Below are 109,894 nucleotides of genomic sequence, written 5' to 3'. Positions count from 1 at the left end.
TCATAACTTTTTTTGTTCACAAAACACTTGTTTCTGCCTAGCAGCATCTTTAGTCATTTTTACACATTCTATAGATGTCTGGCATTAAGAACAACAGAACAAGTCTGATGAATTTCTTCAAACAATTTCTATTTACTCCATATAACAAATGAGCAATTTTAGATAATTTCTTCTGAAATACAGTCACTTTTAAATTATATTATTATAATACGATTGTGTGGACTACATCAAATGTTGCCTACGTTCCCTTCAAGGTACTACCATTGGGTGGTGTATGTCTTGCTAACATGGAGGTGCAATGTACAATAGGATTCAGGTCACACTTTGCACAATTACACACATGCTTAATAATCTACCTCCGTATTTATGTAGAGTCACAGGTAAATAATCAAATATATCATGCAGAAATACCAATGGCAAGATATCTAAACATAGTTTTGGAAAATCAGGTGCTCTAAGCTTACACTGGATATAAGACCTGCAACATTTATTGATTATATTCATTATAGTTACTGTTAATACAACACCTGTTTGACTGAAAGTAGCTTTGAGACCAGCAATTAAAAATCCAAAGTCTGTCAAAACCACAAAACTCTGCATATAAGGCTATTGTGAAACATTAGTGAAACACTCCTCCTTTTTATCATAAATGATTCAGGACATTCAGGCTGCATCACAATGCCGGCTTTTGTGCTTCTGACATTGAATTTACAGTTCAATTGTAAATAATCTGTAACAACTCTGCTGTGTTAAAGTGCCTCTCCCTTGTTCCAGCTGAACGCAAGCACATCCACGAGGTTAATGTAGTAGATCTCATATCTAAACAAGGACTTTAGAATTTATGATAAAAACCTCTAAACTCCAAATATCAGCGAAGAAGGAATGTTTCATGCCTGGAAGAAGACACAAAATGAAGGCAAAATTGCTGTGAGGAGGTAAAACAATGTTTTAATAATTGAGTGATTAATGTCATAGCCATCCAGCCAGGCTGAACAGGTGAGAGCAATGCATGCAAAGACATGTTAGCACTCTGTGGAATTAAATATCAACAGGTAATTATCAGCTTATATCTTTTCTAATTGGAGCGCTCAAAGGGCTTTTATTAATTGATGTAACATTTGTTTTCATTACAGTTAAGGCAGGACCCTTGGGAGGTAACAAACAGTAGGGTTCAAGTAAAAGCCTTTAGTCTCTTCCAGAGCATGATATTTTGCACTATAGTTACACCCTGAGGATGCTTGTAGATATGTAAGTATCTAATTCATTAACTCCATTATTAGTGTAATTTCTTCAACATATTTTCTGTATTCTCTGTCTGATGCTGGTTTTCATTATTAAAGGAGTAGTATACAGTAGAGAGGGGGATTTTTGTTTGGCTGCTTTTCTTTTCTTGGTGCTGATCTTTCTCTTCCAATTTAGTTAAGACCCTAGAACTGTAAGAACCACATCAGTACTTTCAATTACAAACAGCATTTCTTATGCACCATATTTTCTAATATATAGAAAATGTTTATGCAGATTGAAAACTTCAACGTGAACTTTGAATAATTCATTTACTTACCTTGTTTTCCCTAAATGTAGATATAAATAAACTGATGGTATCTCAGGTTGTATCCTTCATGATAATATATGTTCACCTTAATTAACCTTTTGTGATGTGCCAGGTTTTGTATTTTTCAGCCAGTAAAATATCTATTGCAAATGTATTTTTTACCTGGCATTTTAGATAAAAGTAGCATAACTAATCTTACACATATGAAACAAGGAATTCTTTACCTATTGATATGAAGGTTAATTTAAAAATCTGGAAAGGATTTGCATAGACAAAAAGAAATTTAGAAATTAAAGTACTTACGGAAATTCTGTGGAGTTTATAACAACATACCTAAAAGAAGATAATGAAAAAATCTGTAAGTTGTTACAATTTGCATTGATTGAAGGGCTATTTTTGCTGTCTCACAGCACTGTATTATTCTTTTTGACATCTGAAGTGATTAAATTTGAGTGAAGTTTTAAAAAATTTTTTTAAAACAGTGTCTGAGCAACAAAAGGGCAGAAGCTAACGTTTGATCATGTTGTTCCATTAGCCCTGATCTTCTAAATATGTGTGACTTGACCTTTCTTTTATGATGGACAGAATGCTAAGTTTTTTTATCAAGGTCTACTATTGTACAAGGAGAAGTAGCAGAAGGTACAGTTAAGTACATGAAGTTAATGGAGAGAGTTTCTTGGAAATCTCCTCCCTACTCTGCAGTAATAAAACAGAACAAAACATAGTGTGTATTTGTCAAGGACAAACAATATCAAACTGATTTAAGTTCCTTCGTTAGTGTGACTGGCTTTGTGTATAAGTGAACAGCAGTGAATGTAATTTAATGTTTAGTAAGGTATTTGTGCTGTTCTGCTATGCAGCTGCTGTAAACAATTCCAGGAAACGTGATCTAGATTAAATCACAATTGTAGAGTTGTAGAATTGACTGAAACACTTCACTAAGCAGTAGTCATCAGGTTATCAAAGTGAAAGGGCATAGGCTGGGACCTGACAGGAGTTTATTCTGGTGTTGCTTTTGCTCATTGTGTTCATGAATTAGTTGGATCTCAGAAGAGAGCATTATATTATAAAATATGTGGCTAACACCAAGTTTCAAGGTCACCTTGGTGAGTTGGATAGTTCATGATCAGCAGGCTGAATTTCAATAGAGAAGCACCTTTCCACTCATACTACTACTCCTGAATTTTCTTTTGATGATTATACTGATTATTAGATTTTCTTCTAGTGATCCTGAAATTAGATATTCGAAGAACTGACATAATTGCTCTAAAATGTTAACCTCAGAACAATTTCAATAGTTATTATCTTCCTTAAGTATGTTAGTTTGAAATTTAGTTCTCACCAAGCTACCCATCAAGGGAGAACAAATTCTGCCACATAAGTAAGAACCCAAAATACATGCAAAACCACCTCTGTTAAGCACTTCCCTTTCCCAAGCCCTTCACTTCCTTCATAGTTCTTCATCTCTGAGAATGTGCTCTTCCTCCGCGCTTGTTGGAAAAGAGAGAAAGGTAAGGCTAATGGGGTAGAGTGGGGAATTGTCCCAAATTTTGCTACTTTGTGCTGTAGCTGGGAGAGAGCACACTACTAATTTTTGGAAGGGTTTTTCATATGCTTTTGCAAGCTTTTTGTAAACTATATATTTCAAAAGATTTAGGAAGAATCTCTGTGAAATTGCACTTCCCATTACAGGACATTCCTGTAGCAGTTGTGCCATCTGTACCATAGGAAATCAGGAAAACAGTTAAAATATGCTTGATTGCCTCTACTGGGAGTCAGCTGGAAACTAGGAGAACCATGATGGTGGCTTCTGCCAATCTCTGCTTCCCTACTCCATAAAACGCTGTGGAAGTCCAATGGCTTAAGCAGTGCTCAGCAAAGGCAGATTATGTTTTACTTCTGTGATGGATTGTAAACCAAGAAACAATTTAAACTTTTTAAAACTCCTTTTACTTGGATTTCATGCAAAATCATCTTAAAACAAACAAGTTTCCTTTGTGCCTTTCCAGCTTCATTTCCTTTTACCATTCCTATTGCGGATAAACACCTTGATATCACTTTATTTTCTTCTTCTGGGCAGTATCTTAACACAGATGTTCATCACAGGGCAGTAGGCTTCTCCTGGTTATTGGGACAAAGGAGTTTCAGGCTAGAATACTGTCTAAAACAAAACCAGACTGCTCTGGTTTTTGTTATTTTTGCCCAGTATCTAGCTGTGTTAGGGCACTTTGGATAGTTTTTAATTCATAATGTTGTAACACATACTCTGAACAAGACTCTGCCACAGTAAGATTTCTTTCATGGAGGGTCAGCTGGAAAGTAACAGGGAAACCTAGAAGGTGATACATTGGCGGTAGTTTGTTATCTGTTTTGATGTCTTGGTCTATGCTGATGTTTGCTTTGTCCTGTAATTGGTGTATCAGAAAAGCAAAACCATGTACTGTGCTGTGAATCCAGCAGGAACAGTACAGAAAAGGCCCTCTGCCTCCCCCAGCCTCCCCCTGGCCTGAGGAGTGTAAGAAGCTAAACTGGGTGTGCACCTTCTTGTGGGAGTCTAGAAGAAAGAAACTTAGGAGTCTGTTACACAGGATTGGTTCCAGTCTTTGGGGCTGAACATGGCTCATGTAGACTACAAGAATGAATGTTCCTTTTGGGAAGACTCATTTTCATGTAGAAGATAAAGAACACAGGATAACTTTTTTAAAAAAATAAAATTCACATTATATTTTTTTGACAGTAGAGTGGATGAGTTGCAAGTTCAATATGCAACACCCTGAAAAGAAAAACAGAAGATAGGTAACTCAGCATGATGTTCAGCTTTTGATATTTTAATAAAAATAGAAATCTTGCATTTGTACTTGAGCGAGGGAAGCAGAGTTGATTTTTAGTTGCTTGTAGGCATTGAAAACCAGTCTGAGCTGTTAGTCCACATTTATTATATTCTTAAATCAAAAGAGCAGCAAATTCCAGATAAATCTAGTGGAGTACTGCTTTCCTTCTTATGACATGGAATATCGGCAGTTGCACCCTTAGCATCCAGAGTACAATGAAGGCCAAGGTCTTTACTGGATTCACCAGGGCCACTATTTCACCTCTAGTATATTTTCTTCCTCTAAATGGAACCTCCAGTTTCTTTCTGTCTTTTTTCCTTCCTCAGACATACCAGTAAGCCTCTGGTGGGAACTCCAGCTCACACGATAATTCTTAAACTTCTCTGCTGCTAATCATGCAGTGGGAGATAATGTGAATGAATACTAAACAGCATCTTATACTGATCTTCAGCAGACACCAACAGTAATCTGCTGGACAAAAGGAGACTGGCATATTTTTTCAACACTAGAATTGAAGCCGTTATTTCTGACTTTGAGCCCGCTACTGAATGTAGTATTGAAGATACCCTCTCTGTTTCCAAACGTAGTTTTGAGTTACAAAATGGTAACACAGAGGACAGTCTTTCAGTGGAAGAAAATAATGTATCTGCGAATGAAAAGATAAATGTTGGTTTACCTAAATATTTCAAAAGCATGGATTTGAAGTTAAAGCCATAAGCAATAGTAAACAACTTAGGAACTAATATCCAGACATGAAAACAAAATATCCTCTCTCCTCCCTTCCCCACCATTCATTAGTCTTTACAAAAGGTAGTCTTTTCAAAAGAGGATAACCACAAGTTAGGTTTTGATCTGTCCCCGGAAGGCTCTGATGTGAAACTGTTCTCTCATCCACTGGGAATGGAAGGAATGCAGCGTCTGCCTACATTCCAGGAGAGGACCAAGACCTCACAGCTTCTCCCCTGATGGTTTTCAGCAATTGACCTATTTCTTCAAAGTCCATGCATCCGTCAGCCAGGGCTATCTCATTCTCCCTGTCTTCAGACAGCTTTTAATCAAGAAAAAATTCCAGCTGCGGTACATGTGAGCCGATCCATTCAAAACCTGTTTGCCAGTGCTGTGGGTCAGTCAGGTGCGCAGTGGAACACCCGCTGCCGGCAGTTCAGCCACGAGGGAAGTTGGAGCATCACGCGATGCTCCCGAGAGCTCTGAGACGCCCACAACGTTAAACTCAAACCCTATGCCCGTGAGGAGAGCTTCCTCTTGCTCTGGTGCTGAACCAAGCTCTCATTTGGCTGTTCTAGCGACTTCAAAGTTACAGTCGTGGAATACAGCTACCACCTATTCTTTCTGTACCATTGGATATGAACAATATAGGACTAAAACCTCTTCAGAAAGAGCTCAACAATGAGCCTTGTCAGAAAGGTGTAATCTCCATTGTGCTATGGCAAAGCTGAAATACACTTGAATTCCTACTTGTGAGTGAGTCTCATTCAGCACTGCTGGTTTAGTGTAGTTTATAAATTAAGTCAGTAAGTGTTTTCTTACTGTTTAGAAGTGATAGGTAATACCTCAACAGAATTGAATACAACTGTGTTACAAAAAAAAAAAAAAAAAAATCAAATTTCATTCATTTTATGTGCCAGGATCTTGAGACATTCTGTAAGACCTCTTTATAAAACAAGCCAGCAGGTAACTGTCTTCCAAAGGGCTTATCCTTGCTACAATTACAGCTTTTTTGAACAATTTGTAAAACAGTAATAAAATGTAGCATACAGACTGCATGTTAATTACAGTTGTATGACTTAGCATAAGTACACTGAGACAGTGTAGAAGTGGTGATATGTCTTAGATACAACCTCTGGACCACATTCCAACTGCCTGAAACTGGTGTGGCCTGAAAGCATTTCAGACTCCAGTGGAATTACTCATATTTACCTTGGTATAAATAGAATAATTTGTAGAATAGCTTACTAATAGCTTCACTGTTGCCCAAGACGAAATAACGGGTGGCCTTGTAAATCAAATACATATGTGATTTAAGTAAATACATTTACCCCTCCCACAGAATCTAGGACTAGAACATGTTCCTGTGGACTCTTGGGTTTTGGAGGACTATGACAACTATTCCAAGAAAACCTCCTTAAAGTTTTACAAGTAAAAGACATCATACTTGATTTCATCTTTTTGTCTATAAGAGGGTTGTTTCCATTAGATATGTGTTTACACTGCATTCATTTCTCTGTCTGTGTACAGAAGCTTCCCACGCATGAATTTTGCTAGTTTTTGTCACTTTAAAATTCAGCTGTTGCTTCAGGTATGAAGATCGTCTGTGAGATGTCTTAAATTGCTCTTGATTGCATATATGCAACTACTGTGTAATTTACCACATGGTAAGAGAATTTCTGGATTATTTTTAAAGAAGAAAAACCTAAAGAAAAAAAGCATGTTGATCTAGGTATTCTTTGGGATTCTTATGTAAACATAGGTGAATTTTTTATTAAGCCTTTATGAACATAAATACATTAATTACTTGCAAATAAGAATGGACTTGATATATTAGCTTTAATGAGCTAGCAGAGCAATTTGGGTCGGGTTGTGAAATCACCCATTTCCTATCCTGTCAGTGCCTGGGTGTTCTGTAAAAGAGACAGGGAACTCTACACCTAAATTTGCTCTGCCAGATTTCTTTAATTTAAGCCTCCTAGGGGAGGAAAATGGCTAAGCATTGTGCATGTTTTAGATTTAACTTAAAAACTCCCAGAAAGACTGACTAAACTGCCATTTTCCTGTGTGTAGGAGACCATTCAAAGGAAGAGTGGTTGCAGGCAGTCCTCTTGTTCAGCCATGGTGAGAGATATTCATTCAAGAGGCTGAAGGGAAGGTGCCTTTACCAGATTCACCCAGCTGGCTTAATCTGTCTGGATATTGAATCCTGAATAAATTTTGTAAAATTGTGTACGGAACTCTGTTATCTTTCTGGATGTCTAGTAGATACACAAGTAAGCATGGTATGAAGGTCAGCTTGGCTTCAGGTGAGCAGAAGTTTGTTCTTGCCCATGGAAAGACTGCAGCCCAAATGTAGGGCTGTTCTATACTGAGTATGTCATCTGGGTGATGTTTTTAGGATGAGCTTTATGTTAACACAGCAGATGGTAGATTTGTAGAATGTCTGAGCTTTAGGTGTATTTAGATAAGTGTCCTGGTTTCAGCTGGGATAGAGTTAATTTTCTTTCTAGTAGCTGGTTCAGTGTTATGTCTTGGATTCAGTATGATCAGTGTGTTATCAACATTCTTCCGTTTTCTGTTGTTGTTAAGTAATGTTTAGACCAAGTACAAGGATTTTTCAGCTTCTCATGCCCAGCAAGCAAGAAGGCTGGAGGGGCAAAACAATTCGGGAGGGGACACAGCCAGGGCAACTGGCCAAAGGGGTATTCCATACCATGTGGTGTCATGCCCAGTATATAAACTGGGGGGATTTGGCCTGGGCGGGATCACTGCTCAGGAACTAACTGGGCATCGGTCGGCAAGTGGTGAGCAATTGCATTGTGCATCAACTGTTTTGTATATTCCAATTCTTTTATTATTATTGTCATTTTATTATTGTTGCTATTATAATTTTCTTTCTGTCCTATTAAACTGTTCTTATCTCAACCCACAAGTTTTACTCTTTTTCTCCAATTCTCTCCCCCATCCCACTGGGTGGGGGGGAAGTGAGTGAGCAGCTGCGTGGTGCTTTGCTGGCTGGGGTTAAACCATGACAATAAGGTAAAGCTCCTTTTATAGATAGCATGTGAAGTTCAGCTTCCTCATTTGAGAATAGGGTTTAGGAGCAGAATACAGGTAAATTCACAGACTGGCAAGTATGACAGCTCAAAGCTAGTCAAGAGTATTTGCAGGAGAAACTTGTTTTTGTCAAAAATCATGAATATTAGTTCTGCTGCTCCTGCTTGTAATGTGTTCAGTGCTATTCTTACTCTTTGCTAGAGTTCAGCTCAAATTCAATAAATTACAGGACGAATATTCTCCCATTTATTCTAATTGAGGGTTTTTATACATTGGGTGAGAATTATGGCAACAGTGAGGTATGGGACTTATGAAAGGATAAGACTTAAACATTTGTATTACTTTAGAACCAAAACCTCATTCATTGCAAGGAACTTAGCGTAAAAATCAATGCTGCTAGTAAATGAGCCTTTACAAATGACAGAAAATAACCCCAAATCGTAGCAGTCCTCTCCAAGCTACAGGTCATCTGGTCTTGCCACACGCTTAAAGGAGGGCGAACTGTGGAGGTAAATCAGGTTGCTTGGCATCGCATCTTGTTCAGTGCTGCCTGCCTCCAAGGATGGAAATTTCACAGCCTGAGTAACCTGTTCCATACATGCTGCTGGCCTTCCATTACCTCCCCATAATTTCCAGCAGCCTACAAGACAGGCTACTTTCCTGAGTATTTTCCTTCCGTTGTTATCTGCAGAAGTTGCACCAATCCATTTTTAGACCCTTACATTCCAGTCAGGATGCAAGGAATGAAGTGGCTGTATTTCCAGCTTGTGCTAACTAAAAAAATCACATTAAGCCAGGGAGTTTTGCAAGTGGCAGGGTTAAGAGCAGCTATGGAACTGTTAGAAAAGTGGATATGCAGAATGTCAAAACCAGACTATTACCATTTATTCTGCTTAGACAGCAGATGTCTTAAGGTGGTTACTAGTCTTTCCGTGAATGCAGAACTTCACCTGCATCCTCTAAGAAATTGTACTTCTGCCCGATAGTGTACCAGATTCTGTGATAAATCTATCTACCCAAAGGGACAGGTCTATTGTAGCTGCAGATCTAAATAGGCTTGCAAAGACTTGTAGAACATGTCAAAGAGACAGTTTAACTAACAGTCTATGAAAAATCCATTTCCTGTAACAATACAGGACTAGGGTTTTTGACATGTTACTGGAAATCAGTGCGCTCTTTTCTGAAAAGGATTGGTTTGCCCCTTGTGAATGCAGAGAAGGCTTGGTGGAGGGTACGACAGGCTCCGGGTGCTGGCAGTCTGCCCTTGCTCTTAAGAGGAGCCCTTGGAGAGCGAGCAGCCCCCAGAAACACCAGGCACCTTGCCTGTGCAGCTGGTGGCAGGGCAGAAGAGTCAGAAGTTTTCTTCATTCCAGCGTGATGGAAGGCAGATGCCTTCTTGTGCCCAATAACCAACTCCATGTTTCTTCTTAAAGCCATATGGGCTTTCTTTGCTTATTATTCTTGGTAGCAGCTATCAGTCCCATTATTTTAATAGGGTGAACTTTAATTGTCCTCAGTTACCCCCTCCTAGTTTCTTTTTACAAGAACACAAAGCCATGTTTGTTGCACTCTCACTTGAGAAGTAATGCTTTTGAGACTGAACCACAAACAGTTGTAAGCAGACAGTGACTATCAGGATCTACCTTCTGGGTTGTGACGTATTTATTTCTACCTGCCTGTAAGTAGCTTTACATTGTTTCTCATTAACTTAAACTGAACATTGACTCTTTGTAACTATTCTTCATGTGTTTTCACTATTTTATGAATAATTAGCTCATACCTACTTTATAGAAAGATCTGGGCCACAATCATCAAAATCTGTGTTGATGAGGAAATAATTGAGACAATGAAGAATTCAGAAGGTGTATCATGGAAGGAAGGGCCAAGTTTTTCATTTAGAGAAGGTAATTATTTGTCACAAGTTTAAATTAAGTTTTAGTTATTTAAGTATTTAGATGAACAAAAGTAAGACATGAAAGCCTGGGAGACATGTTCGGTAGTTTTGCTTCTGTACCCACATAACGAGTATAACAAATATACTTAGATTTGATATATTTGATACATAGTTTACAAGTTAAGAAATGAAAATACATACTCCCTCCCACTTCACCATGCTGCTTCTCCCATGTGACTAGCATCAATTTTTTTCTTATAAAGATTAACCTATAAATATATCTGGCTTCCCTTCAACTGTAATACAATGTAATTCTTTCAACCCCTAACTCATACAGGCTAGTACCTCTCTATAAAGGATAAAAAAAAGCACGGGGAAAATCAAAGTGAAATCCACATGAACTCTTTGGTGCTGACGGAGCTTCCAAAGCCAGGAGAGAGCCAACTTAAGAAAAGACAACAGCTCCATTTTACACATATTCAGGAAGACTTTTTCACAGATTCTTTAAGACCTCTGATACCTAAGGAGACAATCCCATTCAAAGAACTATACTTTGGTTTTAGTGTATTAAAATTTTTTCCTATATTGAGCAGCTTTGCAGTATGACATTTGTCAACACAACAGAAGACAGGATGCAATAAGTTTTAAGCGTACTTTATTAATTTCAAGCAATTGCCACTTCCCAACATCCTCCGCCCAAGTTACAATTTTACACATACTGTAGAAGATCGCTCTATCTCCAGCGGTATCACAGACTGGTCTGCCTTCTGTATACGGGTCAATATACACATAAAGTTTCTTCAGAGGTTTAATGCCACTTACCCTATGTATGGAGATAAAGTATTATTAAAAAGGTTTTAAAGGAATCATTATATTCTATCAAAAACTCTCAAACAGTTTTTAATTTTTATTGTAGTATACACCAAGGTAATAAAATCACATTCTAACTGCACAGGGCTGGTATCTTAGTTTGCCACACATTCAGAAAAACAAGTACGTTAAATGTGAAGCTCCTTGTCACCATGAAGGAGAAGGAAACACGGTAGATTTAGCCAAACTTTCTATATGTGGGACCTCAGGTGAAGATACAAATTACATCTTCATGTACAGGAGGAGAAGATAAATTATCCTCCCTCTTAGATCAGCTGAGAAATAGTTCCAACACGAAAACTCTGCTGCACAGCTGTTCTGTTTGCACCAAGCTGCAACCATTGGAATTCAGCTGACTGCAGTGGCACTAGCAGCTGGTCTCCTCAGAGACCACAGGCTACTGGGACAGGTATTGCCTAAAACTGGAGAGGTTTCTTAACAGCACCAAAAAGTCATCAACTGCAGAGGCTTTTGAAGCCAGAACTAAAGATTTTCTATTGTTGCCAACAAGAAGTACCAGCTGAAGCTGATACTGGATGGAGGACTGAAATCCACTTGTTTTGAGTAACCCTTGTCAGCTAGTCTCTGTATCAACAATAAAGTTTGACAGAATTAAAACAAATAATGAACCTGCTGAAGTTAAAGAAAAAAGTGCATCATCTGCTTAAATATTTACTAGTTAAAACACATATATTTTAACCAAATATAATGGCAGATTTTTTCCTAAATTTTGTAGGTTTTGTACTGATCATTCTATCATTTTAAGAAAACTGGATTTAAACAGTAATTTGCTTACATTTAATTGCAATTAAAAAATCTCTTCAACCAGAAACGAAACAAACACATCTATATAACAAATTCTAATACAGTAAGTATGTTTCAGGAATTATCAGTACTGCAGCAGTGTTAATCAATTCTAAATTGGAATGCTGGAAACCAAAAGATTAAGACAGAACTACACAAAGAGTACTTTTCATATCTTTTATAGGACAGAAACCTTTGTTCATGTCTTCTGGTAGCCGTCATCTTCTTTTGAGCTGCACCTACAACACAAAGAACAAGTAAACGAGCAACTTTATGCTTCTCCAGAATAGTTTAAAACAGTTCTGTAGGCATTAAGGGGCATCTTTTCTACTGCTTTGTTTCTGTATCACCAACTCATTTCATTGTTTTATATTCCTATTTTAAGAATAAAGTACAAAGCAACAGAAAGAATAAGCTATTACTACATCTGTGTAAAACTGCCCTCAGAAGTGCTGCCTGAAAAATTGCAAGAAGTGCAAGTTACTTTCTGTATTTAACTAGCAAGCAACTAGTATTTCATTAAACGTGAAAGCTAATTTTTTTATTTCCTGTATGAACAAGATACCTTAATATGTGGAAATAAGGAGAGATTATTTTTCATTAGGAATATTACAATATAAATTGAGAAGAGACAGGCTGAAGGTTCCAAATAGGCATACAAAACCACCCATCTCCTGCTTGTTTTCGTAGTTAGTTCATTACATCTCCTTGGTGGGGTATTCCCCACCAGCAGAATGACTGCTTTGTGTCATTTTTCCATTCTTGAGTGCACTAAGAGTGCATGATTGTTGCCATTATGTACCTAGATGGATACAAAAACCCTTCTTAGTTCAAAGAAGTAGTATAAAGTACGTGAAACCAGTGGGGTTTTCACAACTTGTCAGAATATATTAATAAAAATGAAAAGACGAACTTCTTAACATTGTCAAAGAGAATATTAAAGCAGCAGTATGAACCTGAAAAGTTTGATTCTGTTGTCCTCACCCTGTATAACCAATTCAAATGTTTCAAGCTCTTTTAACTTGTTGCTAAATGTTTATCTACACATGCTGTCAGAAATAACCTTGTTAGGAAGGTGAAGTTGGTGTCTCAGCAAATCAGACCCATGGAGTAGGCGTTGAGTGGCCTGTGACTCGCTTTCCTTTTTCTCTTTCAGCACCATCAAAAGGAAAAGTGAGAAAAACAGCACAAACATTAGTTAAAGCCTGAATTTAATCCCATGTCCTACAGGAATAATTTCATTACAATGAAAGCAGACAGACAGTATCTGTAGGGTTTTTTGCTTTGTTTTTGTTTTAGCAGTGATAATTATATATCTAATTAACATAGCCTATAGCTCTCCCAAAGATCATAACGTTTAATAATCCCTTTAATTAAATGATTAATAGGAAATGCAGGGGTGGTTCTTACGAATTACCTGATTTACCATCACTGAAGACAGATTCTTTTAAAAATGGCTACAAATGCCTTGTTCACAAAAGACTTTATTATCTAATGATGCATACTGAAAACATACAGAAACCTGCATGGTCCACTTTACATGCAGCAGAACAATCTTCACTTTACAATAAGTAAGTGTCAACTGTTTTATGCAAGAGACAACACTTTAAAGTCACATTTCTTAAAGAAAAGCTTCATTTACAAAAGAAATAAAAGGTAAAGAAGCAATTACCGCTTTTAAAAAGCAGCTGCTTTGTTCAAGAGTGGAAGGTTTATGCCTGTATTGAAAGACAACATGATCACAAATAATGAAAACAATGAACAAATGAAACACTTTTAGCATAAAGCAGTACACTTTCAAAATGACATACAAATAGTTAAAAATTTCATTATGTTGTCTATCTATCCTTTAGATATAAGGTCTTTCGAATGAGATCCCAACATACGTAATTACTAAATGAAAACTCTTCTGTAAGTATTGGTTCTATGTCATAGTGAACTGTATTTAACAAAATGTATACAAAGTCTATAGCAAGTTGATTAAAAAAATTAAAGTAATAAGAAACAGTACACTGAAGGCGCTCTATCCATCAAGTGCGCACTCTCAAAGTTTTAAATGTGATGAACAGAACAGAAGTTGTAACTATGCCACGGTTGCAATGCCAGAAAATAAAACAAGATCATTTATCAAACATGCAGGGAATTCTGCCACAATGCTATTGTCTCTCATTTGTCAGTTGTTCCAGAAAAATAACAGCTTAAACACCGGTGATGTTGATGGGTTAGCTTACCTTCAGTGTACTGAAAGTTGTACACAACCTGCTTTAAAAGAGGAGACCATCCCTGCGGGCAGGCTCAAGAAGGAACAGACCCCCTTCGGCACTGACTACACCAAGGGCATGCTGCTGTGGCCTGCACACACACACCTAGGAAAATGTGAATATAAACAGCATTTATGCTGGCCATTTTTTAAAGACAAAAATGAAGCCAAGTCTGCTAAAAACAAATCAACCACCCAGTATTACTGCTCTTTTTTTTTTTCCTTTTTTTTTTTTTTTATAACAGATGCTTTTTTCTTTTTATAATATATACGAACTGCAACCATATACATTAGCATTGTACTTCTGTGCAGTCTTGGCAATTAAAACAGTTCTACAGTGAAAATTTTCACATAAGACACAAAACAGAATTACTCTAACATTTCTAAAAGAAATATCAGCCTTGATGTTAATTCAAATGTATCATTTCTTCCTCAACTTTGCAGGGGAAATATTTATGTTTATATACATTAATAACTGCTGTGAAATTTCTTCAGTCTTTGTATCTTAATTACTCAAACCCTTTGAACTTCTTCATCTGGTTTAAATTTTTTCCTGGATGAAGGCGTGCTGCAGAGCCTGGTTGATGCTAATCCGTTTAGCTGGGTCTAACATTAGAATCTGGTCCAACAAGTCCTTTAGCTGGTGTACTTTTTTACGCTGGTCTTCAGGGAGTCGTTGGCACCCAATCAAGTCTGCTAACAGGTCCTTGGTTGGATTAATGGTGCTCATAACAGTAACCTTCTCCTACAAATACAAAAATGGCAACCTTGTAGAACAGAAGGCACAAAACCCCTATCCATTTTAGAGAGCTTCAGCAGCAACTTTTCTGCAGGGTTCTCTTGTATCTGATCAGCAATGCCCTTTGTCATCACGTGGCCTCACAAATCCTCATGCAGACAAAGGAAAAGAGTGGAAACAACCCTGTCAGGGGTAGGCCCAGGCTGCATCTTTCACCAACAGCAGGTGCATACATGAACTTAACATCCCAATTAACTGAGAACATCAAAATTCCACGTGGAAAGTTCCTATATCTGACCACCAGTTCTGTGATTCTTGATAAATATACTATGTTAAAATGGTGCAGAAAGTAATAGTGACCTCCTACAATATAAGCAGATCATACTGAAGTTGGACATCCTTCTCTAAAATGAAGTAATTTAAGGATAGATTATGTGGAGATAACCTGTATACCTACCAAGATTAAACTTAAGATTTCTCTTAAACACATTCCTATATCATAAGAAAAATATCTGTTGCCAGTTTGTAACTATGTAACCTGTCCATACTGCTGCAAAAGGACATACTAATAGCTTATAAAAACTTATTTTTAATTAAGATATAAAGATATGTTTGAAAGACGTAGTAGGAAAGCTTGGAAAAAAGTAATAGGCTAGTCGACACATTAAAGACTTACCCTTTCGGTCACTTTATCTACTTCTATATACATAAAGTTGAGATTTTGATCAAAGTGCTGATCTTTGAACACACCTTTTCGAATCATCTGGAAAATGAGGGAGAGGCAAGAGTTTCAGGCAAGTCTCTGTGTCTTACAAATTCCACAATTAGCATCAATGTCTACTAACTTACTGCAACATGAATAATTTAATACTAATGAAAAAATATCAAAAGGACAGAAAGAAATGTCTAGACTGAGTAAAAAATACAGTTCAAGCCAGTTGAAAAAGGACACAGTATCTTCCATTGACTTACGTATTTTTTTTCAGGTCAGTGCTTAGAAGGTTTCTGCTTTCACTTTATACTTAGTCTATGAAAAAGAAGCTGTATACTTTCACTTCATAAGATTTTAAATCAATATAAATTATACAGTCAGAGCGATGTCTGATATTTACTTGCTGTTAAGAGAAGATGTATATTATAAGAAACAGAATTCAGGGAGAAAAAAGAAAGTATGTTCTACTGTTCATTATAGTAGTTTCAGATATTTATTATAAATCATATACTTATTTTTCTTACCTTGTTTGGCATCTTTCCTTTGAGATCCATAGCTAGTTTCAACATATGGTTATTGGTTTTGCCAGGAAAGAGTATTTTTCCTGTATAAAGTTCATATAATGTGCAGCCTACAGACCACATATCTATACCATAGTCATAGATTTTTCCTATAACTGAAACAGAGCAATTCCAGTTAATTCCATAAAGGCAGCCTTAAACGATATAGTATCACAAAACCAGACAGATGAAAAAATGCTGATTTGTAAACTATGTTGGTGCTCCTCCTCTTAGGAATAAGAATTCACCATAAAAGAAGGATGCAAACCTTTTAACTTTTACAGTATTCCTATTTTAGGAAGGGAGGTTTTTACCTAACAGCCAAACTAATCAGCATGAATTAAGTTAGTAAAAACAAAGAAGTCAGAACAATACCTCTAAATTAAAACATAACTATAACCAATCAGAATGACTTCTCCCTGTCCTCACTGCGCTGACCACCAACATACATGAAGAGTCACCCAAGCATGCTTTCAAAGTCTGAATTTTTGACTGCCATATTTCCAGAGTGATGTTTTGCTAAGACCAAGCACAGAGTAAATTCAAGTCAAATTCTCATTTGCTAGTACTGGTATCCTGCTAGTACTACATGGTACTATAGTACCGTATCCTACTACTGCTTATGTGACATGTAGCCAATCCAAACGTACTTACTGATTTCTGGAGCTCGATAAAATCTACTAACTAGATACGGTGTGATGTCATTATCTGCAACATGCGAAGCTGATCCAAAATCACAAAGCTTTAATATTGTTTTAGACTCATTCACCTGAAAGTTAAGCATAAATATCTATTAGCACTATTTGTAGCCAGAATTGCCAATAGCACTGTGAAAGTGACGATACATTTAAGTCAGAGATAAGAAAAACATTCAGCCTTTAAATTGGAAGTTCTTCCCATATTTCAAATCCTTCCTCTCTGTATTCTAAGGAAATTCTAAAACTTTCTTAAATTTAAAGTGACACTTAATGCCTTTAGATCCTACAAAATACAAAAAAAAGGTCAGTTTCCCATACTCTTCCCTTACCAAAATATCCTTGGTGGACCCGGATTTCATTCCAGATACTGTAACTGTACCAGTTTAGACTTCCAACTCTAGTATCCAGACTACCACTCATAAAACACCATATTATTCACGTATCTCATGCTTACATAGTAAATTTTACTGTTGTGATGGCAAGAAGATAACATTTTAAATAAAATAAAAAACTGAGTTTGTCACAGGGATGACCACCAAGAAAACAGAAGGAAACTCATTTGATTCCTCTGATGTAGCTCTCATGCTCTGCTAACCAGGATGTTTAATGGAAACAGAAAAGACACATTAAGGGCTTTTCCCCATTATCTCATTCACGTAAACAAAATCTTCACCCAGACTCAAACAACCTACTTCCATTTGGCAGAAAACATGAACATTTTTCAACTACTGATGGAAAAAGTCCCAAGATTTCTCCTAAGAAAGGATACTGTCTTTCTTTGGAAGATCTGCTTTCTATAAAGATACAAGTAGATGCAGGTTTGTTTGAAAAAGACTGTACTAAAGAAAAGATTTTATTTAGATGCTGTATTATATTTATTTCTTACTTACTATTTACACCACGGTAGCATTTTATATCAAAACGTGAACCCTTTTCAGTTAAAGTAAATTTTGACTTCACCTAAATTAACAAAATGGTATTTATTTCAAATACTTAATTTTACACTATAGACTGTGCAAAACAAGTTTTGATTATTTCTTACTTACCAAAATATTATCTGGTTTAATATCTGCATGTAGGATATTGCATCTTTTAAGAAGCTTTAAAGCCAGGAACAACTGCTGGCTGTAGGAACGTACAGCTTTAATATGGAGTCCAACATCTTTCCCATACTTCTTCAACACCTCTCGTAAATTCATACTATTAAAAGAAAGAAAGTGAAAGAGAGAAATAGAAAAGAGCTTAACAAAGAAAAATATTGTGGCCTCCTAAACTGTAAGACAAACTTGAACAATCCATTTAGCTTTAGACATTTTTGGAGAAATGCAGCATTCAACTTAATATACATACTGCTCTGTTATCTACAGCAATGAAACGAAAATGCTCATCTATCCTATAGTGTATAATTACTTACCGGACTGGACTTAGTTCAGAACACATTTTTAATCAAGATTAATTTGAGAGGATTTATTTGCACACAAACAGCATTCCTTAACAACTGTAAAGCCTTTGTACTCATTTTCTTCAGAAATCGATAAAAAAGGAAGTACACAAAAGATACAAGTTGAGGCAGCAATTTTTCGGCAACTTAAAACAGATAAAAAGACCACAATTCCAGGACAAAAACATCATTGGATATAAATAATGTACAAGTGTGTTATAAAGAGATAGTGCAGCAAAAGAAAATAATTTGTTGTATGGCTTATTAGTGAAAATAGAATAGTAATTTCATAATATTTGCACTGCTTCAGCATATAACTTATCTTCAAATACAGCAAAAATTAAAATAGGACATACACAGAAAACTTAGGCTACAACTGATGTCTCTAAGCAGGAATGGGAACTAAGGCAATTAATATATCCAGATCTATCATAATACAGTGTCTACAATTATCCTGTCAAAAGAGCTTAATTATTTAAAGAAAAAGCGAGCATGAAAAGAAAACACTGCAACAATTTTCTTCCTTAGACTGTTGTTATATATGTACTCTTCACAGAATATAGAGCATTTGCTGAACCTCCCTGGGAATGCATACTTAATCCAAGAATTCTAAAATAAAGAATTATGAAAACTAATAAAAATATTGTCACACACACACACACACACACACAAAATCCATTAAGAGCAGCACTGGTGAGATGAACCATTTTTAATAATAAATTATTTTCTTTCAAATATTGTCCAGGCAGAAAGTTCACAATGATGCTTTAAATAAATTAGAAATAGTTCAGTAGCCTGTGGATTTGTGCCTCCAGATAATTTTTTTTTTTTTTAAAGTTCCTTGCATTCTTGAATCTTGGCAATAGAACAAGGTATCAAAACAATAGCCAAAAACAGAATGGTGAAGATCACTCAATAGTACTTTACTTTTTACAGAAAACCCCAAACATTTGTCATCTTACCTGAGTGGCTCAAATACCAGACAGAGATGTTGTTTGTGGTAGAAATGCCTGAACAACCGTAGACAATGAAACTTGTCATCAGGATCTGCATCATTGAGCTTCTTCAAAAATTCCAGTTCTTTTAGGCCAGTTTTTTGCCTGAAAACAAAAAAATATGACTATAGAACAAAATCAGTGGAATTCTAATACTTTTTTTAAATCTAGACATTCACTTGAGCAGTTATAACTATCTGGAAATGAGAAGTGTCTTGCCATTACTTAAGGTACCACGGCTTAAAAAAAAAAAAAAAATCACAACAGTGGTTTGCTGTCAGTGTCTACACATGGGATAAGTTTATTTAATTCTTTGATCTTCAATGTGCCTTTGTAACCTACTTATCCTTTCCTCCTCCCTCCCGGCTGCATGTAAAGTTAAAACTAGATTTCCTCCTGTAATATAATATTTTAGTTTCAAACAGCACTTACTTGAGAAATTTACTTTTTTTTTTTTTAAAAAGTACTTAACCACGTACATTATTAAAAAGAGTTTTAAGCTAAACTGACTATAGGGTCAAGTACGTACCCAAACGGATTATCTATACAACATACCAAACTGAAATAGCTTATCACCCCCTCTTTTTTTTTTTTTAAACTTTTCTAGATACCTATTCATATAACTCAAAATAACCCAGTTACACACACAGCAAGACAACTTTTAAAGCTTCCAAGGTAAAATGCACAGAAAAGATTTTCATTTAAGTTGTCTTTAATGGAAGAGGACATAATACATGACTGTAGAAATACTGCAGCAGATACTGAAAATGAGTATTATAGACAAGTCCTCACATAATGTAGTTTAATAGGTCATACTTGTTAATGGTCACTCATTCTGAAAGACCTCAAAATTTTTTTTATTTCAACAGGGAGAGTCCCATCCCCTTTTATATATCTTATAGACATGCAAACATATAGAGAATATACAAAAATAATTCATGTATGGAGGTCTTTTTGTAAGTCACAGATGATCAGTTAGGATCCAACCCATAGCCTGCCCAATTGATTTGGTCCATCAAAACAAGATTTTTACATCTCAAAAATCTGATGGCTGGGCAGGACTCATAATTAACTGTAACCTTGTTTCTTGCTACCACTGTTCCCTGCAGTTTTGAAAATGAGAAAGTGCCTGATGAAAATGTAAGTACCCTTCTCCTGTGATAGCTGAAAAGAAGCGTGGATACATAGTCCTCAAGCGCTTCCCATTATCTGGCTCTTATTAGCAGAAAAGGCAGGAATCACAGCTGTAATCTGTTACTTCACTTGAAACAAAGGGAGATTCAAATCACATCATGAAAAACTTCCAACTGTTACATATGCTTTATTATTATTAAACAAAACCATTACTTACATAAGTTCATTGTTCCTGATGATTTTAACCGCTACTTCTTGGTTTGCTCTTGCCATGTCCCTGGCTCGTACTACGTTACTGAAGACTCCCTGACCAGTGTAACCATAGACATTGTAACGCTTATCTAGAACTTCACCTATATTAACACCTGAAGGATAAAATCAAGCAATTTAAAGTTATGAGTGACATATATAATGAAACTTTTTATGAAAAATAAACCATTCTGTATAATTCAGAAAAACAAGATAAATGGTCTAATCAATTTCATAGTGTACAATGTTTTATACCACCTAGCTTTGTGGAAATTATGGGGAACAAACTGTGACTCTGCAAGTCTGGAGTCTTTTTGTAACTGAGGTTAAAACCTGCGTGCTCATTTCATCCATTACATTATGCTCAAGTGAGCGCACTGTGGTACATTTACATTAGAGTAACATTTCAGTACTTTTACATGAGGATCTTTTCCATTCAGCACCCTCATTCTAGCTGTTCTTGCAAATCAACAAATACAACTTACGGTAATAGCCTTCTGCATCAGTCCAGTTATCCCTGAGATTGGGGTTTTCTTTGAAGTCTTTTCCAAAACCAGCAGCCCTTAGACGAGCACTCTGAAATAAAAAGCAACAGCTTTGCTTGTGTGGTCTATGTTCTTCCTTGATGTTTACTTACCAAAACCCCTTTTTTCCTACTGAAACACTGTTTCTCTCCGTAATACAAACACATTTATTTTGTAGACAAGAGAAATTATTGACTCAAAATGCTATTTACCCACCAGTATCTAAAGACTGATGGGAGGAAAGAGGATGAGATCAAGCAATAGAACTATTATTAAACATAAATGGGCAAAGTTTCAATTAATACCCACAAGGAACTTATACAAGTTAATGTTAGAATGCACAGAATGCAGAGGCAAAAGTCTGAATAAGACTTTTTACTTACAATACGTTGTATTAAAAAAGTTTAGCAATTTGTGAGGAAAATATAACTGTTTAAGCCTTGAATTTCTGCTCATTCAATGCCACTTCACAGATTTCATACTACTATACTTACAATCACAAAATTACAATTGCTGTTGACATCTCTTAACAGATTTCAAATCTATGAGTAGTAAAGAATATCTTCAATTGAACAACAGTTACTGGAAGGGGGAACGGCTCACTTACAAGCCATGTAAATCCCCACCTGCAACTTTCAAATTTTTATAAACGGACTCCCCCACACTATCCTTCAAGTACTTATCTTTTTCCAGGTCAAAAGGGTATTGATTTCTTTTTTAAAATTTTATTATTATTACCAGTGTTACTAAAGTGACACCACAGCAGCCTTTTGTCACCAATGCTTCTGTCATAACTAATAGATTGTATCTCCCATAAACCAAAATTAACTAGAGAATTTCTAAGTTAAGAAGAAAGTTGTTGTCTTGACTTATTTCTCAGTGTTGTGCATCAGCAACGAGGTAGATTTACAGAGAATGGCAAGTACAGTCTCAAAACTAGTCACTGGACTGCAATATTTGCAGGCCACTTCAGCACATTTAGAGAAAAGCTGCTGGAATAGTGCAAAAGTAAAAAAAAGGAAATGTATCTCTTTGTCCAAAAACCCCCCCCCAAACCACCCACCAAACAAAACACCACATTACTCCAACACAGCATCATTAGCAAATTAAAATATCTTACACAGACACTTTTTAATTAACCATACACAAATTGCTGAAAAAAGCACATATTTAGATCAGTGCAGCATGGTAACATTAACATAAAGCTTAACTTATAAACAGGTTTGTTACCGCGTGCCATTATAGGTCCTATTCAAACAGGAGGTGAATTCCCCAATTGCTTTACTCTGGTAAAACTACCACTAGTTTCAGCAGGCTTTCTTTCACTGAAATACTAATTAAGAACTACTTTGTCTGCCTTGGCTGATCAAAAGATTCAGAACATACTATCCACTCAGTTACACATGCTTTTACAAATCAAAGTTCCCACAAACCTCAAGTGACAGTAACTCTAACAAAAATCAAGCAAAAAAATCATACATTTCATCTCCAAGAATTACCTACATCAAAGTATGCAGCAAACATATCATCTGATTCTGTGAACATATCAGGAGCTAGCAGTTTCTTCTGAGCTGAACCTTAAAATGAAATTTAGATTACTCAACATGAAAAAGACAACAAACTAATAACTCTGTTACCAATATAATTCATGACTTGGTATCTTTACAATATAATCTAAGATCAGTATGTTGGCAAACAGGTAGCTCTACTGTTTCTAGCAAATACATTTTACATTCTAGAAATACAAAACTCATATTGGTTAAGCTCTTCAAAGCACTCAAAAATTTATACCTCCTTGAAAAATTAAGTATAATAGCTTTCAAATAATTCACACAGCAGAAAGAAAAAAGTACACACTTCTGTGACCCCTACAGACAATGACTCACTCTTTATATATGTATAAAAAGAAATACAAAATGACTGTGTGTATAGATAAAAAAATAGACATATTTTCAATACACAAGTTCAGGCTTTTCTGCGAATCACAAGGTATTTTACTAAAAACCAAAGCTGTAAAGCCCAGTTGCTGTTTTTTTCGAAAATGTTTTCTTCAACCCTGTCAAAAAGGACCTTGTGCGTAACTTTTAGTCAAAGATAATGTTAACTATTATGTTTAAAAGAAACATTTTAACGTGGGCAAGATTATCCCCTTCTCACCTTTTAATCATCTTTAAAGTCCCAAAGACATTTTACTTGGTTGATAAGATAAAAGCAAAGAAATATAAATTAAGTACACGTTAGTGAAAGCAAGTAAACTTCAAACTACTTCATAACACACATTATGGTAGCATCCCTTCATGACCACAGTAAATCACAAACACTCTCTTTAGGGTATGAAGCAATGGAAAAAAATAAACGGTTAACCTCAGATGCTTCAGGTCTCTTGATGCATATAGCTAACCACTTCCATACAAAATAACTAGACTGAAATCTTCTGACAGCATCAAAAACTCCCATCCTTCATGCTGACATGGCTATTTCAAGGCATAGACCTGTCACCTGACACTATGGGGAGACAGGTTACACTGTTGTTTCAAGATATAGACCCTTCCAGCAACTTCCTCAAATTTTCTTTTTAGTTCCAGTTACTCACTCCTGCACTGGGCTACCACGAGTTATTAAACTAGTTCCTTGCAAATTACTATCCTGGCCCTATATGAGGTCAGGATATAAATAAAAAATGGCTCTTACAAAGAAAGATGATTCATTGCTTCCATCTGTTGTTATAGCCACCTCCAACCCAGAATCCTACCAATATATGAAAATTCCCAGATTTGAGTGTAACTGATCTGTTTTTAAAAACAAACGTTTTTCATACCTTAAAAATGTCTATGTAGTTAATGGGTATATTTTCATATACTTTAGTGGACAAAATTAGAAAGCAGTACGTGCCTCAACAAAAATGGAAAAAGATATTGTCTGTTAAACATAAGAAGACTAGGTCTAAACTTGTGCTATGCAAATAAAGGAAAAGTGCATAAGAGAGTTCTTTCCACCTACATTGCAGGAGAACAATCTGAAAACATACTGCTCAAGGGAACACCAGAACAAACTACAGAGCAGTACACTAGTCCCAAAGAGATGCAGTTTTATTACTTCAAAGAGAAGCATCCACTAGAAGATAGCATATTTAGCCCCCAAGGATACATCTAGCACATGACATGAAATACAAGCTAACTGTCCAACTCTTTCCTGAGGGGTTGGGCAGGTTTCACAGCCCTTGTTAAAAGTGTGCTGTTGCAATTAAACTGTAAAGAGAAACTGAAGTAGTTAAAACTACCTCAAGTATGACCACTCAGCAACTAGGCACTCCTTTGACTACTTGCAAAATGTACAGTAATCCACTTTCAAAAGACAAAAAAAAAAAAAAAAAAAAAGCAGATTTTCAATATTACAGGGTGCACTGGGACATGGTCTATGTTCCTTTTGCCACAGCAGGCACAAGGCAGGTTTTATATCAATATGTGTTTCATTTTGATATTGCTGTACAACAGATTATGTGCAGGGAGGAAGAGGAGGAAATAGCCATTTCTTCAGCAAGAAGTTATGCCACCAAAATAGACTTACTAGCAATGACTCTCAAAAGCCTTAATCATTCTAAATGACTACAGACCCACCTATGTTCTTCTGACCCAGTGGCTTTGACAAAGAAATGGACAAAAAGGCGCATGGTTTCCCACCCACCCCAAAATAAAGACTAGGACTATATTAAGCTTCTAAGAAAACAACATGCATAAGTGAAAAGAAAAATTTGGAAGTTAAAAAGGGTGATTCTTAACTATAGACATTGTTATTTGCTCTTCCAAATGTATAGCATGAACTGTGTTAAGAGTTACTGGAAATATAGAGAGCATGTTCCATTCATATCATCCTGCATAACGAGCAAGCTTTATTTTAATGTTATGTTTTAAGTAGCATAATATTCATGGAAACATTCTCAAATTCTGTCCAAAAAGTCAATCTACTTCCAAGTCTGGAAGTATACAAGGAAACTAAGGAAAACGCCTGAGCTTTCATAAATTGCATTATAAAGCGAGATTTCAGATTCTTACCGTTGTTCTGTTCAACTGTCATGAGGTTGTGCTTGGCTTTTACTGATGCCTCAAATGTGTCCACATTTTCCCGTTCGTACTCCTTAACATCAGCAGCTACTCTTTCTAGGATGTCATCTGGCGAATTTGAGCGACTACGCGTACTACTTTGAGGACTGCTTGGTTCAGATGGTACAGATATATTACTGTCTTCTGTCTGGCCTTTGTATTTCTAAAAAGAAATTTAATTATTAATCTCACCATCACTGCTTATCACAATTTAAACATTTTTATACTCACCCTTTCAAACCTTAACCTTTGCTTTCGTAATCACCTACATCTCTAAAGGCAACAGATTATTTGCAGAATGGGATATAGCTTTTGAAAACTCATTTTGCCACAATGCACCACAGCCCAAACCATAAAAATAAGACTGAAAAACTCATGTGTGTCCTTTAGGCTTTTCCATTTCTGTAAAAAACAATTTTTATTGACGATTAACTATGTTGTTGTGCGTGACAAAATGTCAGTAGCAACAGACTTATTACTAAACCATTCTGGCACACAAGTCTTGAAACCAAGTCTTTAAGGAAAAATTAATGATTTTATATCTTAACATCTTAGAATCTTTCCCATTTTTATTAGTGTTATGGTACAGAAAAGTAGTTTTTAGATTCAAGTTTTTTATTTGAATTGGAAAACCTCTTTATTTATTCATTCTTGTTGAAAAATTTCAGATGCATTAAAAAAGTTCAAGACAACACCTTTATAAATTATTTTTTTTAACTTAAGTTGTGTGAAGTTATAAAAATGTCACTTCCTCTCCCAAAAGTTAAAAACCAAAATGAATAAATGCTGATACCACTCAGTTATCAAGGTCAAACTATTCAATAATACAAGCAGAGGTTTCCCATTTAGGGAACGAAGCTCTGGAATTTGCTTCCTGTATGGACCAGCAACAGGTGTAACTGGCCATTAAAAATAATTGACTTTAAATCATTTTGCTCAGTCATAGTTCTGAAGGATTTTACAATGGGCTTTGCACAAAAGTCAAATGATGAACGGCATGTTTAGTGCTGTTTAAAATAAGCAGCACATTATAACTGGTGTTTTTACAACTAAATATTAAGCAAATATGCTGCAGTATTTTGCTTATTATGTTCTAACTGTGTGCCAAATCCCAACTTTAAAAAAGATAACTGACTTGTGCTGTAGAATTACATACCCTTTGGCTACAGCTTCCTTTCAGGGGTCTCAATCACATATTACCTCTCACTACTGTTACCTTCTCACCAGGAGTAAGAAGTTCATGGGAACTCACATATGTAACTGAATACATTATCTATGTTCATGAAGGGGGAACCCATCTCAGGGGCTTTATGAAGTTTTGGAAATGGACAAGGAGAACTATCAGTTAGGTTAGTTGATATGTAACTTAATGCTATATTGACATTATGATATAAATGATACAGCTACAAAGAAAACCTACAGATTAAGATAACTGAAGAACATTTTTAACATGTCATAGGACTGTCAGAACGTTTAACTGTAGCACAAAAATGACTCGCAGAAGAGTTGCTTCAGTCTTAAAAGCAATGCTCTTGCGATAGACGTGTAAAGATTAACTGAGACCAACATTTACAATAAATTAACTGGAAAAAAATATAGTAATGGTAATTACCATCATAATGCAATAATAGGCTAAGAGCCCTCCTTTATCACAACATTTTACACTAAAACCAGAAAGTTAGTTTCTGTAACTCACATGATAATATAACCATGTACCTGAACAATTGCTTGCCGCTGTAATCTTCTTTGCCTTATCTCTGCTTCTTCATCCTCTTCTTCCAAATCAAAGTCTTCAAGACTATAAAAATACAATTTTTTTTATATAACATCATAAACATGAGATTATCTACTGAATTTTACCAAATGCAGTTCTTTGGCGCAGAAAGAACACAAGATATTAAATAGCTGTTCAACTGACTCGGAAAGCAAAGGTGTATTAAATCCCAGTGTATATATTTACATCTCCTTACAGAGAAAATTTATCTTTTGGTATCTCATTGAGACTTTGCATATCTCATTTTTAACTGCAAACAATTAAGAGTAACTTTTTTTAAAGAGAAAAACAAAAAAACCCACCCTTGTTCATTTTCCTTCCAGCATCATTCTTCTTTAATAATTTGATTAAGAATGCATACTTTTGTGCAATTGGATTAAGTAGATATTTAGCAAATATAAAAACAATTTGCAGATAGCAATTAATCCTTTCAGCTATTACAGATTTTCCTCAAGCTTATTGCTTGAGGAAACAGTCCAAATATTTTCACAACATACCGATCAAGTTGAATTTAGTAAACTAACAACATATCATTCCCTCAGGTTTGCCCCCTAGCCAACAGGTCTTGATATTTCTTGCATACTCCAAAGTTTTTCAGATCATTCCAACAGTAATTTGACAAGATCACAAGTACTAAAACATGATTAAGGTTTTAGGTGACAACCCAAAAACTACACCATGAAGGTAAATGTCCATTCACTGTCAGTATCAGTGGATCTGTCTTTTTAGATAATCAGCACAAGTTAGAAATTAATTCTTACTTTTCATCTGATGAAGACTCCTGTTCAGCTTTCATACCCTCAGAGAGACTACCTTTAAATTTGTCTTCTTTAACTTTGCTTCTGCTCCTACGTCTATGGCCACCACGTGACCTGGACCTCCTTCGAAGGCGAGATCTACTTCTTCGGCCTCTATCCCTGGTAACAGTAAGAGGGGTTTGGGAGGGGTGGGTTTGGTTTGGATTTTTGAAAAAAAGGAGGAAAACATATTCATAAAACATAAAGGTAGATAATGACTACAAGTAATAAAACAAATTAATTCATGGAGGACAAAATGAATTCAACTATGCTAGCACATATCAAAGTGGACAAAAAAAATGCATCATCTTTTTACAGATAAGATAGCAATCTTTATTCTTTTAGTAATATTTTACAAAATATAATAAAAAACGCAGTGTGTCTTTACCTCCTCCGAGGAGACCTACTCCGCCTTCTTGGAGATCGGCTACGTCGAAGGGGTGAACGAGACCTCCTTCTAATGGGGGACCGAGACCTTCTTCTGGATGGGGACCATCTACTGGGTGGGCTAACATCTTTTGATCTTTCACGTCTAGACAAAATATCATCTCTGGTCCGCGTTCTTAAAATAGAGGAAGAGAATGGTTGTAAAATCAGGAGCAAACAAAAACCAAAAATCACACTTCCATCTAAAAGCTCACTTTAAAATCTTACTGCAGGTGAGGGACCACCAGATGGGCTTCTGAAGGAGGGATGGATAAGTATGTTTGGAGAGCTGGCTGCCCTTCCTGTGTGTGCCTCCCCACCCCGGGAAATATGACCCCATACACAGGTCTAGTTCAGGACAACTCTGGAAACAGAGCTTGTTAATTACTACCACAAAGCTAGGAGAGGTTTTAAAAAAAAGCTTGTGTTTAGGTCTTACATAAATAGTGGCCTGTTTTATGTTTATCAGAAACAGTATTTAAACCATAAATAAAACCCCAAAACTAATTCTTGAGAATTTTCTCAGCAACTTTACAACACAGTACTGAAATTTAGGACCATGCTACTCCACAGCAATGATTTTAATGTCTATTTCAATTTGGGCACTAGAACTGGATGGCTTCAACATTTCACACATTCTAATACAGCAGCTGAAGACTAAAATTCTTAATTAACATATAAACTACCCCTTCGCAAATTAAAAAATAAATCAAGTTTGACACTATATGCTATTCAAAATTTGCTCATTCTTGTCTATACAGATTCACAATTATTCAAGAAAAAAAATCCTCGATGGGACAACTACATTAAAAAGCTTAATTGTATTCCATGACAGCAAGACTTCAATCAAAAATTGGAAAGGATACAAGTTAAAAATATTTAACAACTATTCTAATAAGGCTGCAACAGAAATTCTTGAAAAATATTTCCACACCATTGTTCAAAGAAAATGTTGCTACTCTGAAATTGTCTGGCAGTCTGAGTAATTACAGGTAGTTAAAACTCTAACATAGTTGGAGTTCATTCAGGATGTCCCACAAAGAAAGATTATTCCTGCTGATTTACAAACACTTCCAGCAGAAAATATTTCTTAGTAGTCCCCCACTCACATGCTGCTCACCACAGTGTTACAGAAGTATGAATTTGATAGCAAAATTCTAGACACACGCATCACCTGAAACAGTGTCTAGACAACTAATTCAAACTGGCTGTGATGCAAGCTGTCATGAGAAATGAAAACTGAAAGATGCAAAATGCTACAGCAGAAAAATCAAATACCATCATAGGATCATAGAATAGTTTGGGTTGGAAGGGACCTTACAAGGTCATCTAGTCCCAACCCCTCTGCCATAGGCAGTGACACCTTCCACTAGACCAGGTTGCTCAAAGCCCCATCCAACCTGGCCTTGAACACTTCCAGGGATGGGGCATCCACAAACTCTCTGGGCAAGCTGTTCCAGTGCCTCACCACCTTCGCAGTGAAGAACTTCTTCCTTACAAGTAATCTAAATCTACCCCCTTTCAGTCTAAAACCATTACCCCTTGTGCTACCACTACATGTCCTTGTAAAAAGTCCCTCTCTGGCTTTCCTGTAAGCCCCCTTCCAGGTACTGGAAGACCGCTATAAGATATTCCCAGAGCCTTCTCTTCTCCGAGCTGAAGAACCCCAACTCTCTCAGCCTGTCTTCAAAGGAGAGGTGATTGTCTTCGTGGCCCTCCTCTGAACTCGCTCCAACAGGTCCATGTCCTTCTTATGTTGGGGGCCCCAGAGCTGAACACAGTATTCCAGGTGGGGTTGTGCCAACACATTCCTGATTCACCAGAAAGCAGTCAGATAAACTGCTAGCATTTACAGTACTTGCTTAATCTGGGTAACACCACTGGGGCCATCCTCCAAAGTAGCTGCAGTATTGCTACGCAGTAGCACAGACAAATAAGCTGATAATGTGCCTGTAGAAGATACCCCATACTCGAAACCAGAGTAACCTTCAGTGATACAGGCAGAAAGACTTTCACATCTATCAGGTGCTTATTTACTGAGCTTGATCTTTGTGGCTCCAATACATGGTTTTAAATTCATACTTCTTTGTTCTTAATTCTTGGAGTGAGTGAAGCTAAACCCCATGATAAAAAGTTTTAAATTATTCATTATCCAAAAGTAATGCTGAACTCTTCTGCCTGTTTAACTTCTTACCTTTAATGAATTAACTTCCAAAAATGCATACACTTATATTGTTCTCTGCTTGGGAACTTACCATCCAGGCCATATCAGCTTCAGAGAAGGAGATGCTAGTAATTACTGTCTCATGGTTTATATTAAATTTCAAGGTAACTGCTTTCATAGGCTAAACTGTCTTTCAAAAAAAATTCCAAGACTAAAAATACATTAAAAATATTTCGGTCTTTCTCCTTTAACTGTATGCAAAACATAGTAATGATATACAGCAGACGAATAATGAAGCAACACTACCATACCTTTAGCAAATGAATACAAAATATTTTTAAGAAAAAAATGACTGCGAGAAGGACATCTTGATATAAAAGATTTGCTTACATTCATATATGCTGAACCTAACATTAGGGGTTTTTTTGAGGGGGGAAAGGGGTTAATGACCCACTTTTAGCGAACACTGATATATAAGAGCAGAGGGGACTCTCACTCCACAGAAATTCCTGAAAGCAACAGGACTATTAACTAAGAAACAAGATAGAAGCCAAATTCTGAATCCAACCGAGCAACAAAAAAGAGAACCTGAGCTACAAAACTTGCTCCCTGTAGTGGTGTGAGCAGCAAATAACTCAGCACTTTAACAACCAAAACTGAATTTGCATGTCTGACAGCTGGGGGAAGTATTTTTAAAAAACTGAATACATACAAAGTAAGCTCATAATATAATGTACGATCTGATTATCTTTTTTAATAGCTATTGTCAGAATAAAACTGAGAGATAAACACCAAACTAGAAGATAGTTCATCCTGTAATGCATTTTTGCAATGGTTCATGACATCTTTAAGTTACCTGGGAGAAGACAGACGCCTCCTTTCTGATTCTCTTCTTTTCCTTTCTGCAGATCTACTCCTCACTCTTCTAACCGGAGACCGGGTTCGAGAGGGGGATTTACTCTGTTTAGATCTACGATCATTGAAGAGAGGGGATCTGCTTCTTCTTGACTTTTCACGTTGTTTAGGAGATAAGCTTCTTCCTTTTGGGCTACGGCCAGGTCGTCTAGGGGATCTGTTTTCTTTCCCTGAAGAAGCATCTTTAGAAGGAGATTTAATTGGCTTTTTTTCTTTGTCAGTCTCTGATCTCCTAGGTTTTCTATCTTTGGACCGTGATCTTCTATCTTTGGATTTGCTTCTTAGTTCTGTTGGAGATTTAGATTTTCTGCCACGATCTCTGCTTTTGTTTTCATTTACAACTGGAGACTTTCTGCGATCTCTTGATTTACTTTTATCATCAGCCTTATTTCTATCCTCTGGGGGAGATTTAGACTTTCTGTTTTTCTCCTGAGATCGCCTTTTAAGCATTGGAGACCTAGATTTCCTTGTCTGATCTTGAGACTTACTTCTCTTATAAGGGCTTTTGGATTTCCTCCTCTCTTTTGACTTGCTTCTAGTTGTCTTCTCTTTGATTCCATCAACTCCTACCTTGCCTTTCTTTTTGTCAGATCTGTGCCTAGTCCTTTCTTTTGATTCACTCTTACTTCCTTTCTTGGAACTAGTTTTATTGTCCACAGGTTCTAATTTCCCCTTAGTGTTTGACTTAGCTGTAGGTCTCGTTCCATTTCGCACTTTTTCATTAATCTCCCCCTCTTCTTCAGATCCTGACTCATAACCTTGTAATATTAATCCCATACCAGACTGGACTTTTCCTTCCATTAATTCATTTTCAAGTTCAGCTTTCAATAATGCTCTTTGTTTCTCCAAGTCTTCCAGAGGAGCTAAAAAATCAATTTTAGTTCTTTTAGCTGGTCCATCTTCTTTGTCAGAGGTATCAGCTACCTCTTTCCGTTTATGTTTCTTATGTTTGTGTCTGTGTTTATGTTTTTTGTCCTTATCTTCTTCTGAAGAATGTTTATGTTTCTTGTGTTTACTTCGGTGTTTGTGTTTCTTTTTTTTGTGTCGGCTGTGCTTGTTCTGAGGTTGGTCTGCTTCTGATACTTCCCCATTTTCTTCATTTACACTTTTCTCGGATGCATCAGCATCTTCAACCCTGCAAAAATTAAAACTAGAGATCAGTACTATTAACTCACTGCAGTCCGTAATCTTGTGTTGACAGGTTTTTTTATGATAGAAACTAACTGGCATTTAATTACCTACCTTTGGGAGAATTAAAAATTTACAACTAATGTAACTAAGTTATAACTGCAGATACACTTCATGAACAGACAGCTATGAGTTGAAAAAGAAATACTATGGAAGGAAGATACAGCAACTGCACTAACAAAACAAAACGTGTGGGTGAAATCAATGTTTATGCTTTTACGTTCAATATTGACAATATCTGTTGACAGTATTCAATAGTGCTGCATATTTATGCATCCTGTCAGTCCACCACCTCTCTTATTTGCTACTCCAATCCTATGCCTAATCCAAGCTATGACTTTTAAAAGTATTTTCAAATGGCAGAACACAGTTGTGCTCCAAAGATCAAAACTTATTTCAAGGGATGATGCTGACCACCTAATGAGACCATCTTGCCACATCTCACGCAGTCAACCAATTCTCTGAACTCCAATTTCTTTCTGTAAGTGTACACACCTGTCAGAAAAATCAAGAACTGTTCTTACCATGCATTTATAGTATTTCTGCAATACAGGGAACACTACGGAGGAACAGGGCAAACTCAGAAAGTCTAATTTCAGGAAAGCTTTCTGATAGTATACAGCAGACTATCACCTTCCCAAGAAAAAAGCAGTAATCTTTAGGCCTGTAAAATGGCATTGGCTGAAAAAGCAGAACATAAGTCTACAGCAAGTTATTAAAATAATAATAATGTACAGTGTTTCTTCTAAAAAACCATAATCATTTCAGTTAGCTAGTCACTGCAATAAGCAATTTAAACAGCGTACTTAATAACTTAAAAAATTATAAAATTCAGTCCCAATGTTATGCATTCACTTATATTACCTTACTTAGATGCTGAAACTGGCTTACCAATTGGTTTTTTAGTGTTTAGCAAATACCTCCTAATCTCCTTCAGAACATCAATTAAGTTACTGTCTGTGGTAAGACGGATATTTGCCTTTTGAAATCTGTTGCCAAATATTATAGGTGCCAGAGTTCACCTTTCTACAAACTCACCCCGTCTAAACTACAGTTTCAGAATTTACTAGCTAACGCTTTAATAACTTAAACATAGCTCTTTCTGTACCCCAAGCCTCATTCATTGAAAAGAAACTCCCTAAACATGATGGTCAGGAGTGGTGGGGGGATGTACACAGAAATGTAGAAATATCTTCCGAACTCTACTAGTTTCATACGAAGGTTGTTTCTGAAAAATATAATCAATGATCCAACAGAATAAATATATCAGAGGTATTCTAAGCCAGGCCTAAAGGGTGGCACTTCACTATAAATCAATTAGCATCTTCCTAATTAAGGACAGGATCTTCAAACAGTGCACAGTTACTAATTCTCTCCTGCCTGAGTTAATCCAAATTCTAGTACTAGTAAATAATCCAGACTTTTCTGCAACATACAGTAAAATTATTTGCTAAAACCATTAACACTTTAGTGCTCTGAAATGAGAAACTTCCTAAGGGAACAGACTATTTGGGTTAAAAATATGCAATATTCACAGACTTAAGTCAGAATGCTTTATGCTTTTTCTTTTACATCTGTCCTGGTTTCAGCTGGTATGGTGTTATGTCTTGGATTCAGTGTGAGAAGAATGTTGGTAATGCAGTGATGTTTTCAGTTGTTGCTAAGTAGTGTTTAGACCAAGTCAATGATTTTTCAGCTTCTCATGCCCAGCCAGCAAGAAGGCTGGAGGAGCAAAACAATTCAGGAGGGGACACAGCCAGGACAGCTGACCCAAACTGGCCAAAGGGGTATTCCATACCATGTGATGTCATGCCCAGTATATAAACTGGGGGGATCGCTGCTCAGGAACTAACTGGGCATCGGTCGGCGAGTGGTGAGCAATTGCATTGTGCATCAACTGTTTTGTATATTCCAATTCTTTTATTATTATTGTCATTTTATTATTGTTGTTATCATTATTATTTTCTTCCTTTCTGTCCTATTAAACTGTTCTTATCTCAACCCACAAGTTTTACCTTTTTTTCCCCCCAATCCTCTCCCCCATCCCACTGGGTGGGGGGGAAGTGAGTGAGCAGCTGCGTTGTGCTTAGCTGCTGGCTGGGGTTAAACCATGACAACATCCTTACCGCTACTTCTGCTTACTCAAAGCATATAGAAAGAAAGGTGTTTTTCTTAATTGCTTCTTCCTCACACTCCACACCATTAAGACAACAGAATATCAGAAAGAAAGAGGCCAAAATGCCTTAAAATTAGTTTGCTCTATGTTCCATTTGGCACAAAAGACATGAAAAGAAGGAAAAAGTATTAAGTGTAAAACTTTTTCAACTTGGGTTTGCAATGCAGAGCAAGTACGTCAGTGACATAAGCTGGCTAAAGGGCAGAGAAATGTCACAAGGAGAATTTTAAGGGAACTATGCATCTTTCAAGATTTCTTTTAGTCGGATAGAGGATGCTGTATAAGTCCCTGATTAACGCATTAATGGTACTTCAATACATTATAAAAATGTTACAGGACAACAAAAATCACACCCATTCAAGTTGCTTCAGATAAGTCTTCCTTCTCTTAATAGCAATAAGTGACACTGAAATCTATAAGGAAGTTATTTTGTTATTGTTAAGTACTTTAACGTTATGTAATAACCTCACCTTCCATTCTGTACAAGCAAACTGGTAGCGGAGGCGCCAGATGAGATACCTCACCACAGCAGTATCTCAGGCCACGACAGACTGCTAATACAACTGCCAGCTTTCTTTGCTTTTGTACCTCAACTACAAAATTACTATTAACTTCATTAATATGCATTAAGTATTTCAGAGTTTCTTCATGTACAGGAATCTGCTTATTTCAAGTAATTCCGTGGATAAACTTTTACTTCATTTAAATGCTTCAGAGGTGTAATGACATGGATGAGAAACCTTTTAAGAAGATTTCAGAAGGTGACGAGGCAGATGGGTATCTACATGTTTAGGTGATAATGGCTTTAATTGGAGAGGAACTGTGACGTGATCTTGTTATAGCCCCACTTTTTCTTACTTTTGAATTCCAGAAGAATGATAGGAAGTTCATTAAGATTTGCAAAGAGATTTCACCCATCTTTTCCTACATTCAGGCTTCCTATCATCAGTTTTTACCTTATTATGCTTAGTTATGTTTCTCTATGCGATATTAAACTCTCTTCTTCATCCGCTCCTGTGTTTTACGTGGTTCACATGTACATCCACTGCTTCTCCTCACCTGTTTTCTACTCCCACGATTAACAAGCAAAAAACCCAAGCCTCAAACCGCAACTTTTTAAGGCAGAAAAAATACAGAAAGCGGTTTATATGGCCAAAACATTTATATAGCAAAGAGGAGCAATAAAGTAAGCCTTAGGACGTCAACTCTGGGCAAAAGTTCCAGAGAAGAAAGCGTTCACGAGCTCGTGAGCACCGGCAAACCCAAATCTCACGACGCTAAGCGGGGTGCCAGGAAAGCGCACCCCGGAGCCCCGGTCCGGCGGGGAGGCGGCGGCGGCTCGATCTTAGCTTCCCAACGGGAGCCGGGAGTTGCCAGTCATTTCGAGGGCTGGAAGGAGGGGCTGGCGGCAACAAATCGCTTTTTGCTTCCACCAGCACAGGCACTTTTTATAACGCGAGAGCGCCCGGGACTCGGGGGGGAGGTGGGCTCGCCGCAGGGCGGGCAGCGGCTCGGCGGCAGGGCAGCCCCGAGGCACCCGGTGGTCCGGCTCACCCCCTCCATCCGCCCCTGCCCCGCTCGTCCGGGGAGGCCTCGCTCGGACGGAGAGCCGCGGGGGTCCCGGGCAGCGCCGGACCGCCGTCGCCTCAGGGATGCCCGAGCGCCCAGAGCTCGGCACTCGCCCGGCCCGGGAGGGCAGCGCCCGCGCAAACACGCGGAGGACGAGGATCCCCCCCCCCCCCGCCCCGTCCCCCGCCGGGGCAAACCCGTTTCCCCGGGGAGGGGCAGGAGAAGCGGGAGCGGGGACGGCACCGCCGGAGCCCCACACCCCCCGCGCCGAGGCGGGAAGGCGCACGCGGAACTGAGGACACGCGCCCGCCGGTCCCGGCTCCGCTTCCCCTCCCCCCCCCCCCAGCGGGCCGGCTGGCGCGCGCCCGGCTCGCGGCCTCTCCGCGCGCCCCCCCCCCCCCTCACCCCCCCGCTTCCCTTCCCCTGTCCCCAGCCGGCGGGAGGCGGCTCCCGCGCCCCGGCCCCGCTGGGCCGCCTCACCGCGGGGCGGCCGGCGAGCGGCTCCTATAGCAACCCCTCTTCGCCGGAGCGGCCGCCTTCCCCCATCTCCCTCCTCCTCCTCCTCCCTCACCACCTCCACCCGGGCCGCTTCTCGCGGTCCTCCCCACCTCCCTCCCCCCCGCCACCCCTCAAGCCCGCGCTTCTCCCTCAGCCTCCCTCCTCCCCGAGGCGCCATCGCGAGGAGCCTCCCAGCCGGTCTCTTACTCGGGCGCTCGCAGCTCGGGCTCCGCCGCGGCGGCCATTTTGAACTTCCAAACTCCTTCGCTGCCGCTGGGGAGACGCGGGGCCGCCGCGCACGCGCACGGAGGCGCCGCGGGGGGGGGTGGGGGAGGAGGGCGCGTTGAGGCGGGGGCAGCCGGCTGCCGGAAGTGAACTCCGAGTCCCGGGCAGGCGGCGGGGCGGAAGCTCCGCCCCTTCCGCTCGCGGGGGCGGTGGGAGCGGGACGGGACCGGCCCCGCCGCCGCTGCCGCCGGGTGAGGGGGCGGGAGGCGGAGCGGGGGTCGGGAGGGCTCCGGCGGGTGCTCGGCTCCGGCACCCGCATTCGCAGCGGCACCTCCTCCGCCACGCGGGGTGGCCCGGCCGCGGCCCTGGGCGTCTCCTCAGGGAACGTCGCCGGGACGAGGGTGCCGCTTCCAGCCGGTCGAGTTCGGAGAGGGCCTGACGGCGGGAGAGGCCGGAGCCCGGGAGGGGCCGCAGCCCGGGAGGGGGCTGCCAGGCGTCTCGGAACGGGCTCTCCAGAGGCAGCTGGCGCATCTTGTAAGGCGTCGCTCCGCTTAATTTGCTTTTCCAGGCTCCGTCGTCTGATTGCGCCGAGTTGCACGGTGGTGGGCCTTTAGCGGCGGGGTGCTGGGCTGTACGAAGGGTGCGCTTGTGAACGGTTGTTGGGTTGGAGGCCTCCGTGTGTTAGCGTGCAGATTTCTCACCAGCCTTCTTTTGCTTTCAGATTTAACAGCCTGTCTCTTAACAGGACCTGTTAGAAACTTAACACAAAACTGCCGTAACGTTACTGACCTGTAGTTCATTTTTAATCTCAACAAGTGATTTGAGTAATCGTTTATGGCATCATTTTTCTCCTGGCAAAACCCTCACTTCTTTCAGATAGTCTTAAAATCTGCAGACATCCTTAGGACCAGAATCTGAATCTAGATTTCGTTGTGGCCTAGAGTTTTGACAGAAGACATTTGAAATCATGAAGTGGATCTTAACTGTTTTGTTTATTGTCTTCTGTAGATTTTCCTACCAGTAACTACAGAAAATTAGTGAATTTAAACACAAATACCAGTGTGTTCTGTCAATGAACGTGCATCGCCCCGAGGAAATCGCAACATTCCAGTTGTATGCTGCTGCGCTTGAGGGTACTGAAGCCCAGATTGCTGGCCTGGTGGAAATGTTTCTGGTGGAGGTATGCAGGCACAAGCTCTGTCAGTTCACAAGCAGCATCAAAAGAAAGATCAGGACACACCTGGCTCAGGTGCATGAAACGGTTACAGCGTGTCAAATTTCAGGCTGTCCTAAAATGGACCAAGATGAAAATGAGTCATATAGCATGGGAAATGAAGGTAACCAAGAAAAGAAAGAAAACAAAGAAAATATTGCAAAAAAAGTCTGTCTTACTACCTGTGTATCAGATGCTTCAAAATATGAGTACTCACTGTTACGCCGTGAGCCCAAGGAGTCAGAGCAGTAATCCTCGTGTCTCTCACTCCTGTGACGTGAACACCTTGTTTGGAGAAGCAGCAGCTCATTGCAGCTGGAGAAGTCCTGTTCTGTAGTGCCGACTTCTCTTTCATATTCCAAGAGTGAAGATGAAGAATAAGCCCAGTCTGTGCATCTTGGCCTCTGTTGTGTTGCCAGTGTTAGAACTCGGACCTTAGCTTAGATAAAAACCCCTAAAGCTGAACCAAGGTGTAAAAATTACAAAAATCAGAAGAAAGCTAGATGTGACAGTAAGGGGTTAGCTCATCCTGTGAAAGGTGCTTGCGCCTTAAAGCTGAGTTCTGAGAGAATGCAGCGTTTCTGCAACACATGCAACATAGCGCTGAAGTTGAAAGATGCTCATAAAATCCATGAAAAGGGTCCTGATGTGGATCGTGGCTTTAAATGCCTTTATTGTTGCATGACTGAGTGGGACTTAAGAAAAATCATTTAAAATCACACAAGCAGATAAAGGAAACCTACCAGTGCCTCATCTGTGAAAGTGTTTTTATGTCACTAAGTGCCTGGAAAGTGCACAGAAACAGCCGTCAAAGGAAACCTCCTCTCTTTCATTGCACAATATATTCATCATCTTTTGAAACTGAGCAGATAAGAAATCTTCACGTAGTTTGCCGTTATCAGGATCCGTTTAAATGTCTGCACAGTGATTTTACCAGTAAGTCGAATTTTATTTTTTATTCTCATACAATTGCCTCAGCTATAAACTTCTCTGTACACATAACTTTACTTGGTCAATGCAAAATTTATTAGAGAGTTTCAGCATAAGCTGTAAATGCTGTCGTGAGAAGATACAGTAAAATATCTTCATACTGGTTTAAACAAAGAAGATATAAGAATTGCAAAAATGCTAAAAGGTGTTGTAAATGTTCACTTTTTGTTGATGTTCCTTTATTCTGCAAAATCCTGTCTCATTTCATATTGTGGATTCTGAATATTTCTAGGAGTAGTTGACCATCATATTCCAATAACTTCAAAATTACTAGCTTTTTAATGGTGCTCTAACATCACTGTAAAGGTACTTCTATCAAGGTTAATGCTTTTTATCTCTTAAGTTTTGTGACGCTGCTAATAGCTAAATATTATCTCCATTTATAAGTGGAAGACCTTGGCAGAGTAACATAACCTGTGTCTCTTAAATCACAAAAGGATGTAATTCCAGTATTCTAGTGCTGTTCTCCTTTGCATTGACTACAAATGTTGCTTTTGTACCAATTGTACTTTATTTAAGCAAGGAGGGAAAAACGTAAAAATGTTTCTGTTACTAATTGCAGGCGTTTTGCCCTCAATAAACCATTTAGTCCTTACCTTCAAGTCTGTAGGCAAAATCTGGAAAGATTTGTGTACAAGGGTAGTCTGGGCGTTTTTCTGTTTAACCGCTCAGTGTTGCAGGTGATTGCAATGATTGATTTCAGCAAGGTTTCCATGGCTGCTACTGCTAATATAGATCAAATTCTTGCTGTCTGGGTTGAACTACTGATTTGGTTCTTGACTACTTAGTAAGGCCAGTGCAAAACCAGGTGATTTATGTGAAATAAGATGGTGGCTCACAGGAGTGCTCTGGAGTTTGTGGCAGCGGTCAGATAAGAAAACAGGCAATGTTAGGAGCATTGGGGAATACAGAATAAGAGGGCTTCCTGTGATTGTAGCGAGGCTGGGCGTTGCATCTGTGTGGCGGTTTTGGTTTTGAAGGGTTTAGACTACATTATGCGTTATGCAGTCTAATTTTGAAGTCGTCTTTGTCTTTGGGATAGGTGGGGTGGTTCTGAGTTTTTACTGTTTAAAAGGGCAGGAGGTAGAACTTTCATAGAAGGTTATTGCAGAATTTGTGCAGGAAAAGTAACTGAAAGGGTTATTTTTAGAACTAAAAGCAAAATGAGTATCTTATTTGCTTCACAACGACAGACAGTGTCTCCACTTAATTGTATGCGACTGTAAGTCAATAACAAGGTTGCAGTCCAGTCTAACTTTTTCTCCAAGAGGTCAGGAAGGAGGGCACATAGAAAGACAGCTCAAATTCACATTATTTCAAAACAGAGATGACTACAACAGTGAAAACATTTATGAGTGCTTATACGAGCAATGTTTTCTTAAGTGAAAGGAGAACTGTTTTGTTTTGACAAATTATAAGTTGTTTCTTGAATGAGTAATGGGGGGGCGAGAGAGAAAAATAAATATATCTCCCTTACAATTGTGGTGGGAAAACATCCTGGTACTAGGTTTTCTGGGATGCTTTTTTGATAATTTCCATCACATCTGTGGGCAATGAATTTTGAAGATTATAACTTACCATTCACTGTTACGTTAACATATGCAGAAAGTTTACTTAATTTTGGCTTCCTGTTGAAAAATTTAGTAGGTTAAATACTTAATAACTTTTTAAGCTCTTGGTAGTATTATAGAATTGTAAATATTTTATATTTGTTTTGAATATTGTTTGCATTTTTGTGATAAATGTGAGCAAAGGAAGCCTTTCTAAATATCTGTTTAACACCGTGCTGATTTCCATACATTTTTGAGGTGGAGAAGAAACATTAAAGAAATTGAGAAGTCTTCAACTTGATAGTATTTTTCAGATGTTTCATTCCATTAAAGGGAGTTTTACTCTAACATTACAAAGAACTGTTGTCTGCCAATTTATTATGCTTGTGGAGCTGATACAATGGGTATGCGAGCCTTCCTGCTTGCTGTGGGGATAGTTTTTGAAATAAGTTTTATGATTCTTAGCACTAAGCTTGTGTTTAACATAGTGTCAAGTTTCAGCTGTAATCGCTGATGTTATTTGCTACAGTATGCTTGTTATCACTTTTAACCTACATGAAAGCCAAACTGGTTAGTGGAAAAAAGTGTACAAACTGCTGAAATGCTTCGGTAGCGTATACTGAAGTTTCTTCTTAATTTCTTATTTAGGACAAAGCTATCAATTTGTCATGCTGAGAGATTCTTTTATGTAATTGTGCGATATTATTTGTTGTTTACTTGTCTGAAGTAAAACAGTTGTTGATATTTGTATAGGCTGTGTAGTGACAGTTTACCATCTGCATCAGGGAAAAAGAGGCAAAAGACCTGAAAGACTAATCACACTGCTTGTCATCATTTTTGGTCTTTGAATCTTAAGCCTTAAAAAATGAGTCCAGAAGTTGCTACAAAGTTAAGTGATTTTTACATTGAAATCTTTACAAGAAAGGGTTGGTGGTCTTGATTGCATTTCCCATTAAACAGAAATCCTCTATGCAAAACCTGCAACCTCCAGTCAGTACTTTCTCCAGACCAAATTTAGACTGTCAGCAGTTGTGCTTAGAAGAAAATGGACAGTAAAGTGTATTGCATCTCGCCACTAAAAACGATCGTTTGAAGCTTGGGTATATTGATGTTTCCCTAAGTATATGATCCTTCAATATTTTTCATATGCTCCATAATTCACATCAGAATAACTCTACTGCAAGTATGTATTTTGCTAACTCATTTTAAATTGTGGTTTGAAATCTTTGAGAACTGATTGTTATCCTGGTATTTCTTTGTTCTGTTTTGACATTGGGCGAGAGGAGTGCATTGAGCATCCTTAGAGCTGAGCTAACCTTGCTTTTGCTGCCAGAGGCCCCAAGCTCACATTGTGTCTTTATAATTAATAATTGCTCTTTCTTCTGAAATACTGTGCATCTCAGCTAAATTCAGCCTCATATTGCTTAAATAAGCACAAAACACTTTAAAACTACGTAGGAGTTAAGTTTGAACTTTTCTGTTAATAGTTGTTTAACATGGAGAAATGTCTGTCTTCCATTTTAATATATTTAATCTGATTTTAACCTATTATAACAAACTGTGGCTTTTGGCTTTTAACACAGCTAAGGAATGGATCAAGGTCTACAAGCATCTGCACAACCATGGTTACAATTTCAAGCTGCATCCATGTACTGAATGTGAGAGATGACAGAGACTTTTTTCCAAAGGTAGGTGGATTTTTTTTGTTATTTTTTTTTATTCCCCCCTCCCTCCCTTCAATAGGTCTCTTTCTTTTACTTTTTTTTTTTAACTGCTTAGTTTATAAAGTGCAACAAATGCTTTGTAAATACTGCAAACATACTGGATTTCTGATGAAACGTTTTACTTCTGTCTGCTTTTAGAGTGGAGGTGAATTTCCCAGTGCTAAGTATTTGCTTAATGCAAGTGTGTGTACAAGTAAATTTGTTTTAATTAGAGGAAGAAGGCTTTAAAATTCATTAAGCTAGGCTAAAACTGGCTTGAAGGGGGGGAAGAGGATTAGGGGTGACTTACAGTTTGCTTGAAGGCACTAAGCAAGGATCTCCATCTTCAAAGGCTATTGGTGGTGGTGGGGTGTTGCAGCTGCATTGAGCTTGCAGCTGAGCAGCTGTTAAGTAGGTAGAGGAGAAAAGATGATGATGACGCTTGGTGCAGGGGATCTGGATGCAGGACATGACGAGATACTTGGGTTTTGGATACTTCTTATGTAGATTTGAGTTTCTAATGGGCTTATTTTGGCAATTGATAATTGCTTGGTTGGGTAACCAGTTGTCGGTTAGTTTAAAAGGAAGTTATTCTTTATTAAGTTAGTAGCAGCAGGTTTATCTTCCTTCATCAATCTTGCTCTGTCTTACTCGGCAAGAGCTTTATTTCCATCTGTGATAGGTAGAGATTCTTGCTTCATGCAAGGAAGACTCTGTACTACCTCACAGTTTTATTGGGTTTTGTTATCAAACATCCCTTCACTTGGGGGGCTAGGGGTGTGGGATACTGTACTGCTTAAAACATCAAGGCTGAAGGATGCTTCATGTCCGAAGCTTTTCTGACTAGCTTTGTGTCAATAAGACTGGAATAACACCAGAATTGTAATACTCTGAATGATGGCCAGCCAGGTTCAATCTACAGTTTAGATCTTTTTTGACTAAGAGTTTGGTCTCTTTTTGATTCCTTTTTGGACATTTAATGATGTCAAAAATGCATGTTGCAGTTCATACTATTAGCAGTTCCAATTTCTCAGACCTTGAGCTACAAAGTCCTAGACTTGTGGCTAGAACAGAGCTATGTGGAGAGGCTTGTCCCTGCGTCTCTGATTTCTGACTGCTGCCTTTGGTTAATCTCCTTAACTGAAGCAGGGTGAATTTGATGGGGAAATTTATAGATTTACTTTAGTTTCATCAAATGAGCAGTACTGATGGCTAACTTCCAACACTTAATTCTTAAAGCAACTTTCAAAGGACTATCCAGCTTTGTCTCGTGCAGGGTGAACAAAAGGGAGGGGGCGCTGTGCATTCTTACACCATCAAATTTGATTTTGTGATTTATCTTTTAATAGTGGTAGAGACTATACATCTCTAGCAGCAGTTCCTCTTCATGCTGATCTATACTTTCCCCAAGTTTATGTTAAAGAAGGCCCCTTCCTCTGAACACAGAAATTAAATGAATTAATGACATACGCCTGCATCTCACACATCTTCTGTATTTTAACTGCTTACTTCATATTTAGTGTTATAAAACTGCACTGCCTTTTTTTTTTTTTACTACTGTAGATGCTCTGCTTTGTTACCAATGTTGTTGTTCATTTAAAAGATACTGTTTTCACTTGCTCTCCTGTCTTGCTTTTTTGTTTGTTTGTTTAAACCATGTTGGCTGAAATTTCTCATGTTGGCCTTTGCTTCCACCTGATAGTTTTCCTTTAAAAACAGATCAACCAAAATGATTCAACCAATTTTCTAGAATGCATATGGGGGAAAACTTTCTGTTGATAATGTTTTCAAGTGGAACCAGTAAGACTGTGGATACCCTTTATTTAAAAAGCCCTAAGAGTCCATGGCTTGTAGGAAAGATCTAAGCGATTTTCAGATGGTGTCTTCTGTTAGAATAGATGAAAGGCACACTCCTGATGCAGAAGTCTGTCGAGATTTTGCCTCTTCACAGCCTCTGAAAAATGCAGTGAACAGTGAAGATACCTTACTGCAGGAAGCTAATTGTGACAGACTGTTTTAGGGAGGCAGGGACAGGAACTGAGAAAACTTGCCAGTTTTCTTTGATACCTGGCTGAAAGGTTTTTTTTTATTCTTTCACAGAGAGCATATAAAAAAAGTTGGATACTAAAGACCAGTGGGGCTGTGTCATGGTTTACCCCAGCTGGCGACTAAGCCCCACACAGCTGCTCGCTCGCTCCCCCGCAGTGGGATGGGGAAGACAGTTGGAAGAGTAAAAGTGAGAAAACTCATGGGTTGAGATAAAGAGAGTTTAATAGGTAAAGCAAAAGCCATGCGCGCAAGCAAAGCAAAGCAAGGAATTCATTCACTACTTTCCATCAGCAGGCAGGTGTTCAGCCATCTCTAGGAAAGGAGGGCTCCATCACCCATAACGGTTACTTGGGAAGACAAACGCTGTAACTCCGAACGTGCCCCCCTTCCTCCTTCTTCCTGCAGCTTTTACTGTTGGGCATGACGTCATATGGCCTGGAATATCCCTTGGGTCAATTGGGGTCAGCTGTCCCAGCTGTGTCCCCTCCCAACTGCTTGTAACTCCCCAGTCTGCTCGCTGGTGGGGTGGGGTGAGAAGCAGAAAAGGCCTCAACTCTGTCTAAGCACTGCTCAGCAGTAACAAAAACATCTCTGTATTATCAACGCTATTTCCAGCACAAATCCGAAACACAGCCTCATACTAGCTACTATGAAGAAAATTATCTCTATCCCAGCCCAAACTAGCACAGGCTGGAAAACCTGTGAGAAGTTTCTAGAGGACATGATGAGATGAACTTGAGCAGAATTTGCCATGTTAGGAAAACTGCTACTGGGATAGGGCATAGTGGGCAGAGAATAAAATAGTGAGGAGTCTAGAGAATGAAAATAACTTGGGCAACAGGGTGGCCTCAAGTGGACAGAAAGGATTTAGAGTCTCAGACATGTGAACCAGCATTAAAATAACAGGGTACGCTGTCGGTTCTATTTGCTATTGCTGTCTTTACTCAAATGGCAGTTAGTTCAAGTATCAGAGGTTTCTGGTGTATCTAGGGGTTTCAGCAATGCCGGTTGGCCCAAATTAATTCCCCATTGTGAAATCTGGAATTTATGTTTTAACATCTTAGATATTTTGTTTCAAAAAATAAAGCCTAAAACATGTTAAATGCATTTTGAAAAACCCACAAAAAATTCAAGAAAACTCGCAGTAAAGGCTGCAAAGTGAAACATTCATCATCTGTGTGGGTGGGTACACTTGCAAAGTCTTCAGTTGTCTGACTTGACTGTATACAAATTTCTTTTCCCCCACGTGATCCTTCCAAAATTCAGTGTGTAGAATGGGTGGTGCTTCATTAGCCTCGGCTTATTGTTCCATGAGCATAGAGTATATACACAAAAAGCAACGAAATTAAGGTTACCAAGGCAACTTTAATTTTGGCAATTCCTGATTTTTATTTCTTGACTTAGCAAACTTAATGAGCTGGCATTTTGTTTGTTTTTTTAATATAGGATTTATTTTGTGTTGTGGGAAATATGTTGAGAATCTACCTTCACATACTAAAATAAATTACCAAAAATGCCATCATCTTTAGCAGTATGTCCTGCATATTCGTAGTTACTAGGCTGTGAGACTGTACAGTACATTGCTATAGGTCCTGCGACATCTAGACCCTTTAGGGTCACTGGCTTCAGCTCCATCGTGACATCCTAACATATACTGTGTTTGTGGTGATGTATTGACCACTGAACCACACTGGAGAAGCTGGTGTACACTGAATGGAGGGTCAGGTAAGTGGTTATTTATTCATAAAGCTGTCTTGAATATGCTATCTCAAAAAAACATAAGGCACTTAAAATTATTATTATTTTTTTTTTAATCTGTAAATGGTCATAAAATTGGCAATTTATCCTCCCTTCTCCCCCAGTCACTAGAGGCTCCATAATCCAGCAGCATTTGTAATCTGGTACTTGCTGTGCCATCACATTAAAAGGAATTGGCAATTTAATAAATAAGGCTTGATGACACTGGGTAGGGAAAATTTTTGATTTTTTTCTTCCTGTAAACAGCAGTGTACTGAAATGTCTTACATCACCAAGTTCTTGCAGGGAGCATTTAATACATACTGCTTAAGTTGATGGATTTTACAAGTCACCTTCAGAGTTGGTGCAATTGTTTTGAGATTGATTAATTTATATAATAATTAACATCAGCTTTTATGTCTTGTTTGTCGTCTGTGGGGAGAGGGAGGGTGAAAATAGAATTTTTGGTACTTTGTTGCTAAAATAATTAACTCGTACAAAAGCAGTAATATGCAAACTATCAGGGCCACAAAGATTGAGTCCAATTAAGTGATTCTGTGCCAAATGTTATTTTCTATGGATGAAAGTATTCCACTTACTCTGAAACAAATACTGGCTATCTTCTCAGTCATCTAATGGGCTTATTTAATTTTTTTCCTAGTCTTATAAAATATGCTATATATTTAAAAGTGTACGCAGCACTGTTTTTTAAGCTTATATTTTAGGTTGGAAATGGCTGTCATTTCACTGGTCTTGATACTAGTCTTAACAATGTAATTAGAATTTTACACTATTTTAGCAACAGTATATGAAAGGAAACTTAATATTTGGATATTCCTAACATAATAAAAATAAATCAATTCCTTGCAATGTAACAGCTATATTACGTAAATATGTTGCTTGTTCTTTATCTGCATGCATAGTGATTGTTGGAAGTTTAGCTGAGCAAACTTAGAAAAGACAACTATTTAAAATGTGCATTGTTAGATAAAGCTTTTGTATGATAAATACATAGTAATCTGGTAAACCCAGTGGATTCAGGTCAAATGAGATACCTGGAAATCATGTTTCTCCTTCCTGCTTTGTCACTTTTAAAAAACAGGCTTATTTATTGTGGTGGCAAGCGTGTCAAACACAGTGGTGACTTTCCAAATGCTGTAATTTTTATCATTATAGTTTGTGCTTATCTGATTTTGTTTTTCTCTTTCTTTGTGCTGAGCAGCACTGTGGCAATTTTATAATGAAAGTGTGCATCCAGGAATAATAATCTGTACTTCTAGGGTGTGTGTGAATGGCAGTTAAACACTGCTGTAAGTCATCTGCTTATTCATTGTATTTACAATATGTGCGAAAGTAAAATAGAACAGTTCTTTCCTCAACATTACTTATATTTAACAACTTGGATCTAATTCTGCCCTACAGTTTAAAAATAACCCAAACAACACAAACCAACCAAAAACCCCAACCCAAACAAATGGCTTGTCTAGCTTTTTTGAGAAACTGGGGTTTTTCTTCCCTTTGTGCATGTATGTTTCACAAACATAACACAGAATGATCAGCAAGGGTTTTTTTTTCTCTGTTAGTGGACCGAATTATGAGGGTTACACTATTTCAGAAGTCCCTCTGCAAGTTTGTCTTTTACCTGAAAATATCTTACCTCAAATTCTTAAGCCTTTCAGTCACTGATGGTCATGTAAAATATTGGTTGCTACTGTATTTTGGGTTTCTTTTTGAATTAACTTATTTCATAATGGGCAATGCAGAGAAGAGTTGAAAGAGCATATGGAAAATCACAAAACTTCTGCAGCCCTTCTGTCTTAATTTTGGAATCAAGTATTCAAAACCAGTATCAGATGAATGGACATCACAAACAAATCCATTAGGAAAAAACAAAACAAAACAAAAAAACAAAAGAGAGCAAGGGAAGAAAGAAGGCTGAAGATAATCCTGTGTGCTCCAACAGAAAAGCAACGAGAAAGAAGGAAGTAGTAGGTATGACCTGTATTATAGCAAAACTTGCCATTTTATTTGTTATGCTCCAAGTACTTCTGTAGATCTTGATTGCAGAACAATTGATAATGTGGCACATTTATTTATTTACTAATTTATTTTTACAAGAGTTGCCCACAGATAACCTGAACAAATATAAGGTACCCTGTTCAAATAGCTGTCTTCTACTTGGTTTGTGATAGTACCAGTCTTTTGAATGAAGTAAGCAGGTGCTGATCAAAAGGTGCTTCTAAAGGTTTTCTCTTATATTTTGTTACAAACAATAGCCAAGGAGAACCACTGAGATGTGCTCTATGAAGAGCCAAGAGATGTGCTGTGAGACTTCTTGGAATTCTGTGTGTAAACTAGATGAAAAAACTGTGACAATGTACAACTTTGCAGTCATGGCTAAGTGTCGAAGAGGCATATTTACTGAAGCACCAATTTTATCAGTTAATGAAAAATTCTACTTACCTGCAGTTGTAAGAGTTAACACTAAGACTTTGTCTGATGTCCAGTGCATCATCTCTTCCAAAGAGAACTTGAGAAGGCATTTGAAGCTTTCCTGTTACTCAGAAAATATCTTTTTTCTTTGATAAAGAAGATAGTAATCTCTAGTAGCCACCTGTCCATGAGTTGACATCACACAATATTCTAATGATAGTTTTTCTAGTATTTAGGTAGAGAAGTTAGTGTACATTCTGTTTCTCTAGGTTTCTTCTAAGTATGTGAGTTTTGTTTTGGGGATGTTCTTTGTTGTTGTTGTTTATGGCCATACATATGTCTGTTATGTTATTAGAAAACATTTTCACAATAGACACCTTCAGTTTAACTAGAGAAATCACTTTGTGACTCTTAAAGTTATGTATTATAATTAATTCATATTGTCAAAGTTTTTTCCCCAAATAGCTTCTTTGCTCCACTGTTTTCTAGGACTGAAGTAATCATCTATACTGAATCTGGATTTTCTAGTTTGGTGTTGTTATTGCACATCTGGAAAGAAAGAAATAAATACATGTTTTAGTAGCTTGCTGAAATTGGTGTAATAAAAAGAAAGAAAAAATGGAATTTGGGTTTGGATAGTCAAAGGCTTGATTACTTGTAGTGAACTAGCAGCTTTGCTAGTAGGTAGGGAGTAGACCAACGTGCTGATGATGTACCTTTCACATAGGTGTGTCTTTTTTTTTTTTTTTTAAAGTAAGTAGTCAGTTCACAAGCCTTGCCATAGTCAAAGCACAGCTCAGTCATTACAAATTCACAAAGCAGGTAGGCAAATTGCTCCCATGTTCACAGTGAGGTATTTTGAAATAACTTTTGTCAGTTTTAGAGAAGTTGGAAAAGTATAAGGTTAAGCACTTTACATCATTATATCATTACAGCAGTTGTTTTTGAACCAGTGGGGTATGGCAATCCAAATTTAGTTTGAGGTTTCATATGAAATTTGTCGTTATCTGATGAACGCATTACCTGTCTGTTTCGGAAGTGAAAAGAGCACTTACAGACTAGGTCTCTGGAGCTTTCCCTGGAACGATGCTTGTAATTACTGCAAAGATTAAGAACTTACTTGAACTTTTCATACCTACTTCTGACTTGAGTTTTGCTGTGCTATCTGTACAGCAAAGCAAACTTCATGTTAAGACCGTTTCTTTCTTACAGCCTCTTTGAAGGGCGAACTAATGAAACTAGCAATTAGCCGTAATACCAGCATGTGGCTGTGTCTTATTTCTTTCCGCTAAAGGCCCTCAGCCCATGGCAGAACAGAATCTGTTGGGAATGGCAGCCGGTTCAGTGTTGTGTCCTGCAGCTTACGTTGAATAGCTGGTGGCAGAATGGCACAAAGATAATGCTGCTATGCTGACTGCGACTCTGAGTGTGCAGTTTGTGCTGCTATGCAGAACTCCAGAATGCCAAAGCAAGTGGCCTCATTTTCTCTTCTTCCCAGAATCGTCTCTCGTTATGCCTAGATTAACAGATTCATTTGGGAGATATAGAGTCTATTGATACTTTAAAATTAAAGCTTAAAAAAAAAGCCTTTAAACTGAAAAAGATCTGCTCTCACACGGTTGAGTTATCGGAGAGATGTAGGTAGGTAATGGTACACAGGGAACAGCGGTTCTCCTGGCTGTCTTACGGTCCTTTTTTTGTCTGGCTGCTTTTTTCCCCAGGAGGGGGCAGCAAATGAACAACATCACACTGGCTTTTACTTCTCAAATGCTTTTTCAGTGTTCCTCTTTGCCTGTAAACCTCAGTGCAGACTACCTACTGATGTTAAAATTGTGATTTCTACCTAATTTGTTTGCTACAAGAATAGCTGGAATGTATGAATTAGAAGTGTTCATTCTTTTCAGTATTAGGCAGTAGAATTTATTTAGTAAAATCTATTTCAAGTTTATAAAGAAGGCAGTTCTATGTGAAGGTTTAAGATTTTTATGACTATGGCATTAGATGTGTGTATATTTTAAAGGTTAAAATAACTGAACCCCATGACATTATGAGTTAATGTCACCTAAGTCTTGCTTACATCTTTCAAATATTTATTTTCTATATTTAAAGTTAAATTAATGTAATGTTACAATTCAAAATAATGTTGTCATGGCCATTTTTCTCCCATCAGAAGATAAAAGTGAGAATACACTAAATGTAGTGATGCTTTTAATTCATGCATTAATTAGTGCATTCTTGTACAAGGGTGGCTTGTGTATTCTGCTGACAGTGCATGCGAGTTAAAGGCCTCAATTCACAGGCAACACTAGTGATACTAAACAATATAACGAAATTTTATTGTCTTATTTCAGCAACAAAGTAGTTTTATCATCTAAAACTTTATGGAGTATTGGTTTTTTTAATGACTATGTGGGGAAAATGCTGATTAATACCTATCACTGTGAATTTCTTGAAAGTGTGTGGCTGTAATTCTGTTTTTTAAGTTACAGATCAAGTAGTTAGCAAGAAGCCACAGAGAGAGGGCAGTCTAATCTTTTTGGTTGCTGAGTTTTATCCAATAGTTCATATAAAGAAGGGAAAATCATAGTGGCAGCTGTGGGGATCAGCTGCCTATAATCAGTGTTCAAAAGCTAACTGGGAAGAATGATTCCTAATAAGACTGATTTATTGACGGTCTTGCCTGACTATTTCATTAAAATCATAAGTGTTACAATGCATGTGGGACCTTTATGGAGCCTAAAACTTAATCAAGAGTACTCAAGACCCTTTGGTCTTAATGGGTTGGAATTTCCCACTGTCTCAAATATACCTTATTTACATCTGAAGGATGAAAGGGTAAATCATCCATATTACAATTCCAGGTTCCTTTGGACTTTCGCTCCTTAACCTTAGAAGATGAACCAACCCTCCTAGTAACAGTGTCTTCTCTGTAAAGGAAAAGGAATACATCAGTATTTGTGGGGAGTTTGTACCACAAGCGCTGCCTGCAACATTATCAGAATGCTGAAATCTGCATTTAAAGCTATTAAATATGCTGGAAATAGGCAACTATGCTTACGCATTTTTTAAGGAGTAATTCAAATAGCTAGAAAATCCAAATAGCTCTACTTTTCTACAAAGCATTTAATTCCCTAACAAAGGAGGGTTCTGTTACGTCATTGTGAAAGATGCATAAATGCATAATCATATAATGCCTTTAAATGCATAAAGATGCATATAATGCCTTTAAATGCATAAAAAGTACAGTTTTAATTCTGATTTCAGTGAGTAGAAATGGTAACAATTAACATTTTCCTAGTCTGTGAATCGACATGTTGTACCTTTTGAACTACTGTACTTGCATTGGATTCACAAAGATATTACAGAAATTAGCCTCTGCATTTTTGGTCTCTGCTTCATAGCTCTAAAAAAGTTCTGTCTGTCCTGCAGGAGTTTAGAATCTAGATCTTTGACAATTATTTTTTTTTGGTGATGGTTTTTCCTCTTGAAAGATCACAAATTTTTAGGGAAGAGAGGAAAAATTTAAAAAAATTTTCAAAGAGTTATTCAGAATGGCACAGCTTGCCTTTCACAGTTGGCTTTCATCTTGAAGCCCACTGTTTAAATCCCAAATTTTTCCATATAGGCCCTTGGTTCTACCGAGATCACTGTTTTAGCTTTCACACCTTCTATGCATCAAACACTTCATCAAGAACTCTCCTGAGTATTTAAGTTCCCTCATGCAAGTTAAGAGCAATGTAAGCTTTATTTGTCTGGTGCAAGAAAGTGTTAATCCACACAAATAACTGAGGATTAAATCTCCTTTTGCATCTTTCTTGTTTTGAATACTGTTGCATAAAATAACAGCTATATGAGTCACTCTTAATTTAGAATTAGCAGGAATACTTTTACCAGTAGAAGTATTGAGTATAATATAAACTAATTTCATTGTTTTCTAAAATACTTTGGTTTTAAAATAGCAGGACTTTAATTACCTTCACGAATGTGTCATGAAAATATCTGTGTTTTCATTATAGAGTGTTTAAAGAATGAGTAATCCTGTTTATTACATCCAATATGTGAACATAGTGCATGTATTTGGAAATAGTATTTACTTAGTAATTAATTATTTACAGGTATGAGTCAAAAGGACATTGTTTCCTTTTGCTGAGTGCTCATCAATAATCTGGATACAGATGTAAGCACTTTTTAAACCTGCTGTAGTTGACTTCTGCAGGACAAAGATTTAAAAGTTCTTCTGTGCTTATATTTATCTCTTTGAAATTATTTTGTGTTAAAAATGTCTAAAAGGTAGACCTGTGTTTGAATTTGTGAACAGCCAGTTCTTCCTCTGTTGTTGCTGAGTTTTGAGGAACTTTAAGTGCTTGAGACATAGAGTTAAATGGTTTTGAGGTATTCTAAGCGTGGTGTGGGGAAGAATCTGGAAAATCAAGGAATTTGGAGCAGCAGATCTGTGATCTGTGTAGGCCTTTTCAAATGTTTTACAGTTGTATTGCCTAGGAATCCTCTCTTTGTATATAAGCGCACATATAATTTTCATATGTATTATTTTTCCTTTTAAATAAATTCTACTTGCAGGCCTGAAAGAGTAGCAAATCACACAGTGAAGAAGGTAGAATGTCTTTTTCATCCAGGCAAAAAAATTCTAGAGAACTTAGGTGGACCATTCAAACATCAAAATAAAACAATCCAATGTGATCATGTTGTGTTATGCAGTATTGGCTGCTAGTAAGTTATTTCAACTCAGCAAAGTATGTCATTCTGATAATATAAATAAATAATTGAAACATAATGAAATAATAAGTGCAGTATTTGATTGTAGGCAGGTCTGATAGGAATCTTTATGCTCTCATCTTTCCCATAGTGATATCAATCTTTCCTAACTAATAGGCTCAAAATACTCATGATAAAAGGCATTAAAAGCCTAAATTAACACAGCAACTGAGAAATGTCATCCCTTCAGACCACTTATACAGGAAAAATAGATGCTTATTTTCCAGCTGTGACAAGGTTAATTTCCTTTCTGACAGGAAGCGTTCCTATACTTAGCTCTGCAGAAACACATGGGAACGCATGCTGGCATCAAAGCCTTTCACTGCCAGTACGAAACAAGGCTCGAGGCCTTTCTGATAGAGCAGATGCAAATGTATACATGGATTACATGTATGTCTTCTTCATGTTACCACTTAGCTAAACTGCTTAGGGAGAAAAAAAAAAAAAAAGTACTGTACAGTTAAATATTGAATGCTGTGTAGGAGTGCTGCTTTTGTGACATGAAAAGGATTTCTACAGAAAAGGGGTGTGGTTTACCTATTGGTAGTTCTCCCTCTTACGTTGAATATACAAAAACCAAACACTGTGGTCCTGATTTAACAAAACAGGCAAATTTTTAACTGAAATGTTTTTTGTGGCATTTAAGGATATTGGTCATTAAGGCTATATTTGATCCTGGTTTAGGATCCATATTCAGGAGACATCTGTGTAAAGGTATAGATACTGCAAAGACAAGGACAGCTTATGTCCCTGACTTGTTAACTGAAAAGGATATCTTTGCTAGTTCAGAGGGATGTGGACTTCAACCAGTTCATAATTTTTTGTTCTGTACTGGTGCTCCATTGCCAGGAAAGAATGGGAGTGTCTTCTCAAAACTTTTTAAATCAACTTGCACATATTGGCCTAATTCAAGATTTTTAATATAATAGATTGTTTGTCCACATTGGCTACATTCCCTTTCATTTTCTGGAAAGCTTCCTGCTTCAGTTTTCTGTTTCAAAGTTTAATGTTGAACCTCTATCAAAGGCCCAGCCTCTCTGTGACTGATGCTCTGGGGTCCTTTCTGTCTCAGTCAAGTGATTTGTTTACATAGAATTTGTGTTGCCATGGTTATATTAAGTCCATCATTCTGCCAAAAAGGCACTTGCATTAGAAATTCTGAGTTTACACAGAAGAACGTACTTTGTAGCACTGTCTGCTTGGAACTGTTGGATCTGCTCCATCTTGTTGATATTTAAAAAGTGAAGCCTTTCTCCTTTTTTCTGAACTGAGCATTTTACAGGATTAGAAAATAAGTTTAACTGAATGAATAGGATGGGAACGTGCTATGTTGCATTAATGGCCTTCTGAAACATGATACTTGATGTGTGCAGTGAGTGGGTGGACAGGACAGTGGGGACCCAATTAGATGCTTGTGATAATATTTAAATAAATCAGCTTGCCGAGAAGTCATCCTATAGGACCTGGCAGCATAGTGAATAGCGAATATCCGCCTTTGTCCACACTGGCAAAATTAACTTTTCAGCGAGTTGAAGAAATTAAATACTTTGCAGTGGCTGAGCAGGAGTGCGGTGCTCCAGCAGTTGAGCGACGTGGGCGGTGTTCCATCCCGCAGCCTTGGAGCCATAGCATCACACGAGGCAGCAGAGGAGAGTAGGCAGGTGTCTGGCAGGAAACAGAAGTGTGAAGGGGGCCGATAGACGTCTCATGCTATTGGGACAGATGGCTCTCAATCTCTGTGGTAGGAAGTATACCATGTCTTCAAAGGCAGACGTTTTCTCTATTAAACATTCTTAGCTAATGTAGAAGGCAACCGACAGTGTTTCAGAAGGTACAGGAAAAGAAGAGTGATACCCAAAGAAGGGCTAACCGACTTCTAGGAGGCTGGCTAGGCAGTGTGGCCAGGCACTATTAATGATGTTCAGGTGCGTAAGTACACAAGAGACTGAAAACATGCAAAATAAATTAAACGCTTGCAAAAAATGAACAAAATAAGTCACTGTTTAGTTGAAAGATTGCAAATCCAGAACTGTCTTCTATTCCATGTTCTGCAACTGACCTACTATGTAACCTACAGCAAACATATTTCATGAGTTTTAAGAAGCTGCTTATTACCTATGAAAATGTAATTTATTATCTAGATATCAAGCCATTGACAACTGCTCCTGAAAATGTCATCAGCCTCTTCCTGTTTACTTCACCATTGACAACTGGGGGTAAACATAAAAAAATGCTTTGATTTCCACATCACGCTGACTATGCAGTGATCACTTAATGTGATATCCCCTGCATTAATTCTTAAAAGATAACGCTAATAAAACTGTAGCTGGAGAGTTACTTGTAATAACATTGGTGTGAAATGCTGTCTTGAGGACAATTATTACTATACCAGGGTTGGTGTTCTTAGGACTTAGATTCTTAAAATATGTTCACTTTTCATTATTTTTTAACTCAAATGTATTTGTTTGGTTTGTGTTTTCATTTTTGGCTGCAAAAGTGAAAATAGGTTTTCCTATTTCAGGGTTGCACCAAATGACCTCCAGAGATTCCATTCAACCTCAATCATTCTGTGATTCTGCTTAATTTTTTTTTTAGTCCATGGTTTCTTTCTGGTTAGGTTTGTTGCAGGTTCTCCACTGTAAGGCTAATATTTCAGAATTTTAGTACATCAGGAAAATATGAAGATAAATATTGTAAATTAGAAATTGTCAGTGGGAATGTAGATGAAAGCGGAGGCTAGTCCTTTAGGAATGTACCTCTCAATGTTTTTGTTATTGAAAGTTATTGTTTTCCTTTGTATTTGTGAGGTAAATGTCCTTGCTGTCTTTACAGAAAATTCTTTGTGTGTTTTCTTCATTAAGTTAAAATGACTTTCCATTATTGTAATTTCCTTTTGCTTCTTGAAAATTTCCAATTCTTCTACATTTCCCCTTTCTGAGGGATTTTGTGTGCTTGTTTGGTTTTAATTGGTGACATAGAGTATGCTGAAAGTTGGCCCTCTGAACTTTTGATTCAGAAAAAAAGATCAAAACTAAATTTGGAAGTGGTTCTGGCCAGTTTTTCTTGATTAGACTTAGGGTGGAAGCCAAATTTAGATGCAGTAGGTCTCCTGGTAAAACAGACTGTAACCTTTAACTGCTTAGACCATTATCTAAGATCATGCTTCATTAGAAACAAGATCATGTGAAAGATGAGCTGTGGCTTTGAGGATGTGCTGTAAATGCTAATCCACTGATTTTCTTTTGAATATCCCACACAGACTTTATGTTCCCATAGAAGATACTACATCCTTCATACTTGCTTTCCATTTCCTGGTAGGCAAGAAACCTTTCAAATGTGAGATCTGCTCTTACGCCTCCATTGATGCAAGCTCTCTGCAGTGGCATTTCAGACACCCGCTTGTGAGAGGTGCTACAAATGTTGACTGTTCATATGGTTGGTAAGTGTAAATAATCCCTCTGTCAGACAAATTATGTAAATCTGTTGGCTTTAAAAAAATCCAAAGAACAAAAAAAAAAACCAAAACCAGAAAACCCCCCACACACTTTAAGGTATGCACTCCTACCCATTAATAAAAGCCAAGTCAAACATTTAAATATATTCCTGTTTGGAGCTTGGCTCTGTGAAGGCTTTTTTTTGTTTAAAGGGATAACTTTCTATCCCTTCTTCACAGCTCTTTCCGTGTAAAACTACTGCATAGATTGTGCTGGAAGATGTATGGAATGCTAATGTGATAAATACAAAAATATCTGGTAGAGGAAGGTGATAGTATCTGTGTCTGAAGGGGTACTGGACAAATGGCAGTGACTTGTATAAAAACAACAATGTGTTCATTCACTATCTGTATGTCTTAATTTGCTGTATTAGGTGTTCCATGCTGCTTTCTCACACTGATTTTGTCTGCAGCTTTGCTTGTAGTATTTTGATTCTACCCTCCCACCCCTGCTGCTTGAGGAAATGATGACATTTCTGACAGTGCTAACACATTTCATTTTGCAGTGTTGGCAGAGTGTGTCATGTGACGAGTGGGAGCATTAGCTAGTCTTAGTAAAGCTGTGTTGAAAGTATGTACTTAGCCTTACAGGCTGTTTAAACACACAAGAATTTAACATTTAAAATCTGTATGCTAAATGATGTACTGTTTGCCTTGTTTTTCTTTTAAACTTGAAAAGTTTAAACTAAGATAAGCTAATGGCCACAAGTCACTTGTTGAGGTAGGTAGTGGTTGGTGGAGAGACAGCTTGATTAGTTTTGTTTGTTAGTTATGTGGGGGAAAGCTTAATTTTCTGTTTCTTTATCTGTCATAATAAAGGGAATTCTCATTACAAAACTAGTGTTCCTTTTGGTGAGTCTTTTGATGCCAGAACTAAAATCTGGAAATACATCTATCAAAAGTGATAAGATACCTCAAGCTTAAACTAAATTCCTTCTTCACAAAGAGCTTTTCAGTATCCGTTAATGGAATAACAGGGAGAAAGGCTTTTTCTGCATTTTTACACAGCTGCCACAAAAATTAGGAAGTGTAAACATTATCCAAATGTTGTAACAAAAAAATGAAGGAAATTTGTATAATGGAATGTTCACTTACAGGCCTTGTTACAAAGACAGATGTTTGTTTGCAGATACTTTCCAGGAAGTATCGTGTATGTCCAATACAGGAGAAAATAGTGGTTGGAAAATTTGAGGGGAGTGGTAGTGGTGAACTCTACAGACTATAGAGTGGAACACTGGTAACCTATTTCTCTTTATGCCTTACTGTAGTAGGCACAAGAAATCCAGTTTCCTCTACTATCAGATAAGCTTTAATTATAGGATACAGCTAAGCATGACAGGGGACTGTCATTAAGTCCTCTACTACTAAAAATCTATTTTTTTAATAAACCATTCTGTAATACCTGTCATAGTATTTTGTCTCTTTTTGCAGTATTACTTTACAAGCATATACTTTTTCATTTATTTGTAATAAGTTATCCCTACTTACAGGGATCAAAGATTTTGTTGCTTGCAAATTAACAACATGCCTCTTTCCACCAGCCTACTTTGCCCTGTTAGGTGCATGTAAGCATGCGTTTGTATTATGATGGCTGAACTTTTGCTGTGGAACTAGTTCCATTGAAGTTAATAGAATTGCTCTTTAATAAGTTAAAAACTTTTATTTAATAATGAGAGTCTATGACATCAGGAAGTGAATGTTTTAACTGATATCTGTAAGAGTAAACAATAACACTGTCTGAAAGTACTCTTTTCTAGTATGTAAAATCTGTACTTATAAAATATTTAGTTCTTGTCTACATAGTGGTAACAGCAAATGCCTGCCTAGTGTTCCAGACCTAAATAGTTTGGATGTTTGAAATTGCCACTTGTAAAACAAGTGCCTGAATTGGGTAAATACAGTTAAGGTTTGGCTTTTTTTTTCTTAAGTAATCTATTTCAGGTCTGTAATAGTCTTAAGATTTTTAAGTGCAATAGAATATAACACCCTCTATTTCTGTAATTATATAAAAAATACAACAAAATGTAGGAATACAAAAGAAGAAAAAAAGAAGGACCCCCCCCCCCCAAGCAAACCCAACCCTTTTCCAGTCCCCAAGCATATACTTTACACCCACATAGAACCCATTGACTGAGTCAGTGGGCTGTATTCAAAAGTGATATGTAAAAGGGTAGAAGTCACACATGAGCACACAGATCTGAGTGTAAGCAAGACTAAGGGTTGCATAACTGCAGTGATGAAATACACGGAAAAGTGTCATCTCTAAACTTTTCCAGTATTCTGATTTAGTTTGTGAATTAATATACAGCGTTTACTGATGTTCAATTAGAAAAGAGTTTCTTTATTCAAGCTCTCACCCATTAAGATTATTTGTGCTTTGAGTTTACCAGAGACATTGAGTGAAAAACAATAGTAAAATCTGCAGTGGCAACTGCTCATCAAAATTCAGGATTACAGTGGAATTTAATTTTAAAGTGCATCTCTGTGTGTATTGATATACATACACACATAAATATATACACATAATGAACTCAAGACTTAAAATGTGTATGTAACTGGGCTGTTTACAACACGCAGAGTCCTTTTTACTTTAAGGCTTTTGTCGTATTAAGAGCTCAGAGCTATATAGAAAGAGATGTAAATTTGCTTGAGATACTTGCCTTGCTTAGTGACTGTGGAGAGTCAGATGACTGCTTCTGAAGGTACAGAATCTGACAGGTTCACATTTTCGGTAGTTTTGGTGTCAAAGACTGCAAGAGGATTTCCTGAAAGTTGTGTGTTCCTGATGATGATACAGGTAGGGATTTAAAGAGTTCTGTGCTGCTTTGATAAGAATGTATGGGAAAATATTTCATTTTTTATGCAAATCTTAGCTTGAAACCCCAAGTTTTTCTATGCCTGTGTAGTAAAATACTTTCTCACATGCCAGATCAAACAATTACATTTTTTTTTTTGTTAGGTGTGAGGGGAAAGGAGGGTTAAGGTATACTTATCTGATTAAGCATACTTCATTAAAGTCCTGTCTTTTGCTTGTTGCATTCATATAAATAACACCACCACCTAAGTACCCCAACTCTGAATATAGAAACCCTGTAAATATTTGCAGCACCAATCAAGAGGTTTTTAAACTGGTATGGTGTATACATTACTGAGTCTAAGAATTAATTTTAGCCAGCTTAGTTGGTTGTTTAATCTGATGTCTCTGTAGACGCCTTCTGTACTCAGTGGAGAATGATGGGCATGCCTACAAGACATCTTAATTTCATATGAGACATTACTTAAATCTGTGGGTTAATTCACCCCCATTAGGGTTACTTACTGCCTGCCTACAGTTAACTTTACAGAGGAAGTCTAGAAGATAATATGCTTGTTGGCTAACACTATGTGGGATGAATCCTACCGTAGGTGATTGTTTTAATTTTCCTAGTTCATAGGGCTGCAAATAGTTGTTGCCAAAATAAACTGATCCTCAATATCTGTTTAAGGGAAACCTTAAATTCAGAGAAGCTTACATTACAAATTGATAAGTTCTGGAATCTGATTGACATTAGGTAACAAGTGCTGAGACTAACCCACAAGTCTCAGTCTGGATTCTCTTACAGCCTGTACACAGTTGTATTCTAGGTTGGCCTTATTCAGGGGAAGCACCAAGACCCAAAGGTTTAGATCCTAGATTTGGTATTCCCTGAATCTGAAAGAACTGAGGTTTGATTAGGAGCAGATGATAATTCCACTGTCTCAGAGCAGGATTTAAACCCATAGTAAGCATGTAGCATACCTACCATTTTAATATAGAATGAATCCTTGACAGTATTTGTGTTACGGTTAAGTTTTTTTATTTTGAGGTATATCCCTTTGTCATAATGCAAAATAGGTAGAATGAAACGACAAGTGCAAGATCAAAACTTTTCACTATATTCAGACTGATTTGCAGCTTTCACTCTGTTGAGCTGGAATTATATGCAGATTCACATGCACATGCAAATGTATGCATCTGTGATGTGTGCGGCTGCATGCTGGTGCAGTTGTATCCTGAGGACGTAAATGCGTAAAAAGTAAATTGGTACACGAGCTTGGAGGAGTTTAGATTCTTAATGCCTGTACAGAGGTTTTATTTTCAAAGAACAGGTATATCCACAGGTGCACAATTGACACTAAAAATAGAAATATTGCTGAAAACATGGTGCAAACTCCACAAACTTACGCCAGTGGTAGGAAAAAAAAATGGTGAAAGGCATTGTCTGTCTTGTGTAAAATGAGACATTTTAGGTCTAGAAATCCTCACATAGGAATACAGCTAGCTGTAAGTGAAATCACTGGGCTACGAGTCAGGAGAGCTGCATTCTGGTCTAGCTCTGCCACTAGAAAGAGCCATGAGATCTTGCTATGGATGACTTAGCCCCTGACTATTTTAGATTTGTGAACACCAGCTAAAGACTGCCTGTGTTTGTGCCGTGCTCACTGCTATCGATGGTACTAATGACTGATACATTTTTAATTTTTTTACAGCATTCAGAAGAAGAGCTTGGACCTTCACATACACTGACATCACACTGGAGAGGCATTTGACTGTAGTTTTTGCTGCTATTCTACTCCTGACAAGCAACTTCTTTGAAAACACGTAAGAAATAACACCTGAGTTCAGGAGCCTCATCAGTCAGATCCCAGCCTGCCTTTACCCTCAAATCACTTCTTGTGGAACATTAGGTTCTTCATGTTTAAACTTCCACCAGAGCATCACAACAAATAAAGAAGCTGTTGGCATTGTCAGACTTCTGTGCTGAAAGCCAGAGGTTATCTGGAAGAAGAGAAACCGTCCTTATGTGGCAATTAGAAGCACTTAGGATGGTCTTCTCAAAAAGCTTTGTGTACATTATTGTACAGGTTGTAACTCCAATCTGCTGAGAGGAACATGGAGATTTGTGCTGCACAAAGGGTGGGCATGTTGACTTTTGTTTTGGTTACCTCTTGCTGATACATTCCGCTTACTTACAAATGAAGAGTTTGGCAAGGCAGAATCTGTTGAAATGTACCAAAGCTGACAGTGAACCCTACAGGTGGTTTCTGTACTACATATCTCATTTTTAATACAGGTCTCTATATAAAACAGTGGATGATTCAAGAAAATCTACTGATGCTGTAGTACTCATAATATGGTAAAAAAAATCATTAAATTTCTTCATAGTTATTTTTATAACAAAATGTGTCTATTATTATAAGCTAATCTAGTGTTGAAGTAAAAATATAAACTATTGAAATATGACATCAAATAAACTTGACTTGAAAATTCAGTGATTAAATACATCTGTACCTTATTTAGCCAAATAGAAATCACTCACTTTAAAAAAAGATTAAATTAGAAGAATGGAATACTTTCTAATTTTAGCCTGTTAGAGGACTGGTTTTACTCTAAGGCGCCACATTTATTCTTTGACTATGGTGGTTTTGTGGAGTCTGTTATTAGCTATGAATGTTACTCAAGAAATGTAACTCTTGCTAAAAATAAAAAACCTAACATCACAACTTCCTACCAGACAGAAGCAAACAGTGACTGAAGTGTGTCTACACTGTTCTCTTAAACACAATTGTAAAGAATATACTACTTCAACACAATAGAAGTTTCCCTTCAGGTAAGTTTTAGATTTCTTGATTTACAGGAATGTGTTAGTAAAAGAGTTATGTGGAGAATAGCTACTGGCAAATTGTAGGTAGAATCCTTATTAAAGAGAAACTTTTTTCAGAGAAGAAAGAAACTTTTAAGCATCACAGACCTCATCTTCCTGTTGTACATTTGGAACAGAAAAGGTTGGAAATGTATACCAAACATAAACACTTGGTTCCTTTTCATCTGGGAGTATAATGCTTGGACAATTGCAACTAAGCATATACATAATTACTAATGGGAAATATTTTCTTTTCTTAATACAGTTTACATTGCAGCATTTTAACTTGTTTGTACAGTAGTCTGATGGTTCTTTAACTTGAAATTGCTTGACTAGTAAGTACTTATTTATAATAACAGCAGTACTTTACTCTGAAGGATTCCAGCAGCTTTTCACTAGCTTTGCATTGGGGAAATATTTTGATCCTTGTTGATGTTAGGCCCAGAGGACGTTGACTTAACATGTTGGTTGTTTGAAAGCATTTAGCAGTAGCAAAAGATGCGAACTGCAGAAGGGATGTAGATATGTGGAATTTAATTAATGAAACTGGAATTCAGCCAAAACTCAGATCAACAGTTTCAATTGTGCAAAAAGCACAAGGGGACTTCTAATAGCTGGTAAGTGAACTGAGCTTTCATTTTGATGTCACCTTGACAATTGTGGTGTAAGCAATCTAGTACCTACTTTTCTAGGGAATTTATTCAGTAATGTGAAAGATGGTCTATACCACTTACTAAATTACTAGTAATTACAAGAGATTACTTCTGGCAGCACTCTATCCTGTTTTCATGTCTTTCATATAAGCACCAAGCTCAACGTTAGTGTTTGAGAACAGGCAGGAGTACAGCGTGGAACAGCAGAGCTGCAGGCGTAGCATGGTGCAGTTGCATGCCCACTAGAATTTTTAATGTGCTGAGATTTTTTTTTCCCCCATTTTTTTCCCCACTGTTGTTAGTGCAGGGTGTATAATAGCCTTGATATGTTAATTAGGAATGGGATCTTGAATATAAAATGTGCTTTATTTCTTTTTTATGTATTTATTAGCCTACTGTAATTGGGCAGAAATACTCAGCATTAGCTAGTTTACTGAAAAGACTGAGTACTGATAGCAGTTTCTGTACATATAAGGTATGATTTATAGAGCCAAATTCTAATCTGTTCTTTATACTAGCCTCAGGCAGTAGTTATTCTGCAGTAAAGTGAAGGATTTTGGTATGTCCTTGTAAGTGATCTTTCAGTATGAGTATGACACGGTCTATCAGAAATACTTCCTTGCTCTCTAGAAAAGGAACAAAATTTAGATACAGAAAGTAATAATCTTGACATGTTTCTTGTTTGTTGTGTAAGACATCTTGGAATACTAGCCTTTTATCAAAAGTCCACACACCCTGGTCATTCAGGAGTAGCTATTAATGGAAGACTGAAGAGGCTATCATGTAAAACTATCATTTATTAATGTAAAACATTTTAAATATAGTTAGATTGGTAGATAATTAGTTTCTAGTTTAACTGTCACATATATTACAGATCTTCCAAGTCTGCTTCCAGCTCCAAGCACAATTTTTCTAGGAATATCTGAGTTAGTGTGCTTTGTTTTCTTTCTGTAAACAGTGATGTGTCGCAACTTATGCGAGTCTGAGGGGAAACTGAGGTACGTTTTCTGTGTGACTGTTATAAAGCTGTTAAACGAACTGTGCTTCCCTTTGAACAAACTGTCCCTTGCATTCCCTTTCCTTCTTACTTCCCTTTGCTGTCAGGAAAGACCTTTCATAGAGCAGTAGTTCCACAAAGTGCAGCCTCAGCATAGGTTAGGGGCTGTAACAGAGTTGACAAAGGACTCTTTGTCTTGTTATATTCAGGCAAAGGTTCTACTGCTATAAATAATGCATGTTTTAATTGGAAACTGCAAATGGAAATATCAGTCTCTACAGGCTTGTTGATTTCAGTATAATCTCATAGGGACAGATTCTGCTTACATGCTGAACATACTACACATTCCTCAAAGTTGTGATTGGTTGTTTTTATTAGTACTACCTGTGCTAGTGAGTTCCTTCCTATAAATTAAGACAATGTCAGATCTAGCTAATCATCTCGGAATTTCCATCACCATATATTATGAAAGTTGCCTAAAACACTATTACAAGACTGGGTATCCACTGATGTTAAGAGTTTTAGATTCCACTTCCCTTGGTCAGTATTAATAGGATCATGCACCATACCTACTGAAAGTAAATTTAACTATTAGTAGAGCATGAGTTTAAAAGGAGATAATAAACATACTAATTTCTTGCCAGATTTCCCTGTGCTTAATCACACTGTGCCTGATGTTGGCTGCAGGTTTAGGCTTGCATGCACAATTACTGTGGCTGTGCTGATACCTGGCTAATTCATAAAGCTGGAACACTAATCACATCTAAGAGGATGAGCACAACTTTTTGTACCCTTTTAATTAAATTGGTTTAAAACTGCACCTTAAGGCCTCTTCTACACATAACATGCTACCAACTTCAGTAAAGGTGTCTGACAGTTACCTCAGTGGTGTGTAAATGTGTGAATATAAATCTGTATGCAGGCTATTAGTTTGCGTTGGACTAGATTGATTTTTGCTTTAATTTGGATCATTTCTATTTGTATGCATTCACCAATCATGTTTTAAACTCATTTAACAGTGTCAAGGTGAATTTGCACATTTGTTTTTAGTTTAGTTTTAGTTTAGTAGTTTATAGATATTAAAATAGTAAATGAGCCCCCCCCCCCCCCACTTGCAGAACTATAGAAAAAAGGGGAAACAGATTAGGGTGGCCCAATGTTATTTATTGCTGTCCAGTTTGGGCACCTTAATATCCTGCTGTTTGTGGGCAAGCCTGAGCAACATATACCTAGAATGCTTCTAAGAAGTATTTAGGATTAAAATAGAATTTAAATGTGTAGAACTCCTAAGCGATGTGGAATCCTTCCAGAAGTGACTGAAGGGTGATTTCAGAAAATGCTGTAGGAACACCAGACCCCAAACTTTTGAGTGCCTAGAGCAACCCAGTGTCCCAGCATGGGTATGTATTGAGCTACAGGTGGGCTGGTGCTCAGAGTCCAATCCAGAAGATGCTGACATTGAGCAGGGAGCCTTCAAGTTAAGAGGCAAGGCTGAATGTAGGGTTGTTTTACCCCTAATCTTCAGACTTGGATACCTCTGGCTGGTCATGATTCACTCGTGAACTCTTACCTCCTTGTTTGACGGCTGGAGTTTGCTTTGACAAAACAACCAGGCAAAGTCCTGGGGCCCCCACCTTAATTTATTTGCCTGTGTGTAGGTGTTGCATGGCGGATCAGATCACACCTTTGCACAGGAGGACAGGGTTTCACATTCTGTTTTCCAAGAGATTGCAGGAGAGTAAAACCTTTTGGAAATGGGGTTTATCAAGGGCTCCTATGAAAGTGTTATTTATGCATAAGGAGACCAGGCTTCTAATGTCTATTCCAGAGAATATTTAAATCTTCTGTGTTAAATGAAACAGGGATTAGGTCTCATCACTCCATGTAGCATGTCTTAAATGCTATGTTGCATAGACATTCTCTTCTTTTTATGTCGGCTAATAATTGCTGAATTAGTCTGTGTGCATAGCAGTGGTTTCAGATGTTCTACTAGCTTTATGGTCAGGGCCCTTTCTTTAGGGTTGGTGGGACTATCATCAGGCAGAAGAGGTTTTTTGAATTTTTCCTTCACTGACGTTACAAAGCAAGTCAGGAGCAGAAGTTAGGCAGGGAAAAATAGTTCTGTCTCATGCATCACTTCTTTCAAATATACCTGTCCTTTTTAGGACAGTAGTAAAAATAGAGAAGTAACTTCCCTCCCTTCTTCCCCTAGAAGATTCTGCGTGTAAACAAATTCAGGATAGCTAATAAAACTAAAAGGGTAGGAAGGAGAAGTCTGACTTGGGTGGAATTGCTCTAAACCTGATTTTTGTTGGAGGACCAATAGTTAAAGCATTAACTTTATGTTCTGAAAGGTAGTGCATTGTATTAGTACATTACTCTTGATCATAACTAAACAGGACTTGGTGATATGCATGATGTACATTCTTGGATTGCATTGCTTGAAAGATCTTAAATGATTTTTCAAGTTCATTGAAAACCTAAATCAATGTTTTTAACTTGACATTCCTCTCTTCAAAGGTCATTCCGCATATAACAGGAAATGTAAAAGGCCAACAGAAACAAATTGGCTACAAACACAGCAGCAGTGTTGGCAGAAAATATCTCAAAAGCATTTATGGATTATGTTTCCTCATCTACAGTGTATTGATTATTTTCACAATAAGCAGCTGCCTGTGGACTCTTGGATACAGAAAACATGTGCCAAGAGATGGCATGTGAAGATGAACCAACAGACATGGGGTAGGTGAAAGTTCCATGCTGTAAACTGATATTCAGCGTTCTTTGGGTCATTGCCTTGATAACTCCACACCCAGTGAGTAATACGGTCAGTGGCAGTGACAAGCTGCTGTAGCCCAGGGAGAAGGAAGCTCTTCTTGTGTTCCTAACTAGGCATATTCAAAGGAATGCCCATAAGCTGTGCTGACTGCATTTAATTGGTGTTAATTTATTCTGGTCTGAATTGTACTGATTAATAGCTGTTAGCAGGCGCAGAGGAATTTTCCTCTTTATAGGTGGGGCTCAGAGCCTTGTCGATTCAAGTCTTGCTGGAGAACAGTGTGCTGCTATAATTATTAGTAATTCTTATCCCTGGGGAAAGGAATCTGTAGCACTCCTCTTTTGTGTCATGAGGAATACTTTGGCCAGAATTTTATTCTTCTTGCCAGTACGGGTTGGCAAGAAATCGTGGCTCCTTGTCCTGTCTGTCTCTCCAGTGGCCCTGCCATTGGGGTTACGTGCACTAGCAGCTCTCGTCTAGAATGAGATTGCTCAGGGGGTTGTTCCCAGATTTTTGCTACTGACGCGCTTGCTGTGAGACAGCATCTCTCTTTGGCACCTAGTTTTTAGGGGTGGGTGTGTTAGTGTTACAGGATCAGAAAATGCCATGCAATGGTAAATAGCTGCATTATGTTTATTGTTGTTATTCTTTGTTCATACGCAAATAGAAGGGAACAACAAACTAATAGAATCTTTTTACGTACTAAGAAAGCATCATTTCCACAGCATTAGTTGGTGTGACTGGCTCAAGGCATTTGATTGTTGTCTGAATTTCGGAAATGATGTCTTGGTGACTGGAATGCCTTTTCTTCACTTGCCAGCTGCTGCGTGGAGGTGCAGCAGTTCCATTCTCATGTGGCAGCTTTAATTTCTGTTTCCTTAACAGAAAGTGAGCAATGCAGCATACCTTTCACAGGATGCAATTAAACCTGCCTTAGTCACTGCTGGAGGAACAGGCAGAAACAGGTAATTTAATAGAAACTGTCTCTAATAAAACTGAGACAAACATGTCCTGTTAAAGATTTGGGGAAATGTTTCCTAAGGATGGACTTTGCATGGCCTTCCTTCTATTGTACTTTCCTTCCTGTAGATGAGACATATGGTTAAATGCTGGTACCAGTCATGTTATTCAGAGCGAAGCCAGGATTTCATGTGCCATGTCTGCAGGCAATGGTTTTACTCCTCGCCCTGCTAAAGGGGGTCATGCTGGCTGCTACTGAATCTTCTCAACCTCATCTTGTATTAATTTTGAACTCTTCTGCAGCCAGATGCGTGATTGATCTTTTCAAACTTTAGTAGCCTAAGAAGTCATGCATTCCATCTAAAATTAGGCACTTGGATTCCTTCTAGAGCCAATGTACTTATTTCCCGGGAGGAATTAATCCCACCCTGATTGGGGGTGGTGGGGTAGCAAGGTGGTTGCTTCCTAGATGTAGCCACAGCAGGAAGCGTTCTAACAGCCAGCACCTCTGCTCTCTGCAAACCTGACATTGCGACAGGATCTGCTAAGGGATCTTTTTCCAGTTAGATTTTCAGTAAAATGAAATGCTGTCAATTGTCAAACTGGTTATTAAAACTCCTTTTTGGGATCTGTCTGAAAATTGCAGTGGTATTTAAAATAAAAAAACAGTCCCTGCAGTCTTGTGCTGAATGTGGAATTCAGATGAGTAAGAAAAGTAGTATTGTCCATCATGTTTTTCTCTACTGTGTTTTAGAGAGCTCCTCAGACTAAGATTGGTGGAAGACCCCTACTATATGACAGATTTGAAGAAAAAGTAACACACTAGTATAGATTTTAAGGCCAAAAGAGATCATCAGATCAACATCTCCCAGCTACCATACAGACCATGTTTATCTCAAGGTAAACTATCAGTAGCCACAGCACAAAATTGCTTTTGTAGTATTCTCACTTAAGCAATACCATGAACAGCAAAACTAACGAAGCCTTGCTTCCAAAGTGTGTATATGCATGTCTTGCCTTCTCCCATGTGCATTCTCTGGTGTCTAATGCTGTGGCCAGTTCCCCTGTGGGGAATACGAGATCCTCTCTCTTTTGTCTATTTTCACAAATTATTTAAGGGTTTAGTATTTTAGAAACCCCCTACCTTTCTGTTAAAGTTGGTTAACATTTACCACTGGGTTCCAGAATGACTAAGAGGCAGTGGACAGACCCATGTCTATGTAGAGCACAAAGACACGTGTCTTATTTTCATAGGAAACTTGGCAACAAATTTAGAGTGAGGGGTGTGGTGATGTGTTAAGAGTATTGAGAACTGACTGATTTCAAAGTGTGGTTGGCCCCAGAAAGCACAGAAAAGCGCCTCTGCCAGATCTCTTACCTCCGCTGTTCTCTGTAGTCCATTCCACAGAACTTGTGTGTGCCAGCTCCCGCTAGACAAGAGGTGGCTTGTGTTTAGGAAAATACTATACCATTTAAAACCGAAAAAGAAATGTACTGTTTCTGTCCATAATCTGTCTCAGCAATGTGTCACAGTTAAAATGTTGCTTATTTTATTTCTAAATTTGTGTTGTTATTTTTAGCTTTTATTTTTTACTATTCATTCTTGCAATGCATTTCTCTGCTAGGTCAGACAACCTTCTGAGACCAGCTATTTTTCACCATGAAGGTGTGTGTGTGTGTGCTGTAATTGGATTGTGCTTGATTTTGTTTTTGATAAATGAAGCATATTGAACGCTTTAGGCCCCTATTGTAGGGCATTTTCTCTAGCCTTCATATTACTCTGGCTTTTCTCTTCCCTCTGTAATTGCAATCAGTGTGGTCATAAAACAGTTTAGAAATTACTTGTCAGATTCTGTCTATAGAATGCTTTCTGGCTGGCACAGAACCTGCAGAAAAGGAGCAATATCCTAGTTGCTATCTGCTTTGCACAATAAAAATGTGATAATGTAAGGGTAGCAACATCAACTGGGTTTTGGTTTTTTTCTTCTTTTTTTCCAATGCAGTTGTGAATGCTAGTTCAGTACAAGCTGTAAAACCAGCTAATTTATGAAGTTGCATTTTTATAATATTTATATTTAGTTTTCCTTTTACAACTCTTGCATTCATTAGCAGGCATTTGTTGAACCATGCTGTTCCTTTAAGATCCTCAAATGCCCTGCTCAAAGCCAAGCAGGGTATGCATTCATGAAGATGTTGGCCTATCACAACGTTTCCATTTTTCTCTCTATGAAGATCAATTTAAATTTAATATTGCCAGCTGTTTCTTTCTATTGCGTATTTTTTCTCATGTGTTTAGCAATCCTGATTGATTCAACTCCTTGCCCTGCACAGGGAAAACATCAGGGCTGTTCCGTTATCTTAACTTGTCTGGCAAACTAGCATCACAAAAGACTTAAAACTGTAAGCAGAAAGAGCATGTGTTTGACCAGATTTTGCTCTTTACAAAATGCCCTCTGAAGTAGTAATTTATTTTTTTTTTAATTACAATAATAAACAAATGTTGTTAAGTTTACAGTTTGTCTCAGTTTTATCCAGAATGGTCATCCTGTTGTGTTTTTCTTGGGTAAATACTTTCACTAGTTTTGCTTGCCCCTGTCTGATGCATGAGAGCGTCATCTCATTGCCTGCTGAACCCTCTTGCTCATGGAAACAGCGGCTGTTCCACGCAGACACAGTGATATGCTTAATCCTTAGCCTGTGAGTATGATCAATAGATTCAAGTTAACCATTTCACCTTATGGCTAAACATTAATTATTCAAGGGGTACTAGTGTCCTTCTTTTAGAGACATTTTAACCTTGTACATTCAGTGATTAAGTGCTGGCAGGTCATTTTTTCCTGTGCTGCTGCAGAGCAAAGTTAAACTTAGCTGGCTGCAACTGTGCCTCTAGCTGGGTGATGAGTTGTATGGGTTTAAGACGACGCTACTGACAAAATGGATGGGTTGAAAATCAGATTCTTTTGTTGTTACAAAACAGCCAGGCTAGAATGAAATGGCAGTGGTTCAAGTGCATGCTAGACAGACCATATGTTCCTTACGGTAAAATGAAGTGGTGTTGTGTATCTGTATTGCTGAGCATAAGGACAACTGCTCCAGCTTGCAGAACTGCTGGCAGGAGTCCTACACAGAAGAAATGTACTCTTCCTCTATCCTTTAAAAGTCATTTAGGAGTGAAGCCAGTGTCTGTTCCTGCCTGCCTCATGCTAGAGCAAGATGTACTAGGAAAACATGCCTGATGTAAACGAGCAGACAGCGTTAGTATATTTCAAGTATATATGCAACTAAGTTCTAAAATGGTCAGCTAAAATCACCACAAAACTATCACTCCTGAAATACAGGACTGCAAGGGATCTCTTGGGTCATTGAGTCTCATCCCTCTTCTCCCAAGAATTAAATGAATTCTGATTAATTTATCAAATTCCATTTTGAGAGTTGTTGTTTTCCTGCCCTATTGGAAAGCCGCTCCAGAGCTCTGCTTCTCTCCTATCTTAAAGTAATTTTCAAATTCTTACAAAAAATTCTAGACCTATTTTCTATATTTTGATGTCTGTTTGCATTTGCTCTGAGAACTCTTATTTCTCTCCCTGGTGCTTCTTTTGAGAATGCTTTTCTAGGGAGTATGCTCTCTTCTGCAGAGCTTGTAAGCAACCAGAAGCAAGAGGAACACTTCTCTGATGTCTGGCAAACCAGTGTTTTGGGCGAGACTTCCTTTATGAACTGTGCTTGACACCTTAAAAATGATGGTAAGTTCAAGAAAAGCTCAGTCTTAAGAACATGTTTACATTAACTTTAAACACATTACTCTGGATTGGAACCATGTGGTTTCCCTCTAGGGTTCTCAAAGTATTTTTTTAGATTATCACTATAACGGTGAGGGAAAATAATAATGAGAATGGTCAAATCGAAAGTTGTGGATCTGTAAGAGATCTTCAGCGAAGAAGAAATGACGGATTCCTCACTGAGGACATATTGTGACAGCCTGTGGGCTTTTGTGGGACTCTTGGCTGAGTAAAAACACAGGCACCAGGCCTAAGACAGCTACTTGTAACCCTATGTAAGTTTAGATGTCAGCAAGTGGCAGCTGATTTGTCACTTTTATAAAGTCTGTGCTAGCACATTGCTGGTAGTAAAGGGATAGGGATGCAGTGTCAGAAATATGAATATAACTGTTGAGTCAGCTGTTTGAGTGCAGTGTAATTTATTGAGGAAATTCTGGCTGTAAGGTGTGTTGTCTGTGTCCCAGACTGTCCCCAGGTGAAATGCTGTCTGCCTGTGTTGCTGGACATTGAAAACTTGCTCTAGAAGGTGGAAACCAGCTCCTGTTGTTTTACTTGAATGTTAATATTGAAACTAATGGGAGCTTAATTTTAGCCTACCCTTAAAACTGCATTTTACTCTTTTTCCAATTTAAGTCACTTAAAATCTAACTCCACAATTATGTGTTCGACCTGGGGTATGAGTATCTCAGATGGCGTAAGGAGGGTGAGGTGAGGTAATGTGCACTGGCAGAAATCAAGGTGAAAAACATGTTCCCTATATCTTCTCTAGGCAAGGGATTCTTCAGCGTGTTGACTAAGGCTGATATTTCTTCAGCGTTTCTTCTTACTGTAGAGAAGTCCTCAGTGAATAGCAAACATCTTGCTCTCATCTGAGAGCTTCGTTTCTGTACTTCACTGTTGGCTACTTGGGGGTGCCATTAACAGCATTTGAGATTTTTGAGAGAAATACCCAGTTGCTTTGTGGCTGGGAGAGGAGTTTGAGATGATGAGTGGAGTTTGAGTAAAAGTGCTGGTTGAAGACCTAGCTGTTGACGCTCTAGAGCTGTGTGGTAGAAACAGCAGTTATTCCAGTGTGCAAGCGGTGAGTGAGCCAAATCATCCTCAGGTAGATTTGCTGCAAGGCTGTGGTTTTTCTCATCAAGAAAAAACCTCCAAATCTTTTAGAGGCATATCATTCCAGCTTTACAATTTCCATGACCTTAACAAGTAACTGTACACACCTGAATTGGTAAATCTCCATAGGAGGATAGTTGTATAATCTCACCCTTTTCACAAATCCCACTGTCTTTAATGTGGCACTCAGAACAGGGATAAAAACAAATAAGCCCTGCTGTGCCTCAGGCATGGGTGAGACAATGACAACGCAGTCATCTGCTGAAGCAAATTGCTCAGACTGTGAGAAGTGTAGCTCTACACCCTTCATCACCTGCCCCCACCCCTCTATCCCCACACCCCGTCTTTCACCCTAGCGATCTTTCTCTGCTTGTTTCAGGTCATGATACTATTAACTCTGGTGCTGTGCTCTGCATACTGGGTAGCAGAATGAAGTGCATGTGCATGTCAGATAGAAGGTAAATCTCACAGGTTTGCTTTGGCTTTGCCTTCTGACATGCGCTCCTGGGTTTGGTTATGATGTCATTTGCTAAAAAGCAGAAGGGATTAAGCCATTAGCAGTAAGTCATTTCCTTCTTTTTTAAATTTTCTTTTCATGAAATGCTTTCACACTGTTAGGCAGAGAGTTGGCTCTGCATCAGCCCTGCCTGAAATTGTGTGTTGTGCTGGCTGCCATCCAGGAAAGGAGAGAACAATTTAAACACCTCTCCATACAGTGACAATTGAAAAAAAAATTGGGAACTACTAAGCGAGTCTGCGAAGCGTGAGGGTCTTGTGGCTTAGTGGTTTCCTCAGTACTGACAACAAATGTAAGGGATCGGTTTCTTCCTAGCACTGTGTGTGTAGCAGCAGAAGTAGTAGGAAGCCCACAGAATCAGAAGAAACTAACATATACCACAAACTTTGTCACTGATGAGTCTCCCCAGAGAGTATGAGAAATACAGTGCTGCTAGAAGGAGGCTTGGGACTGTGAGAAATGGCATTGTGTTGTGAAGTTTGACTTGCGCTGTGTACATCAGTATGGGTTTTTGAGGTCGGGTCTGCAGCTGGTATAAATCATGACAGTGAAAAGAAATGTTGATGCAAATTTCCCTCGTAATCTTTAATTCATTTTTCTAAATCATATGGCAACTGCAAAGCAATTTGTCTTCATTAGCATGAGGCAAAAACCCTAAACACTTGGATAATTTCAGTAAAAAACCCAATGCATCTTCAGATGAAGATATAATCTGGGTCCAGCTGCAAACCATCCAACCCCATCACCTTAATGGAAAGTAGTCAGAATTCAACATCGCTAGCACCAAACACTGCAGCAGCATTGGATTTAAAGCCAAGTTGTCTTCTGCTCTTGCACTGGTGTAAATTTGAGTCATATCCAAAGAAATTAGCGGGGTTGCACTGTTTCCGCGCTGGGTGTAAGTGAAGAGACAGATGGTCTCCACTGGAGTGTCTGGGCCTCTTCTACAGAATCATGATTCCCTCTCTAATAAGGGATGGTGTCAGGTTAGGATGGTTATTTATAAATCCCTTTACGTGCTGTAAATATAGCTGTGCTGTTTGACATGAACAAAACCCCCTTGGAGAGCTACACAGCAGGGAGATCTGTAGCCAGATCTGTGTTGCAGACTTCTGTTGGCACAGCAATATCAGCCAGGGATATGGAAAGGTGTGATCTCTGGCTAGTGGAGCCAGGCTAGGAAAATCTAATACAAATGCAGTTACACCAATGTAACTATTATATAGTTATAGGGTGACTTTCAGAAGGGTTGCCAAATACAGTGGTTCTGCTGCTGTTAAGTTATATCCAGGTTAGGGATGCTCTGCTGGCTGCATAGGCCGAAATAGTTACTCCAGCAAAAGGTCCTATTAGTATAGATCAGATAAATATCTTTTAAGACCTGCCTTCATCACAGCAGTTAATAATTAGTAGGCTTTAGGCAAATGGGGTATCTGAATTTTTCAGCAAACTGTGCAAGACAGGTTAAAGCTGCCAAAACCAGCCTGTGTGTCATGGCACTTGTGAAGCAGTAATTACAGTGCCCCCTTGCAAGCACAACGTGGAAGAAAAAATTGTGTTTTACTCATAAACTAGTAGGTTTCTGGGTTTTTTTTCTGTGGTGATTGTTGTCAAGAGTTACTAAAATACATGATGTATAATACCAAGGGAAGTAGAAATGTTTTTCAGGGATTTAAAAGCATAACACAGTCCTTGGTTTTGAGTGATGGAAGGAGAAGCAATACAGCATCTCATCTGGATATAGAAGTTTACCCTGCAACTAACTCCCAGTGTTTTTGGAGCCCATCTGTGACTCCAGTCCCAAAACCGTGTACCTCCCTGGGAACAGCAGATGCTTCACATCTAACAAAGTGCTTTTCTCCCTCCCCTTCCTTATTTATGGAGCCTTTCTCCTGGTCTGGAAAAAGCACTGATGATCTTTTGCCTAGTTAAAAATAAATAAGGTTCCAGAAATGAATAATAAACAGGGCTAATAATAATATTAAATAAGCAAGCTGCTCTTTTAGAGAAAAAAAGAAAATCTAACTTCTTCTAGCTATTTGCTTTATTTTAGCAACATGATTTGCAGTAATGCTTCCAGCAGAGAGATTCTTAGTTACAACTCTTCTGCTCTGTAATTTGTTGTGGTTTTGGACAATCTAGGTACTGATAACAATGGCAGAATAGGGAAAGTGGGACAAATTTCTTCTTATGTGTACACTAACACTTGCATTAATCTCTGTTTTATGTGTGCCTGGAAGGATTCGCATCCCTCCCCTCCAAGTATGGATTCTGTGTGTCTGGGATTTGTTATGTTCCAGTCAATGCAGCATAAATCCTTAATAGATAGGTCGTAATGATTCTTACTATTCAGCTAGGGCATGTATCTGATGACTGTAGCCATTTACTAGTAGAATTTGAAACAGGCTTCTACTGAAACATGTAATAAAGCAACCTTTGAATTTTTAATGTCTCTTATTGCATGAGCAAGTTTTATTAATTCTGTCTCTTCACGCTGACTTCTTAAGGCATCTCCCTGAATATGTTGCCAAATTAAGATATTGCAGAGAACAATATCAGAAGAGAAGGAAAAACCTCTAGAGCCAAAGGGTAAGAGAAAGAAGTTTCTGTATGTGTGATCTGAAATGGGGATGAGAACTAGTGAAGCAAAGTACCACCAGAAAAAACTGCTGCAGTCAACACTGCTGGGAAGAGCTGGGGTGGAACAGCTGGTTCTGGTAGGCAAATGCAGAAACCTTGAGGCTCTGTTGCTCTGCAACACATCTGGGACACTTAAACCCATTTTTAATGACATGAATGCAAAAGAATGGAAAATGAGGCTCAGCAGTTAGTTTTAGTGTAATACAGTAAATGATCACAGGGCCTGATCCCGTGATGTGGTGAGCATTCTCCGATAACATCCAGTAAAAGCAGAGAAGAAAAGTGAACTTTTTCTAGATGAACTCCAACAGATCATCCTCTGCATGTCCAAATATTTCATAGGAAAGCACACCACCTAATAACATTTAAGGTAAGCAGTAGCAAGATTATGAGCTCCTCTCACTGATCCAAAACTGTCATCTCTGCTATCTTTTAAAAAGAATCTTCTCTAGAATTTCTACTGTGCATCTCTTAAGGAGACAACCTTTTGGGGGAATGAATTCTGGTCTTACCCTTCAAGTCTTCTATTTGCTGTTACAGTGTATCTTGTGAGAGCCAATGGAAAGTGATTTTGAAATAGTTTGGCATCTGTTGTACTGCTGATCAGATTAGCACCACTGAACTGTTTTGCATGCCTATCACAGGAGATGAACAAGCACAATTCCAGAGAGTGAGGGACATATTTACACTTTAAAAAGACAAATTCTGATTACGTCAGATGGGCTTTGTAGAAAATGTTACAACTCTACACACTTATTGAGGAAAGGGCTTTAGTACTGGAAAACTCCAGACCTCCACCTGAATCTTACCAGTGGGTCAATGTGGTTGTCATGCTACATTTAGTAAGGTCTGGCAAACAGCATTTAGTTTTGATAGCTATTATGTGATTTGGCCTGCATCACAAATATGGCTTTAATTCACAGTTTACTTGTACATTTAGACATTTTCAGTTGTTTATAAGGTTGAATTTGCTTCCTTCCTGACACGAAAAACCAACCAACCAGCCCCTTGCCCCCAGATAGCACTGATTTGTGGGGAATGAGCCTGGGAACTTAACCCTCCTAAGGAGAGGGGTGTTTTGATATCCAAGTGAGTTTTAGTAATTCAAATAACTATACAAGTTGCAGATCTCTTTACTGAGTCTCTAAAATCTGATTTCCAGCTGGCAGCCTAGTAAGTCCTCTTATCACCAAACTTACTCCCTCCCTTCTTATTGATGGAGGGACTTAAAAACAGGTTCACTCTGAAAATGTAAAGTACAGAGCAGGAATAACTAGCTACCTGGAACAGACAGGGGAGTTTTATGTGAGGATGAGAAGATGAGAAATTTTACTGCATCAAGCAAAAGAAGATACAGGATTTAAAACTAGTAGCAGGAAAAGTTTTTTAAAAAGAACTACCACAGCTTGTGCTGATCTGACATGATGAAAAAACCTGACTGGCTCACCTGGAAATGGAAAGCACCCCTAAAGAAAGTTCAGGAGGCCACTCCAGTTTACTGACTTTCAAGGTAGATTTGTCCAGATGTTTGAGCTATTCTTGCAGCATTTGGAAGCACGTATTTTCTTAAGAGGTATGATGTAGTCCCAAATTACTCTGGTTGGAGGAACTCTGTCATTCCCATTAGCCTAAGAAACGGATAATGCAAGCTGGTGGCAGACATGATACAGCCACCTCTCTGAAAGGCCCCTGATGGTTCATTCATAATGTTCAGTAACCTCTTTATAATTGCTCTTCTGGGTTTCTCCTTGGAGGGCTTTTCCCAGCACACCATAACTCACCTAACCAGCTGCAGTAGTTTGAGAGCATCCACTGCGGTTGTGCAGTCCAAATGGAAGGCATATCTTGGAGGTTCTTGTTAGCTTTTGTAAGTTCGCATTAGCAAAGCTATAATCCTTGGTGTTTACAGTCACTCTGGCAAGCCCTGCTTCCAAACTCTGCCCTCAAAGTCAGTGAAGCAGAATGCCAAGCTTCGACATCATCAGGTCACGGCAGCAGGATAGGCTGCATCAGAGTAGACCAATTTTCACACCACATATATATAAGGCATTTGCTCTGGTGCTGATGCACTGGGAAAAGTATGGTGGTGGACAGAAAGCTGGGGTAGATGCAACTCTGAGACCTTGCTGACCTGCATCTGTCATCATGTAAGCAGGTAGTGTTCTACCAAGGCAAAACAGTGCGGGAGAAAACTCTGCAGCATAGGGCAGCAGCAATCTGGTCTTAACTGTCTTTGGTTTTCCTAACTCTCGCTTTTGGTTAACTGAAATAGAAAGTTATATGAATAGCACTTCACTGTGTCTTCTCTTGATCTTAAAAAGAATTTTTAAGTAGCATGCAGCAACCAGTTTAGTTCCTGACCTGAAATGCAGTATGACTTATCACCCCGGAACAGCGGGATTTAAAGTAGTTGAGTTTCAAGCTCAGGCTTTCTGATCCAAAGCTTTTGGGAGTGAGACACACTTGCCTCTACAGATAGCAAAGCCTGGAGGGACCCAAAAAGATTAGGAGCTGCTGCAGCTTTGCTCCTGTTCTCTCTCAGCTTAATTTCCTGCCCATGTTGATGTTGTAAGTAGTGTTGCAAGGAGGTGCAACATAAGGTAGTTTTGAGTATTTTGGGCTTCATTTCCCGACAGTCCCTTTTTGCTTATTTGTGCTGAACCTGTAACAACCTGTCTGGATAAGAAACAATTCCAGAGTAAACAGCAAGCAGCTGCCAGGGGAGGTATGAGTGTAAATACACCATCAGTGGTAGCAGAACGGCGGTGGTGCCTCTACTGTCGGACTGTTTGCCACTTTGAAGGGGCCCGTGTCCCTTTAGTACTACACATAGCACAGTTTGGGGACCCCACTGCAGGTAATAGGTTTTCTGGAAGGAAAGTTGTTTTAGAACTTAGTGGTAAAAACTGAGGCACACAATATTAAATCCCAGCCTCTGAAGTGACAAGCATGTCCTCAAAATATGCGAGTCCTCTGCTTCTCTACAGAGCTCTTTCTGACTTGCAGACCTGCCCAGTACTTAATTGCTGCAGAGTGCTAGAACTATGCTAAAAGATCAAATTCCTCTAGGTCCTTAGTGCTATGCAGTGTATGTTAAATTACATTTTCTCTGGGTTTAATGCAGATTATTTGCAATGGTTTTGCTCTTTGCTATTACTTATTTGTTTAAAAATACGCGGGGGGGGCGGGGAATGTAGAGTTTCCATTTGAAAACTAGGAATGGTAAAAGTGTTATTTGCTGAAATGTGGGAAATGAATATTCTGCTCTGGGCCAGTTTGTTTTGGCATCTGGGAGGATGCAAGTCCTCAGCTGGTTGCTAAGCATCATTTCATGCTCTTCAGAAAGTCTAATCCAGCATTTCCTTCTTTGGCTCATACTTGTCCCACTTGTTCTTGGTACATCAACAAGGTTTTTTTCTTTCTCTCTGGAGGTTTAGCAATTTTTCGAGAAGAAAGAAAAAATGTTTGATTTTCTTCTCCAGAAAAAAAACAAATCCACCTTTGTAGCATTTTTATACTGATATTTGACCTCAGCAAGAGACAATGGAAACATTTTTGATAAACTGAGACCCTGAGTAAGGAAAACATTCTTAACGACCTTCTGAATTTTTAGCTTCTGATTGTAACTGGACTTGCAGCACATTGGCATAAGCCTGAAATTAAGCATAGGCTTGATTTTTTTACTGGACTGCTATCTCTGGGTAGCTGGTATGTCTTTTGGTGCCAGGAAGAAACAGGTTCTCAGAGGATTGAATTAACGGTCTTTTAAAAATCTGTTTCTTTTGCATATACTGTTATTGGTCATACAATAAACCAAGTTGTCTCTGCATTTCATTAGCTTTGCCCATGCATGCGTACATAAATAGTATGGCAATGCCCATTGAATAGACATCCCTCAGTACTCCATTGTGTTTGCACATGCATGCATAAGAATGTTGCATTTTAATATATAAAGGCTCTTGTTATGTGGTCTGTGATGATGTTTGTGAAGTAAGCAAGCTTCCTGGAGCGTCCTGTCTCATGCTGCCAGTGACCCTGTCTCACTGTTTATCTGCATCGGGCAAAGAGGTTTGGCTTTTTTGGCTTTCCAGACCAAATACTGTTGTTTCACAGGATGGAATTTCTGTATTAAAAATAATCTGCCCTCTTTCCTGGACTTTCCTACTTTCCTTGTTAAAAAAACCAAAAAACCAAAAAAAAAAACCAAAAAACTTGCTCCCTTTGCGATGTGTGTTTATAGTTCAGTCTTTTTCACTTAAACCCATCATTTTAATGTTATAGAAAGAATTGTTCAGGTGGGACAAAGTGACACAGATCTGTGCAGTGAATGGTGTTTGCAAGATAGGTATCAATGTGACACCAAGAACCACAAAAAAATTAAATTGTTTTAAAATTTTACTGCATTTCCAGACAACATCTTTTCTGTGGAGGGGACAAGACCGGGTTCTTATGGATTAAACAGCACATGATCGAATGATTAAAAAGTCTATCATAGTGTGTAGTGCAGTGGTAACACGATTAAAAATCCCATTGGGATTCTTAATGTGGATTTCTGTGTAGGAAAAGAGACAGGTGGCACTTAAGGAGTGTGAACCAGTAATTAAAAGCTACATAATATATACATGCTTGTACATATATTAAAAAACTGTGAAGTGGATAACATAGGTGATGGAGATAACCAGCAGTGTAAGATGGTGCTGAATAAAAAGTTTAGAGCTTCCCATGGAGTGAATGTGCTTTGGCTGTGAACTAGATGGTATCTCCCTCCTATTCAAGTTCTAGAGAAGGCTAGAGGAGTGGAGCAGTGGTGACCTTCCTTGTTTGTGTGATAGTGCGAGGTGTTATCAGTGGAGAATTAGATCAGTGCTGCCTCATTCAGGTCAGATTTTATTCAAATTCCAGTTTAAATACTAGTCACGACAGGGGAAAGCATTTTACTGAACTGCTCAGCCTGAAGTCTCTTCCTAGACATCCTTGCAGACCAGCAATGCTGCTCTCCCCCAGCTTTCCTCAGTATCCCCCTTCCCCGTGGGCTGTTTGTGTTTCTCCCCCAGGGAGGTTGGTTATGCTGACTCCTCTGTAGGAGCGTGTGCTGATGCCTTCTGAAGTCAGTGGGCATCTGCTTATTTAATCAAATGATTATCAAAGCAAACTCTCATCTCGGGCAATTGCAGTGCTTCCTACAGCCAGTGGGGAAACATTTAACTTCTGATCTGGCAGGTTTTTGGGTACCATCTGCCCAGCCAGGCTGTCAGAAAGTGTAACTCAGTAACCCAGCCGGTATTGTTTGAGGATAGAGCATGGATAAATATGAGCAGAGCATGGGGGTTGCTTCTCCATCCTTAGTTATTGCTCTAAAGCAGCCTTTCAGGAGGCTTCCAGCTGACATGGAAAAATCTTAGAAACCAAAGTAAATACAGCCGGGAGCGGTGACTCTCCACATTTCCTCTCATCAGCCCCACCATTTTTATGAAGACATTGCTCCTGGAGGGAAGCAACGAGGTAAATGCTGGCCTCTGCTGGGGGTGGCCAAATAAAGTTCCAGGTAGTGCCACAGGCAGATAGATACACAAGCCGACAGATAACGCTTGACTGACCAGACCTGAACTGATGCTTTAAAAGTGAAAGTCGCCATGACCATTCATCAATTTCCTCCATCTGAAACAGAATCCTTGAAACCCTCTGGGTTTGAAGTGCTCAGAAAATTAGACTTTTATCTGCCTGTAGAGAGAGATGGGGAGAAAAAGATCAACGGCTTTGATTATTTCTCTGCTTTTAGCTCCACAATTGTGTGTTATGCATTATTCATGTATGGTACTGCTAACATTTGTCATTGCTGGTTTCATTATATGCAAATGTGCAAGCCCCTTTTGTAGACATTGCATGAGACTTTTTCATTATGTGAAAGAGTGAATGTGTAATTAACAGTGTACCAGTGAAACCAGCGCTTACTTGGCCTATCATAACAGGAATCTTCTTCTCTAATAGCATTTTCAGTTCATCACACACACCGTATCTCCTTGGGATATGAGTAATAACCTTGCCTTTCTTGAGTCAGTTTCAAATGGCTTTTTTTTTTCCTTATTGCTGTAAAAGGAGTCTGAACACTGTTATACATGGTAATTTAAGCTACCCCTGCTCCGATATTGCTGGCCTCTGCTGGTACATAAACCTCTGCAACATCGGGCTTTCATTAGCCATAAGTATGAGAATTAAGCTCTGAACGTGGTTATCCTGATAAATCTCTGGAAAATGTCCATCGAGATCCACAGCCTGACTGCAGATGTTGGGTTATACCTAAGGTGATGGAGAGAGCATGCCTTGGGAAATGAGTCAAGGCAACTGGTACCCTGTGAATAAGGCCCCTAGATTTATGTGTAAATAAGAGAGGATTTTGGCTCCAGAGTACCAAATGATACTCAGGGGATGGTCCTTTCATTGCATTTACGTTAAGAAAAATCTACTGTTGGAGCAGGAGCAATTTAACTCTTATTATGCTCATTTCCATGTGGCTCACTGAAATATTCCCTACTGGAGTATTATTCAGAGGCTTATTATCCCTGTATAAAGCTCTTCATTTACTTAAAGTTTCTTAGGTTAAAACCTCACGTACTAAAGAAATTATTATAGCAAGTACTTTCTATATTTAAGAGTTCAAGCAACGTTTCAAACAAACAAAAAAATATCGTCCTTTTCCCTGCCCCCTTTTCTTTAGGTCTGTGTTCACTCTTCCAATGCAGTGCTTGGATAAACAGGTTCTGTTTGCGGCTCTTTGCAGGAACAGTGGGGGAATAGAGAAAAAATGATTTATATAAACTGTTGTTAGCTCACCGTGGAGGGAAGAATACCACAGTGCTGTGCCTGAGAATCTTTCTGGAGCCTCTGCAGTCTGGTTCAGGGACTGAGTGGGGAGATGTGGACTAAGCCAGCCCACGAGGAGCACAGACATGCTTCACAGGAGTCTTTCCTCCCCTGTTGTTTTTGCAAGCTCAGCAGTAAAGGAACTAAGAACAGGGAAATTTAATGTATGCTTTTTAAAACATCCACTGTATGCTGTCTTCTAGCCTGCCATGGCTGTACCAGAAGGCAAAGCTTCCCCAGAATATTTGCAGGAGTTGTTCAAAACCTTTTTTCCCCCTCTCAGTTGGAATTTTAATTTTGGCCAAAAAGGGAATTTTCACTAAAAATGAAAATATTTCATTCAAAAGTTTGTACAGCAGAAAATCTTTTTGTCTGTTAAATTAAAACCAACTTCATTTTACTTCAGAAACCCTTTCCTCACCTTGTTTAAAGTCTGCATGGAAAATAATTTAGGGTTTGGTTTTTTTTTTCACCAGCTAAACTAATAAAACGTACTAGACTCTTAGGAATATTCTATTTTTGTTAAAATATCTTAGCAAATGAGGCCTTCCCTAATCTGTGATATCATCTCATTACCTCTGCACACACTGTAACCTCAGCAGTATTCAAAAGCTGTTCACTGTACTGAAACCAGACTGAACCCTGCCGTAACTCCTGCAAGTCAGTGGGTGAATTTGCCCTCTGAAATCTCCAAGGCAATTTAGCAAATCTCATTTACAGGAGGGATCAGGTGAGAAATTGTTGCTGTTCTATGTAATCTCATTCAATTTTCCAGATGAGAAGGGACTATGTTGATCCTCCTGTTCTGCAGCAGGATTTTCGGTGCTTTGTGGAGATCAGGCATGTGAAGGTCACGCACATGCCGCTTCAGCTGTGTGTTTTTTACCTCCGGAAACAAGAACTTCTCAAAAAAGGCACGATTGTTATTGCTACTTATACTTATGCCTTGAAAGAGCTGCCATTATGTAGTAAATTACAGTGTTTATATATGGGTTCGGGACCTTGAACAAAAATAGAGAGTTTTCTTAATCCTGTTTGTCAGAGGCTAAGATTAAGTGTAGATGATCCACTAAAGAAAAATTGAAAGAGTGTCTGGATTTGATCCTAGCCAGACAAAAGTGCTAAACTAAAGATGAAGCTATTCACTCTTAAAGCTGAGCCAGCGATTCTCCTGGAAACCATTATGGCTAATGATAAATTCTATGGAAATCCTTAATGTATGAAAATATAGTATGCATGACATCCAGAGAGATATAAATGAAGCCAAGCAGAATTCCTAGATATTTCTGGCACTGTTGCACAGAACTCTTTGTGGTGTTGTGAATAAAAAGTATTTAACCCCTGGCAAAAGCACTTTGCAAGTACTGTACATTTCAGAGTAGATGATGGCTTTACAACGTGGCAAAAGGAGAAACTGTGACATTCCAGCCGCCGTAACCCCAGATATTCTCGAGGGCTTGAGTGGTGCATCTGGGACTCCTGAAGCATCTTTTGCATTGTAGCCTTATGCCATTGCTGGGAACAAGCTGCTGCTGGACATGGAGCCCAGGTTTACAAGGTGCAGCTAGAAGAATGAGTGCAGCTGTATTAGTTGTGTCTATTATCAGGGGAAAGAGAGGGCGATGATTAGACTACATGAGTTCAGAGGTAACTGGGCTAAAGATCATAGGTCAGATCACTGTCATTGGTAGTAGAAGTCTGGGACTGGTGTTGTGTGTGTGCAAAATAATATGCATGTTTTATAAGATAAAGAAACTCCAGGAAAAATACAGCATATGCACTGATTCTTTTTCCCTAATATGAAAAGGAGCTTTGTACTAGTATTCCTTCCCTTTAATATGGCACATCAGAAGGCAGCCGTGAGCTAGCCAATTTATTCCAAGGAGAAAAATGAGAGGTGGAAAGGAGACAAGATTTTTGTAAAAGTTTTTCAGTGTAGAAATTTAAAAAATCAGCACTGTTTAGATGTCTCTGAGCTATTGCAGGCTGCTCAGGCTGAGGTGAAGGAAGCTTCCTAAGATTAGTTCTAGTATAGAGTGGTTTTTGCCATGTCTGACTGTAGTAGAAATGGATCTCCAAAAATTTATAGTGTTTGTCTCAGGAGCCTGGACAATTAAATGAGGCTTCAAAGGTGACAAGTGTGTTGAGAGCTTTAAAGCCGTTTGGATCAGCTGCAGAAGTACAGAAGTAAGTCTTCTGTTCAAAGCATTTGAGAAATGTCATATGAAAAGTTACATGAATAAGTGTTTATTAAGAGTTTACAACTGAAATTCACACATCTGTGACAGAAAAGAAAATAAGTTGCTTGCTTATGGCTGAGACTGTTAAAGCCTTATGGTCAGCAAATGCTGAAATGCAGTTTATTTTATTGCCCCTGGAAGTGATCACTGTGAGAAGTCACTGTGATCAGCAATATGTACCCTTACTCCCAGCAGGAGAGCGAAATGCTTTTTCTGCAAGAGTTGACTTCAAAACAAGTTGTTGTACATCTATTGCTATGCAAGAGTTGGAATTTAGCTACAAGATGCTCTGTAAAAAGCCGCAGATGAATTTTCTGTGATGTTCTAAAAATCTCTTCCTTTTCAAGAAAAATGTAGTAGTGAACAAAAGTGGAACAATACAGACAGGCTGTATGTAACAGTGCTGCCAAAATAGTTCCCTGCTCTAGCATGGGAGAGGAGCAGAAGGACAAGAGAGGGTTAAAATCCTTGCAAACCTATCAGCCAGTCCTGGATCACTGCTGTTCCATACAGCATAGTGCCCTCACCACCATTTCTGCTGTGCCTTTGCTGTTTCTTTCTGCCAAGTGTAGAAACAGACCCTTACTTACTCTTAGGTATTGGGGAGTAGATGTATTAAGCAAACTGTAGTAATAACGTGCCTGCTTTGATATGTACAACTTTTGAAAAGGGACTTCCAGAAAATGATATGATATTCTGCCCCGTGCCCCAGATTTCCCTACCACAAAAGTCAAGCTAAAAGTCTCCACGCAAAATCAAAGTCATAAATAAACCTCCTCCCTTGTGAAACACCACTCCAAGCATGGTTCCTACCCCCCAAAGAAGCCCACTGCTGCCGTTCTTTAGTGGTGCTGACATGATTTGAATGTCTCTGAACGGTGCTTTTCTATTTAACTCTCTTTTCTGCTGTTGGGCTCTTTCATTATCTGTGGCTCTGGTCTTGCTCATCTGCATTCAATTTATTTTGTGGTTTTGAGAACTGCAGTAGTTAATGCTGCAAGCCACAAAGGCCAATAACGAATTGCAAATCCTTCCAGTAAATTCTTCTGAAATGAGTGTAGTGCTTGAGAAACGTCCTGAGCAGACAGGATGGGGACCCAAAGTCTCTTCCTGCCATACTTGTGTAGGAAACCCTACCAAGGCAACGTTCCCCTTATTTCAGCGAGGTGCTCCCTTGCATGTGGCTGACTCAATAGGATGTGAAGGGAAAGGGAGAGCAGCGGACAGTTATTCTAGACCCACAGACAAACAGCAGTTTGTGTATGTATGTACCGCTATCTCGTTAGCGTTACTCAGCCCTCACTTGGACCATTTATAGCTCTGAGAAAGTCTGTCTCTGACCATGTTGTATAATTCACACAATATTCTTTGTCATTGGCTAATAAATGTATTTATGTATTGTAGCATGGGTACACCTGGCCAGTGCTGGACTCCATGAATGGAGTTGTTGCCTTCTGGTTACCCTAGAAGTACATGGTGAAATATCTTTTAAATTATAACATAATGTTAAAATTAATCTTCTGGCACACTTCAGTGTAAAGCTTGATTAGCTAGTAGCCAGAGCAGTGCAAGGCAGAACTGCTTCTGAGTATTGCTATTAATTATGTATTATCATTTATTAATAATTGAGATTGCTTTTTTAGATGGGCATAGGGGCTTGGAGCTAGTTAAATGTGCCTAAGAAAACCATCTCTGCAAGAGGGGGTGAAATTGGCAGGAATTGCACTTGGGGCTCAGCACGAATGCAGTCCCGCAGCTTGTTGTTGTTTCTGACAGTGAAGCTATTGTGGGGCAGGAAGGGAGGGAAGGGGAAACGCAACCGCAGCTGGAATTTTCCCTTCTGTGCTCTGCGGCCTCCCTCGCCGTGCCTCGCAGCAAAACTGCAAAGCTCTCTTGAGCTGGCACGGTTGCTGTAGAAGTAAGTACTGGGTGCAGTAGCATCCCCAAGGTTGCCCTGTGAGGGTGAATTTCACAACGTGCCGCAGCAAGAGCTGCGCTGGGATGTGCCAGCGAGAGGGACCGGGGGCTGCCAGGGAAAGGCTGTGAGCACTGGCTGAACAGGGCAGCTCTGGGACAGGGGAGAGGGTAACCCTAGTGCTTTAGTTAATACTGAATTACGATCAGGGCTTTTTCACTTGTGTTCATGTAAGGATTGATTTCTTTTTGCCTGACTCTTTGGACTGGAGGAGAGCACAAGGCAAAATCCCATTTATAAGCAGTGTCCACTCTTACTCGCTTGGGGTCTGGATGGAAAGAGGCTGCATCTCAGCTGTCGTAGAAGTGATGCCTCTAGAGCTCATTGCATTTTGGGTCCATTTCTACATTGTTTTTAGCAGCTAGTAGATTTGCTGAGGGGCTGAGCTATAGAAAAACCAAGGTTATTGCAGTAATTTTAAATTTTAATGCTGAGAATGAGAGGTAAATCCAGAGGTGTTCCTGTTGTCTCTTTCTAACAAACATAAAATTGTACCAAGGGAATGCGACTCAGGCACAGAATTCAACCCCCTGAGCAGTTTTGCATGACCTTTTGTTTTGGATGGTGACTTTTACCCATGTTTTGGTTGAAGTTCCTTAACAGTTTGAGTTACCTGTTTCCTTCAAGAAACTTAATGGCTTTGTGAAACTATCTTAAATGCATGACAACTCTTAAAGCCCCTGTTCCTCTTCCTCTGTAAGGTTCAATGATTTTTAACAATACTGAATAGTAGAAAAGGTTACTGCAAACTTCACTAATCACATATATCAAATATTCAACATCCTTTCTTCCTGGAAGGAACTGGCTAGAGCATCCTTCAAGTTAGACTATATAAATAATGAGGGCATTGCTTCTATTTTTTATGAGTCAATATAATAACATGTCAAAAGATAAATATGCTCTATATAAAAAATTTTATTGCTTGTGCTATGGGGGATTTATTCCTTCACTAATAATAATATTTAACAGATGTATATGCTATTTTATAATTGCATTAAGTGAAATAAAATGGCAGTGCAATGAAGACAGTGTTGCAGGGCTACAAGACAACTGTGCCATAAGAAGATTTGAGGTAACAGTATTATAATCAGACATCAATTAATGCATGTACCACTACCAGAGGGGGAATTGGAGGCAGGAAACATGTATTACAAAAAAACAATTAAAGGCTTATACAGTCTAAGTTTCAGACAAAACCTGAAGAAGGCAGCCTAGAATACAGGTGTTATTTCTGGTTATATCCTTTAATGGAGCTATGGAGGTATTTTCATGAGTTATTACAGTGCCTTAGTGAAAACTCCCACTCTATGCAAAAGTATTCTATAATGCCAAAATGGTGGTCATATAGCCCTTACGGTTTGTGCTGTAACAGCTTCAGCATGTCTGCAACCCTTTCCCTCTGAGGACCACTCTGGCATCTCTTGAGGAAAATCATGGGTATATGGTGGTTCACAAACCTCAAAATAAGAATTGCTGCTGTAGGTGGTGGTATATTTCTTGTGTTTATCCATCGTAGGTAATGATTTCAGAGGTAGTCAGGACAGAGAAGAAAAAAACAACCAAACAAAAAAAGATAGAACATATTCTGAAATATTTGTAGCTTTCCAAATTTGGTTTCAGCACCAAGATGAAGATTTTTCTTTCTTTCCTTTTTTTTTTTTAATTAATAAGACCCCTGCAGACATTTTACTGTAATTGGAAGCTGCAAATAACTGAGCAAGAAAAGAACTTGAACAGAATAGAGAGCTGCAATAGGGAGCCAAAACTGTGGGTGGGCCTTCTACAGCTAAAGAAATGAAGAAAAAAATGGGAAAGTAGACTATCTCTGAGGCATTTTCCTCCAAAAAGCTTTTGTGAGATGGGAGTTCAGTTACCAGCAGTTGAGGAGGCAATAATCGGAATGACAAGCATACTGGAAAAAAATCTATGGCTCGGCTCTGCTGGCACAACACTGCTTTCTTCATGCTGGCTGCTTCAGAGCTTGAATTCTGTAGTTTTGTTTTTTGGTGGTGGTGGGTTTCGTTCACCTGAGGTCCCAGAATTTGTAACTCATTTTGTGGCGGTAATGTTCATGTTGGTGCCGTGCAGTGGCTGCCTGTACTGCTTCAGCTCTTAGGGCTGTTGATTCACTGACATTGCTGATAAAATCAAACAAACAAAAGGGATCAGCAGAACCCATCCAAAATAGGAAGCCCTTCAGAGAGGCTCTTGATTATTAGTTCAATTATTGCTACATTTTTACTTGGTTATTTTCCTGTCTCAGTTTGCTATGCCTTTAAAAGCAGGTATTAAGAGTCTTAGATGTCGTATGACGTGTCAGAGATTTTAAGACTTGGGCAGTAATAAAGACCAATAAAAGTCTGCAGTTTTATTGCTTAAGCACTGAGCTTGTGGTTTGATCAGATTAGGATTATATGGGCCTTTTTTTTAAAGCACTGACAAGTATGACTGCAGTGGCATATATCATAACTGGGTTGTATCCCAGGGATCAGGACACAACCTCCAATATTTTTGCGGAATAGTTTGGACAAGTCTTAAGAGTGACCAAATGCTGCAATAGCTTCTTTTAGTGTAATGTTTTTTGTTTGGGTGTCTGATAGATACATAGCTTAAGGCTAGGCTTTTCCTGCTATAGCTGGACTTTTAAATAACTGTTTCAACGGTGCTGAGTTGCTTAGGGGACCCCCTGCACTTCATGTGAACTGGTGGTGTTCAGCTGAACTGATAGCACTAGAGGAATTTTGAAAGCTTGTTTGTGTGAGTTTCCCTAATGCTGATCTTTTCTAACACATCCAGATTTTAAAATCTTGACTCATATTTATTTGCTAATCTCCAAGAGTTAATTACTTCCTTGTGGAAATCCCAGAACAAAATGTACTCCCTACACTGTCTTTGGAGAGAGGCAGAATACTCATTTCTTGATGTACGTTTCTTTTTCTGAGGCTTTTTTTTTTCCTGATGGTGTCGTTCGAGTCATTTTCTTCACTTCTCACTGATACAGGTGAATAAGGAAGGGGTAATGATCCCTCCTCAAACTTGCCTTAGAAAATCTGGCCACTTAATAAACCTGTGAACTGGTGATCAGAAGGCACGTTTGCGAAGTGGCCTTTACGGCTGTGGCCACAAACGACCCAAGCGGTTGGCTGCCTGTGCAGGACAGCCCACCTCTGGGCTACGGGGCCTATCGTCACCTCCAGAATGGGCTTCTCACAGGCGAGCCACCTCTTGGGAAAGGTCCCTAGACCATCCTAACTGCCAGACCGTGTCTGGTGATGGTTTGAGGAGACTGTGGCTGGAAATGGTAAATTTGTTACAGAGGGGACATTCGGGTAGTTAACTGGTGGAGAGGAGCATGTTGGAGCTCTTGGGAATGCTCTTGGACATGGTTTGTCAATGTGGCCTAAATGGATAGTGTGCGCCGATGCTTTCTTTCACATGGAAACTGTATTGTATATGGCATAAGCACTGGAACAGGAGTCAGAAAAGCTCATTTCTAACTCTGCCTCAAAAGCAGATCTTTTGCTTGATCCTCATCAAGGTAGCTGTCACCGTGCCTCTGGCTGATGACATGGGGAAAATTACATTTCTTAAATGACTTCTGATCATATTACTACTACTTAGGAGCATTTCGTGGATCTATACAATCTGGCTGTAGCCAGTAGTGCTGCTCCAGACAAGGACTATTGCAATTTCAATGTCACCTGATGGGCAGGAAGCCAGTTTGACAATGTTAATTCTCAGAAGTTTGAGTACTCTTGCCATTATATCAACACATGTGAATGTTAGTAGTGGTTGTAAAATTATGCAGCCTTAAAAAAAAAGAGCCAGACACATGCCAGTTCTATTATAGACCCCATCTGTGCATCTACTGGTTCAAAATGGAAAAAAAATCCCTTGCCTAGCATGTTGATCAACTAATTATTATAAACTACATCTCGCAGTAACATCCTGTTTCAATGGTGTACAGCTGTTTCTGTCTCTCTGTGTTTCTTTCTCCTTTTTGTATCTTTTCCCAGGCTTCCTTCTCAGTGCTTTGTAGCCAGTGGAAGAATTGATAAAGTCTTTAAAATATTTGATCTGAAAACTTGATCCAAAACAGTGCATTCAGTCTTTCAAATGAATTCAGTGGACTTTAGATCAGTATCTAATCATAAAAGGCGAGGAGCAGTGAAACATACCCTCTGCTTTTTTCCCCTGCAAAGCTACAGATTTTTTTATCTTATTTTGAAGGCCCACAGGGATTTAAATCTGCTTCTCAGGCTGCCCTGTGGTATGGCATGATCAGATGGGTGCTGCAGCATCATCAGCAGCAGTGCCTTATGGAGCTCCTGTCCCTGTTGGGTCAGGTCAGGGTTTCACAAGCCCTTGTGCTCGGCAGCAAGACTTGCTCCGTCTCTGCCTGCCCTTATTTCCCCTTTTCCTTTCTAGGCTCTCCACTCGGTTGGGCTAACACAGTGGCTGGTGGGATCCCACCCTAAATGAGCTTGGGGAACCAATTTGGGTTATAACTCCTTATTTCCCTCCTCTCCCCCAAATTTCCATGCTCTTTTTTTTTTTTTTTTTAAGCTGGATTCTTCCCCTTATTGGTTTTACAAGTTGGCCATGCAAAGAGCCATGTTGGCAGAGCTGAAGACAAACAGCATGGGCTTAGGAGCAGGGAAGTAAGGGGAATAAGCCAGGAACTATTTGAAGGATGTTTTCTCCCGACCAGTCAAAGCCAAGGAAATTGAGCTAACCCAAAAGACTACATTGTAAGGCTTCTGCTCAGGGTTCAGCTTTTACCCTCTGAGTATTTCCACTGAAAATGCTGCTGCCGGGAAGGAAGTGTGGGCGCAGTCTAACTCTGTCAGCCCCTGGCTCCTAGGCAGGCCCATCTGGTGATGGATGTCTTTCAAACATGAAGTAAATTTGGACTGATTTATGCTTTTACCTAAAAATCACGCAGTACTTCTAGAGCTGAATATTCAGTTGACTCTGAATCAGGCAGTGTTATAGCTATGTTTATTTTAGTTGTTTGTCTTTGCAAATCAGCTCAGACTGAAGGCAGAGAAAGATTTGCATGAATGATTGCAAACAAAAAACTGCTGATTTCCCCAAACTCTAGTTAATTGACCATCCACCAAGTCTAGGAAAAACAGATGGAAACTGTGGCCAGAAAAGTAATTTTTAAAACAAAATCCTTGAAACACCATCAAAGAACCTGCAGCACAAGTCAATAGCAACGACTGTCTTCTGGGGATCTTTAGTATTCATTCAGAATAAGTAGCAGATCAGGGCATACGTGACCCTTGGACCTCACTTCTTGTTGGCTGAGAGCCACCCAATTGTTGCACATTATAAACATTGCCTCCTCTTCCTTGGCACTGACAGGTTTTCCCACGGGGGGCCAATGCCAGTAGCACCAAAGGCTTTCTGAGGGTTTCTCAAAGAAAGAGCTCATGTCTGAAAACCGGAGTCCAAATGGCAAGCCAAGGAAAGTCCTCTGCAACAAATCATCTAGAAAAGATAGAAAACCCTTTGTCTGAGGAGGAAGCACTTTGCCCTGAGTTTCAAAGAATATCTCTGAGAAAATGCCCGTACAGTCTATGAATATACCCAAGGAATCCTTCTCCTGTCATACTATTACAATTTGGATTGCAATTTTATTGCAGTGTATAAACCAAATCCAAGATCTAAGTCTCTATTCCCTGTTGGTCTCTTGGCTGTTCATGTAGGAGGGATGAGGAGAGAACATACAAATGTCCTCATTTGCTCTTCTTGTTTGAAGGCTGTATTGTGCAGTCTAGACAATGGGGGGGATTAGTCTGCTTGAAAGAAATTGCATATTAAAGATAATCTTTGGGAGATGTCTAGTCCTGAGGGAGAGTTATGAAGCCTGTGTCAATGCCTGAGGAAGAGAGAGATGCTTAGCGTTTCACTGAGGGCTAACCCTTGACATTGATCTGCTGGCCCTAATCTCCAGGCTGATGATATGACACATACTCCTCTTCAACTGCTGGAAGAAAGAAGCAGTTTTGTACAAAGACTGTGCTGGGGTTGGAACTTTTTCTGAATTCAGTGAGAAAAATTATTACAGAAAAAGATGGGATAGTATTGTTGAAACTTCTGCTGTCACCATTTCAGGTAAGAGGATCCAAGGAGTTTGCCCTGTAAAGTGAGTCCTCTGAGGAAACCTGTGTATTTCAACCTAGTAATTCTTTTTTTCCAAGACAAAAGTTATTTCAGATGTCCTGGGGGCCAGAGAACATTGTCTTCACTTGCCCTTACATATCACAACTTACAGAAAACTTAATTAAAGATGTGATACCAAACATCAAAAGCCATGACTACCATATGTGCTTCAGGAAGAGAACATGAGACATCAGGGAACATCTCTTTGATTTTTTTTTTTTTTTTTTTTTTCTTTACAGTTTTAAATCACTCCACAGTTTCCGACAGCAGGGGTATTGCTGCAATGACTGAAAATACATTAGGATACTTTCTCAATGAAAATCGTGATGTTTTCTCCCCACCCTTTCAAGGCAGAATCAGATCTTCTCCCCCCCCCCCCAGTTCCATGAGCACCTGTAGCTGCCTCAGATTTCACAGGGAGCTTTTCTTCCTCTGAGTGTCTTAAGATATTTCTCTATTTGAGCTCTATTTGAGCTTCATAGATGTGAGCTTCATAGCTTCACCGTCCAGAAGCCACCGTACCAAGTCTTTGCCATACCAGGCAGCAATTAGAAATTAGATAGCTTAATCCTCAGCTGGGAGGCAACCAAATAAGGGTGTGTATGAAAAAGAGAGGCATTACACGCTCCACCAAGGGATGGCTGAAGGCAGTCCAAATCCAGCTGGCCATCAGTCCATGCTTGCTCCCACTCCAGGTAGTTCTGTTATCAGGCAGTGGAGTGGTTCAAGGAATTGATCTGGCTAGAAAATGAGTTTAGGAAAAAGTAAAAAATTAGTTTTAAGCTCCTTGAAGTGGCTTATTTTCCAGTTGCTGTACTACTTATTGCTGGCACAAATGGAAAGGTAGGGAAACAATCTACAAAGACAGAATATCTGGGTGATTCAGCATCCTGCAATATGCTTAGAATCAGCCGTAGTGACTCCATGCTTGCTGTTGAATAGGGATTTTTTAAGAGTTGTGGACAGAGTTGCTTTCTGAACGATGGTAAAGAAGGAGAACTCTATGGGGAAGCAGAGTTAAATGTCTTTATCCTTGCCTCCATCGATGAGTTCTGTAGGAATGTCACGGAGGTCTTGTGAAGAGTGAAATGCGAGCGATGTTCTGCTTGCAAAGATCAGAGCAGAAATAGCCAGCCTAGGGATGCAAATTCAGATATTTTGTTCTACTTTGGGAGCGCTGAGGCCGTTCTAACGCACTTTTCTAATTTACCGAGCAAGCGGGGTGTAAACGGGAAGGTTGCTGCACAGACTGCTGTAAGATAAATGGGCGCGAGAGTGGCTGGGGCTTGCTGACTCAGCCGTAGCGACTCGGGTGCTTCCCCACGTCCCGCTGCTCTGCATCCTCGGCGCTGGTGTCACCGCGTTCAATCACAGACGTGTCACCTCCTGCAGTCACGAAACACAGACCGGGAGGCGAGCACGCACACGTGCCCCCCACCGCGCGCGCGTACGGCCGGATCCTGGCAGTTGCGCGGCGGCAGTGCCCTTACGGCCCGCGCAGCTGCTCCGCATCTGAGGCAGGGATGTCCCCCGTGCTGCGACGGCAGATGTCAGACACGGCAATTTAGGGGACAGGGTGCCACTGCAGCCCCAGCCAGGAGGCCGTGAAAGAAAGGGCACAAAGCAAGGCCGCATCTGTTCTGCAACAAAGGACATCTGTCCCTGGCCCGAGCAGCTTTTTGGCATGACTTCACAAGGACAAAGGCGCAGGTTGACTGATACAAGGCTGGTACTCCATAAAACAAGCCATAGGGTCTTAGGCCATCCAAATGTGTGCTGACAGTGAGACGGCGCTCTGGTAGACGTGAGGTTTTATTCTTCCATCTGAGCAGAGAGTGTAGCGCAGGATGGGGACCATCCTGTGCGCAGCCTTTAACCGCACATCTGCCCATGTTTTAGGGTCTCTTTGTGCAGTACAAAAACTAGACTACCGTCAGATTATAGACAACAGATGTTCTGTTCAAGCAGTTTTGTGTGTGACATCCTCGTAGCAGGAAAATTTGGTTTGCTTCTTTAGAAGCTGGGTTCATCTGTTGCTTTCTCCAGGTTGTTAAATTTTAGTCGTGGGCAACTTATTTATTGAAAGGCTGCAAACCACAGATGCGCATCTGCCTTCTAATGTGCCATCAGTAAAGTGTTCTGGAATGAAGCTGACCATAGCAAATTCTAATTATTAGCTTGCTTAGCATCATTGTTAAAAAATATGCTGTACCTCCTTCCCTCCTCTGCTGGTGACAGCAGTGGCTGTAATGCTTTTTAGCTGGGGGGATCACAGCAGAAAATATTATAGCTGAGTGAGTTTGCACGTGCGCCCACAAGCATAATGCAGTGGAACAATATCATACAAAACCAGAACAGTCTGGGTTATTCATTACTAAGATTGTACTAACAAGATTAGTATATTTAGTTATTATATACTGAAAAACAGAAGCAAATTACAATTAATATTTTAAGACCTTGTAACTTTTTCCTGTGCATTCCTTTTTATGTTCAGCCCAAGTTGCGACATGCCTGTCTCCGAGGGTGGGGGGAACAGCCAGCAAAATCCTCACTGTGGGCTGCTGCACAAGTGTACAAACACATCAGAACTCTGTAATGCATTTATGCGTTAAAAAAAACCCCAAATCTATGGAAACTTGTTACAGGTACCTCTTAATCACATGCTGGCTCCACTGTGTTATGCTGCCCATGCTTGATAGTGTTAAGGGAGAACAATGAAGAAAGATTTTAGCATGGTTTATAAAGCTCTGGTGGGGATGGTGTACCCACTGTCCTGCAGGTAAGAGCCTCTGACCTTGCATCTCGTAATGATAGCTGCTGAAACTGTTGGCTTTGCCCAGCTGTTTAAGAAGCTGATTTTCCTACTGCGTCTTTGAAGAAAAAGAAAATAAAGTGCATCACAAGGAACCAAGACCAGAGATAGATATCCTCACTTTACTCAATGAATGGGAAATATGACTGAGAAAAAAAGGAAAAAGAATTTCAGAACTGTAACATTCTGCCCGATAATCTGAAATTTAACACCTGCTGATGCATCTGCTATGTCTGCAGTCTTAACAGAGAGGTGTGAGGCACAAAATTCACACTGGGATCCAGATGAACTCAGTATACCACTAGGTACAGAGTTAAAATAAAGAAAGTGGAAATCGTTCTTGTCCATACAAGGATGTCCAGATAGAATTTCAAATGTCCAGTGATGGTATGAGAAACTGCAATAAGAGAATGGTTAAAGAAAGATCTAATTTTCAACTGCTAACTGAAGATTTTCTTCTGCAGAACAATTTGTTACATACTGCTGTTTGATGGCTTTTGCAAACACACATCTGTAATAGAGCTTCTGGGATTTGAGCAGTCTGCAATATTAGAGCCACTGTTCATTTCCTTTAGCCCTCAAGGTGACAAAAGACATGGTAAGTACAGAGGCATATATAGAGAGTTCACATTGTCTGTCTTTATTTTCATCTAGCTTGAGAGCCTAAAATGAAATTGCAGGCATCATGTGCAGCCAGTGGGACCTTCAGAGAGTGACTGAGAGTGCCTCAAGGATGGAGTTTTCCTTCTTTCCATTACAAGCAGCCTGCGCTTGGGCAGCGTGAATTCTCCACTTGAAAGACCTGATGTGCTGGATCCTGAGGTATGCTCTGGAGTCGTTCCTACCAACTCTGTCAAGTTCTTGGCTACCTCTGGCCAGAGGGATGGCCCCTGGCTAGCACATGCTGAGCACAGGAGGAGACAGAGCCCTCCTCCGGATCATCGTGTTTTCACCTGAACCCCGTATCCCTGGCAAAGGATGAACCCCTTGAATGCTCTTCCTGGTTCTTGCTTGGGAAGCTGCTCTCAGGTTTAATTCATGGCCTACACAGATGTCAATATGCTCCATCAGCAGGTGAGATAAAGCCATCAATTTTGGCATAAAGCAGTTTGGTAGAGGTTTGTGGGCATAGAAAGAGAGTTTAAGACATCTATGGATACTCTTGATGCTAGTGCCACCTTCAGCACCAGTCTCCTCATTTTCGCTTCATTCTTCATTAGTTATAGTAATGAATCAGATCAGGGAACTTATTTGGGTTAAAAATATTCTGATTTAAAACCTGGATCAATTCCCTAATCAGTTCACCTTGTGATGTTTATAGCTGCATTATATAACTGCATCCTGAATAAATGTTCCCTAAGAGCAAAGTGATACCACCTGAGGTTTGTTCAGACACCAGTTTCTAATCAGTAAATGTCCTGGCACCACTGAGGGGGTGGTGAAGTAGTGGAAATGAACAGCTGTGAAGGAGATGGGAGCTGGTGGAGGTTCACATGAGCACTGCCACTAGGAGAGACATTCAGGAGCCATGGTCTGGGTGGACTGTAGATGTAATGTACTATACAGAGGCCAGCAAAATAGATATTCCTGAATTACCATTAATTAGGAAATGCAGAGATAGGTCTCAAGCTTCTACTACAGACCTGTGCAAATTTATCTGCTGTAGATTTTTCATTCCCCAAATTCCTCAAACACTCCAGTAGTTATATATAGCCAAAATTGTTGGATGGCAGCCATTCATGAGGAAAAGGACAGTAGTTGGCACATATTGCTACTATGACTGGCACTCAGAGAAACTGTAATGACATGCAGAGTCAAAGAGGTGTTGTCTTTAAAGGTAATGAATTCTTTAAGCAATCATTATTATAAAGTGTTCACTCAAGAGGATGAAACTATGCTTATTTTATTAGCAAAATAAGAAAAGCTGGAATTGATTTTTTTCTGGTTCTAACTGTGATTTGGCCACCCCTTCCAGCTAACTGAAACAAAATAAGAGGCATTGTTTATTTACTGGTTTAAAGCCAGTTTCTTGCACTGAACTCTTCTAAATACGGTATTGTAAGGATCAGTACTTTGTAATGTATGTTTTAGCCTTTTAATATGTATTTTTGGATTATGTTGTTTCAAAATTAAGTGCCTAAGGTATTCACAGTAATTACTGAGAGAAATTAAGAAGGTTCATCTCTTGCAAAATGTCATTCCCACTCTTGTTAGTTAGCCTTAGCCCTCAGCCAAAATGTATATCCAAGTTATATACCACACCCCAAAGAAATACTAACATTTTCCTAAGAGGATAATAATGTTTTCATATCACCAGAATAAAAGGTTCCAGAATTATCTTGATGATTGAGTCATAAACAAAGTCGCTCTGAAATGGAGGGATAAAAGTCATAGGGATTAATACCAGATCTTGCATGTTTGTAACTGTTAGTACTTCTCCAGTCCTGCTGTGGAGGTGAGCGGATGCTTCAGATGCGAACTGTGGGCGTGCTGAGTCCAGAGATGTCCAGGTTTAGCCTTGGTTCTGGTCCTTGTTGCTCTCTCCTGTCCTAACAGTTGGCTAAATCCAAGCTCTAGACACAAATATCTCAGTCCCTTGAATTGACACTGAGACCTGAACTACCCCGCTGGCTCCTGTAAAATCCTGTGCCCTAAAAAAGAGTCAGGATGGGGTTGTAAGGAATGGAAAGGAGATTGTTTATTAATGCTACGAGTAGCAAATAGAACCCACAGTTTCTCCAGGGGATTTAGCATCTGATTTATTTAAACACACTCTGGCTTGTCTACTGTCACCAGAGAGCCCTCCCTAGGGCTGCACGAAGAACTTTGCAGGTCTCTTGCTCATTTCTTGACAGTTTTTGACATTACAATGATCCATTTATTTTCTGGTGGAAAGTTTAAAAATAAACACTGGAAATTCTTGAATAAAAACATGCAATTTTAAAAATTTGAGTGCACTGTCCCTCTGCCCCAAATTCTTCATCGCTTCCAGTTGCAGGTGGATGGCAGTCAAAAACATGCTATTGTTGCTTTTGTGTTTTATCTTTAATAGATCTTTCTCTCTGCATTTTATTCTGAGATTTTCCTGATGGATGTGACAGAAATCTGAAAGCTGTAAGTTTTATTTATTTATTTATTTACCCACCTACTTTGCTGTTAGGCTCTAGGAATGATCATTTGCTTTCCTCTGAGGAGTGATTAATTGTGTAACATGAATTGTCCATGGTTGTAGAGACTGCAAACTGTCTGCCAGCACAATGGCCCCTGTGGTAAAGGGTAGAGAAGCCTCATCATGGTACCCATTAGCACTATTTTAGTTAAGAGCCTGTCAGTCTCCATTAAACCCCCCATTATTCAGGATTTCTGAGCAATCTATAAATATTTGCTCTGGTACAAAAGAGCTCAGCTGAAGAGGTCCTATTTTTAGCTGGAGGTTAGGTTTGGTTGTTTGTTGTTTTGTTTTTCATGTCCTTTTAAAAAGATGCTCTCAAGGTTAATGGAACCATAATTTGACCTCCCTTTTTAATACTGTGCCTGTTTGCCCTATGTGTTTATTTCTGTATATATGAGTATTCCCCTGACAAATGTGTCACAACATGAGTCACTGCAAAAGATGGAGACCAAACAATAAAGTTCATTGGCAGTCCGTACAAGACTGAATTCAGTAGTAGTCAGGGCACAGTGTATCTTCTGTCACAAGGTTTTGAACCTTTGTTAGAAAAAAACATCCTGTATTTAATCCCCGATGCCTTTCTTAGGGCCTAATCATGCAATGGGATGTGCCTATACTGGCCTAAATGCTCAGTGAGTGGTGTCATCATCTCCTGCCCTGACTCAACAAAGCGCTTTAGCGGGGGGGGTGTGGCTTTTGTGACACATAGGTCTGATGGGTTTGTCTTTTATTAAATGGTGTAGAAGTTCTCCTAATGAAGGTAGTGGTAGGTTTTTTCCTGACTGTTCATAGTACAGCAAGCCTTCTAATGGAAGCAATCAGAATTATCATCAATCATAGTGAACTAAACTGAGCTCAGCTGTCTTATTATGAAAGGCCCGGACCAATTACTTTGAAGGCCAAATCATATCTCATATAGCTCCTCTGGTAAAGAATGCTGCATGTTTTGATTAGTGTTTATTGGTGTTCATCTACATAGCTGGCATCACATAGATATAAGCGCAAGGAGGAAAAAGTCTGTTTGGGCCTTGCTCGTCTGTCTCTAATTTGGGAGACAGAGTAAGGAGTAGGCTTTTAGCTGTCAAACTTTCTGTATTCAGTCTTGCATTCTACAATGTATTACAAACACATACTAAATCCTGCGTTGAAAAAAACATTGCTAAAGTCTCGCCCTTGGGAACTGAGAAGACTATGAATTAAGGTCGCAGTGCAATCTGAATTTGGCCCGTTTGGCATACAGAGTAGAATAAAATCTTTGTTGACTCTTACAATTTTAGTGCACATGACTGACCAGATATGTGTCTAAAAGGTACAGAAACCAAAATCATCTAATTTCATGCTTCCTGCTTCCCTGAGCCTTCTAGCAGAGTCTGTGGGAATGCAAATCCTACTACTTTCTGTAGATACGATAAGGAGTACTAAGCCAACCTGACACACCAAAGTCCACGTGACCGCATGGGATGCACCCAAGGGTGTGACGGGAGCTGACTGATATCATAGTGAGGCTGCTCTCTACCCTTTTTGAAAGGTTATGGTGACTGAGGTAGGTTCCTGATGACTGGGAAAAGGCATCGCACCTGCATTCAAGAAGAGGAAGGAGGATCCAGGGAGCTACAGGTTGCTCAGACTCACCTCAGTCCCTGGGAAGATCATGGAAACTTGTGAGACAGCATCTGGGGTACTATGTCCCGTTTTGGGTTCCCCAGTGCAAGAAAAGCATTGATGTATTGGATTGAGTTCAGTGGAAGGCTGCCAAAATGATTAGAGGCCTGGAGCACAAGATGTGTGAAAAGAGGCTGAGAGAGCTAGGTCTGTCCCACCTGGAGAAGAGAAGGCTGAAGAGAGATCTTATTGATGTCTACAACTACCTAATAGGACGATATAGATAAGATTGCGTCAGACTTCTTGGGCACACCGTGGCAGGACGAGAACAAAACACGTGCTGGAACATGGGAAATTCTGACTTTGTATAAGGAAATTTTTTTACCATAGAGGTGGTCAAACACTCGAACGTGTTCTTAGAGAAGCTGTAAACTCTCCACCCTTGCAGATCTTCAAAACACAGCTGCACAAGCCCCTGAGCAACTTGCTTTAACTAGATCTGCTTTGAGCAAGGATTTGGACTGGAGACCTCCTGAAGTCCCTTCCAACTGGAATGACAGCATGCTGGTTTTGAAGGAAATAAGGTATTATGTTTATTTCAGTAATTTAATGGGACACCCTAGATCTTGTGATTGGAGATAAAAATAGAGTTTGGAGTTTGCCAGACCTCCAGTCAATCACATCTGTGTTTCCAACTTTGTTCTCACAATAGGAGAGCAGTTGCTTTCTTGGAATTGTTGGTGCCTGGCTGTGGGAGGCAATTGCAATGACACAGCAGAAAATTGTCATGAGATTGTCACATGTAGAAAAGGTTTAGTGATAGCAACTTAGGTCATGGCCAAACTTGACCTTAGAAAGTCTTTTTTTTTAGGTTCTTCCACCGTTGTCATTCTAAAGGACCCAGTTCATCACAGCCTTTCTGGAGTTCTGCATCACAGCAACTCCACTGTTAACTACGAAATTGTGTCAGCATATATAGCTGGAGCATACTATTAGTGTAGCGAGCCCAGAAAATGCCAGACACTTGCAAAATAGTACACTATTAAAACCGTATGTGTAACAGCTTTTCAGTGACGATTTGATTTGACTTTGTAATTTTGTTAAAGGACTTAGGCTGGGTTTATACCACTATATTAAATGTGCCTGGGAATGTTCAGAGCCATTGAGGCCAACTGGCATGGAACAGCTTGCATCTATGCTGGTGAACTGGGTTTGCCTGCGTTAGGTGGCTGCAAGCAAACTGCTGCTTGGGTGTGGTTCCTGGCAAACTCCTGCGACTAAAACAAGTCCAGAAGTTGCTTGGGAAAGCACTGGTTGGAGCAGGCTACATTCATGCCAGGGAACTCTCTCACAGTTTATTAGGATAGGTAACAGTGTTGGAGTGCATAGGCACAATGTGGGCATGCTTGAATTTACTAGTAGAGTTTTATGCTCTAAGGCAGGTGAGCTAATAAGTCCTTGTGATGAGAAAAGAAGATGTGAATGCAGTCTAAGGACCTATTCCTGAGACATTAAGTACTGTTAGATGTCCTGGATCCTCTCCTTGTACTAGCCTGCTATAGACTTCTTGGGGGAAGGGCTCAGCCTTTTGAGTTGGCTTTCATCCCTTCACCAGAAATTTTGTATTTACAGTTACTTTAATGTTTTTCTCTCTGGCAATTCCCAGTATGGTGGGCCTTAGGTCAAGAAAATGTTAGTAAGAAAATTTAAAACTCAATTAGGTTTCTGCTTCTGTTACAGTTCTCTCCCATGAATAAATATGTGTACAGACAGTGTCTCCTGCAAGAAAATAGAGCAGGCATGAGAGCCAGGGCTTGCCTGCCCATCTGACCCTCTTTGAGACTGTGACTTCTCTGTGACTTCAGCTAGTGCTGGCAAAAGTGTGTTTCATTGATGTCCATGTGATAGCCTGAAAAACCTTTTGTGCTACGAACATTATGTATGTTTCAAATAACTCCATATGAAAAGACTTAGAAACAAACGTCTCTTGTTCCCATTGCCATGTAAACCCAACTAAGGGTATGCTGCAGACCTTAGAAAGGCTGAAAGTTGGAAAAGTTAAAACCCAAGGGTCTTGTTCCTCTCTGCTGTATGTGAGTAGAGCACTAGTGTATGTCTGCATAAATCTAATCTACAAGATATGCATTTGGAATTAACTTGGTCCAATAAGGACAATAACTGTTCTTGAGATCTGTGGAGCAGTAAGTGCTGAAGTGGAGCAATCGCTTGGATTAGCCATGACATATGTTTCCATTCTGAACTTTATTTCTGTTATAAGCATGGAAGAAATCCCTCTTTTTTGATGGCTTCAGAAACAGCCTACAGAAAAGGTCTGGCCAATACTCTGAGGATGTTGCTGGCACTATGGCTCCAGTGCTTGCATATATTTCTTTCCTTTGTTCATAACATAAATTTTCAAGGTGTAAAGGACAGAAAGCAAATGGCAGTGGGAATCTCTTGGCTTTTCCCACTTGCAGAATGTATCCACGCAAGACAGAGTGGTACCAGAAGGTGACACGCTTTTTCCCTAGAAGGACTCCTCATGTGGCAAATTGACAGTATCTGCTGTGGTTGCACGTGCTGCTTTCACAACTGAAGGAATCCTTCCTGGGATTGCAGAAACAGAGCCACTGAAATGATTGCCAGGTAGAGCCTTTTTGCTTTTCATTATGAGGGTATTTCTACATCCAGCCTGAGAAAATATGTCCATGGTCTTTCATAAACTATCTTTGAAAGCTTCTGTGCATGTCCAAGGATGCTTCTAGGGAAGCTTTGCACAAATTCTGCTCCAGGGAAACCCTCCTTGGTCAGAAGGCTCCAGAAAACAGTTTTGGCTGGCTGCAGGGTTTACATCAGGGCTTATTTTGGAGGCATCCTGGCAGGCGGCATACACTGGGGCTGCAAGGATGTACAGGGCCTTACAGCTGCTCGGCAAGCCACACACCCCGCTCTGCTCCTGCCTAAAGAAGGGAAATTCTGTGGACTGGCAAAGGTCCATTGGTTCAGAAATATGAAAATCACTCCTCTGGAGCTGTTTTTCTGCCTGCTGAAATCAGCGCATAGGCTTTCACTTCAGTTCTCCATCCTTGCCTCAAGCCCCTAATCCCACATTCAGGGACAGAAGCAATGTTACCATGACACAGTAGACATCCCACAAACCTTACAATTTATTTTCTATCAACCTCTTTTTGATTCTGGGATCAAATTATAACACAATTATACAAGATATTAGTAGTGATGACTAATTGACCACCTTATCCTTAGACAGAACCACCATACAGTGCTGTTCTTTAAGTCTTTTTCCACAGATGTAAGGAGTGAAAGTGGTTAATTCTAACATATGCTATAAATGTTGGGGGGGGGGTTTTACAAGTTTTAAGCTGGTCCTCAAAAGTGATCCTTTTTCTCCCCATTTTGAGGTACTTAAAATTAATTCCAATACCACATATAGTTCTGATCATTCTCTTTGCAGAAAGGTGAATTGGAACTGGCAGATGCAGAAAAGGGCAGTGAGAAGGATCAGCAGAACAGGGATCCTGCTTTACAGTAGGAAATTGAAGGGAATGATTTATTTAACCTTGCAAAACAAAAGCAGAAATGTGATATGTTTGCAGTCTGGAAATGCATCAGGCGGGTAAATACCAGAGGAGAAAAGGAGCCACAGATGCTTTAGAATACAAATGACCAGGAATAAATTTAAGCTTGAAATTAGAAAATGGTTTCTAGGCATTTGAACAGTAGCCCCACAAGTGGGATTTGTGACTGCTTCTAAGATAGATCTTGCTCCGGTTATGAATAGGGAAGGGTGGTGTGGGCACTTGTATTAGTGGTGGGATAGACTGAATGACCTGGTAGGTGCCTGCTGGTTTTGTCTTCTTGCCGTTACTGTGCTGAAAAATTGTCTTGGAGAGAATACTGTGATGACAGCAAGATACATATCCAGCAGATTTCTTCCTTCTTTAGCTCAAGTTTCTCTTCCTAATTTTAAATTCTCTTTTGCTATGGGTTGCAACGTTTCCTGGTTTGATTGTTTGCCTTAGGGAAAAAATCCTAATGCTTCTAGAGATGGATCTTATACATTTTGAGGACAGCACGTACCTGCTTCAGGGCAGAAAAGGCAGCAAGGACAAGCTGGGAAGGCTCTTTTGGCCCTGGCCCACCTCAGACACCCTAATGAAGTCAGATTCAGGACCTGCATCCCATAAAGCTTTTTGTGGGAGAGAAACCCACAAAACTTTTCAGTTCATCTTGCTTGGGATAGCTTTGCAGGGGCAGAGAATCTGCTCTGCTAAGGTGGCGGGTACAATTGTAAAGGAGAACAGCGTATTCTGCAACAGGTTTCTTCACAATGTGAACAGATATTCCTGGATATTTGAACAGATATTCCTACCTGCTCTAATACTGATATTTTCCTGCTGGGTTTTCATCAAGCAGAATTGCTAGAGGGCCCAGACAGCGGCGTCCTCATGAGAGCAGCTCTTCTGCGTACCTGAAGATTTCTACACAAGGGAAATCTGGGGCGACCTTTTCCCCTGCAGACTGAGCCATGCTGGTGAATTTCCAGCCATATATGATGACAAGGCAGATTATTTTCTGTTGTGAAAGAAAAACAGAGGTAAAAGGGTAGGTTGACACAGGCTGAAAGAGATGAAAACAAAGCAGAGCCAGTACACTGGAGACTTAGCCTGCCCTAAAAACAAGACAAATAGAGTCCAGTAGGTGACAGTCTTAATTTCATTTCATGTTCCCAGAAGCTGTGGGAAGAAATTATCCTCTTAACACAGAGTCAAGGCTCATTGAAGTGGATGAGAAAATTGGCTGAATCACACCCAGAGACTGTCAATGCCACAGTTTGGCAGAAAAACTGACTTAGAAGATGAAAAGGGTAGTGCCTTTCTGTGGAGAATGGAGCTGGTCTAACTCATGAGTAATGGCCAAGCCACGAGCAGCTGAGGCACAAGAGAACTGTATGACAGATCCCCTGAACTATGTGAGGCTGGAGGGGAAAGAGATGCCTTAAAACACTCAGTAGCAAAATAACTGAAGAATAGCCCTCTGCGATAAATAAATCCAAATCGTGGAGAATTTTTACTATTTTTTTCTTGCTGCATTATTATTTTGAGATATATTTTTCTTTTTTTCTTGTGACCACTTTAAGGAAAGGTCTTTCCTAGCAGATATGTACTAGACACATGCAATGGGCAACAGAGCTGCAATCATGGATGAGTTAATAATCTCAGGGGTGATTTGGAGGTGTTCAAAAGGAAATGGACAACTTAGGCACAGCCATCCACAAGCACAGCTGCTTTGCGCGGTATGCTCCCGCAGTGACAATTCTGCTGTAGAAATGCAGACCTGCCAGTCCTGAAACTGTTTTCACAGGTGCGCATATCGTAAATGTGCCATGGGCTGTGGGTCAGATAATCCAATTTGGCAACACAGAAACTACTATGAGAACAGAGATTCAGAATAGGTTATATGATACATTCAGACATGAATTGTCCAGAAGAAACAGTGACCACACAAATCAGGATTGCACCAAGAAACCAGTACTGGCCCCTTTGGGGTATGCATGTAACATCATCAATTAAACCTTCATGTTGTAAAAGAGGTTGTTTGTGGCATGGGGCATCTCAAAGCTCCCAGCCTGTCCCGGATGTGTAGTAACTTCACATTTGCACTAATATCTGCTGTGTAGATCAGTTGTATAGGGTGAAAAATAGGCAAGCCGAATCTCTGTCACAGGTCTAATTGATCCTTGTTTTAGAGTGCACCGTGTTAAATGGTTGGTGGGAAATTTGACCCTAAATGCCATTGGTTTCCTTGCTTGTTTGCTTCCTTGCAATATCACTCCAACACTTTTTATAGTATGTCAAAACACCGTAATACCTATCCTTGCCCCTGGTGCTTAGATAACGCTGTTTTATGTGTAGTTCATACAATCCACCTAACATTTTCAGTTGAATACGCATCATATGACAGGTAAGAAAATGCCGTCCTTTTATTCTACTCATGTTTTTAGTGCAGAATTATTGGCCGTGTTGGCATAAATATCTATTCTTGCCCTTGTCTTGTTGTCTTCTGTTTAAAATAGAGATAAGATAGACAGATTCTATTTTACTTCACAGGAGTGTTTGAAGGTTAATGTAATTAATACTTGCTAAGTATTGGCTGGAAGATGCTAAGGGATTGCAAGGTTTTACTGCTATTCCAAGTGAGGTATTTGGTGGCTAATGAATACCTACAACAGTGCAAAATGGAGCCATCAGAGACACTTTATTCCTCTGGGCTGCATTCAGGCAACTCAGCTGGGAATCCTCTCATCCCAACTCCAGTGTAAGGCTTTGAGGAATATATGAAGCTATACTGAAAAATATTTATCAGCCAGCTGCTGCTCGTGACGTCAGCTTGGCCCATTGCAGGGAACAAAGCATGCATTGCTAACTCCGGCTAAATAAAGCAGATAACTTTTCTTTTTTTCCTTTTTAAAGAGCAGATTTCCTTATGCAAAAAAAAAAAAAAAAAAAGCCAACACCAAGGCAACCGATCTCATTCCAGCACCTTCAGGTTCTGTTTTTATTGCTCTCAGCTCCCTCCTACTTCCAATTATTTATGGAACAAGCTGTGAGTCACATGGTGGAGCTGGAATGATTCAGGAGTTTGTTGAGCAAAGAGAAACAGGAAAAGAAGGGCCTGGCAGTTCAGGCAAATGACATCAGTGCTTCGGCATCCCATCCCAGGCCTTGGAAAATGCAGCCCTTGCTCCAAGAAGGGTTGCGGAGTGATGCTCAGAGGCAGAAGCGGTTTGGTTTCTTGGCTGTCCTGCAAAATACCACTAGATGTAGTCTTGTAAGGTTTATCGGTAATGACAAGTCAAGTGGGAGATACGGATGTGTAAATTGTAGCAAGGGAAATAGCTGAAATTACTGAAGAAAAATCCCATCCAAACAGGTGATGATGCATCTGTAAAAAGTACAGAAACTGTAAGGAGTGTCTAACCTTCTTTCCATTTCTTAGTTGATTGCCAATGCAGGTTTGCTTGGCTGGATTTTCTTTTTTTTCCTTCTTAAGAATAGGAATTATACTTAGGTGACAATTCCTGTGAACTCTGCAAGCACAAAGCTAGCAAAGAATTTATCTGTTTTCCAGGATAACAAAGAGGAAGCTGCCAGGCACTCATCACAACCTGATATCCTTTATCCCTGGGTTCTTGAGACTGTGCTTCTGGTACCTCATAAGAGATTAGCTGGAAAATATTGAGATGATAAAGCAGCATGTTTGCGTTAACATATTTTCCTTTCAAAGTGGGGTTTTGGCTTAAGGACCACTCAGTGGCAAAGCTGATAAGACTCTGAAATCCAGCACATTGCTATTGCTCAGTAGACAGTGCCTAGGACAATGGTTGTTTCTGCACCTGCTACAATACAGGAATAAAATAAAAATCAGTGGCAGTACCTGGTACTTCTTGCATGTCCCAATGTAAAAGTGACAGAAGTACATCAGTGGAGAACAATTTTATTTGTGCTGATTTCAAAACTGTTTTTTAAACTTGATTTCTATAAATTTAGGAGCATCAATACTGGTATTCCTGTCCAGTGTGTCCTGTTTTTAAGGAATGTAGATATTTAATGTTAGTAATGATGTTTTACTGACATAGTATAGCGATCTGAAAAGTCACACCTTGTGGCAAGCTGATGAAAAAAAGTTTTCTAAATCAATAAGCTCAAAACATAGAAAATATTTTACAAAACCACATTGATTCTGTTTCCTGCATTATGGTCTTCTTGCTGAAAGGACCAAAAAAGCCCAGTTTCAGCCTCTGCAGCGTGACCCAGGTGTTCAGCTCTGCTCTAGAGAGAGTGAAGCCGAAGCATGGGCATCGGACCCAGTGTGCCAACGCAAGGCAGAGGGTGTGCACGCTCCTGGGGCTGCTGCAACCACTCCTACTGTAGTGCCTGCCACTCTTCCAGGCTCGCTGTATTGCACTGGGGGAGCATAGTGTAGGAAAAGGTATAGGAAAAGGAGGTGTAGCCAATTAGACTGCACCTCTGGCCTGTGATTCCTCCCTAACTGTGCTCATTTGCAATAGGCACGAGTGGTGCGTAAAGCGAAGCAGACGCTGGGGCTGCTGGAAGGGAAACGGCCTCAGCGACGGGGCCGGGCAGGTCAGTTCGCAATGTCACCGGCAGAGCCATGGGACCAAGTCAGGAGGAAGGCAGTGATAATCATAGCACAGGTGAAAAAATAGCTCAGCGCAAGAAGGAGCAAGCATCCCAGCTGGGTGCCGCGGTCTTCAGGGTGAGGCTGCGATGGCTTGCTGATGGTGTGCAGTGGCTGTGGTTTGTTAAAGTAAGCTTTCCTGGCAGCCGTGGCTGGCAGCAGGGCTCTGGTCATTGCCTGCTGTGGCAGGTGATGCTCAGAAGTGTGTTTATTTTGGCCAGGGGAGCTCTCTGGCCCTACCCGTAAAAGGCGCTTTAGGAGGCTGGGTGGTGCCGAGGACCTTCTGCAGGTGGTGGATGCTCTCACAGAAGGAAACCCCAGTGGGGAAGTCACCGTGTTTTACCCCTTTGCTTCCCACAGTACCCTCACCAACCGGCACTGGTTTTCGGAGGAGCTCCTCATCAGGTCAGCAGCGCCTGCGCCATATTCAAAGCCTCAGCTGAGGGTCCCTCTCTGCCTGGTGCCAGCAAGCAGCCCCAGGCACCACCTTTCCTTCTTTTGCCTTTAACATGTGGCTTGGCAAGCGGAAAAAAGGTGGTGCAAAGAGGGTAACTGATGTCATCTGTTTTGGAGGAGAAGTGACTGTCCCCACAAATCCCTTCCCTGCTAGCAGCTCCGGTGCCACTGTGGCAGGCATGGCTGGTGCAGGGGTACGAAAATAAACTCGTGATTCACGGGGAGGAAATCTTAGGAATGATGAGTGTTTAAAACCAGCTTAATTAAAGCCTTATATTTTGTCACTCTATGCACATGTTCAGATTACAGCAGTCCTGGTAGTGCAAGCATAAGGCTGAAGAGGGAAATACTGCAGCAGTGGACAGCTTTATGTGTGGGAGGGAAGTTATATTTTGCCTTGAGAGTTCAGGGAGTTTGCAGTGGGGACTAGCGAGCGCTCCCACTGTGGCAGCAGCCAGTCAG

At 39.4% G+C, this 109,894-nt stretch overlaps 1 protein-coding gene, 1 long non-coding RNA gene and 1 pseudogene across 7 annotated transcripts; 2 read left to right on the top strand and 1 right to left on the bottom strand.

The window, feature by feature from the left end:
• Positions 1–10,701: 10,701 nt before the first annotated feature.
• PRPF4B (pre-mRNA processing factor 4B) lies at positions 10,702–37,000 on the bottom strand. Of its 6 annotated transcripts, XR_005930843.1 has the most exons (20): positions 36,864–37,000; positions 31,167–32,360; positions 28,109–28,282; positions 27,685–27,840; positions 26,866–26,947; positions 25,102–25,312; positions 22,553–22,626; positions 21,011–21,101; positions 20,494–20,641; positions 19,110–19,247; positions 17,753–17,906; positions 16,663–16,777; positions 15,973–16,124; positions 15,413–15,499; positions 14,465–14,742; positions 13,969–14,103; positions 13,410–13,455; positions 12,801–12,886; positions 11,931–11,976; positions 10,702–10,886 (listed from the first exon to the last, which is right to left on the bottom strand). XR_005930843.1 is itself a non-coding variant. In XM_041118357.1 (15 exons), the coding sequence occupies exons 1-15, from the start codon at positions 36,899–36,901 to the stop codon at positions 14,539–14,541; spliced, it is 3,018 nt and encodes a 1,005-aa protein (XP_040974291.1). In that variant the 5' UTR covers positions 36,902–37,000; the 3' UTR covers positions 10,702–14,538. The 6 variants fall into 6 exon arrangements, 1 of the variants encoding a protein (XP_040974291.1); XR_005930840.1 differs by having other exon boundaries at positions 13,969–14,742; XR_005930842.1 differs by having other exon boundaries at positions 12,801–14,103.
• A 138-nt stretch (positions 37,001–37,138) lies between these two features.
• LOC115352871 lies at positions 37,139–61,461 on the top strand (annotated as a pseudogene).
• Positions 61,462–73,339: 11,878 nt separating this feature from the next.
• On the top strand, positions 73,340–75,731 carry LOC115353109. The gene is made up of 2 exons (XR_003927425.2): positions 73,340–74,299; positions 74,352–75,731. It is a non-coding gene; the product is annotated as an uncharacterized LOC115353109 (long non-coding RNA).
• Positions 75,732–109,894: the final 34,163 nt, after the last annotated feature.

The sequence above is a fragment of the Aquila chrysaetos genome, chromosome 18 (genome assembly GCF_900496995.4).
Source record: "Aquila chrysaetos chrysaetos chromosome 18, bAquChr1.4, whole genome shotgun sequence".
NCBI lineage: Eukaryota > Metazoa > Chordata > Aves > Accipitriformes > Accipitridae > Aquila > Aquila chrysaetos.
This window is presented reverse-complemented; position numbering and strand designations above follow the sequence as displayed.

Excerpts from the sequence above, each read along its gene's own strand:
- PRPF4B (XM_041118357.1), bottom strand. The coding sequence starts at position 36,901 with ATGGCCGCCGCGGCGGAGCCCGAGCTGCGAGCGCCCGA. Across the intron at positions 25,313-26,865 it reads AGCGGCAAGCAATTGTTCAG|AAATACAAAGGCCAGACAGA; the intron begins GTACATGGTTAT and ends ATTTCTTTTTAG. Across the intron at positions 15,500-15,972 it reads AAGGAAAGATGCCAAACAAG|ATGATTCGAAAAGGTGTGTT; the intron begins GTAAGAAAAATA and ends CTCATTTTCCAG.